The sequence below is a fragment of the Salmo salar genome, chromosome ssa02 (genome assembly GCF_905237065.1).
Source record: "Salmo salar chromosome ssa02, Ssal_v3.1, whole genome shotgun sequence".
In the NCBI taxonomy this organism is placed as follows: domain Eukaryota; kingdom Metazoa; phylum Chordata; class Actinopteri; order Salmoniformes; family Salmonidae; genus Salmo; species Salmo salar.
This window is the reverse complement of record NC_059443.1, coordinates 36,395,705-36,519,675: the sequence shown is the minus strand read 5'-3', so window position 1 is coordinate 36,519,675 and position 123,971 is coordinate 36,395,705. Positions and strand designations below refer to the sequence as shown.

General features: G+C 42.6%; 5 protein-coding genes across 7 annotated transcripts; 1 reads left to right on the top strand and 4 right to left on the bottom strand.

Moving 5' to 3' along the window:
• Positions 1-3,890: 3,890 nt before the first annotated feature.
• On the bottom strand, positions 3,891-10,650 carry LOC106582023 (cysteine-rich venom protein ophanin). Its single transcript, XM_014164688.2, has 8 exons — positions 10,596-10,650; positions 10,173-10,272; positions 8,630-8,730; positions 8,276-8,366; positions 7,818-7,960; positions 5,026-5,114; positions 4,820-4,902; positions 3,891-4,643 (listed from the first exon to the last, which is right to left on the bottom strand). Exons 2-8 carry the CDS (start codon positions 10,234-10,236, stop codon positions 4,501-4,503), a joined length of 714 nt encoding a protein of 237 aa, XP_014020163.2. The 5' UTR covers positions 10,237-10,272; positions 10,596-10,650; the 3' UTR covers positions 3,891-4,500.
• A 29,430-nt stretch (positions 10,651-40,080) lies between these two features.
• On the top strand, positions 40,081-103,997 carry LOC106582009 (raftlin). 2 transcript variants are annotated; one of them, XM_014164651.2, is made up of 10 exons: positions 40,081-40,616; positions 50,494-50,660; positions 73,076-73,253; positions 77,330-77,438; positions 79,051-79,519; positions 82,080-82,283; positions 91,672-91,790; positions 95,563-95,666; positions 99,201-99,276; positions 99,997-103,997. In XM_014164651.2, exons 2-10 carry the CDS (start codon positions 50,516-50,518, stop codon positions 100,252-100,254), a joined length of 1,662 nt encoding a protein of 553 aa, XP_014020126.2. In that variant the 5' UTR covers positions 40,081-40,616; positions 50,494-50,515; the 3' UTR covers positions 100,255-103,997. The 2 variants fall into 2 exon arrangements, with proteins under 2 accessions (XP_014020126.2, XP_014020118.2); XM_014164643.2 differs by having other exon boundaries at positions 40,083-40,616; positions 79,048-79,519.
• A 5,180-nt stretch (positions 103,998-109,177) lies between these two features.
• Positions 109,178-113,499, bottom strand: vmo1 (vitelline membrane outer layer 1 homolog). Its single transcript, NM_001141495.1, is given in 4 exon segments — positions 109,178-109,336; positions 109,493-109,799; positions 112,790-112,902; positions 113,256-113,499. Coding segments are annotated over 4 exon segments (651 nt in total). The 5' UTR covers positions 113,484-113,499; the 3' UTR covers positions 109,178-109,333.
• A 2,874-nt stretch (positions 113,500-116,373) lies between these two features.
• LOC106584525 (rano class II histocompatibility antigen, A beta chain) lies at positions 116,374-118,299 on the bottom strand. The gene is made up of 4 exons (XM_045713673.1): positions 117,898-118,299; positions 117,387-117,656; positions 116,981-117,262; positions 116,374-116,765 (listed from the first exon to the last, which is right to left on the bottom strand). The coding sequence occupies exons 1-4, from the start codon at positions 117,962-117,964 to the stop codon at positions 116,650-116,652; spliced, it is 735 nt and encodes a 244-aa protein (XP_045569629.1). The 5' UTR covers positions 117,965-118,299; the 3' UTR covers positions 116,374-116,649.
• A 247-nt stretch (positions 118,300-118,546) lies between these two features.
• LOC106584517 (H-2 class II histocompatibility antigen, A-U alpha chain) lies at positions 118,547-121,110 on the bottom strand. Of its 2 annotated transcripts, XM_045713664.1 has the most exons (4): positions 120,986-121,110; positions 120,408-120,665; positions 118,966-119,250; positions 118,547-118,846 (listed from the first exon to the last, which is right to left on the bottom strand). In XM_045713664.1, the coding sequence occupies exons 1-4, from the start codon at positions 121,044-121,046 to the stop codon at positions 118,707-118,709; spliced, it is 744 nt and encodes a 247-aa protein (XP_045569620.1). In that variant the 5' UTR covers positions 121,047-121,110; the 3' UTR covers positions 118,547-118,706. The 2 variants fall into 2 exon arrangements, with proteins under 2 accessions (XP_045569620.1, XP_045569614.1); XM_045713658.1 differs by lacking the exon at positions 120,986-121,110 and having other exon boundaries at positions 120,408-120,918.
• Between the last annotated feature and the right edge of the window lie 2,861 nt (positions 121,111-123,971).

Sequence of the window (123,971 nt, the reverse complement as noted above, 5' to 3'; positions counted from 1 at the left end):
TCAGCGTTCAACACCATAGTGCCCTCATAACTCATCACTAAGCTAAGGACCCTGGGACTAAACCTCCCTCTGCAACTGGATCCTGGACTTCCTGACGGCCACCCCATGTGGTAAGGGTAGGTAACAACACATCCGTCACGCTGATACTTAACACGGAGGCCCCTCAGGGGTGCGTGCTCAGTCCCCTCCTGTACTTCCTGTTCACTCATGACTGTGTGGCCAGGCACGACTCCAACACCATCATTAAGTTTGTCGATGACACAACAGTGGCCTGATCACCGACAATGACGAAACAGCCTATAAGGAGGAGGTCAGAGACCTGGCCGTGTGGTGCCAGGTCAACAACCTCGAGAGCATCCTGACTGGTTGCATCACTGCCTGGTATAGCAACTGCTCGGCCTCCGACCGCAAGGCACTATAGAGGGTAGTGTGTATGGCCCAGTACATCACTGGGGCTAAGCTTCCTGCCATCGGGACCTCTATACCAGGCGGTGTCAAAGGAAGGCCCTAAAAATTGTCAAAGGCTCCAGCTACCCTTGTCATAGATTGTTCTCTCTGCTACTGCACGGCAAGCAGTAGTGGAGCTCTAAGTCTAGGTCAAAGAGGCTTCTAAACAGCTTCTACCCCCAAGCCATAAGACTCCTTAACATCTAATCAAATGGATGGCTGAAAACACAACCATCGCGGGATCTACGAATTTCCGGCCAAGGGGGTCAATTTAAAAATCATCCCTTCCTCCCCTTGCCCTGCATGTGTATACTCGTCAGACGTCATGATACGTCATCAGAAGTGTCCATTTAATTTGAGGGCTGAGGGGATAGGGTGTGTCTTTTAAGTGTTTGGACCGCAGTCAGTGTTTCCTCCAACACATTGGTGCGGCTGGCTTCCGGGTTAAGCAAGCAGTATGTCAAGAAGCAGTGCAGCTTGGCAGGGTCGTGTTTCGGAGGACGCATGACTCTCGACCTTCACCTCTCCCGAGTCCGTACCTTGGCTGCATTTCCAACTTGTCTGACGAGTATACACTTTCAGGGCAAGGGGCGAGGGAGGAAGGAATGATTTTTAAATGGGCCACCCTTGCCTGGAAATTTGTCACTTGTTCATCCCGCAATTGTGTTTTCAGCCATCGGTAGCTTGTGGGTGCTTTATATGCGCTACAGTCAATTATGAGTGCATGTCTACTTATATTAACTATGTAATTATTCATATACGCCTCCTGTATGATAGCTTGCAAATTAATTGGCTAATAAACGTTAGCCTGCCTTGATACTTCTGCCAAGCTACTTTCCAAAAGCTAACCAAACAAAAACATCATTACGTTTATGAGACCTGTTTGTGCATTAGTAGCACAATTTCGAACTTATTTACTTTCGTTTTTTACTTACACTTGTATATTGACTCCATATTGACGTTGAGGTTTTAAGTTTTGGCAGACTTTTCTTAGTGGATGAACAATCATCGCAAATTTAATTATGGGGCGTTTCAGGCCCTGAAGTGAACATAATTGAAAAACGAGGGCTGAGGGGCTTACGTTGCAAACTTCCCTTGCTTGGCTAATCATTTGGACTGACGACAAATATGGCCACGGGGATTCTCCCAAGGGCATAAGGTGAGGGTAAGTAGACGAGGGTGTGTCTTTTATAAGCCCTTGTCCCAAGGTACTCCATACCGGAGTTGCAGCGATGGGACAAGACTGTAACTACCAATTGGATATCACGAAATTGGGGAGAAAAAGGTGTAAATATATATATATATTATTAAATCAACTTAAAAACAACTCCAACTGTATTTTGAATGAATATACTAAATTACAATTTAAAGCGTTTCAAATTGAAGTACAGTTTTAATGAGTGTGTTGAAATTTAAAGATGGTGAACATATACTGTAGTATACTTGACTGAAAAACAATTAATTTAAAGTACACTTCTAATAAGTGTATTGAAGGTTGACGGTAGTATATTTATAGTATACTAAAAGCTTGAAAAAACTATTAATTTAAAGTACACTAATTTAAAGTACACTATTAATTTAAAGTGTGTTAGTGTAATGATATTATATATATAGTATACTTAAGATAAGAAAAATACATCTCGTATTTGAGGTATATCATTTTTAAAAAATTGTATATTTAAGTATACTTGTAATATATAAAAAGATTACAAATATTTCACTTGGGATGTTAATCAGCCAATATTAAAATGTTGGATTTAATTCAGTGCTCTTGAATTTAATTCAAGATGCTGGATTGTGTCAATCCAAATTATTTCCTGGCTAAAAATATAGCATTTTACGGTCTGAAAAATGTATATGCTGTATTTATGTCAATTGTCAACAGATTGTCACATAACTTGTAGAAGACTAATTGTTCCTTCAATAGCATAGCCTATCCAGTTATTTAAACAGATAACAGTATAATGCATTGTTTTTCTTGTAGCAGCTCTTATTCTCTTTAGCTATTCAAAAAGGATCCTTACAGTTTACGTTCTAATATTTTAGTCAAAGTTAATAATGTCTGAGTTTATGTGCAGGAAGGTATGCATTGCTGAAGTTTATATAGCCTACACATGAGACATGAACATAAACAGTTAAATTGAACCTTTTTTTTAAATCAAATTCTAGACAATAAATATACTACAGAATACCTTACCTCTATATCAGTGTGCCAGTTCCACCTTGTGTTGCCTTCTCAGGGTTCTTATTAGAAGTCATGTCTTTTTTCTGATTAAGGATCAGTTCACATAAATCAATTGTTAAAAATACATATTGATCAGTTCCAGGATGTTGTAAGGGACAGGAGAAGGGACGGTGTACACTAACTGTTCAAAAGTTTGGGTTCACTTAGAAATTGCCTTGTTTTTTAAAGAAAAGCACTTTTTCTGGTCCTTTAAAATAACATCCAGGATGCTGGCCTTCTAGGCAGAGTTCCTCTTTCCAGTATCTGTGTTCTTTTGCCCATCTTAATCTTTTCTTTTTATTGGCCAGTCTGAGATATGGCTTTCTCTTTGCAACTCTGCCTAGAAGGCCAGCATCCCGGAGTTGCCTCTTCACTGTTGACGTTGAGACTGGTGTTTTGCGGGTACTATTTATTGAAGCTGCCAGATGAGGACTTGTGAGGCGTCTGTTTCTCAAACTAGACACTCTAATGTACTTGTCCTCTTGCTCAGTTGTGCACCGGAGCCTCCCACTCCTCTTTCTATTCTGGTTAAAGCCAGTTTGCGCTGTTCTGTGAAGGGAGTAGTACACAGCATTGTACGAGATCTTCAGTTTCTTGGCAATTTCTCGCATGGAATAGCCTTCATTTCTCAGGACAAGAATAGACTGACGAGTTTCATAAGGAAGTTCTTTGTTTCATGCTGTTTTGAGCCTGTAATCGAACCCACAAATGCTGATGCTCCAGATACTCAACTAGTCTAAAGAAGGCCAGTTTTATTGCTTCTTTCATCAGGACAGCAGTTTTCAGCTGTGCTAACATAATTGCAAAAGGGTTTTCTAATGATCAATTTGCCTTTTAAAATGATAAACTTGGATTAGCTAACACAACGTGCCATTGGAACACAGGAGTGATGGTTGCTGATAATGGGCCTCTGTACCCTTATGTAGATATTCCATTAAAAATCAGCCGTTTCCAGCTACAATAGTCATTTACAACATTAACAATGTCTACACTGTATTTCTGGACAAAATTGAGAAAAATGGACAAAAAATGTTTGCTTTTCTTTCAAAAACAAGGACATTTCTAAGTGACCCCAAACTTTTGAACGGTAGTGTACATCAGGCCTGCAGGCGGTCATGTTATTCTGATACGGAATTTACTGTTGTACAACAGAGGCATCTGGTGGTGACGCTGACTATCTGATAGTGAGTTGTAAAACCATTAACGCAGAGTCCATGAATTAATCTTCGTGATCATTTAATGTGATTAAGGAAAATAATAAGGGTTATATATTTCTGTCATGTGCAAACATTTAATGTTGATAGAGCAAATGGTGAGCAGCATGAATCAACTTAAAGTTAAATGTGTTGAGGTATTACAGTTCTGTATAACCATATTACTGTGTTAGCAGAAATGAAATGATCAAAATGTTCACTGTTACTGTAACTGATGGAAATATTGCTTCTCCAAATGTAGAGGATATTCTTATTCAACTTCCATGAAAATCAAAAATGGATTTTCTTTGGTGAAATGGGTATGAAGACATTGAAACCAATGAAAGGGAACAAAATAAATTGCAACGCTTCAAACTAACATTAGTTACTGTAGGTTAGACACCTTATGTTACCCCTGGAGTAAGAATCATGTTTTATCTGTAGCTTAGACCTACAGTGATAATTAAGATATTAGTGATAGTTAAAATTTTTCAAATCAACTGACTTTACCAGAAGTACAGTAGATAGATCAACCAGGTTGTATGTTTTTTTTTCTTCTTCTCATAGACAAGGAAACAACAGAGGAATCATTCAAAGTTATCGTTCAGTGGACCATTTTGGAGAGGTCTGGTGGTTTCACTTCTTTGCTATTGGGATGATTTTGGAGGTGCACAGGCAGAGGGCGGGACACCAGGCGTACACCAAAGGATTACTGCACCCGGCCTGTTTTTTCATGGCGGCACAGTTGACATACTTGTTTATGTAAGGACAGGGATTGGCTGAAATGACACATGAGAAGAAACATTGGGAGTCAATTCATTGTATATTGACAGTTTACATTTGGTGATTATTGTACATTGAACCTTGTGAACATGCTTTCGAAACCTATCACTAACATTGAGTCATATTGGTAAGATTTTAGACCGCATGTATTTTCATCATGTCTGATACTTACTGCAAAGCTTATTTTCGCAGGAGTTGGGGCAGTCAGCACATGTAGCTCCTTCCTTGTATGGAGCCACTCCTCTGTAGTTTCCCCTGATAGCCAAAGTATTGAAATGATCGCTGGATGATGCCTACCTTCCACTACCAGTTACAGTAAATAGGGTGAAATTGTACACAGGTGTTAGGTGCATTTTGAGTGTGATTGGTGCAACATACGCTCTGTAATACTGGCATCCATAGAAGTAGACTGAGCCAGGACACAGGGCCACACCACAGCCAACCTTGTATGAACTGTTCCAAACCACCTATATGAAAGGAAACACAGTTTAGTGTTTTCAGAGTTTCGTTGGCGAATAACCATAATGAGACTTGTCGGTAACTACACACAACTTTGACTACCATACAGCAAAGCAAATCAAATCACATTTTACTTGTCGCATACTCATATTTAGCAGATGTTATTTCAGGTGTAGCACGATGGTCCATAACAATATACACTGAGTATACAAAATGTTAAGAACTAAGAACACCGTCTTTTTCCATGACACAGACTGACCAGGTGAATCCAGGTGAAAGTGATGATCTCTTATTTATGTCACTTGTTAAATCCACTTCAATCAGTGTAGATGAAGGGAAGGAGACAGGTTAAAGAATGATTTTTAAGCCTTGAGAATTGAGACCTGGATTGTGTATGTGTGCTATTCAGAGGGTGAATGGACAAGACAAAATATTTAAGTGCCTTTGAACTGAGTATGGTAGTAGGTGCCAGGCACACCGGGGTGCAACTCAATATTAGGAAGGTGTTCCTAATGTTTGATATACTCAGTGTATGCATAAGACAATGACTGAAATTGCTACCAAAAAAATTGTAAATAAGTTAGTAATCTATTTTGTAAGTATACTCCTTTGGTGTCAATAGGTATATGTGATTAAATATCCCTGAACATGACAGAATAGGAACTGTAGTTTTAGTGTGTGTTTCCTATCTGACCCTAATTAGTGCTGGACATATAAAAAATACCCCATAGTCCATTGCGGGTCCTTTTGTACCTAAAGGTCCAGTGTTAAGATTGTATAGTGTTGACCATGCTATCTTTAGCAACTGTTTTGGGTGTGGTCGAATCTGTTCAGAAGGTATGTTTATTTCCATATCGGTTTGTTTATTCAAATTTGACAGCATGTGTATTACTTTGAAAGTTATGCCACTGCAGTTGTCTTTGATGTGTTTGGAGAGATGTTCATGAGGGTCCAAGCAGTATATTGAAACTGCCCTCCTTTAAGGTGACTGTTTAAGTTAACACATTTTGTATTTCTAAAATAGTTACTGTTCGTGTAGATATAGTGGCTAACCGCTCTTTTCATGCAGAAGTTGTTTGTCACTGTTTTCGGTTGTGAACATGGTCAGTTGTCACTGGAAGCACTGTAGATATTTAGAAAATGATACAGCCATCCAGTGAAAGGAACTGAGGTGCGTCTTGCCTTGTTTTACTGTACATTTTTTAAACAAGCAAACTTTTATCTGATTCATTCACTTCTTGGTCTTTTTTTTTAATATCCACCTCAGACTGTTTCTCTATAAATGGGCCTATGAAACCTGTAATTTGATCAGATGTTACACGGTGCATTTGGAAAGTATTCACACCCCTTGACTTTTCCCACATTTTGTTATGTTACAGCCTTATTCTAAAATGTATAAAATATTTTTTCCCTCATCAATCTACACACAATACCCCATAATGGCAAATTATTAGCAACTTTATAAAATAAGAAACTGATATGACCTTTACATAAGTATTCAGACCCTTTAGTCAGTACTTAGTTGAAGCACCTTTGGAAGCGATTACAGCGTTGCTGCACAGCTATTTTCAGGTCTCTTCAGAGATGTTCGATCTGGTTCAAGTGCGGCCTCTGGCTAGGCCACTCAAGGACATTCAGAGACTTGTCCCGAAGCCACTCCTGCGTTGTCTTGGCTGTGTGGTTTTCATTAAGGATCTCTCTGTACTTTGCTCCGTTCATCTTTGCCTTGATCCTGACTAGTCTCCCAGTCCCTGCCACTGAAAAACACCCCCACAGCATGATGCTGACACCACCAGCATGCTTCACCGTAGGGATGGTGCCAGATTTCCTCCAGATGTGACGCTTAGCATTCAGGCCAAAGAGTTCAATCTTGGTTTCATCAGACCAGAGAATCTTGTTTCTCATGGCCTGAGAGTCTTTGGGTGCCTTTTGGCAAACTCATAGCGGGCTGTCATGTGCCTTTTATTAAGGAGTGGCTTTTGTCTGGCCACTCTACCACAAAGGCCTAATTGGTGGAGTGCTGCAGAGATGGGAGAACCTTCCAGAAGGACAACCATCTCCACAGAGGAACTCTGGAGCTCTGTCAGATTGAACATCGGGTTCTTGGTCACCTCTCTGACCAAGGCCCTTCTCTGGGTTGCCAGCTCTAGGAAGGGTCTTGGTGGTTTCAAACTTCTTCCATTTAAGAATGATGGAGGACACTGTGTTCTTGGGGACCTTCAATGCTGCAGACATTTTTTGGTACCCTTACCCAGATCTGTGCCTCGACACAATCCTGTCTCGGAGCTTTACAGACACTTCCTTCGATCTCATGGCTTGATTTTTGCTTTGACATTCACTGTCAACTGTGGGACCTTTATATAGACAGGTTTTTGCCTTTTGAAATCATGTCCAATCAATTGAATTTACCACAGGTGGACTTCAAACAAGTTGTAGAAACATCTCATGGATGATCAGTGGAAACAGGATGCATCTCAATTTTCGAGTCTCATAGCGAAGGGTCTGAATACTTATGTAAATAAGGTATTTCTGTTTTTTGTTTTTAATCACTTAGTCATTATGGGGTATTGTGTGTAGATTGGTGAGGAAATTGTTTTATTTCATCCATTTTAGAAGGCTGTAACGTAACAATGTGGAAAAAGTCAAGGGGTCTGAATACTATCTGAAGGCACTTCATGTCATAATGTATCTGCATGTAAGATGAATGTTACCTGTGTGTAGTGGCCGATGCATTTACCATTGATAGATCCATTGGGATAGGAGTAATCTATGACCTCACTGTGCCAGGCTGTAACTATTTCAGTCCAATTCTTAGAAGCGGAGGACATGAACAGGTTCTCACCCATTTCGTAGTCTGTTCAGAAGTAAAGCATGCATGGAAAAGTTTACTAAATAGGTGTTTAACAGTGAAATCAGACTGGAACCGTTGACTAAAATGTCTTTGAATGCAGGATTTAAGATGTCAACAAATGTAAGCTACCATAGAGAGTCACTGGTGATAAGAAATCATGACATTCAAAATATATTTGAGCTTAAGATCATGCTCACATTGATACCATTGCAGCGAAAGTCTTGAGTTGCATGAATCAATAAAATATATTTGTTTTGGTTTGCTCTACAGCAGGGGAAAAACAGGAGATGTCAAGGAGAGACAAAGGGGAAACCGTACCGCCAAGCATGCGACTGCTGGGTGGGCCATGAGCCATGGAGCAGGTGTCAACCCAAGCCTGAACACTGGCCGCTGCCTCCTCGCTCCAATTCTGCAGATCCAATACTAACAGTTTTAGAATAAAGCCATCCACAAGACTGACATCCACATACTAGTGTTCAAGGAGTATTTTGTGGCCACTGTATTTTCTCTACCTGTACATAGACTAACCATATAGGCCTACCATAGGGCTGCTCTATGAATTACATATCAGGGATTATATTCTTTATGACGGATTTAGGGGGATACTATGTTGGAAACATTGATTGTGAGGTTTTGATACTGATGGAAAGTATATGAATCATGAAAGTGTACCATCTTGAGCATGTCTCTAGCAGTTGGCATAACCGCTCTCCGGAAGGCGTTGTGTTGGTTAAGGATCTCAGCCTGAACTGCTGTGCTGTCTGGGCAAATGTCTATACATATATACACACACACACACATTATTTTGTGGAATTGTATGCACATTACTTACTCCACGTGTAAATACTTCACTAAACCATAATACAAAGCAACTATTTACTCCTAATATCTTTGCCAACATCTGGACAATGAGTCCCAAATCAATCCACTTTCTTTTGTAAAAACAACACGTGATGAATTAAACATTGTGTGTGATGACTAAATCCAGTTTAATTCATTTATAATCATGTTGGTAGAGGATAGTGAAAGTGGACACACCCTTTGCAAAGTCTTCACATTTTGCTGCATCAAATTGAAAGGGATTACATTTTTTTCCTACAGTACAGATCTACACAACCTACTCCACCTTTTTGAAGTAAAAGAAAGTTATAGAAAATGTAAACATACAACAACAAAAAACAAAGATGTTTTATTTTTGCGTGTGTCTTCACACCCCAGAGTTAGTACTTGGTGGAGCAGCCATTACAGATGTAAATCATTTAGAATCATATTCTACCAACTTTACACAACTCTTAGGGCAGCATATGCCAATTTTTTTGTCAAGATTGCTCAAGAGCAGTAAATTTGGTTGAGAATCATTGATGGAAATCATATTTAAACCTCTTTTCAAGCAAATTTGTCAGGACTGAGTCCAGACCACTCGGCAACACAACACTTTGGAAATCCATTCAGGTGTGTCTTTGACATAACATTGTATAATTGTCTCACTGAAAAATAGAACTCTATCCCAGGGTTTTTAGAAGACTGAGGAGGGTTATCCCTGAGGTAGTTTTTTTTCTCTGGAAAATTCTACCTATTTTAATGCCAAAGACACACCCGAATGGCTTTCCAAGAGGTGTTTACTTGTTCCTGAATGGTCCAGTCTCCATCCTGAATGAAATCTCCTTAAAAAAGGTTTGAATATTGCTGTCCATCAATGATTCCCAGCCAAAGTTACTGAGCTTTAGCAATTTTGACAAAACAATGAATACATGTTGCCCTAAGAGTTGTGCAAAGTTGGTAGAATCTTATTCAAAATGATTCAATGCTGTAATGGCTGCCAAAGGTGCTTCAACCAAGTATGAACTCTGGGGTGTCAAGACATATGCAATCAAGACATTTTCATTTCATTTAGAATTTATTTGGAAAATGTTCTATAATTGCCTTTTACTTTTAAAATCTGGAGTAGGTTGTGTAATCCCTTTTTAAATGTTCAAGCAGCAAAATGTGGAGACTGTGCAACGAGTGTGTACACTTTCACTGGGCACTGTGTTAGAATGTCCGAAAGGAATTGTACTTACTTGACTGTGGACACAGCAGTAGAAGATGACTCAAGGGAAAGAATGAAAAGCTTTCAGAGTAAGACCTTTCATAAATACTTTAACATGTAATTGGTTTCATGTCTAATGTACTGTTTCAGATGACATATGTTATTTTCAGTAATTAGTAGGAGTACTTACCACATTGCACACAGAGTACACTTCATGCAGTGTCAGGATGCAAACCAATAACGCAAACATTGTGCCTGAAATCCAGGGGAGAGAGACTGCACCTATCTAGAATAAGAATCCACATGATCAATATGGAGTACATGGCCTTAGTTTGCCTGTTGTCAGAACCTTTGCACAACTGTATGCTAGTATCTATTGCATTTTTGTTACTGTATTTTAACATCAACTTTTGTATTTTCTCACTAACATATTCACATTGATAGCCATAAGCAAAAATGGTACTAAACAATAAAAATAGGCAATCAATTGAGAATCAAGAGATTAGCCTTTGCACATCACGGAGACTGATGAACTCATTTTTTAACTTGCATGTTCTCAAATAGTAATGCTGTAAAGATCTGTACTTCTTGCAGAGCGAAGAGGCTTACCTGCTCATGGGTCTTCAAGGAGGTTGAGTGGCGCTTGGTGCTGTTCTTTTTCCTTTTATATGGCCAATGCCGGGCTATATTCGTGACTGTGGTAGGCTCACCTTTTCTTTCACTACTAATGATGCAGAGGCTGTCAATATTACACAATAGATGCAGAACAACAATACATCCAGAAACCAGCATTGAGAAGCTGACAGAAGTAAATATGAATTTGTAAGGGCATGGGGTGTAGTTTCTCCACTGCAAACCTCCACAAAGAAAGGAGAAGCGCTCTGTAAATACTAGTGTAAATAAAAGAACACTTATCGATGGCGTTGACAGCACATGAGTGGATGCATTTCTTTGTTTGGAATGGAACGCCAATTCTGAAAGTAGGGACCTCACAATGGCAAATAGTCTTCCTTGAGTTTGTTCTAGCTTGGCAGGTTTGTCAGTCAGATTAATAAGCCTTTAAAGACTTTGCCTTTGGGGCCTGTCCAGCCAATGTGTCTGTGCCACAATAATGACTGTTTAGTGTGTATGACCAAATCCTGTTGCATAAATTCAGTCAATATAGAAGGATTTATCCTTTGCATAATAACGATCTGCTCGGAGGTCAGAAGGCATTTCTTTAACAATGGAATGCATGACTTGTTGGTAACTGACATAAATAACAAAGTTGGATGTCATTTTGTACACCTTATCATGATGCAAGATGACTTTGGGTGTTCAGAAAGGCCCCTAACAAATAAGGGGATACGTAGTCAGTTGTACAACTGAATGCCTTCAGCATTTAACGCAACCCCTCTGAATCAGAGAGGTGTGAGGGGCTGCCTTAATCAACATCCAAGGCGCCCGGGGAACAGCAGGTTAACTGACTTGCTCAGGGGCAGAGCAACAGATTTTTAGCTTCCGGTTACTGGCCCAATGCTCTAACCACTAGGCTACCTGCCACCCTCAATAATATTATTTGATTATGCTTATTTCTTCACTTTATATCAAGATCTTGTTTTAATAAACTTTCATTAATTGTAACGCCCTGGCCATAGAGAGGGGTTTTTGTTCTTTATTTTGGTTAGGCCAGGGTGTTACATTGGGTGGGTGTTCTTTGTTCCTTTTTCTATGTTTTTGTATTTCTTTGTTTTGGGCCGTGTGTGGCTCCCAATCAGGCACAGCTGAAGGTCGTTGTTGCTGATTGGGAGTCACACATAAGGAGCATGTTTTTCCTTTGGGTTTTGTGGGTAATTGTTTCTGTTAGTGTTTTGCACCTGACAGGACTGGTTGGCTGTCAGTTTTCTTGTTTTGTTTGTATAGTGTTCTTTCTGTGATTAAATATTCAATGATGAACACTAACTCCGCTGCACCTTGGTCTACTCTCTCTCACGACAGCCCTTACATTAATAAATCACTGAATTGATTGTGTATCATTACAAATAAACAAATGTCTGTCATAATCAAGGTGTAATTACTTTTTTCCAAACCGATTCCCTCTATCCATAAAAGGCTGAATGAAATATGTCTAGAGTTTACATAGAAAGTGGGTAAATAGGTGTGCAACACACTTATAATGCAATGAGAGAATATGGCGAAACCAAGCACCAACGTCATGTCTTTTGATGTCATATCACCTTACCCTCATTCACTTCTGTCAAGAACACTTGTGATGTTTGTATATTTAACTGGGTGTTCCTCTCTACATACTATACATTTGTTGGGTGCAGCAAATACAATGTATGCTCTCTGACCTAAATATACTGAACAAAAGTATAAATGCAACATGCAACAATTTCAAAGATTTTACTGAGTTACAGTTCATATAAGGAAATCAGTCAATTGAAATAAATTCATTAGACCCTAGTCTATGGATTTCACATGACTGGGAATACAGATATGCATCTGTTGGTCTCCTACGCATTGAGTTGATCAGGCTGTTGATTGTGGCCCATCGAATGTTCTCCCACTCCTCTTCAATGGCTGTGCGAAGTTGCTGGATATTGCCGGGAACTGGAACATGCTGTCGTAAGCGTCGATCCAGAGCATCCCAAATATGCTCATTGGGTGACATGTCTGGTGAGTATGCTGGCCATGGAAGAACTGGGTCATTTTCAGCTTCTGGAAATTGTTATATTTTTGGTCCTGATGTGGTAAGATAGTTGAAATAAATTCACAAGCCATTTTATAAGTTATATTCTTCAAGACTCAATGGCTATACAGTATTTCATTTAAAAGTCCTAAAATGGTTGTACCAATCCATGATTGCCCCTTTTAAATAATATTTCTATTTTTTTTTACAATTGCTAACAAAGCGTTTAACTATACTTAAGATACTTTTTCTAAACTCTTAACACAGAAATACACCTACGTCACACAATTACCGTAGCCAAATAGTACATTTTCTGCTCAAAACCACATTTTGTTCATTAAATACCAACTCCACATTTCAAAATGCCCAAAAACCTTTCTCTACATACACTAACTCTATCAAAACATGGCAAACTCGACTCAATATCCAATCATTCTGTCAAAAACACTAGCACATGTTTTCTATCCAAGAGGAACATATAGTCAATCACAACACAACGACTTTCAAAATACTAACAGGTGATGGCATTACAAAAACTGCATTACTTTTCATGTTTCAGTTCTACCTGCATACAATAGACAATATGAAATCCATTGTTTTTCATAATTCAGTTTCCTTTACTGTAAACCATTCTACATTTTTTTGGTTGAGTGTCAAATGTGTGCATTTTTGGCAACATACTATCTAAAAGTGAATGAGTCATCTTTACTTTATAGAATGTACAGTAGAAAAAAATTGTAAGTGACAGAATTGCTGCAGTAAAAGCTTTATTAGCAACATGAAATTGCTGCCAGTGATGAGCAAAAAATCCAACATACATGGCCTTTGGTTCCAAATGTGTAAAAATAAAACACAATTACAGTAAAAAAGGCAGAGAAGGGAAAAAACACAAACATGCACAGTCCTGTTCTAATCTATACCATCTTCAGCATTTGGCCACATGTTCTCATCCACATGACATCTTATGTCGTCTCTCGCTATGCACCTTGGTAGAAACGCTTGGCATGCCTTATCCACCCCTGGCAGTCTTCAGCTGAGATGTCCTTGCAGACGGCATCCACTGTATCCAGGAGGGACATTTGGTCATGTGGCCGATGTTCATACACTTTCCACCTCCAGGCAGAAGAAAATTCCTCAATGGGGTTGAGGAAAGGCGAGTAGGGGGGAGGAAAGGCGAGTAGGGGGGAGGAAAGGCGAGTAGGGGGAGGAAAGGCGAGTAGGGGGGAGGAAAGGCGAGTAGGGGGGGAGGAAAGGCGAGTGGGGGGAGGAAAGGCGAGTAGGGGGAGGAAAGGCGAGTAGGGGGGAGGAAAGGCGAGTAGGGGGGAGGAAAGGCGAGTAGGGGGGAGGAAAGGCGAGTAGGGGGGAGGAAAGGCGAGTAGGCGGGGAGGAAAGGCGAGTAGGGGGGAGGAAAGGCGAGTAGGGGGGGAGGAAAGGCGAGTAGGCGGGGAGGAAAGGCGAGTAGGGGGGAGGAAAGGCGAGTAGGGGGGGAGGAAAGGCGAGTAGGGGGGAGGAAAGGCGAGTAGGGGGGGAGGAAAGGCGAGTAGGAGGGAGGAAAGGCGAGTAGGGGGGAGGAAAAGGGAAACCATTCTTGAATGGGCTGCAAACCAGTTTGTGATTGCATGTGAATGATGGAATGCTACATTGTCCCATGCAATCACAAATGTCCTCATGTTTCCTCCCAGCTGTTCTCTTTTTGCTTCTGGCACCAGTTGTTGGTGGAGGTCATCTAAAAACAAAAGAAGGCTCTCACTGTTGTAGGGACCAATCTGGCATTTCTGCAGGACCAAACCAGCGCTCGAGATTGCGGCACACATTGTGATATTTGCTCCTCTCTGACCCGGCACATCAACGGTGGCCCTTTACCCGACAACGTTTCTTCCCCGCCGATGTGTTTTTGCCAGGTTAAACCCTGCCTCGTCTACATAAATTATTTCACATGGGGTCTGATTAGCCTCCAACTCCATGACTCTCTGAAAGAAATCAAACACAGTATGTGTAAATGCTTTTCAGTATGTCCTACTGTATGTACTGTAACCCATGTTTACATGTAGAGTAGCATAGTGTCCTACTGTATGTACTGTAACCCATGTTAACATGTAGAGTAGCATAGTGTCCTACTGTATGTACTGTAATCCATGTTTACATGTAGAGTAGCATAGTGTCCTACCTTATGTACTGTAATCCATGTTTACATGTAGAGTAGCATAGTGTCCTACTGTATGTACTGTAACCCATGTTTACATCAAATCAAATCAAATCAAATGTATTTATATAGCCCTTACATCAGCTGATATCTCAAAGTGCTGTACAGAAACCCAGCCTAAAACCCCAAACAGCAAGCAATGCAGGTGTAGAAGCACGGTGGCTAGGAAAAACTCCCTAGAAAGGCCAAAACCTAGGAAGAAACCTAGAGAGGAACCAGGCTATGAGGGGTGGCCAGTCCTCTTCTGGCTGTGCCGGGTGGAGATTATAACAGCACATGGCCTAGATGTTCAAATGTTCATAAATGACCAGCATTGTCAAATAATAATAATCATAGTAGTTGTCGAGGGTGCAACAAGTCAGTAACACAAGAGTAAGTGTCAGTTGGCTTTTTCATAGCCGATCTTTGTGAGTATCTCTACAGCTCCTGCTGTCTCTAGAGAGTTGAAAACAGCAGGTCTGGGACAGGTAGCACGTCCGGTGAATAGGTCAGGGTTCCAGCAGGTCTGGGACAACAGGTCTGGGACAGGTAGCACGTCCGGTGAACGGGTCAGGGTTCCATAGCTGCAGGCAGAACAGTTGGAACTGGAGCAGCAGCACGGCCAGGTGAACTGGGGACAGCAAGGAGTCATCAAGCCAGGTAGTCCTGAGGCATGGTCCTAGGGCTCAGGTCCTCCGAGAGAGAGAAAGAGTAAGAGAGAATTAGAGAGAGCATATTTAAATTCACACAGGACACCGGAAAAGACAAGAGAAATACTCCAGATGTGACAGACTGACCCTTGCCCCCCGACACATAAACTACTGCTGCATAAATACTGGAGGCTGAGACAGGAGGGGTCAGGAGACACTGTGGCCCCATCTGATGAAACCCCCGGACAGGGCCAAACAGGTAGGATATAACCCCACCCACTTTGCCAAAGCACAGCCCCCACACCACTGGAGGGATATCTCCAACCACCAACATACCATCCCGGGACAAGGCCGAGTATAGCCCACAAAGATCTCCGCCACGGCACAGCCCAAGGGGGGGCGCCAACCCAGACAGGAAGACCACGTCAGTGACTCAACCCACTCAAGTGACGCACCCCTCCCAGGGACGGCATGGAAGAACACCAGTAAGCCAGTGACTCAGCCCCCGTAATAGGGGTAGAGGCAGAGAATCCCAGTGGAAAGAGGGGAAACCGGCCAGGCAGAGACAGCAAGGGCGGTCCGTTGCTCCAGTCTTTCCGTTCACCTTCACACCCCTGGGCCAGACTACACTTAATCATAGGACCTACTGAAGAGATATGTCTTCAGTAAAGACTTAAAGGTTGAGACTGAGTCTGCGTCTCTCACATGGGTAGGCAGACTATTCCATAAAAATGGAGCTCTCTAGGAGAAAGCCCTGCCTCCAGCTGTTTGCTTAGAAATTCTAGGAACAATTAGGAGGCCCGCGTCTTGTGACCGTAGCGTACGTGTAGGTATGTACGGCAGGACCAAATCGGAAAGATAGGTAGGAGCAAGCCCGTGTAATAATTTGTAGGTTAGCAGTAAAACCTTGAAATCAGCCCTTGCCTTAACAGGAAGCCAGTGTAGGGAGGCTAGCACTGGAGTAATATGATCCAATTTTGGGGTTCTAGTCAGGATTCTAGCAGCCGTATTTAGCACTAACTGAAGTTTATTTAGTGCTTTATCCGGGTAGCCGGAAAGTAGAGCATTGCAGTAGTCCAACCTAGAAGTAACAAAGGCATGGATTAATTTTTCTGCGTCATTTTTGGACAGAAAGTTTCAGATTTTTGCAATGTTACGTAGATGGAAAAAAGCTGTCCTTGAAACAGTCTTGATATGTTCTTCAAAAGAGAGATCAGGGTCCAGAGTAACGCCGAGGTCCTTCACAGTTTTATTTGAGACGACTGTACAACCATCCAGATTAATTGTCAGATTCAACAGAAGATCTCTTTGTTTCTTGGGACCTAGAACAAGCATCTCTGTTTTGTCCGAGTTTAAGAGTAGAAAGTTTGCAGCCATCCACTTCCTTATGTCTGAGACACAGGCTTCTAGCGAGGGCAATTTTGGGGCTTCACCATGTTTCATTGAAATGTACAGCTGTGTGTCATCCGTATAGCAGTGAAATTTAACATTATGTTTTCGAATGACATCCCCAAGAGGTAAAATATATAGTGAAAACAATAGTGGTCCTAAAACGGAGCCTTGAGGAACACCGAAATTTACAGTTGATTTGTCAGAGGACAAACCATTCACAGAGACAAACTGATATCTTTCCGACAGATAAGACCTAAACCAGGCCAGAACTTGTCCATGCAGACCAATTTGGGTTTCCAATCTCTCCAAAAGAATGTGGTGATCGATGGTATCAAAAGCAGCACTAAGATCTAGGAGCATGAGGACAGACGCAGAACCTCGGTCTGACGTCATTAAAAGGTAATTTACCACCTTCACAAGTGCAGTCTCAGTGCTATGATGGGGTCTAAAACCAGACTGAAGCGTTTCGTGTACATTGTTTGTCTTCAGGAAGGCAGTGAGTTGCTGCGCAACAGCTTTTTCTAAAATGTTTGAGAGGAATGGAAGATTCGATATAGGCCAATAGTTTTTTTTATAATTTCTGGGTCAAGATTTGTTTTTTTCAAGAGAGGCTTTATTACTGCCACTTTTAGTGAGTTTGGTACACATCCGGTGGATAGAGAGCCGTTTATTATGTTCAACATAGGAGGGCCAAGCACAGAAAGCAGCTCTTTCAGTTGTTTAGTTGGAATAGTGTCCAGTATGCAGCTTGAAGGTTTAGAGGCCATGATTATTTTCATCATTGTGTCAAGAGATATAGTACTAAAACACTTTAGTGTCTCCCTTGATCCTAGGTCCTGGCAGGGTTGTGCAGACTCAGGACAACTGAGCTTTGGAGGAATACGCAGATTTAAAGAGGAGTCCGTAATTTGCTTTCTAATGATCATGATCTTTTCCTCAAAGAAGTTAATGAATTCATCACTGCTGAAGTCAGAGCCATCCTCTCCTGGGGAATGCTGCTTTTTAGTTAACTTTACGACAGTATCAAAAAGAAATTTCGGATTGTTCTTATTTTCCTCAATTAAGTTGGAAAAATAGGATGATCGAGCAGCAGTGAGGGCTCTTCGATACTGCACGGTACTGTCTTTCCAAGCTAGTCGGAAGACTTCCAGTTTGGTGTGGCGCCATTTCCGTTCCAATTTTCTGGAAGTTTGCTTCAGAGCTCGTGTATTTTCTGTATACCAGGGAGCTAGTTTCTTATGACAAATGTTTTTAGTTTTTAGGGGTGCAACTGCATCTAGGGTATTGCGCAAGGTTCAATTGTAGAGTAGCATAGTGTCCTACTGTATGTACTGTAACCCATGTTAACATGTAGAGTAGCATAGTGTCCTACTGTATGTACTGTAACCCATGTTAACATGTAGAGTAGCATAGTGTCCTACTGTATGTACTGTAACCCATGTTTACATGTAGAGTAGCATAGTGTCCTACTGTATGTACTGTAACCCATGTTTACATGTAGAGTAGCATAGTGTCCTACTGTATGTACTGTAACCCATGTTTACATGTAGAGTAGCATAGTGTCCTACTGTATGCACTGTAATCCATGTCTACATGTAGAGTAGCATAGTGTAAAACTCACTGTAGAACAAGACATATTGGATAGACACCATACCTGGACGTATTGGTGCCGGAGTTCCTTGACCCGCTCACTGTTCCTTTCAAAAGGAACTGTGTACAACTGTTTCATTCCAACTCTGTGTTTGGTCAGAGTCCGAGAAATGGTAGTCAGGCTGATGCTTTCCACATTGTGAAATACCAGGTTGTCCTCTACAATTCTAGTCTGAATTTCTCTCAGTTTTATTGCATTGTCAGCAATGACCAATCTTACAATGGCATGCTCTTGGTCTTCAATGAGGAGCTTTCCTCTTCCCCAAGAGGGAGGAAGACATTGTGTCCTTCATAGGAACAAAAATACAACATATGTATTTGTATTGGCACTGGTGGTCTACAGTTACAGTGGGACATAGCAACAGTAATGATAGAAAAAGCCCTTGTGAAATGCATTACTTACCTGTTGGTTTGTTGAAAATTCTGGATAATGGAAGCCACGGTTGACCGTCTGAGATTAGGCTGGACTCTTTCACCAGTCTCTCTCAGTGATAGAACATGGTATTAGGCTGGACTCTTTCACCAGCCTCTCTCAGTGATAGACCATGGTATTAGGTTGGACTCTTTCACCAGTCTCTCTGTGATAGACCATGGTATTAGGCTGGACTCTTTCACCAGCCTCTCTAAGTGATAGACCATGGTATTAGGCTGGACTCTTTCACCAGCTTCTCTCAGTGATAGACCATGGTATTAGACTGGACTCTTTCACCAGTCTCTCAGTGATAGACCATGGTATTAGGCTGGACTCTTTCACCAGCCTCTCTCAGTGACAGACCATGGTTTATCACATGGTCTTTGATGGTGGATCTTATTTCATCAATGACAACAGCTCTTACTCTCCTTTGAACACCACCACGCATTCTTACTCCTCTCCCCCTACCTCTCCTTCTCCCTTGTCCTGGTCCAACTACTCCTCTGCCTGGTCCAACTACTTCTCTGCCTGGTCCAACTACTCCTCTGCCTGGTCCAACTACTCCTCTCCCTTGTCCAGACATTATTTTTTCTCTCTCTGTTCCACTGTGTTGTTCTGTTTCCACATTAAACAAAATTAATCCAAAGAGTCCCCTTTTTAGATCATGCATTTCTGTTTTACAGGTTAGAAATGAAAGCACTTTATCTAGTTCCTGAACGAATCCAGATAATACCATGATTTCTTTTTAATGAATAATGGTGAGTGAGGTGGTTTGAGGCTATAACAAAACATGCTAACCTCTCACTTTCTTTTATCTGCAACACATTTATAACGCAATGAGAGAATATGCCGAAACCAAGCACCCACGTCATGTCTTTTGATGTCATATCACCTTACCCTCATTCACTTCTGTCAAGAACACTTGTGAAGTTTGTATATTTAACTGGGTGTTCCTCTCTACATACTATACATGTTTGGGTGCAGCAAATACGATGTATGCTCACTGACTTAAATATACTGAACAAAAGTATAAACGCAACGTGCAACAATTTCAAAGATTTTACTGAGTTACAGTTCATATAAGGAAATCAGTCAATTGAAGTAAATTCTTTAGACCCTAGTCTATGGATTTCACATGACTGGGAATACAGATATGCATCTGTGGGTCATAGATTCCATTTTAAAAAAGTAGGGGTGTGGATCAGAACCAGTCAGTATCTGTTGTGACCACCATTTGCCTCATGCAGCACGACACATCTCCTTCGCATAAAGGGGATCAGGCTGTTGATTGTGGCCCGTCGAATGTTCTCCCACTCCTCTTCAATGGCTGTGTGAAGTTGCTGGATATTGGCGGGAACTGGAACACGCTGTAATACATGTCGATTCAGAGCATCCCAAACATGCTCAATGGGTGACATGTCTGGAGAGTATGTAGGCCATTTTATTAGTATTTTTTTATTTAACTTTTATTTAACTAGGCAAGTCAGTTAAAAACAAATTATTATTTTCAATGACAGCTAAAGGTCTCCTGCAGGGACGGGGGCTGGGATTAAAAATGTTAAATAAATATAGGAAAAAACACATTTCAAAACGAGAGAGACAACACAGCACTACAAAAAGAGAGACCTAAGACAACAACACATTACAACACACCATGGTCGCAACACAACATGACAATAACATGGTAGCAGTACAAAACACAGGTCAAACGTTAATCTTTTTATAAGTAGGCAAGTCAGTTAAGAACAAATTCCAATAACAGCGGGTTACCTGCCTTGGTCAAGGGCAGAACGACAGATTTTTACCTTGTCAGCTCGGGGATTTGATCTTGCAACCTTTCGGTTACTAGTCCAATGCACTAACCACTAGGCTACTTGTCGCCCCTTTATTGTGAAATACCAGGTTGTCCTCTACAATTCTGGTCTGAATTTCTCTCAGCTGTATTGCATTGTCAGCAATGACCAATCCTACAATGGCATGCTCTTGGTCTTCAATGAGGAGCTTTCCTCTTCCCCAAGAGGGAGGAAGAGATTGTGTCCTTCATAGGAACAAAAATACAACATATGTATTTGTATTGGCACTGGTGGTCTACAGTTACAATTAATCTCCTCCTTTCCCCCTTCTGATAACCAGGTGGCGAATCGCATCTCTGCATGTCTGGCAGACATATCAGTGTGGATGACGGATCACCACCTCAAGCTGAACCTCGGCAAGACGGAGCTGCTCTTCCTCCCGGGGAAGGACTGCCCGTTCCATGATCTCGCAATCACGGTTGACAACTCCATTGTGTCCTCCTCCCAGAGTGCTAAGAACCTTGGCGTGACCCTAGACAACACCCTGTCGTTCTCCGCTAACATCAAGGCGGTGACCCGATCCGGTAGGTTCATGCTCTACAACATTCGCAGAGTACGACCCTGCCTTACACAGGAAGCGGCGCAGGTCCTAATCCAGGCACTTGTCATCTCCCGTCTGGATTACTGCAACTCGCTGTTGGCTGGGCTCCCTGCCTGAGCCATTAAACCCCTACAACTCATCCAGAACGCCGCAGCCCGTCTGGTGTTCAACCTTCCCAAGTTCTCTCACGTCACCCCACTCCTCCGCACACTGCACTGGCTTCCAGTTGAAGCTCGTATCTGCTACAAGACCATGGTGCTTGCCTACGGAGCTGTGAGGGGAACGGCACCTCCGTACCTTCAGGCTCTGATCAGTCCCTACACCCAGACAAGGGCACTGCGTTCATCCACCTCTGGCCTGCTGGCCTCCCTACCTCTGCGGAAGTACAGTTCCTGCTCAGCCCAGTCAAAACTGTTCGCTGCTCTGGCACCCCAATGGTGGAACAAGCTCCCTCACGACGCCAGGACAGCGGAGTCAATCACCGCCTTCCGGAGACACCTGAAACCCCACCTCTTTAAGGAATACCTGGGATAGGATAAAGTAATCCTTCTAACCCCCCCCCCCAAAAAAAAAAAAGATATAGATGTACTATTGTAAGGTGGTTGTTCCACTGGATATCATAAGGTGAATGCACCAATTTGTAAGTCGCTCTGGATAAGAGCGTCTGCTAAATGACGTAAATGTAAATGTCTACAGTTACAGTGGGACATAGCAACAGTAATGAAAGAAGAAGCCCTTGTGAAATGCATTACTTACCTGTTGGTTTGTTTAACATTCTGGATAATGGAAGCCACGGTGGACCGTCTGAGATTAGGCTGGACTCTTTCACCAGCCTCTCTCAGTGATAGACCATGGTATTAGGCTGGACTCTTTCACCAGCCTCTCTCAGTGATAGACCATGGTATTAGGCTGGACTCTTTCACCAGCCTCTCTCAGTGATAGACCATGGTATTAGGCTGGACTCTTTCACCAGCCTCTCTCAGTGATAGACCATGGTATTAGGCTGGACTCTTTCACCAGTCTCTCTCAGTGATAGACGTTGGTATTAGACTGGACTCTTTCACCAGTCTCTCTCAGTGATAGTCCATGGTATTAGGCTGGACTCTTTCACCAGCCTCTCTCAGTGATAGACCATGGTATTGGGCTGGACTCTTTCACCAGTCTCTCTCAGTGATAGACCATGGTATTAGGCTGGACTCTTTCACCAGTCTCTCTCAGTGATAGACCATGGTATTAGGCTGGACTCTTTCACCAGCCTCTCTCAGTGATAGACCATGGTTTATCACATGGTCTATGATGGTGGCTCTTATTTCATCAGTGACAACAGCTCTTACTCTCCTTTGAACACCACCACGCATTCTTACTCCTCTCCCCCTACCTCTCCTTCTCCCTTGTCTTGGTCCATCTACTCCTCTGCCTGCTCCAACTACTCCTCTTCCTGGTCCAACTACTCCTGTGCCTTGTCAGTCTACTCCTCTCACTGGTCCAACTACTCCTCTCCCTTGTCCAGACGTTATTTTTTTTCTCTCTGCTCCTCTGTGTTGTTCTGTATCCACATTGAACAAAATGAATTCAAAGAGTCCCCTTTTTACTGTGTATGTCCTTGTAATTGAAAGAACTTCAACACCTGGCTATGTCTCTGATTGCGATTGGAATCAGCTGTGGTTGGTCTATTTTACACAACTTACAGTAAATCAGCTATTTCTCAATGTTTCAATGATCTGTTCATTCAAAAATGCTTATCAGCTGTTTCAATGTAGCTTTTGAGCTGCTGCTGTTGCAGAAGTAGACTCTTTATACTATATTTAAGGTTTTGAACATCAGGTCTTCATTTCTGGCATGCTGTGTGCAAGCATTTGTAAATAAGACAAAAAAGATCCATATTTTGGTATTGGGTAAGCTTGTACGTAAAGAACATTTAAGCATTTTAGAAATGTGTTAATCGACTGCATATTCTGTGAAAACAACATGAATTGTGTTAATGGTATGGTCCACAACAGACGGATGATGTGCTAATTGTGGTTAGAGTTTTGAAAATGTGACTCCAGATTGGACTACAAGGATGTTAGTGATTGTAAAAAACTGTAATCCCTGACCCCCCCCCCACACACACACAGTTATATGACCTATAGATATTAAACTATCCTCAGACTCTCAGACTGCACAGTTCCATTTGTCCAGTGTCTCTTGACTATTTGAGCCATGTGAAGCTTTACCTTCAGTATAAGGACATTCTCACTTATAGAAATGATAGGGCAGATACACTCTCCTCCATATGTATTTGGACAGTGAAGCAGAAATGTACAATTTGGCTCTGCATTTTGGATTTTAGATCAAATGTCTCATGAGGCAACAGAACAGGATGTCACCTTTTTGAGGGTATTTTCATGCATTTCTGTTTTACAGGTTAGAAATGAAAGCACTTTATCTAGTTCCTGAACGAATCCTGATAATACCATGATTTCTTTTTAATGAATAATGGTGATTGAGAAGGTTTGAGGCTATAACAAAACATGCTAACCTCTCACTTTCTTTTATCTGCGACACATTTATAATGCAATTTGAGAATATGGCGAAACCAAGCACCCACGTCATGTCTTTTGATGTCATATCACCTTACCCTCATTCACTTCTGTCAAGAACACTTGTGATGTTTGTATATTTAACTGGGTGTTCCTCTCTACATACTATACATGTTTGGGTGCAGCAAATACAATGTATGCTCACTGACCTAAATATACTGAACAAAAGTATAAACGCAACATGCAACAATTTCAAAGATTTTACTGAGTTACAGTTCATATAAGGAAATCAGTCAATTGAAGTAAATTCATTAGACCCTAGTCTATGGATTTCACATGACTGGGAATACAGATATGCATCTGTGGGTCATAGATTCCATTTTAAAAAAAGTAGGGGTGTGGATCAGAACCAGTCAGTATCTGTTGTGACCATCATTTGCCTCATGCAGCACGACACATCTCCTTCTCATTGATTTGATCAGGCTGTTGATTGTGGCCCGTCGAATGTTGTCCGACTTCTCTTCAATGGTTGTGTGAAGTTGCTGGATATTGGCGGGAACTGGAACACGCTGTAATACGTGTCGATTCAGAGCATCCCAAACATGCTCAATGGGTGACATGTCTGGAGAGTATGTAGGCCATTTTATTTGTATTTTTTTATTTAACTTTTATTTAACTAGGCAAATCAGTTAAGAACAAATTCTTATTTACAATGACAGCCTACCAAAAGGCAAAAGGCCTCCTGTGGGGACGGGGGCTGGGATTAAAAATAAAATATAAATATGGGGAAAAACACACATCACGACAAGAGAGACAACACAGCACTACATAAAGAGAGACCTAAGACAACAACATAGCAAGGCAGCAACACATGACAACAACATGGTAGAAACACAACATGGTAGCAGTACAAAGCATGGTACAAACATTATTGGGCACAGACAACAGCACAAAGGGCAAGAAGGTAGAGACAACAATACACCACGTAAATCAGCCACAACTGTCAGTAAGAGTGTCCATGATTGCGTCTTTGAATGAAGAGATTGAGATAAAACTGTCCAGTTTGAGTGTTTGTTGGAGCTTGTTCCAGTCGCTAGCTGCAGCGAACAGAAAAGATGAGCGACCCAAGGATGTGTGTGCTTTGGGGACCTTTAACAGAATGTGACTGGCAGAATGGGTGTTGTATGTGGAGGATGAGGGCTGCAGTATATATCTCAGATAGGGGGAGTAAGGCCTAAGAGGGTTTTAGAAATAAGCATCAACCAGTGGGTCTTGCGACGAATATAAAGAGATGACCAGTTTACAGAGAAGTATATACTGCAGTGACGTGTCCTATAAGGAGCATTGGTGGCAAATCTGATGGCCGAATGGTAAAGAACATCTAGCCCTTGAGAGCACCCTTACAGTACCTGCCGATCTATATATTATGTTTCTGTAATCTAGCATGGGTAGGATAGTCATCTGAATCAGGGTTAGTTTGGCAGCTGGGGTGAAAGAGGAGCGATTACGATAGAGGAAACCAAGTCTAGATTTAACATTAGCCTGCAGCTTTGATATGTGCTGAGAAAAGGACAGTGTACCCTCTAGCCATACTCCCAAGTACTTGCATGAGGTGACTACCTCAAGCTCTAAAACCATCAGAGTTAGTAATCACACCTGTGGGGAGAGGGGCATTCTTCTTACCGAACCACTTGACCTTTGTTTTGGAGGTATTCAGAACAAGGTTAAGGGTAGAGAAAGCTTGTTGAACACCAAGAAAACTTTGTTGTAGAGCATTTAACACAACATCCGGGGAGGGGCCAGCTGAGTATAAGACTGTATCATCTGCATATAAATGGATGAGAGAGATTCTTACTGCTTGAGCTATGTTGTTGATGTAAATTGAGAAGAGCGTGGGGCCTAGGATTGAGCCTTGGGGTACTCCCTTGATGACAGGCAGTTACTGAGACAGCAGATTTTCTGACTTTACACACTACACTATTTGAAATGGTTAGTTAGCAAACCAGGACAAAGGCCCCTCAGAGACACCAATACTCCTTAGCTGGCCCACAGGAACGGAATGGTCTACCCTATCAAAAGCTTTGGCCAAGTCAATACAAATAGCAGCACAACATTGCTACGAATCAAGGGCAATGGTGACATTATTGAGGACCTTTAAGGTTGCAGTGACACATCCATAACCTAAGCAGAGCAATTCCTCTTTTGGCCGCTTTTCCTTCCAGTTCTCTGCTGCCAATGACTGGAATGAATTGCAAAAATCACTGAAGCTGGAGACTCTTACCTCCCTCACTAGCTTTAAGCACCAGCTGTCTGAGCAGCTCACAGATCACTGCACCTGTACATAGCCCATCTGTAAATATCCCATCCAACTACCTCATCCCCATACTGTATTTATTTATTTATCTTGCTCCTTTGCACCCCTGTATCTCTACTTGCACATTCATCTTCTGCACATCAATCTCTCCAGTGTCTAATTGGTATATTGTAATTACTTTGCCACTATGGCCTATTTATTGCCTTACCTCCCTTTTCTTACCTATATAGTATATAGATTTTCTTCAACTGTATTATTGACTGTGAGTTTTGTTTATTCAATGTCTAACTCTGTGTTGTTGTATGTGTCGAACTGCTTTGCTTTTTTCTTGGGTAGGTCGCAGTTGTAAATGAGAACTTGTTCTCAACTGGCCTACCTGGCTAAATAAAGGTGAAATAAAATTAAAATAAATAAATAAAAAGAAACCAGATTGCATACCAGACAGAATACTGTAGCGACCCGCACAGACAGCTGTGGGTTATGTGTTAGGCTATTAGTGGGTTGTGTTTACTTACCAGTGTTTGCTGGGTCATGCCAATCAACCTGCTATCTGCCAATCACGGGAATGCCAGGAATGTTCTGATGCCGGGCATCCTGGTGGTTGGCGGAGTGGCGTGGAGGGGGGTTGGGCAGGGGGATGGAGCATTGGAAGTTAAGACCGGGTTTAGCCATTGTTCGCTCTCTTACGTCTGGGCTTCACAAGAGAAGGTCACGGTTGGTTTGTAGGGTACCTTTCATTTATTTGGCGTGGGCTACGGCCAAACAGTAGCCTGTGTTAAGTTGGGTTAATAAACCGTCAATTCGTTAACTCCATCCTCTGTCTGGACAATTGTTCCTTTATGATCTAGTCAGGGCATTACAATACTATAGACATCAAGAAAGCCAGTCAGTTGACAGGGCAAAATAGAAATAGGCCTCTAACAGTTAGGATCAGCTTGATCTCTCCCTTTAAATAAAGGACGAACCGTGGCTGCCTTCCAAGCAATGGGAACCTCCCCAGAAAGGAGAGACAGGTTAAAAAGGTTGGAGATAGGCTTGGCAATGATAGGGGCAGCAACCTTAACCTGTTGAGGACAGACGTTCTGCTAGCGGAACCCCGTTCCGCCTGCGGAACCCCTAGCCAACAGCCAATGGCATCGCATGGCGCGAAATACAAAACCAACTAAAATACCACAATTCAATTTTCTCAAACAATCAACTATTTTACACCATTTTAAAGATAAGACTCTCGTTAATCTAACCACATTGTCCGATTTCAAAAAGGCTTTTCAGCGAAAGCAAAACATTAGATTATGTTAGGAGAGTACCCAGCAAGCAAGCATATATGTCAAATAAACCCAAACCACAGCTAAATGCAGCACTAACCTTTGATGATCTTCATCAGATGACACTCCTAGGACATTATGTTATACAATACATGCATGTTTTGTTCAATCAACTTCATATTTATATCAAAAAACAGCTTTTTACATTGGCATGTGATGTTCAGAACTAGCATACCCACCGAAAACTTCCGGTGAATTTACTAAATTACTCATGATAAACGTTCACAAAAAACATAACAATTATTTTAAGAATTATAGATACAGAACTCCTTCATGCAATCGCGGTGTCAGATTTTAAAATAGCTTTTCGGCGAAAGCATGTTTTGCAATATTCTGAGTACATAGCTCGGCCATCACGGCTAGCTATTTTGACACCCACCAAGTTTGGGGCTCACCAAACTCAGAATTACTATTAGAAAAATTGGATTACCTTTGCTGTTCTTCGTCAGAATGCACTCCCAGGACTTCTACTTCAACAACAAATGTTGTTTTGGTTCCAAATAATCCATAGTTATATTCAAATAGCTCCGTTTTGTTCATGCGTTCAGGTCACTATCCGAAGGGTGACGCGCGAGCGCCTTTCGTGACCAAAAAATTCAAAATATTCCATTACCGTACTTCGAAGCATGTCAAACGCTGTTTAAAATCCATTTTTATGCTATTTTTCTCATGAAATAGCGATAATATTCCAACCGGGCAACGTTGTATTCATTCAAAGGCTGAAAGAAAAAAATTGAGTAGTCTCGTGACCGCGCATCTCCAGTGTCACTGTCCCCAGGCTGACCACTTACAAATTCTCCTGCTGTTCTTCGCCCAGAGACAGCAGACACCCCATTCCACTTTCTGGCGGCTTTAGAGAGCCAATGGAAGCCTTAGAAAATGTCATGTTACAGCACATATGCTGTATTTTCGATAGAGATGCAACAGAAGGACAACAAATTGTCAGACAGGGCACTTCCTGTATGGAATCTTCTCAGGTTTTGGCCTGCCATATGAGTTCTGTTATACTCACAGACACCATTCAAACAGTTTTAGAAACTTTAGATTGTTTTCTATCCAAATCCACTAATATTATGCAGATTCTAGTTTCTGGGCAGGAGTAGTAACCAGATTAAATCGGGTATGTTTTTTATCCGGCTGTGAAAATACTGCCACCTATCCCAAAGAAGTTAAAGAAGAAAGGGTCTAAGCCATCTGACCCAGATGTTTTTTTTGGGTCAAGTTTCAGGAGCACCTCGGACTCAGTGACTGCCAGCAGGGAGAAACTTTGTCAAGGGGCAGGGGAAAAAGAGGGAGAAGCATCGGGAATAGTCGCATCAGAAGAGGTGGGAGAGGAGGACATTTTGGACGGTCAAGGAGGCATGGCTGAGTCAAATAGGAATCCTGACTTAATAAAGTGGTGATTAAAGAGCTCAGCAATGTGCTCCTTGTCAGTAAAAACCACATCATCAACATTAAGGGACATGGGCATCTGTGAAGAGGAGGGTTTATTCTCCAGGTCTTTAACCTTTTCCCAGAACTTCTTGGGGTTAGACCCACAGAGAGAGAACTGCTCCTTAAAGTAACTTTGGCCTTAGTGTACTTATTACTCATTTGCCTGAACGAGAGCCAGTCAGCCTGAGTATGCGTGTGCCGAGCCTTTTGCCAAATGCAATTCTTGAGATGGAGTAACTCTGCAAGATCATGGTACAACCAGACCTTGAACTGTTTTTAATTCTCATTTTCTTAATGGGGGCGTGTTTGTTAACAATACCACTGAAAATATAAAAAATAAAGGTCCAAGTGTCTGACAGAGGGGATCAAGCTGATTCTATACAATTTTACAGAGGCCAGTTCATGAAGGAAGGCTTGCTCCTTAAAGTTTTTTAGCAAGTGTCTATGACAAATCAGGACAGGTTGTTTCACTAAGCAGCCATTACAAACACAGGCCAGCAATTCAAATTGTTTTCGGACAGACTTGGTGGAGACAACCGAGCACTGAAGGTGATTCTTGGTAAAGATTGCCACTTCCCCACATTTGGAAGATCTGTCTTGCCGAAAAAGGTTATAACCAGAAAGGTCAGTATTCAAAACACTCTTCCTTAACCACGTCTCAGTAATGACCAACACATCTGGATTGGAGCTGTGAACCCACACTTTCAATTGATCCATTTTAGGTAATAAGCTTCTAGCGTTAATGTGCAGAAAACCCAGGCTTTTACGAGAGCAGAAATCAGTGAAGCAGATATCAGAGCACAAGTCAGAATTGGGGCTAGCAACAGTAGATGGGCCAGGGTGTACATGCACATTTACAGATATCATCAACAGTAATACAATCAAGGCACGGCATAGTACAGGGAGAGCTCTGCAGTGTTGATTTATGACATCTGAATGTGCATCAGGTGGCAACAAGATCATATTATACATCAGGTAACATGAATACAAAGCCAGTGAGAGGTGGTTAGAATAGGATGGGAGGCCAAAAGTCTGTGTAACCAATAGAGAGTCAGTCCCAAGTGTGGGAACAAACAGTCTGTCCCACGGTTGGGTAAAGAAAGTTCGTAGTTAACAAAGCATGCAGGAGTCATGAGGAAAATAGCAAAATGCATAAGAAAAAAATTATATATATAACCACTTGGGACTAGCCATTGTAAGTTAAGAGTCATTCACCCCAACAGTGTACCATGGAAGAACTGGGTCATTTTCAGCTTCTGGAAATTGTTATATTTTTGGTCCTGATGTGGTAAGACAGTTTAAATAAAATCACAAGCCATTTTATAAGTTATATACAAGTCCTAAAATGGATGTACCAATCCCTGATTTCCCCTTTTAAATAATATTTCCTCCCTGACCCCCCACCCCCCCTCTCACACATAGTTGTATGACTAGATATTAAACTATCCTCAGACTCTCAGACTGTACAGTTCCATTTGTCCAGTGTCTCTTGAACATTTCAGCCATGTGATGCTGTACCTTCAGTAATAAACACTAGAGGGCATTCTCACTTATAAAAAGGATGAGGCAGCTACACTCTCCTCCATATGTATTTGGACAGCGAAGCCGAAATGTAAAATTTGGCTCTACATTTGGATTTTAGATTAAATGTTTAATGAGGCAACAGAAGAGGATGTCACCTTTTTGAGGGTATTTTCATGCATATCTGCATGAAATATCTGCATATTACAGTTTAGAAATGAAAGTACTTTGTCTAGTCGCTGAACACTTCTAAATGAATCCTGATAATGCCATGATTTCTTTTGAATGAATAGTGGTGAGTGAGAAGGTTAGAGGCTATAACACCCAATAATGGGAGTTTAGCAACAACAAAAAATGTGTGTTTGTGTGTGTGTGTGTGTGTGTGTGTGTGTGATGTCCACATGCTAAGCCATCTTTCCCAGAACACTACAATTTTCCTTTTTCCTTTTGCAATACATCCATCTATCTTACTGTGATGGATTAATGCGTCATTTCATTTGTATATCAGTTCATAAATTCGATGCCATGGTATTGGGACATCAAATCTCTTCCCAACTATCTTGAATTTTATGTGGCATAGTTGTCAAACCTCTTGACCTTAAGTGAAACTGATACATTTTACGATTTATACTAGTCATTTTAAACCATGCATGGCTTTTCATTGGAGACAGACAAACCAATTCATTCCTATCTCTTTTGAGTAATTGCTTCTTCCATTTTTGTGGCAGAGATGTGATGAGTTGTTTTACTTTTGTATTGAACATACTGTACATTTCCATACAACTTTGTTAATTGTTATTGTGCCAATTTTACTGTCCTTATTTACAATATCATTCATAATGATACCTTCCTTATACATTTTTTTCCAATAAATGGGTCTTTCCTCTATCGGTATAATGGAATTTAGCTGTAATATTTGTTCTGCCTCTTCTGGAGGGTGAAATTGGAATTGTAACCAACTCTGTATGGCTTCATTTAAAAAGGAGGATACTTTAAATAGGGTTTCATTGTCAAGCCACCTGAAATGGTTGGTTTTAAATCTGTATAATGGCAAAAGGCCCTATTTTGAACATTGGATGTGCCTCTCTTAGGCTACGTTTACACAGGCAGCTCAATTCTGATCTTTTTTTCACTAATTGGTATTTTGACCAATCAGATCAGCTTTGAAAAAGATCTGGTGTGAAAAGTTTGATGTGATTGGTCAAAAGACAAATTATTGCAAATAATATACACTTGAGGTCTTGTGAGGCGTCTGTTTCTCAAACTAAACAGTCGAAAGTACTTGTCCTCTTGCTGAGTTGTACACCTAGGCCTCCCACTCCTCTTTCTATTCTGGTTAGAAACAGTTTGCGCTGTTCTGTGAAGGGAGTAGTACACAGCGTTGTACCAGATCTTCAGTTTCTTGGCAATTTCTCGCATGGAATAGCCTTCATTTCTCAGAACAAGAATGGACTGATGAGTTTAAGAAGAAAGTTTTTTGTTTCTGGCCATTTTCAACCTGTAATTGAACCCACATATGCTGATGCTCCAGATACTCAACTAGTCTAAAGAAGGCCTGTTTTATTGCTTCTTTAAACAGCACAGCAGTTTTCAACAGTGCTAACATAACTGCAAAAGGGTTTTCTAATGATCAATTTGCCTTTTAAGTTGATAAACTTGGATTAGCTAACACAACGTGCCATTGGAACACAGGAGTGATGGTTGCTGATAATGGGCCTCTGTACGCCTATGTAAATATTCCATAAAAATCTGCCGTTTCCAGCTACAATAGTTATTTACAACATTAGCAATGTCTACACTGTATTTCTGATCAATTTGATGTTAATTTAATGGACCAAAAGATTGATTTTCTTTCAAAAACAAGGACATTTCTAAGTGACCCCAAACTTTTGAACGGTAGTGTATATCAGAATTGGGCTGCCAGTGTAGACGCAGCCAGAGTTGACTGCTGGAAAACCAGTTTGGATTTAAATATAATTTCGGTATAATGGGGGTTTTGAGAGGTTTAATGCCTTAATATTTAATTGCGTACATTGATACTTTTGTCTCTAATCCATACATTTTAAGCCCCTTAATATTATCATTAGCTCAGATTTTGATAACTAACAGTTCAATAGCCATAATAAATAAGTATGGTGACAGAGGGCTTCCTTCTTTTACTCCTCTTGACAATTCAAAGTTCTCAGAGAAATAACTTATTATTTTACACAAAGGATTGTTGTACATTATTTTTACCCTGTATATTACAGTTTCTCAAGTTAAAAAAATCCAGGCACTTATTAACAGATTCTGGATGTACTGTATCAAAAGTTTTCTCAAAATCTTCTATAAAAATGATACCTGGATTCCCTGCATTTTCAAAAAAGAAAATTGTAGTTGTCTAATGTCTCCAATATTTATTTATTTTAAGAATCCCGTCTGAATCCCGTCATGATGAATAATGTCCTGTAGAACCTTTTTTAATTCTGAGCAATACATGTTGTCAATATTTTTGCTTTGCCACATTGAAGGATGAGGTGCCTCCAATTTTGTACTTTGTACTGCCCCCCTGGTGGTTCCTGCTTCAGGAGAGAGATCGGTCCCTCTTTTTTTTGTCTGACAGTTTGCCATTTATATACGAGTAATTAAAACATGATAGTAATAGATCTTTCAGTAGTTCATAAAATGTTTTATCTCTCTATTGGAATGTCATCAAGGCTAGGGGTTTTACCCATCTGAAAGGAATCAATTGTCATCGATAATTCATTTTGTGTAATTAGACCTTCACAAGAATCTTGTTTTTTGTTACATAGTTTTAAAAAAATGGTAGAAGGATATCACAACTCATCGTGAAGCAAGGTTGGAGGAACTTGACAATAGAACATATATTTACAATATTTTACTTCCTCATTCAAAATCTCCTTTGGTGAGAAGGATTTCTCCAATGTTTAACTATTTTCTGTAGGTCTTGTTTATATATTGAAGGTTTCGGCATTTTTTGTTGTTCTCCATCCAATTTGTTCCGTTTTTTTTAGATAAGTGAAACTTGATCTTTCCTGATTAAATTCCTCAAACTTCATTTGTTTAGTGTCTAGATTATTCAGTGTTTCTGAAATACATTTATCAATACCATTGATGTGTAATGTTAGTTTTCTATTTCTGTTGTAAGTCTTTTCTCCATTGACCAATACCATTTTTGTTTTTTGGGATGAATATTTAATTGAATGGCCTCTAAAGTCATCCCATACAATAAGTGGGTCCGCTGAACCTGTATTGTGCAAGAAAAAGTCTTATGAATTCCTTTGTTTTTGTTAAAGTACTGTCAGTCAATAAACCCTACTTACATTTCCAATACGTTCCAAATGTTTCTTTGCAGTTCTCATCATTATGTTTCTCTGTTTAAAATCTAGCAAATGAACTGTTACGTTTCAGCACATAAATTAGCGCAATAATTTGAAAATTGAACATGTGAATCTGGAAATGTATTTGGTCATGTTTATTAATCTCAACTCAATTTCTCAAGATTTGGCAGTGTTTTTCAGTCATGCTACAATGACACAAAGTTCCATCTAAGCAATTTCTTTAGACATATTTTGAGTATGACTCTTGTATAAAGCATTAATGAAACACTAGCATGCACAAAGCTACGGCTAAAGCTAGGTGATGCTATCCCATTTGAATGGTTTCTGGGCTTGTATCAGTGGGAAAATGCCAGTAAAACCAGTGGTGCATTCCTTTAGGGTCATTTTAGGGTTACAGTCAAGTATTAACATAATAACACCACCTAAGCATTCACTCTGATGACATCATGCAAATGTCCTTTGTTCTCATTTACATTTACATTTAAGTCATTTAGCAGACGCTCTTATCCAGAGCGACTTACAAAATGGTGCATTCACCTTATGATATCCAGTGGAACAACCACTTTACAATAGTGCATCTAAATATTTTAAGGGGGGGGGTGGTTAGAAGGATTACTTTATCCTATCCTAGGTATTCCTTAAAGAGGTGGGGTTTCGGGTGTCTCCGGAAGGTGGTGATTGACTCCGCTGTCCTGGTGTCGTGAGGGAGCTTGTTCCACCATTGGGGTGCCAGAGCAGCGAACAGTTTTGACTGGGCTGAGCGGGAACTGTGCTTCCTCAGAGGTAGGGGGGCCAGCAGGCCAGTGGTGGATGAACGCAGTGCCCTTGTTTGGGTGTAGGGCCTGATCAGAGCCTGAAGGTATGGAGGTGCCGTTCCCTTCACAGCTCCGTAGGCAATCACCATGGTCTTGTAGCGGATGCGAGCTTCAACTGGAAGCCAGTGGAGAGAGCGGAGGAGCGGGGTGACGTGAGAGAACTTGGGAAGGTTGAACACCAGACGGGCTGCGGCGTTCTGGATGAGTTGTAGGGGTTTAATGGCACAGGCAGGGAGCCCAGCCAACAGCGAGTTGCAGTAATCCAGACGGGAGATGACAAGTGCCTGGATTAGGACCTGCGCCGCTTCCTGTGTGAGGCAGGGTCGTACTCTGCGAATGTTGTAGAGCATGAACCTACAGGATCGGGTCACCGCCTTGATGTTAGTGGAGAACGACAGGGTGTTGTCCAGGATCACGCCAAGGTTCTTAGCACTCTGGGAGGAGGACACAAGGGAGTTGTCAACCGTGATGGCGAGATCATGGAACGGGCAGTCCTTCCCCGGGAGGAAGAGCAGCTCCGTCTTGCCGAGGTTCAGCTTGAGCTGGTGATCCGTCATCCACACTGATATGTCTGACAGACATGCAGAGATGCGATTCGCCGCCTGGTTATCAGAAGGGGGAAAGGAGAAGATTAATTGTGTGTCGTCTGCATAGCAATGATAGGAGAGACCATGTGAGGATATGACAGAGCCAAGTGACTTGGTGTATAGCGAGAATAGGAGAGGGCCTAGAACAGAGCCCTGGGGGACACCAGTGGTGAGAGCGCATGGTGCGGAGACAGATTCTCGCCACGCCACCTGGTAGGAGCGACCTGTCAGGTAGGACGCAATCCAAGCGTGGGCCGCGCCGGAGATGCCCAACTCGGAGAGGGTGGAGAGGAGGATCTGATGGTTCACAGTATCAAAGGCAGCAGATAGGTCTAGAAGTATGAGAGCAGAGGAGAGAGAGTTAGCTTTAGCAGTGCAGAGAGCCTCCGTGACACAGAGAAGAGCAGTCTCAGTTGAATGCCCAGTCTTGAAACCTGACTGATTAGGATCAAGAAGGTCATTCTGAGAGAGATAGCAGGAGAGCTGGCCAAGGACGGCACGTTCAAGAGTTTTGGAGAGAAAAGAAAGAAGGGATACTGGTCTGTAGTTGTTGACATCGGAGGGATCGAGTGTAGGTTTTTTCAGAAGGGGTGCAACTCTCGCTCTCTTGAAGACAGAAGGGACGTAGCCAGCGGTCAAGGATGAGTTGATTCTCAACATTATTATTTTTGACAGATTATAAACTGATTACCCACAACTAAACACAGTGGCAATTACACTGTGGATGATCATTACTGTTCTTCAGGCTTCAGTAAAGGAGCTATTCTGGCAGACTGGCAGCTTTTGATTTCAGTTGAGACTTATAACAAGAAGGAAAACAGCTACCTAACCTTTACCATCAGTGGTGTGTATTGCGTGGTGCTTGAAATCTTCTCCAAGGGCAGAGTAGTATTCCTGGAACAGTATTCCTGGAACAGTTTTTCATCCAATGTCACCTTTGCCTGTAAAATGTACTCCAATGCTAAATATGACATATTAAATTGGATGCGTGTAGCCCAGAACAAGATGTGTGTTGGCAGCTCATATTCTTGCTTTCAGGGGCTAAGTTTGAACTCTAATAAGGCTCCTGTTGTGTAGTAGAAGAGAAAATCTCCAGCTTTCAACAGAGAGGCATCATTAATTTGTGGCCCGAAGAAATGGTTGTCTTCTGACTGAGGCCCAACACCACTGGGAGAAGTGTATGCCCTTGAATGAAAGTGCCCTGTTTTGAGCATACAACTATAGTTTCAAAAATGATCAACCGGTTGCAATATTGTTCAAAGAAATGGGCTGAGGGCAGGATTCTTTCAATTGCAGAATGGCTTTCCAGATAATGCTTTCAGAAGCTCTCACAATGTTCTAAGCATAACTATGATGTTGTATGATCATTTTTGTCCAGAAATGCTGTGAGATGTACAGTTGAAGTTGGAAGTTTACATACACTTAGGTCGGAGTCATTAAAACTCATTTTTCAACCACTCCACAAATTTCTTGTTAACAAACTATAGTTTTGGCAAGTCGGTTAGGACATCTACTTTGTGCATGACACAATACATTTTTCTAACAATTGTTTACAGACAGATTATTTCACTTATAATTCACTGTATCACAATTCCAGTGGGTCAGAAGTTTACATACACTAAGTTGACTGTGCCTTTAAACAGCCTTGAAATACATCCACAGGTACCTGTGGATGCATTTCAAGGCCTACCTTCAAACCCAGTGCCTCTTTACTTGACATCATGGGAAAATCAAAAGAAATCAGCCAAGACCTCAGAAAAAAAATTGTAGACCTCCACAAGTCTGGTTCATCCTTGGGAGCAATTTCCAAACGCCTGAAGGTACCACGTTCATCTGTACAAACAATAGTATGCAAGTATAAACACCATGGGACCACTCAGCCGTCATACCGCTCAGGAAGGAGACGCGTTCTGTCTCCTAGAGATGAACGTACTTTGGTGCGAAAAGTGCAAATCAATCCCAGAACAACAGCAAAGGACCTTGTGAAGATGCTGGAGGAAACTGGTACAAATGTATCTATATCCACAGTAAAACGAGTCCTATATCGGCATAACCTGAAAGGCCACTCATCAAGGAAGAAGCCACTGCTTCAAAACCGCCATAAAAAAGACAGACTACGGATTGCAACTGCACATGGGGACAAAAATTGTACTTTTTGGAGAAATGTCCTCTGGTCTGATGAAACAAAAATGGAACTGTTTGGCCATAATGACCATCGTTATGTTTGGAGGAAAAAGGGGGAGGCTTGCAAGCCGAAGAACACCATCCCAACCGTGAAGCACAGGGGTGGCAGCATCATGTTGTGGGGGTGCTTTGCTGCAGGAGGGACTAGTGCACTTCACAAAATAGATGGCTTCATGAGGGAGGAAAATTATGGGGATATATTGAAGCAACATCTTGAGACATCAGTCAGGAAGTTAAAGCTTGGTCGCAAATGGGTCTTCCAAATGGACAATGACCACAAGTATACTTCCAAAGTTGTGGCAAAATGGCTTAAGGGCAACAAAGTCAAGGTATTGGAGTGGCCATCACAAAGCCCTGACCTCAATCCTATAGAAAATGTGTGGGCAGAACTGAATAAGCGTGTGCGAGCAAGGAGGCCTACAAACCTGACTCAGTTACACCAGCTTTGTCAGGAGGAATGGGCCATAATTCACCCAACTTATTGTGGGAAGCTTGTGGAAGGCTACCCGAAATGTTTGACCTAAGTTAAACAATTTAAAGGCAATGCTACCAAATACACTCCATTAGTATGTAAACTTCTGACCCACTGGGAATGTGATGAAAGAAATAAAGCTGAAATAAATCATTCTCTACTATTATTCTAACATTTCACATTCTTAAAATAAAGTGGTGATCCTAACTGACCTAAGACAGGGAATTTTGTACTAGGATTAAATGTCAGGAATTGTGAAAAACGGAGTTTAAATGTATATGGCTAAGGTGTATGTAAACTTCTGACTTCAACTGTATGTAATGTATTTCTATAAATGTTCCTTGGGATGGAAGTATGCTGTCATGGATATGCTTTTCATGCGGTTTTCAAATGTCAGGCCATGATCAAAGGTAACACAAGCTATTTTTAACAACAATTGAGAGAGTTCTGACATGTTCATAAGCTTGTTATGACCAAGAGAATCATGAGGCTATCATCTGCACAGCATGCAGGGCAAGGAAAATACATGTGTTTATTGATAACATTTCCAATGAGTAACGCAAAGGACATTTTAGAGCAGAATCTTGAATGCCAAATTTGTCATCTAGTTGGACAAAGGAATGCTTCTCAGCCAATTTGTCAGCTCAAATGTGATGACTCACTTGTGATAAACGTGAGATTCCTTGTGATTTCTGCCTTCAATGTAAGCTCCCCTTTTCTACTGACTTCTCCAGGGCAATGGCATCTTTCTCAAGGCATTGCCTCTGGTCTTTATTTCAGCAATTAGGCCAGAGACACACTGAGACACACAAATACGGATGGAATCGTACATGACGTACATCATTGTCCGTCAAAAGTACAACTCAAGACAACTATTTTCAGACGATTCGCCGCCATCAAAAGATGGACCATCTCATTCGTTAACTGATGACTCCCATTGGAAAAGCATTGGTTTCATCTCAAATACTCAGACACAAAATACTCAGACAACAGTGTGTAGCCAATTCTGGTGGCAATATCTGAACTGTCCAGCAATGTTTTTGCTGCTCCAGGAGAAAATAGTTTCCTCAATGATGCAAGAGCCCACATGTACCCAGCAGACCCGATGCTGACCTCCCATAATTGATCTGTCCCATCCACCTGCACAGTGGTGTAAAGTACTTAAGTAAATATGCTTTAAAGTACTACTTCAGTCGTTTTTGGGGGTATCTGTACTTTACTATTTATATTTTGGACAACTTTTATTTTTACTTCACTACACTCCTAAAGAATACGATGTACTTTTTACTCCGTACATTTTACCTGACACCTAAAAGTACTCGTTACATTTTGAATGCTTAGCTGGACAGGAAAATTGTCAAATTCACACACTTATCAACAGAACACGCCTGGTCATCTCTACTGCCTCTGATCTGGCGGACTCACTGAACACAAATGCTTTATTTGCAAAGTGAGTGTTGTTGTTGAGTATCTGGCTATCTGTAAATATAAAAAACACATTGTGCCATCTGGTTTTTATAAGGAATTTGAAATTATTTATACTTTTACTTTTGATACTTAAGTATATTTTAGCAACATTTAATGTTGATACTTAAGTATAAAAACCAAATACTTTTAGACTTTTACCAAAGTAATATTTTACTGGGTGACTCACTTTTTTCTATTAAATGAGCTTTACTTTTACTCAAGTTTGACAATTGGGTACTTATTCCACCACTGCACCTACATGAAGAATGACTTCCATGTTATGTTGCAATCACCTTCCAGTGTTGTTTTGCTTCAATGTTCGGTACTGTGAAAATCATGGGTTTCTGTGTCAGTCACCTATCTCCAGAGCAGTGGTCCCTCTCACAGACTGGTGTGAATAATGCATATGCAGCTATAGGGGGCCTCGACAGGGCCGTATTAAATATGTATAGTCACCACAGAAGTGCTGACACAACTTACCCACCAAAACATCCTCACACCCTGTACCCTACCCATAGTCAACCCCACCAAATTCTCAAGGAATATACTAGTATGTATAATATATTATATCTCTCTTTTAAATTACAATTTTTATTTTCCATCCTTCTGTCTCTTTTTCCACTTTTACTCCTTGTACACCCGTTCTTGCTTCCTCACCTCTCTTCATTTCGCTCTCTCTCCCTGGCATTTCCCACTTCTCCCTCCTTCCCTTTCGCCCTCTGTCTTTCCCCCAGCCACATGCTCAGATGGATTCTTCAGTCAGTAGACTGGAACTGGTGCGGCTCTCGGAGAAGCCTTGAGTGAGTGAAAGAGAGGGAGAGGGAAAGATAGAGGGGTGGAGGGGCTGCGCCGAACAGAGGTTGGGTCAGACAATCACGAGAGAGAGAGAGAGAGAGAGAGAGAAAGAGAGGTTGATATGTGACAGGATGTGGTTTCCCTGAGCTTGCAGTACATAGCCGATGCATACTTTGAGCATGACCTAAACGCACACGCTCTTAGTGTTTGCTGCGCACGGTTAGCTAGTGTCTAGCGAGGATAGAACAAGCCCGCGGAGCTACTGATCCCATCCAGATTTGTGTCTTCTCGCTGTCTTTTTTCCCCTCTTTGACCTGAAAGCCTCAGTTAGAGCTGTATCGGCAGGACCTGAGTGAAGAATCGCAGAGGATCTGAGCGTGGACTGTTGCGCTGTTCTCCTGTCAGTAGAATGTGTGTGTTTGTTCGAGGAGCCGTTCCAGTGGCTTTCTCTTGATCTCAATAGCGAACTTTCCAACTCCTGTAGTCAACAGCTTCTGATCAGGTAACTCCCTCTTCTTTCTACTTTAACTTGCATGTGTTTACCGCTAGTCTACATCCTTATTTCTTAAGGCTTGAGAAAATAAATATGTAGCCGATAGGAAAAGACACTGATAAAGACAGACTGTACAACTCTTTGGACAGAAGTCACAGACAACTTAGTGTTCTAGTTGTTTATAGCGTAACAACCGTTCAGAGGCAGATTAATGAGGATGCATGTATCAGTCAAGGGATGCCGCAAGCCACAAGTTTGGCTTGTGTGCAATGTCTTACAAGAAACTCCTGATCACCAACCCACACTCCTCCTATACACACACACACATAAACACCCGTTCATGCTCAGAGCAGTAATCATGCAGATCAATGAGCTGGTTGGTTTGAAGTCACATGTGCGGCACCAGAGGGGTGAGAATGCCAGAAATGTCTACCTGGCTCCAATCACTGAACCCTGATGGTAATTCAAGATGTGCTTGACATACAGTATTTAACCTTAGCCTCTACTGGAGAGAGAGAGTGAGAGTGTTTGCCAGTGTGAGGGAGGGACAAAGTAGAGAGTTGAAGGATGTGAGAAGGGATAAGAGGTTGGGAGAAAGAAGAGGGCATGAGAGAAATGCACACAGACAGGAAGAGTAAGAAGGAATGAGAGAGAGAGAGAGAGAGAGGGAGGGAGGGAGTGAGGAAGAGAGAGAGGAGTGAGTGAGTGAGGAAGAGAGAGAGTTCTGTGAGTGCTGTTTGAGTGAACTGTTAATCATTACCAGCTGGTGGGTTGTGAGGGCTGGGCTGTTAACCCTTTATTGTTGCTGGGTCACGAGCTAGCACACACACACACACACACACACACACACACACAGGGAAACACTTTTCACCAGGAACCCCCAAATTACTGCATCAGACTAGCCACAACCCAAATATAACTTGCCAGCTCTGAATGGGAAAGTCATTGTGGTAAATGCTCCATACTGTAGGCCTCATTTGAAACAGAAAATAATAGATGGGGCAAAAGGTGAAGCGAGGGAGCCGGAGCAGAAACAGCTTCATGATATAGTTACGTTGTCACATTGAATACTCGCCTGATATAATCTATAAGGCCTACATAGTAGGAACTCACTATTGTGTGATTCATAAAGTTGTTCATGTTTACAGAATTTCTGAAAATTGACTTCAGTCGTCCAGCTGCGTTGAAGTTCAAACTTCCATTTTAATCCAGTTCCCATATGTTTGCTACCGGACCAAGGTGTATAGATTTCTCTGCTACTGAGTTGAATTTGAATTGAATTGGCTTGAATTGAATTGACGAGTCTTGCTTGATTTTAAACCTTCATTGATGTTCTACTCTCCACAGCATGTACAGTGCAAACATTCACAGAGGGAAAAGGGAAAACGTTGACCACTAGTCTACAAGTTTACTGCATTTTACAGTAAAGTACTTGAACCTAGTTCTATCTTCCAATAAAACATAGTTTAAACAAGAACCAAAACTGAGAATTACTGAAATAATATTTCCATATTGAAAGATTCTACACACACAATCCCACACATACCGTATTTATCCCTATGTGCCTCCCTACAAGTACCTACCCACTGTATTTTAGGCCTTTTGGGTAAACAGCTTAGCCTGATTACTTGCTGAAAGATGACAGGTAATTCTTTGCACTTCTCCTGACAGCGATGACAGTCTAAGTGGATTATACTCTTGCATAAGCATCACATCTATATCCTTTGAAATGCTTGGGTACATGATCTGTGGCAAAGATTGTTCCTTTTTCTTTCTTTAGGGATGAGCTTTTGAAGAGACCAATTTATTCAAGCCTTTGGCATAGCCTTAAATGACTAAGAATGGATATTAAGAGAAGTCCCTTTGCTAGAAGGAAAACATGGTGGTATCCAGTATTCACTTGTTTTGCAGTGGCTAAGCGAGGAAGAAAACTCCCCTTTGATACTGTATTTCTCAAAGGAAAATTGACTGGGTGGTCAAGAATTGCAGCAGTATTGATCAAGTGATGTTCAAGGACTTGTCGATACTGTATCTGAAAAGCAAAACTTGGCTTCAGTTGGCTGTAATAAAAAAAAATGCCCTGCCTCCAGAAAGTTCGCATGAAAACCAATGAATCGTTCCTTGAAATCTTTATCCCTATGTTTTGAGAAATAGAATATGACCAAATAATTCATGTTTCTATTATCAACCGGCGGTTCCTCTTTCACATAGTTATTTTCCTTCTTGCTGTGTGCCATTCACTTTGGCCATGATCGGACTCATCCATTTGCTATGTTTACCCAGGATAGATTTAGAAATGTGTTGAGTTCAGAGTATTGTATAAAGCCCGTGTGAATAGATCAGATTATACATACTTTATCAAGATAATGACTGTCAAACACAGCAAATGCAAAATACAGAACTGAAAGTCAGAGACTGGGAGGAAATTAGAGAGAAGACCTTACAGGCAGTGAGAGAAAGAGAAGGGAGAAGGGAGAGATGAGAGCTTAGCCCTTGGAGAGAGGAAAATAGAGATATTGGTGTCTATTATTCTCCTGAGAGGGGAAGTAGTTCTAAAGGGGCTGGTTCCCATGGCAATAGCTCCCTACAGTATGTGTGTCTGGGTGCAGCATGTGTAGCCGGCTGTGCCCAGGCCTTGAGACGATAGAGGGATGGCTTGGCTGGAACCAGAGAGAACCAACCACCGGGCCAACCAGGACACTCAGCCTTGAAGCACTGGAGAGGCTCAAGCAGACGCTTGTTTACTACGCTCTGTTTTTACCAGCACTTATCTCCCCTCATCTTTCAGCAAGGCTCTTTCTTTATATGTGTCATTATGTCTTGTCCTTGGAGATTTCAATTGAATGTAATAAACTGTGTCTAGCTGTGGGTTTTCAAAAAAGCTATTCCAGTTTTCAGAGAAGGCCCAGTATTTGGGAATACGTTATGGTCATTGTTTTCATCTTAACTACAGGGCTTTCAAGCTATGTAATATTAGCACTGGTCTAATTGTTTTTGTTGTTGTAGTATGGTCACCAACACAACCTAAATCCCAGCCCACCTCTGTTTTTCCTCTGTTGGGCCCCTTGCTCCTATCCTCCTTGTCACTGTCCCGCCCAGGTGAGGAGCCAAGGAAGGAAGGATGTCCAAACAGGGAATGGCCCTTCTCCGGGCCCCTGAGAGCACTCTCCCTCCTGAGTGGACAACACAACAGCTGCCAGGAAACTGTGCCTTGTGCAAGAACTGCTTTATTTGTCACATTGAAGAACCGGTGTAATCGGAGTTAATGTGGTAGACACAGGCAGAAGTCCGGGGGCAGAGACGGGGGCAATGTAAGAGATGGCCGTGTTTTAAAGAGCGACTGCCCCTGAAAAGCAACTTGGAAACTGCCTATGTGGCATCGATGGGAGTCAAACATTTATTTGATTGTGAAAATTGACTACAAAGTGTAAATGGGATCATTTTGGTCGTAAAGTCAGTCTCGTCCAAAACAGAGATTTGTGAGATGATAGGAAAAAATTGGTACGTCATGGAATGAAGGGTACTGTCAATCTCCTTTGGGTTGGATACATTTCAACCCTGCCCACAGCTGGCAGCACCCAAGTAATCATCATTTTGAGGCACAGCTGCATGTGATCTGATCGTAATGCCCTTGGTCAATTTGGTTTGACGTTCGATATCCCTATGGGGCTAGTTAGGGACCCGTAGTAAATTACCCAATTTACTGTACATGGGACAATATTTTAAAATGTCAACTATACATTTTAGAAATACAAAAATTGAAAGCATTTAATGAGAACTAAAATATTTGCAACATTAAAATATTGTACCATTTGCATTGCGTAAGTTATTGACAGTCCCTAACTAGCCCCAGAGCTAGGCTGTCCAATGTCAACTTTGCCACAGTTGCAAACCAGCCGGCTGAAGCTAATTGGCGAAAGAAGTTAGCTAGCACTAGCTAGCCTAGGCGACTTCAAGACAGAAGACCTGATTAGACTATTTCAAGTTATTTAGACGGATGAGTGACTAACTGTGCAGTGTTTTGGCAGAGTGAATGTACATAAACTTGCCACATGCGAACAAACACAGAAGAGACACCCCCCCAAGACAACTCTTGTTTGCCTTCACTGCATTTCTTAATGACCAAGCTGAAAAACAAGGCCAAATCAGGAAGTTCAGCCCCCCTTTAAGTTTGGAGATGGCTAACTCTTCCTCAAATCCAGTGGTCACCAACCTTTTCTGAGTCAAGATCACTTTCTAAGTCAAAATACAAGCCGAGATCTACCACTCAGATTTTTTTTTTTTAAACATGACTTAAATAATGTAAGCCTATGCAACATTACCCAATTAAAACAGTTCTGTAGCATCGAGGTTTGTGCAGTAAGCTATAGGCCCAATACATTGTCACTGCATATTGGCTATGCTTGAATTACCCTGCCAATGTTGTTCTTCTCAGACCATTTTGGAATGATATTTAAAATTAGGTATATGATCACACTGGTAGTAGATCATTTGTTGTGTTACTTATGAGGCACAGCAAAGTGAGCATGATCATTTGTTTATATTTTTTAATATTTTTTAATTACTGGACTGAAGGTCAGTCTGAGGGGAGGGAGGGAAGGAGCAGCGGTGATGCTGCCTCACCCGACTCATCGACCTCTGCTCTCCATCCCTCCACTGAGAAAAGGAGACAGTCTTCCAGCTGATGGCGAAACTCAAGTCCACACTGCATTATTTTTGCCTCATACACCAATTCATGTTATTCCTATGACCAGAGAAAGTGAAATATTCCTCGTATTAAAAACGACAAGCCGCTAATAATAACAACACAAGCTTATTGGAACACTTTTCTAACATTATACTCATTCATTGCAGCTGCAGTGCTGGTTGTAGCATGAGTGGAAGTATGGAGCACGCGCATGTGACAAAAGTGTTGAACAAAGTTTTGACAGTGCTGAATAAACATGAACTTAGTCAGCAGCTCTTTGCTGTATTTGTTGGTTTTGAAAGTTTTGAAATCTCAAGAGTACCAACTTTGCTGCTTGTTCGAGGCTTCTTTTTACAGTCTATGGCTCGAGGAAACTGTGCAGACACGGTTATCTGAGCTATCTGATTGGTCAGCGATTAGGTCTATAGGTGCACTTGATTTCTACCTTCAGACTTCCCGGCACTAGGGCTGCTGAATCACTGTGCGCCTACCGGCAACGGCGCAAAACACATGTAGAAAATAGGAACACAAGGCTTTAGTGTTGGGTTTTTACAGAAATGTTTGGTGATCAACTTAGAATCCGATCGACCGGTTGGTGACCACTGCTCTAATCCTTTCTTGTCCAAAGAGATCTTTTCATAACAAGCTGAGCTTTGTCCTCAAGATTTGTATCTTTATATGACACTTCCAAGAAGACAAATTATTTTATTATTAGATAGCATTATGGAAAGACAATGAATCATCACTCTTGTTATTTTGTTGACCATATTTGGCAATATCCAACCAAATCGTTTTTTACAGAATCATCATACATTATTAGCTCATGTAAGATGTTTCCTCCCATGCAGATATAACATAAATCCTGTGCTAAGCAACTGTGGAGAAGCTGGTGGTTATGAAGGATGTTTAACTATTGAATTTGACATTTATTAAGGATCCATCTTAGCTGCTGTCTTGGCAGCAGTTACTCTTCCTGGGGTCCAGCACCATTAAGACAACTACATACAGTTAAAAAATTACATTTCATAACACTTTACCCAATACATTTAGTGTGTTTCTCTCAGGCCAGTGCTCCACTATCACATATTTACAATACAACATCCATGTGTACATGAAAAGTATCTTGTGAGGCTGAAATTGGGTAGAAGATACAAAATAGGTCCGTTTAGGAACCAAACAGGTTCATGGCTAACAAACGTGACCTTCTACACTGAACAAAAATATAAATACAACATGTAAAGTGTTGGTCCCATGTTTCATGAGCTGAAATAAAATATCCTAGAAATGTTCCATACGCACAAAAAGCTTATTTCCCTGTTAGTGAGTGTTTATCCTTTGCTAAGATAATCCATCCACCTGACAGGTGTGACATATCAAGAAGCTGATCAAACAGCATGATCATTACACAGGTGCACCTTGTGCTGGGGACAATAAAAGGCCACTCTAAAATGTGCAGTTTTGTCACACAACACAATGCCACAGATGTCTCAAGTTTTTAGGGAGTGTGCAATTGGCTTGCTGACTGCAGAAATGTCCACCAGAGCTGTTGCCAGATAATTGAATGTTCATTTCTCTTCCGTAAGCCGCCTCAATGTCGTTTTATAGAATTTGGCAGTACGTCCAACCGGCCTCACAACCGCAGACCATGTGTAACCACGCCAGCCCAGGACCTCCACATCCGGCTTCTTTGTATCAAATTTTATTTGTCACATGCGCCGAAGGTGTAGATCAGGGGTGGGAAACTTCAGGCCTCGGGGGCCTGATTGGTGTCACACTTTTTCACCGTCCATAGCAAACGCAGCTGATTTAATCAAATTGCATTCTAAATTGAAGATCATGATTAGGTGATTACTGGAATCAGGTGTGTTAGCTGGGCCTGGGGCAAAACTGTGACACAAATCAGGCCCTCGAGGACTGGACCCTGGTGTAGACCTTACTGTGCAATGTTTACTTACAAGACCTTAACCAACAATGCATGGTCTGAGACCAGCCACCCGGACAGCTGATGAAACTGTTGGTTTGCATAACCAAATCATTTCTGCTCAAACTGTCAGAAACCGTCTCAGGGAAGCTCAACTGCGTGCACATCTTCCTCACCAGGGTCTTGACCTGACTGCAGTGGGCAACTCCTCACCATCGATAGCCACTGGCATGCTGGAGAAGTGTGCTCTTTGTGGATGAATCCCGGTTTCAACTGTACCGGGCAGTTGGCAGTATGGCGTGGTATGAGCCAGCGATATTTGCTGATGTCAACGTTGTGATCAGAGTGTCCAATGATGGAGGTGGGGTTATGGTATAGGCAGGCATAAGCTACGGACAATGAACACAATTGCATTTTATCGATGGCAATTTGAATGCACAGAGGTACGGTGACAAGATCCCAAGGCCCATTGTCGTGCCATATATCTGCCGCCATCACTCCAATTATTTTATGGTCTGCATACTCACCAGACATGTCACCCATTTAGCATGTTTGGGATGCTCTGGATCGACATTTACCACAGCGTGTTCCAGACCACAATCAACAGCCTGATCAACTCTATGCCAAGGAGATGCGCTGTATGAAACAAATGGTGGTCACACCATATAATGACTGGTTTTCTGATCCACGCCCCTATCTTTTTTTTATGAAGGTATCTGTGACCAACAGATGCATATGTATTCCCGGTCATGTGAAATCCATAGCTTAGGGCCTAATGAATTTATTTTAGTTGACTGATTTCCTTACATGAACTGTAAAATCATTGAAATTGTTGCAGGTTGCGTTTATATTTTGTTCAGTATATATCTGTCCTATAAAAGTACAACCTGTAACAACAAACCCCTTTGACTTCTAACATCTTGCCTTACAAAGTCTTATCGAGTAAAACCTCAAATGACATTAACTCCAAACAAAAGAAGGAAAGAAACGGTGAACCGATCGTTACTAATTCAGCAAAGGATCAATGCCTTTCTGTTTTTCTGTTTAGACTGTTGGTGTAACCCAAACTCCCTCGCTGTCAGTCTAAAACTCAGAGGAGATTAACCAAAGCGGGCCTGTGGAGTCAGAGCTCAGACAGAGCGTGCTCAGAACATGCACCTCGACTCTGAGGAGAAGTTTGAGAGGGAAAACAGTCACTCTGAAAATCATAAACATCTCACACTTCCGCTGTCAACTCTAAAAATACCCGGGCTCGCCTCGCTCCCCCCGTCGGCCTCCAGGAGCTATACAAATAAGAGCCCCTCCGTTTTTCTAAAATGTTCAGCCCATTGTTTTTCTCTCTTATACTTTTGTTCAGACTTCTGCCTCTCCTGTACACTACATCGTGGAGCCTCTCTCCGGAGTTCACTGGAACTTAAACAGAGCAGAGCACATCTGAGGTGAAAGAGAGAATATTAAAAACTATGGATATTTTACTGTAGTATTTGCCTGTTTTCTTTGATGACAGAAAAATGTTGATGTCATTGAGCCGAGTTGCTTTAGTCCAGTCCAGGGGGGCTGTTTAGGAGAAATTGAACACTTTTAGGGAAATGGAAGATCAGTTTTTTTTGTTGTTTCTTTTGGCTTTGAAATGTGTGCTCTTGATTTGAGAACTGAGGCAGAAATTACACAATTCCCAGAGATGACTCACTGAGCTCTATTTTAAACATTTAAATCCAATTTTAAAACGTCTTTGAAACATATTTTCCAAAATACAAAACATCAGATCCTGTTCCTTGTATTCACTGGCGTACTACACGCCCTGCAGCCCCCGCAAGGCAGGTCATAAGCCATGGCAAAATGGTTTAGAATGACAGGAAATAAGCTGTAAAACTGCTGAATTCTCTGACTCATGGCAAAATGTGTAGAATAGCAGGACATTTGCTTAAAAAATGCTAAATTCTCTCAGCCTCATTGCAACATTTGTAGAATAGTATGAGATGGTCTATAAAACTGCAGTATGCCGCTGCTTGTATTGACTTGAAAGCCATTGCTTGTAATGTTATAAATTATACATTTTATGCACACTCATGAAATTGATCAAAAAGAGACATGAAGATTATAGATGATATGCACATTTCGTTCCATAATACAAACACGGATATCTATGTAGGTGTTGTCATGAGAGCCACTGTCTTCCACAACACGTTTGAATCTCTGCCATCTCCCCCTTCTTGTCACTTCTATTCAACAGGGTCTAATTACAGTGGCCTCTCTCTCCAGACTCTACTTGCCATGCATTACCTAACTCGTCTCTCTAACGAACAATCTCCAACCCGCTACCCATTTCCTCTTTTTCCCTTGATTGATTCTCACCTTTTCATTCTTCCTGCTCACCTCATTAACAGAGCACCGGTTCACCCCCCCCTCCTATCTCCACCACGGCCTCTTGGATTAGTACGCAGGCGGAGCCCGGAACGGTGTATAATTAGAGGGGAACATAATAAAGTGCGTTCCTCATCAGCTGGGGGGCCGGTGCCCCCTGGACCACCATCCCACCCTCCCGGGTTTAATCAGCAGAGTACAATGGGATATTACCTGTGCCAGCCTGAGCCAATGGAGATGCAGCACCACTGTCACAAGCAATTTGTGTGACGCCCGGTGCACAGGCTCTTTAGAGGCTCTTTCCCGTAGTCTTTCATGGTTGTCTCTGTTAATTTGTCCCCCAGGGAAAGAGGGCTCCGGAACCCATGAAAAATCAAGCTCATTTATGCCCTTTTTATTTATTTATTTATTTATTTATTTGGAGCCACTTATCCAGCATGTTTTTCTTTATTGGTTTTCCCTCTGAGACTCCCTTGGGGCCCCGTACGTGAGGGGTGTGTGTGTGATCGAGAGATTAATCCATCTCTCCCTAAATTGGACATGTTCTATGCTTTGGGGACTGGTGTCCAGTTTCACACACACACGGGTATCAGGTAGCCTAGCAGTTAGAGCATTGGGCTAGTAACCAAAAGGTTGCTAGTTTAAATCTGAGCCAACAAGGTGATAGCAGACCCTGGCCATGACCCCACTCTTCGAGGGTGTCTCAGGGGGAGTTGGGATATGCAAAAAAACACATTTCCAATTCACACGTGTATTAATTAACACTAGTACATGTGTGAAATAGGACAAATATAAGAACCCACATTATTAATATTATTGTTATTATTATTATTACACACATACACACACACACACACACACACACACACAGATTCTTACAGAACCTCATTCTGCCCCATCTATTCCCTATGTAGGGTCCATACACACTCTGGGGAGATGGGCTGTGGACTGAGGAAGCTGAAGCCATCAGAGGAGAGCAGTCCAGGGAAGATCTACTCCACCCTGAAGAGACCACAGGTGGAGACCAAGGTTGGCGTAGCCTACACATACCAATACGTTGACTTCCTCGTAGGGAAAGGCGGTAAGACATGCAACTTTTCAGAGAATTTACTGGTTATTTCTAAGCCATTTGAAAATGTATTAGTCACTGTTACAGTAAGAATACAAAATTATAATGTTCTCCAACTCTCTTTTTACACACCAAAGATATCCCTAACTATCATATTATTAGGGGTGGCAGGTAGCCTAGTGGTTAGAGCATTGGGCCAGTAAACGAAAGGTTGCTAGATCGAATCCCCGAGCTGACAAGGTACAAATCTGTCGTTCTGCCCCTGAACAAGGCAGTTAACCCACTGTTCCTAGGCCGTCATTGTAAATAAGGATTTGTTCTTAACTGACTTGCCTACTTAAATAAAGGTTAAAAAATATATATATATTGTTTAAGTTCAGTACCAGACATAAAACTGACAACCACAGAACACGTTCTCCACCTCTCACATCGTTAGATGGAAATACATTTCCCCACCATAATAGACTCCCTCACACACCCCCAGGCAACAGAGGCCTTTCTTGTTGCAATTTGAGGTGTTTATGAGATGCAAGGTGGGTGTTGCTTCCTGAGACCTGCTCTGCTCATTGCTCAGGGGCGGGACCTATGGAAGCTGGGGCTAAATATAGGCATCACTTTTATTTCCCTTCAAGAGAAGTTACAGTTCAAACAGTATGAATGGGGGTGGGCTGGTGGGAGATGCAGTCCTCTGGAGCTGGGAGAAGCTGGGAGATGTAGTGTGCTGTGCGTCGCCTGTGACAGTCCATTAGCGAGTCACTCTGACGGGGAGAGAATGGGTACTAAGATACACCATCTGGGTGTCTGGGGCTGTATGCGTGCGTCTCTCTCTCTTTCTCTGTCTCTCCCGCGCTCTTGCTCTCCCACTGTGTCTGTCAGTCTCTCTCGCTCTTTCTCAGTTCTCTGCCTCGCTCTTTTTTTTAAAGCTGTGCCTGTTTGTCTCCTAGGACTATATTGAGTCTGTAGTTGCGTCCCTGTAGTGTTTGGGACTGTCTGAAAATCCTTACATTACCGAAACAGTTTTCCAGGGTAACTGTTGGGGGATAACTTACTGTATGTAATTCTATTGTACCAGGCATGTGACTAGGCTACAGGTAAGTTCCACTGTTCCTGCCACTGTTAGTGCTGTTTCCTAGAAAATACACAACATTTAATATGATCACAGAAGTGCACTATACGTACTCATGGCTGTATATACTAACTAGCCTGTTTATTCCAAGTTGTAATGTAAATGTGGCCTCTGTGTATCCAGGTTCATGCTTTATTGTTCTAAAAAGTGTTTTGGTCTCAGCAACAGGCTCTAACAAAACTCTTTCAACTAATCAAATCGTTTAGTTAACTATGAGAATTGAGGAGAAAATTAGGACATTAGGAAGATTTAAATGTTCTTGTTTATTTGTTTCCAATCATGTCCATAGCTCAATGTATCTCTAAAACAGTTAGCATATAGCGCCGCCAGTTACTTTTAGGGGGTTTTCACATATGAAATTTGGTACCCTGGTTCGGTGTCCTGGAGCATTTGGTAAGAGTTCTACAGAATGCGTTTTGCTTTCACAAGACCTGAAAATAACAGTTTCAAGATGCACATTTTACATAACGTTAGCGAGCTAGCTTGTTTTCAACGGGCAAAAAAGTTCCACACAACTCACGCTGCCGTGTCACAATATCTGATACTCTGGTTCTGGGTCTTGGACCCGCTACTCACACAGGTCCAGGATCTTTTGGGTTTCACACATGCTTTATAGCGCGGATCAGGGTACCATATGCTCCAGAATCAGGATAATAAGGGGATATGTGAAGGCGGCCCTTAGATAAATGACCAAATGATTAGGGGCCATGTTGAACCACATAAAGACCCGACCAAGATATGAAGAGCAATGTGTCATGAGCTTTTAATAAACTGCCACTGTAAATACCAGGCAGCCTTAGCTAGCAAGCTATAACCCCATGTTTTATGTCAGTTTATTGCACACATTCACGAACACGGCCATGTTGCTACATTTCATTTACCTCAGAAAATGGCTTTGAAACAGAGAATGATTTGATATTAACACCATGACCCCATAGGGAAAGGATAAGCCGAGGGCTGTGCTAACCGGTGTGGAAAGAAGCCATCTCACCGTACATACAGAGAAAGGGTCTCGGAGTGCTTGGCACGTATTTTATTTCCAAAACTGTGATTTCAAATATTTAAAATGTCAAGAGGATGAAAAATTGAAAACACACTTATGTTAGTCTTGAAATCAAATCCAGCTGACAGACACACACGCACGCACACACCATTTGATTTCATCTTGGCTCCAGACACATTATTTATATGCAAAACCCCCAGAGCCTGAAGTCCTCTTGTTAATATAAGCTTTTCTCACCGCTCCGTGTGACTGACGTGTAGAAGCAGCGGCGTTCCGCCTGTGCTCTGATCGGAAGCAGGAATATGGAGCACGGAAATGAGAGGTCAGTGGAATTTTTGAACACCGTAGTGTGTTCTGAGTGGAGATTAACCCCTGGATGCTGGGAGCCAGAATTTATCCCAGTTCACCACTCCGAGAGGGAGAATTGAACCGCGGTCGGTTCTCGGGGAAACGACATTGAAGTGAATTCACGGTCATCAGGTTTTACATTAGATTTCCATTATATTCTCACTGCATGGGTGAGGTGTTTGCATGGCTCGATTCCATCCAACATATTGTTTATAATGTAGAAACAGAAAAGACACGCTTAGGGTAGAAGTTGACACCAACCACAGATCTAGGATCAGATGACTTTATACCCCCTAACCGTAACATTAGAGGTATAACAAATGAATGAGCCTGTAGGCCTAATGATTATGGATATTTTCTATTCCAAGACATGCACATGTAGGATGCACATCCGCCTTAAAGTGTGAATGTAGATGATAGCGATGGAAACCTCTGGTGTTAATGGTCGGATTAGCATACTCTATCAATCAATGAACCACGGATGGCTTTGGGTAGCAAGTTGAATCTCGGTAACCAAATACACTGAGTGTACGAAACATGAAGAACACCTTCCTAATATTGAGTTGCACCCTCCTGTTGCCCTCAGAACAGCTTCAACTCATCGGGGCATGGACTCTACAAGGTGTCGAAAGTGTTCCACAGGGATGCTGGCCCATGTTGATGCAAATGCTTCCCACAGTTGTGTCAAGTTGGCTGGATGTCCTTTGGGTGGTGGACCATTCTTGATCCACACAGGAAACTGTTGAGCATGAAAAACCCAGCAGCGTTGCAGTTCTTGAGCGCAAACCGGTGCGCTTGCCACCTACTACCATAGCCCGTTCATAGGCACTTAAATATTTTGTCTAGCCCATTAACCCTCTGAATGGCACACATACACAATCCATGTCTCAGTTGTCTCAAGGCTTTAAAATCCCTATTTAACCTGTCACCTCCCCTTAATCTACACTGATTGAAGTGGATTTAACAAATTGCAAATTACAAGGGATCATAGCATTCACCTGGTCAGTCTATGTCATGGAAAGAGCAGGTGTTCATAATGTTTTGTACACTCAGTGTATGTCATAAACTGTAAGTTTAACTATTCTGTAAATACTTCACATGTAAATACCTTTTGAGGTTTCTCGACACAGGAGGCATAAGTGTACAGGTGTCCATACAGCAACAGATGATTGCTACTATGTAGTGCTGAATGTTCCTAACTCTTGCTTTGGACCGCTCAAGCAGTCGAATACCAGCCTATTGTTTTGAAAAGAAAATGTGTTGGAGCAGCATTAAAAAGTCTGACATTGTAAAACTCAGCAGGTTCCTAATCATTAGGCTTCAAACAAGAGCAACTGCTGACAACGTTTTCATCAACAGGAAACGCAGATTTCTGTACATTTCCTTCCTCTCCCCCTCTCACTCTCTCTCTCTACATCCTATATCTGAGCCTGTGTCTGAGGCAATATGTTTGAGATTAGCCTTGATTCTACAGGAGGAAATTCTTCTTATTCTGCAAATACTGTTTCTAAGGGTCTGTCTTCTGTGGTGAACGGAACCTCATTTGCTATGTGAAATATGTGTACAGACAATTATGTTCCTTCTCCTTCGTGGAGGCAAATAATCTGTTCATGATTTGGTTTTACTGGTAGCCCAGATATAAACCTGTCTTATTTAGCTTTCAGGAGAGTTCTCTTTCTCTCTCTAGATATGTGTGGGGATTTCTGAGTGTGGGGTCTGTGTGCATTATGTGTTTATGTGTGTGTGTGTGTATATATATATATATATATATATATTTGTAAGAGTGTGTGTTTGAGTGCCTGTTTTTACCAACCCCATTTTCTATCCTAGCTTCCATCCTCTTCCCGCTACTCTGATACACAATACCTCCTATACGCCCCCTCACAGCTTTATTGGGTGTTATTGTCCTGTTGCTCTGATCCAATATGACAGTATTGATTGTGTTGAAATGCAATCTAGGCATAGCTAGCAGAGGAGTAAACAAGCTCAATGTTAACGAAACACCTCTGTCCCAGCCTTCACACAACCCAAATGAGGAACAAAGATATTTGTCTGCTGTAAAAAGAGGATAAATTGTATCCTCTCAGGGCTATTTTTGGACTTTATAAAGAAGGCATTGGGTTGTTGCTCACCGTTCACAGGAAGTGTCCTCATTCTGGAGAATATTGACCTCACTTCCTGACAGCTAGGTTTGAACATTTCTGTTTTCAAAGAAAGTCTTGGTTGAATGTTCATCTCAAGGTTCATGAGACCATTGGTTTTCTGTGAAAGCTTTCAATTGGAATGACAAGATACAGAATGTACTGAGAGTGTATGCATGTGCACACTTAAATGACAGAGCTGAACATGTACAGTTGTTTTTCATTCATCTTCATTCTCATTCAGTTAGTGGGATTCCAGGTGTCATTCAAAAAATGTTGCTTAATAATTGACATGCACAGCTCGAGACTGCCATGCTACTTACTGCTTATCCTACAGCCATTCTCTCCCATGAACCACCAAATGTAGAGCTTCAGACATTCTGGAGCTGTTTGAACTCCTCTGAGCTGGCATGTTATGAATAGTCTGACTTTTCAAAAGCATATTTGAAGTTATATCTCATTAGATCGATGTAGATATGGGGGGAGGAGTTCTCTTCAGATTTCTGCTGTGAGAACCAACACAAGACTCCACTGAGGAATTATCAACCCTCAAATAAACCTGAAGGACTCAGCATCAATAACGGAATAGAGTAGCCTACCCACTAATGACTCATCCTCAGCGATCGACATACTTGGGAAAATGTTTGCTAAACGGGGTTCATTCGACTCCGTTGGGCTATCTAGGTTCTCGGAAAACCACACAGAAGGAAACTATGGTATTGACAAAATGTCTTCTCTAAATAGTCATGTCAAGGTTTGAGCCCACCTCACCAACACACACTGGTTGTGTGCGCTTTCTCCGAGAGCCTGTCTCTCATCCTGTGTAAACTGTCAATTGTACGTAGCACCAGTCATCTGTATCTGTTATCTTTAATCATATATTCAAATGTTTTTCACTCATTCTCCTGCATTTGACTTATTTCATAACTCATGGGAACACGGGTCTTGTCCTTCAAGAATTCAGTACATCGCTTGTGACGTATGTAGGTATCACAGCGTCAATTATATATAATAATCCTCTATATGTCTATAGCAATCTATTCTGGTCATTTAGAAACAAAAGATGGGGGTGTTCCGCAGGCACTGTAGGCAATTAATTATAATAAAGATCATAGATACATTCTGTAATTATTGCAGATCTGTCTCATATTTCACTCATACGTCTGAGTTGGTAGCGAGGTCCCAGGCATTGTTTCCATGGGTTCAATCATTATAGTGCCGGGTATGGTTTCCATGACGATCTACCACCTGTTGTCTGGTGGAGCTCCCATCTGCTGGGAGACTGAGGTGTGAGTACAGGGCTTTCTGCAATAGGAGTTAATGACTACTGAAGAGGGTGTGGATGATACAGTATCTGTTTATTCATTTAGGATAGCATCTCTTGATGTATCGTACTGGCGCCTTCAGACTCAGTCTGGGGAACCAGCCTGGGGCGGCAGGTAGCCTAGTGGTTAGAGCGTTGGACTAGTGACCGAAAGGTTGCTGGATTGAATCCCTGAGCTGACAAGGAAAACATCTGTCGTTCTGCCCCTGAACAAGGCAGTTAACCCACTGTTCCTAGGCATTCATTGAAAATAAGAATTTGTTCTTAACTGACTTGCCTAGTTAAATAAAAATATGCCTCCCTAACTTATGTTACGGCTAATGCATCTCTATGGAAAATATGAGGAAGAGTAGAGTTATATATTAATGCTATGTAAGAGAATGAGATGATTCACACCGTGTATGCAGGTGCAGACACGTTTTACAGTGCCGGCTGCACATAGACGTGGATCATCCACTCTATACAGTTGTGACACTTAGTGCCTTCTAAAAGTATTCACACCCCTTGACTTTTTCCACTTTGTTTTGTTACAACCGGAATTTAAAATGGACTCAATTGAGATTGTGTGTCACACACAATACCCCATAATTTCATAGTGGAATTATGTTTTTAGACATTTTCACAAATTCATTAAAAATGAAAAGCTGAAATGTCTTGAGTCAATTAGTATTCAACCCCTTTCTTATGGCAAGCCTAAATAAGTTCAGGAGTAAAATTAGCTTAACAAGTCACATAATAACGTGCATGGACTCATACTCTGTGCGCAATAATAGTGTATGAAATGTATGCATTCACTACTGTAAGTCGCTCTGGATAAGAGCGTCTGCTAAATGACTAAAATGTAAATGTAAAATGTTTTGAATGACTGACTACTTCATCTCTGTACCCCATCACTGTACCCCACACATACATACAAACTGTAAGGTCCCTCAGTTGAGCAGTGAATTTCAAAAACAGATTCAACCACAAAGACCAGTAGGTTTTCCAATGCCTCGCAAAGAAAGGCACCTATTGGTAGATGGGTAAAAAAAAGCAGACGTTGAATATCCCTTTGAGCATGGTGAAGTTATTAATTACACTTTGGATGATGTATCAATACACCCAGTCACTAAGATACAAGCGTCCTTCCTAACTCAGTTGCTGGAGAGGAAGGAAACCGCTCAGGGATTTCACCATGAGGCCAATGGTGACTTTAAAACAGTTAGAGTTGAATTGCTGTGACAGGAGAAAACTGAGGATGGATCACCATGTTGTAGTTAGTCCACAATACTAACCTAAATTACAGAGTGTAAAGAAGGACGCCTGTACAGAATATTCCAAAACATTCATCCTGTTTGCAATAAGACACTAAAGTAAAACTGAAAAAAATGTGGCAATTTCTGAATACAAATCGTTATTTTGGGGCAAATCCAACAAAACACATCGAGTACCACTGTTCATATTTTCAAGCATGGTGGTAGCTGCATCATGTTATGGATATGCTTGTCATTGCCAATGACTAGGGAGTTTTTTAGGATAAAAAGAAACTGTAGGAAAACCTGGTTTAGTCTGCTTTCCAACAGACACTGGGAGACAAATTCACCTTTCAGCAGGACAATAACCTAAAACATAAGCCAAATATACACTGGACTAGCTTACCAAGTTACAGGCTTGAAAGTATATGGCACGACCTTGAAAATGTCTGTCTATTAATGATCATTCAACAACTTGACAGAGCTTGAAGACATTTTTAAAGAATAATGTGAAAATATTGTACAATCTAGGTGTGCAAAGCTCTTAGAATTACCCAGAAAGACTCACAGCTGTAATCGCTGCCAAAGGTGATTCTAACATGTATTGACTCAGAGATGTATACTTATGTAAATTAGATTTCTGTATTTCATTTTCTGTACATTTGCAAACATTTTTAAAAACATGTTTTACTTTGCCGTTATGGGGTGTATGTAGGTGGGGGAGAAAAAAATACATGTAATCCATTTTGAATTCAGGCTGTAACACAACAAAATGTGGAATAATTCAAGAGGTATGAATACTTTCTGAAGGCACTGTATGTGGTCTCTTGAGGCCTGCACTTAGCTGAAAAACATGTAACACCTCATTGATAGTGTTAGGCTGCCATATTTTATCATCGAACATATTCAAGTTCACAGCCTTTGAGATGGGGCTTGTACTGAGCCCTGAGGTATACCAGTAGATTCAATACTACTGCACTGAGGTGTTCTACTCCATTTGGGTTATTATTTTAAACATTTTTGACCTTTTATTTAACTAGGCATATTGAGGTATTGAGTTGTGGTGGTGGTTCTCCGTACCCTGTGTACTCTTCCGTAAAAACAATGGAGGCACGAAGGGCACTACGTGAGATGTTGAAACTGGTGATCCCAGAGGAATGCCGGGGGCCTAGGGCTGTTGGCATGTCATTATCAATGTGGGTACCCCCTTCCACACACGTACAATACAGAAACACAGACACACACACACAACCTCCAACACCAACAGATAGACAGACCTCCCATACAGCCTTTACAGTATCTCTCTCAAACAGTGCAATCTTTCACGACGTGGAAAGATATGATCCCCATAGTCATAGTGGTGGTGATTTATACATACAGTACAAACCCAGACGGTAGGCATTATAGATGAGCCCTCTCTAAGACTGTTTTCCTAAGAAGTAATACTCTCACAGCTGGAGCTGTGGTCGTTGGTATCCCTCCCCAAAACATTCTCATACATTATATAAACCAAGAACAGAAGTAAAGAAGATTATGGACTTGAGAGTAAACAGAAATGCATTTGGTGCCAGGAACCTGTAAATAAGGAATGGAAATCTATCCTTGTTGAAGGGGTCTAATCCTTATGTTAACCACAAGCTACTTTGTCAAATTCTAATCTCCATATTTTACAATTCTAATTTTGGATCTTACAATCAATTTGCATCGAACGCTTCTCTTATTCAAGTGTGGCTTCTTTCAATGGAACCCTAATGTCAGAAAATGTTATGGAAATGGACTCCAACCTAAAGGGAGGAAGGAGAAACTCATGTACTGTTGTGGTGCCAGACTTGGGTTCAAATAGTATTTGAGATCTTGAGTGTTTACTTGATCCTGCCCGGAGTGCCAGGTGGGCAGGTTTTTCACTTTTGGGATTTTTTTCTTCGATTGGTTCAATTGCACCAGGCAACCTCTCTCAAACACAGCTGAAGTATTTGAAAGATTCAGAATGCTATTTGAACCCAGGTCTGCTGTGGGGCACCGCTGAATGTCGTCAATGGATTCATATGGGCATTGATGAACGCCTGCTCATTTAACACTGCTTGTCTCAAGAGCTGCCCGTCTCCAAGCAACAGGGCTGTCAACGGATCTACTTTCTCAGAAAACTCGCTTCGGAGACTTCCTGTCAAGCAAATCTGATGGAGGGAGAGACTTAATTCCAGAGAGACCTTTTTTCCTATTTATAAACCTTTTTACTAGCTGCACAAATTACAGGTCATTTTCCCTCCATCAAGTCGCCGAGCGCCTTTTCATTTAGCCGTCGTAACGTACAGAGTTTAGACATTTAAAGAGGGTGCTTTTGATTAACTCTTTGTGCTTTTCCACTCTTTTATAGGCTTATGTGTGGTTGTGCTGAGATTGAAAGTAGCAGGGGATGCATATGTACATGGTGATCTACAGATGGACGCTTAAATGCACTGTCTAGACTTAAAAGTACAATTAAATGAGCATTTTAGCAGTCCTTGGAGACTCACTGCCTAGTCAAACGACACACTAAACCTAAGCTCCTCATCGATTATGCCTGCTTCAGACGGGTCCAGTCTCTTGATGACCGCCTCCTCTTCTCATGATGCAGTCTGTTACGGTGCCACCGTGTAAGCTGCCATAAGACTGACATAACCTGTAACAACATCTAGCAGGCTAGCAGTGACTCTTCCTCCCTCTGGAACATGACCCCTGGCAGTAGTTCAGTTTTAAATGATTAGAATGTGTCATCTGTATCTGAGAAGGGAACAGGAGCAGCTTGTCTCCAGGTTATCTCCCACTTCGCTGGAGCACAAGGTGTGAATGCCTGTGTGTGTGCGCGTGAGCGAGCGAGCGAGCGTACGTGTGTGCGTGTCTGTCTCTTGCTGTGTGTTTGAGAGATTGTGTGCTTACCTTGGATGGTGTGCCTAAGTCTTAGAGAGTGTGCATTTTTGCTTACCTCTGAGCGAGTGGCGGCCAATGCATGGCACCAGCCGGCCTCTCACAATGACTCATTAGTTAGGTAATTAAGGCGCAAGGCTGTGCCCCCGGGGCTCCACGGCGGAGCACTGTGAGCTAGGACTGCTAATGATACTGCTAGGCCCAGAGCAGAGTGATGTAGGGAAAGTATGGTCCATAGGTTCTGCTCTCAACAACAGAGGGTGGTGGGGGGAAGAAAGGAGGAGAGGTGCGGACAGGGGACCTGTCGGCATTTTCATTATGCGTCTATGAAAGCTAATGGCACAGGGCAGGGCCTGGAGAGGGGAGACGGGTCCAGAGGTTGTGCTCAGTGGAAAGAAGGGTTTAGGGAGACAGAGTATTTTAATTGGACACAGATGAGGGTATGAGTACTTTGGATACTTACAGTATAATGCAAGGGTGGGTTAACACAGACTTTAAATGGTCTTCTGTGGTAATTTGTAAGGACCTCATATTATGTAGTATTTATGTAGGCTTTATGAACTGCCGTAGACACCAGGTATTCCCACAATACACAACCATGTACTCCCGTTAGGGGAGAAGTAGAGAAATAGTGAAGGGGTGGCGGCTATTGTCATTTTGAGCACAGTGCTACATTAGTCATTGTCATTTGGATGACATATTGTAGTATCCTAATCAAATTACAAGATGGCGGTCCCTTCCTGTATGGTTTCAGGATATTATACTCTACAGTATGCATCTTGTTTTGTCATGCAAAACACCACTTCCATACCCTGAACTCAAAGCAGCTAACGTTTTCAGTTGAATGATAATATAATCTTCAAGTTGTTTGAATATGATATTGTCCATAAGCAAAATGAGTTATTAGTGTGGTAGGAAAATAAACAGCGCTTTAATTGTGATGAGGGAAAATGATGCTGAACAGCAGATATCAGGAAGAATGTTTAATTTTTCCCTGAGTACTAATAGCTAATTTATTCTGGGTCTATTTTTTTCACCATGCTCAAAGGAATATTCAATGTCTGCTTTTTTTTACCCATCTACCAATATACGCCCTTGTTTGCCAAGCATTGGAAAACCTCCCTGGTCTTTGTGGTTGAATCTGTGTTTGAAATTCAACGCTCGACTGAGGGACCTTACAGATAATTCCACTTTGACAGTATGGGGTATTGTGTGTGGGCCAGTGACACAAAATCTACATTTAATTCATTTAAAATTCAGGATGTAAGACAACAAAATGTGAAAAGTCTAGGGGTGTGGATGGCCAGGTGAAATATACAGCCCAGGTGAAATATACAGCGCATTCAGAAAGTATTCGGACCCCTTTTCCACATTTTGTTACGTTACAGCCTTATTCTAAAATGGATTAATTCATTTTTCCTCATCAATCTACACACAATACACAATAATGACAAAGCAAAAACAGGTTTTTAGACATTTTTGCAAATTGATAAATAAAAAAACACTATCACATTTACACAAGTACTCAGACCCTTTACTCAGTACTTTGTTGAAACACCTTTGACAGTGATTACAGCCTTGAGTCTTCTTGGGTATGATGCAACAAGTTTGGCACACCTGTATTTGGCGAGTTTCTCCCATTCTTCTCTGCAGATCCTCTCAAGCTTTGTCAGGTTGGATGGGGAGTGTCGCTGCACAGCTATTTTCAGGTCTCCCCAGAGATGTTAGATCGGGTTCAAGTAAAATAAAATACAATTTTATTTTTCACATGCGCCGAATACAACCGGTACAGACCTTTACCGTGAAATGCTTACCAAGCCATGAGGTCGAAGGAATTGTCCGTGGAGCTATTCAAGGACATTCAGAGACTTGTCCCGAAGCCACTCCTGTATTGTCTTGGCTGTGTGCTGAGGGTTGTTGTCCTGTTGGAAGGTGAACCTTCACCCCAGTCTGAGGTCCAGAGTGCTCTGGAGCAGGTTTTCATCAAGGATCTCTCTGTACTTTGCTCCGTTCATCTTTCCCTCGATCCTAACTAGTCTCCCAGTCCCTGCCGCTGAATAACATCCCCACAGCATGATGCTGCCACCACCATGCTTCACCGTAGGAATGGTGCCACGTTCCTCCAGACATGATGCTTGGCATTCAGGCCATAGGGTTCAATCTGGGTTTCATCAGACCAAAGAATCTTGTTTTTCATGGTCTGAGAGTCCTTTAGGTACCTTTTGGCAAACTCCAAGCAGGCTGTCATGTCCCTTTTACTGAGGAGTGGCTTCCATCTGGCCACTCTACCACAAAGGCCTGATTGGTGGAGTGCTGCAGAGATGGTTGTCCTTCTGGAAGGTTCTCCCATCTCCACAGAGGAACTCTGGAGCTCTGTCAGAGTGGCCAACGGGTTCTTGGTCACCTCCCTGACCTAGGCCCTTCTCCCACGATTGCTCAGTTTGGCCGGGCGGCCAGCTCTAGGAGGAGTCTTGGTGGTTCCAAACTTCTTTAATATAAGAATGATGGATGCCACTTGGGGACCATCAATGCTGCAGAAATGTTTTGCTAACCTTCCCCAGATCTGTGCCTCGACACAATCCTGTCTCGGAGCTCTACGGACAATTCTTTCGACCTCATGGCTTGGTTTTGCTCTGACATTCACTGTCAGCTGTGGGACCTTATATGGACAGGTGTGTGCCTTTCCAAATCATGTCCAATCAATTGAATTTACCACAGGTGGACTCGTGTCAAGTTGTAGACACATCTCATGGATGATCAATGGAAACAGGATGCACCTGAGCTCAATTTCAAGCCTCATAGCAAAGGGTCTGATACTTATGTAAATACGTTTTTTAATTATACATTTGCAAAGATTTATAAACAAAAAAATTTACTTGGTCATTATGGAGTATTTTGTGTAGATTGATGAGGATTTTTATTATTTTTAATACATTTTAGAATAAGTCAAGGGGTCTGAATACTTTCCGAAAGCACTGTATATCACTATAATGGGTTGTGTAGTAGGACCAAGATGATTGAAAAGTATTTGAAACTTGTTTGGATCTGTCACGTCCTGACCAGTATAGAGGATTATTTGTTATTGTAGTTTGGTCAGGACGTGGCAGAGGGTAGTTAGTTTATGTATTCCGGGGTTTTGGGTTTCTTTTCTATGGGTTTTCTATCTGTTCTGTTTCTATGTTAGTTAATTGGGGTATGGACTCTCAATTGAAGGCAGGTGTTTTCTAGTTGCCTTTGATTGGGAGTCCTATATATTAGGGTGTGTTTGGTCTTGTTGTTTGTGGGTAGTTGTTTTAGCACTGCTATACGTGTGTAGCCTGCTATACTGTTCCTGGCGGTCGTTGTTTTCTTGTTTTGTTCGTGGTGTTCACATTATAATAAATTATGATGAGCACGCAATCCGCTGCATATTGGTCCACTTTGTCCGACAGCGATTTCAACATATCTTCTGACGAAGAGGAACGTGACAGGATCATCATGTTCTTGAGGATGACTCTCACACACAAGAAAATGCATTCATGTGGTCAATGTCAGGCAGTTGCCATGTAAAGAAGATCAACTAAACACATTTTTTTTTTAAATAGTATCCAACAGTTAAACTTATTTTCACCTAATATGGCCTGTGTGTGAACATAACCTGGAGAAGCAGATCTTTTTTTTTTTATTCCCACATTTTGTTTTCTCCTCATTATTAAATGGGAGTCTTTTTTTTTTTTTGGCTCTGTGCTAACAGAATGTTACAGAAAACCAATTTATTGCCTGTCAGCCAGGAGCCTTTTCTTTCATTATTTGTCAAGGTATGATTATTTTCTTTCTTCTGTTTATGTAAGTTAAAAAAATCTGGGTAAACAAAAAAGGGAAAAGTAATTGGCTTCTTATTTGTTGATAACGTTAACCAGACTGCCTCAGTCTGACTATGGGCTTTTCAAACAAGGGCCCTCACATTTACGATATTAAACGCAAACATTGACTTGAGATATATACAGTGTGCTCCAAAATTACTGGCACCCCTGACTGGCAATGAACAAACAATAATACTTAAAAAATATAAACAATATAATTATAGAGAGAAACTCAAAATACCAACATGTGAGAAATACTGTACTTTATTCATGTTTCAATGGAACCAACCAAAACCATACAATTATTTAATTCAAAATACATTTCCCCAAAATCAAGGTTTCATAATTATTGGCACCCCTCATTTAGTACAACCACCTCTGGCAAGGATAACAGCATGGAGTCTTTTCCTGTAATGTTTGACAAGGTTAAGGTACACATTTGGAGGGATTTTGGACTACTCCTCTATGCAAATCCTTTCAAGATCCTTCACATTCTTGGGTTTGCGCTTATCAACTGCCCTCTTCAACTCAGCCCACAGGTTTTCGATTGGATTGCGGTCCAGCGACTGAGATGGCCATGGCACAACATTGATTTTGTTGTAACAGAACCATTTCTGTGTGGATCTTGAGGTATGTTTTGGGTCATTGTCTTGTTGGAAAGTCCACCTACGGCCAAGTCCCAGCCTTCTGGCAGAGGCAACCAGATTGTCAACAAAATTGCCTGATACTTGGTGGAATTCATTATGCCAACAATCTTAACCAGTGCCCCTGGACATCTGGAATTAAACAGCCCCAAAACATCACTGACCCTCCACCATCTTTCACCGTGGGTATGAGGTGCCTCTCCTTGTATGCATCTCTGTTTCGACGCCAAACACGCCGATGCTGTATCTGACCAAAACGTTCAATGTTGGTCTCATCTGACCAGAGCACCTTCTTCCAGTCATAATTTAAATGACGTTTGGCAAACTCCAAGCCCTTGCGTCTTTCTGATTGAGAGGGGGTCAAATACTTATTTCCCTCATTAAAATGCAAATCCTTTTATAACATTTTTGACATGCATTTTTCTGGATTTTTTTGTTGTTATTCTGTCTTTCACTGTTCAAATAAACCTACCATTAAAATTATAGACTGATCATTTCTTTGTCAGTGGGCAAACGTAAAAAATCAGCAGGGGATCAAATACTTTTTTTCCTCACTGTACATACATACATACATACATACATACATACATACATACATACATACATACACACATATATACACTGCTCAAAAAAATAAAGGGAACACTAACATAACACATCCTAGATCTGAATGAATGAAATAATCTTATTAAATACTTTTTTCTTTACATAGTTGAATGTGCTGACAACAAAATCACACAAAAATAATCAATGGAAATCCAATTTATCAACCCATGGAGGTCTGGATTTGGAGTAGAAAACCACACTACAGGCTGATCCAACTTTGATGTAATGTCCTTAAAACAAGTCAAAATGAGGCTCAGTAGTGTGTGTGGCCTCCACGTGCCTGTATGACCTCCCTACAACGCCTGGGCATGCTCCTGATGAGGTGGCGGATGGTCTCCTGAGGGATCTCCTCCCAGACCTGGACTAAAGCATCTGCCAACTCCTGGACAGTCTGTGGTGCAACGTGGCGTTGGTGGATGGAGCGAGACATGATGTCCCAGATGTGCTCAATTGGATTCAGGTCTGGGGAACGGGCGGGCCAGTCCATAGCATCAATGCCTTCCTCTTGCAGAAACTGCTGACACACTCCAGCCACATGAGGTCTAGCATTGTCTTGCATTAGGAGGAACCCAGGGCCAACCGCACCAGCATATGATCTCACAAGGGGTCTGAGGATCTCATCTCGGTACCTAATGGCAGTCAGGCTACCTCTGGCGAGCACATGGAGGGCTGTGCGGCCCCCCAAAGAAATGCCACCCCACACCATGACTGACCGACCGCCAAACCAGTCATGCTGGAGGATGTTGCAGGCAGCAGAACGTTCTCCACGGCGTCTCCTGACTCTGTCACGTCTGTCACATGTGCTCAGTGTGAACCTGCTTTCATCTGTGAAGAGCACAGGGCGCCAGTGGCGAATTTGACAATCTTGGTGTTCTCTGGCAAATGCCAAACGTCCTGCACGGTGTTGGGCTGTAAGCACAACCCCACCTGTGGACGTCGGGCCCTCATACCACCCTCATGGAGTCTGTTTCTGACCGTTTGAGCAGACACATGCACATTTGTGGCCTGCTGGAGGTCATTTTGCAGGGCTCTGGCAGTGCTCCCTCCTCCTGCTCCTCCTTGCACAAAGGTGGAGGTAGCGGTCCTGCTGCTGGGTTGTTGCCCTCCTACGGCCTCCTCCACGTCTCCTGATGTACTGGCCTGTCTCCTGGTAGCGCCTCCATGCTCTGGACACTACGCTGACAGACACAGCAAACCTTCTTGCCACAGGTCGCATTGATGTGCCATCCTGGATGAGCTGCACTACCTGAGCCACTTGTGTGGGTTGTAGACTCCGTCTCATGCTACCACTAGAGTGAAAGCACCGCCAGCATTCAAAAGTGACCAAAACATCAGCCAGGAAGCATAGGAACTGAGAAGTGGTCTGTGGTCACCACCTGCAGAACCACTCCTTTATTGGGGGTGTCTTGCTAATTGCCTATAATTTCCACCTGTTGTCTATTCCATTTGCACAACAGTATGTGAAATGTATTGTCAATCAGTGTTGCTTCCTAAGTGGACAGTTTGATTTCACAGAAGTGTGATTGACTTGGAGTTACATTGTGTTGTTTAAGTGTTCCCTTTATTTTTTTGAGCAGTGATATATATACATACATCACACACACACACACACACACACACACATACATTTAACCTGTCTGGGGTATGTGGGATGCTAGCATCCCACCCTTGGGACACACTATTCAACAGCTAGTGAAATAGCAGGGCGGCAAATTCAAAACCACAAAAATCTCATAATTCAAATTTCTCAAACATACAACTATTATATCCCATTTTAAAGATACACTTCTCGTTAATCCAACCACATTGTCCGATTACAAAAAGGCTTTACGGCGAAAGCATAACATTAGATTATGTTAGGACAGTGCCGAGACAAGAAAAATCACACAGCCATTTTCCAAGCAAGGAGAGGCGTCACAAAAACCAGAAATACAGCTAAAATTAATCACTAACCTTTGATGATCTTCATCAGATGGCACTCATAGGACTACATGTTATACAATACATGTATGTTTTGCTCGATAAAGTTCATATTTATATCCAAAAACCCTATTTTACATTGGCGTGTAATGTTCAGAAATGTTTTGCCTCCCAATACTTCCGGTGAATGAGCACATCAATTTACAGAAATACTCATCATAAACGTTGATAAAATATTCAACAGTTATTCAAAGAATTATAGATGCACTTCTCCTTAATGCAACCGCTGTGTCAGATTTCAAAAAAGCTTTATGGCGAAAGCAAATTTTGCAATAATCTGAGTACAGCGTTCAGACAACAACAAGCAATACAGATACCCACCATTTTGGAGTCAACTAAAATCAGAAATAGCATTATAAATATTCACTTACCTTTGATGATCTTCATCAGAATGCACTCCCAGGAATCCCAGTTCCACAATAAATGTTTGTTTTGTTCGATAAAGTCCATCATTTATGTCCAAATACCTCCTTTTTGTTTGCGCGTTTATTTAGTCCACTACTCCAAATGCAGGAAGCGCGCACAAAATGTCACGACGAAAAGTCAAAAAAAGTTATATTTTCGTTCGTAGAAACATGTCAAACGATGTTTACAATCAATCCTTAGGGTCTTTTTATCATAAATCTTCGATAATATTCCAACCGGACAATAGCGTATTCATTACAGAGGAAAAAGAAGGAATGGTGCGCCTGTGTGTCCGTGACTGCGCAGTAAACAACTCATTGGCCTCAAGCAGTCCACTTGTTGAGTCAGCTCTTATTCTCTCCCCAGTCACAGTGGAAGCATGAAACAACGTTCTAAAGACTGTTGACATCTAGTGGAAGCCTTAGGAAGTGCAACATAAACCCTAAGTCACTGTATACTGTATAGGCAATCACTTGAAAAACTACAAACCTCAGATTTCCACACTTCCTGGTTGGATGTTTCTCAGGTTTTTGCCTGCCATATGAGTTGTGTTATACTCACAGACATAATTCAAACAGTTTTAGAAACTTCAGAGTATTTTCTATCCAAATCTATTAATAATATGCATATCCTACCTTCTGAGCCTGAGTAGCAGGCAGTTTACTATGGGCACGCCTTTCATCTGGACGTCAAAATACTGCCCCCTACCCTAGAGAAGTTAAACTCCGTTTTTCACAATTCCTGACATTTAATCTTAGTAAAAAGTCCCTGTCTTCTCACCACTTTATTTTAAGAATGTGAAATGTCAGAATAATAGTAGAGAGAATGATTTATTTATTTCAGCTTTATTTCTTTCATCACATTCCCAGTGGGTCAGACGTTTACATACACTCAATTAGTATTTGGTAGCATTGCCTTTAAATTGTTTAACTTGAATCAAACATTTCGGGTAGCCTTCCACAAGCTTCCCACAATAAGTTGGGCGAATTTTTGGCCCATTCCTCCTGACAGAGCTGGTGTAACTGAGTCGGGTTTGTAGGCCTCCTTGCTCGCACACGCTTTTTCATTTCTGCCCACAAATTATCTAGAGGATTGAGGTCAGGGCTTTGTGATGGCCACTCCAATACCTTGACTTTGTTGTCCTTAAGCCATTTTGCCACAACTTTGGAAGTATGCTTGGGGTCATTGTCCATTTGGAAGACCCATTTGCGACCAAGCTTTAACTTCCTGACTGATGTCTTGAGATGTTGCTTCAATATATCCCCATAATTTTCCTGCCTCATGACGCCATCTATTTTGTGAAGTGCACCAGTCCCTCCTGCAGCAAAGCACCCCCATAACATGATGCTGCCACCCCCGTGCTTCACGGTTGGGATGGTGTTCTTCGGCTTGCTAGCCTCTCCCTTTTTCCTCCAAACATAACGATGGTCATTATGGCCAACCAGTTCTATTTTTGTTTCATCAGACAAGAGGACCTTTCTCCAAAAAGTACGATCTTTGTCCCCATGTGCAGTTGCAAACCGTAGTCTGGCTTTTTTATGGCAGTTTTGGAGCAGTGGCTTCTTCCTTGCTGACTGGCCTTTCAGGTTATGTCAATGTAGGACTCGTTTTAGTGTGGATATAGATACTTTTGTACCTGTTTCCTCCAGCATCTTCACAAGGTCCTTTGCTGTTGTTCTGGGATTGATTTGCACTTTTCACACCAAAGTACGTTAATCTCTGGAAGACAGAATTCGTCTTCTTCCTGAGCAGTATGACGGCTGCGTGGTCCCATGGTGTTTATACTTGCATACTATTGTTTGTACAGATGAACGTGGTACCTTCAGGCGTTTGGAAATTGCTACCAAGGATGAACCAGGCTTGTGGAGGTCTACAATTTTTTTTCTGAGGTCTTGGCTGATTTCTTTAGATTTTCCCATGATGTCAAGCAAAGAGGCACTGAGTTTGAAGGTAGGCCTTGAAATAATTCCACAGGTACACCTCCAATTGACTCAAATGATGTCAATTAGCCTATCAGAAGCTTCTAAAGCCATGACATCATTTTCTGGAATTTTCCAAGCTGTTTAAAGGCACAGTCAACTTAGTGTATGTAAACTTCTGACCCACTGGAATTGTGATACAGTGAATTATAAATTAAATAATCTGTCTGTAAACAATTGTTGGAAAAATGAATTGTGTCATGCACAAAGTAGATGTCCTAACCGACTTGCCAAAACTATAGTTTGTCTAACAAGAAATTTGTGGAGTGGTTGAAAAACGAGTTTTAATGACTCCAACCTAAGTATATGTAAACTTCCGACTTCAACTGTATATACATGCATACATACATACATACATACATACATATACTGCACAGAATCAAATCTGAATTTATCTACATAAAAAAGCGATTTTTTTTTAAATATGGACAACAGGGTCTTATTGCCAAATAAACACTCTCACAGTGTCACACATTTTTGTGAGACCTTGCATTGCCCTGCATTAGGCTTCAAAGAGATGTGTGAATGATAAATATACATATTGGTTGTTCACCGTATAAAGGCTTTTGGATTAGATTTCAGGAGCAGCTCTCATAGCGATTAGTGGCAACTTAAGAAGACCCCTATGGGTGTGTTTCCATTAGCTCTTAATGAAAACCATATTCTATATTTACTCATCTCAATGGAGTGTTCAGAAAGTAAGCAGAGAGAATTCTAGTCACGTTATTATATATCTACCATCTCACAGACCCGGCATACATGCACAGCACAGAACCAAGCCTCAAGGGTAAGGGCAAAGAGTTTGTGAATCACCAAAACAGGAAAATAAAATCACAGAAGGATTAATTACATTTCCAAAGGCAGTAGGGCAGAAAAAAAATTATGTTCCACAGATTTTGAGAGGGTGGCCTATTTCTTTTCTCTGTCATGCCTTTTTAGCTCTGGGAAATCCTGTATTGTAGCGGAGTAGGACAGAGTGTGATTGAGAAAATGTGGGGATATTTTTAGCCAACCAGTCACTGGCCTGAGGGGACAGAGGCTTTTTTGTAGCTGTTTCACAATGAACCTCTGGTCCCATGCCCAGGAGAGACTTCAGATCCTCACTGAATCAGTTTTCATCTCCTCCACAATGCTGCAGTTTCCTGGTTGGCAATACAAGGCTTGCTCCACTACTCCCCTTTCCTCTATTGTTGTACTGGTGATATACTGCAGGATTTCCCAAACTCGGTCCTGGGGCCAGTGGCGGTTCTAGACCATTTCAACTGGGGGGGCCAAGCTGGGGCCAGTTGTACTGTTAGAGGGGCCAGTTACATTAGACGTAACCCCCCCCCAGAACCGCTAGTGCCTGGAGCCCCCCAGGTGCACGTTTTGTTTTTTGCCCTAGCACTACAGAGCAGATTCAAATAATCAAAGCTTGATGATGACTTGGTTATTCAGAACTGAGTTTGGGAAACCCTGATGTACTGTAAGACATACTATTGTGTTACAGTAGTGTACTATAGACTGGTAGAACAATTGAGTTATTATATTAATTCACAGACATGCACAGTTAAAAGGGAAATATATCAACCAAAGTAATTGGTCAATAGAAACGGGCACAGTACGTCTTTTTGATTTGTAGTTTGACTGGGAAAACACTGTAACTTCATCATTTCATTTGAGTGAACCCGTGTATATACCACCATCGATTCAACCACACATGCTAAAGTGAGAGTTACGCTAATATTGTCATTAGCATTTATTTGTTGATGTATTATACAGTGATATGAAGCTGTGAGTATTTCTCTATGACCAAATGATCCTGACCTGACCTGACCGTGACCTCTCATATACTTTCCGTTCCGACGTTCCCATGGACTTTGCCTTTTTCTTCCCACTTTATGCCGCACTGATTCCAATTACCAGCAGTGACATTGCCACAACCATTTTCACATGTGACGGATCAAACAGACAGACAGCCAGACTCTGCACCCCTCCTCTCCACCTCCTTCCCTCCATCCTGCTCTTTGTCTTGACTGTTTCCCACGCGGGCCAGCTGTTTGGACCGCTTTAAATGTCGCCTCATAGTGCGTTCTGGGAGCTGTGGATGGCTTGGCTGAGCTGCTTGGATTGTGCTGATACGACTAGGCTTAAGGACAAAAGAAGAGAAAATACCCCCCCCCCCTTCCTTATCCCCCCACGTCAAAATATCTGGTCACTCAGCGAGTCTACTATCTTGTTAATTCCAAGCGTCTGTCTTCACCACTCCTATTGGGAGGTTAAGCCCTGTCGAGAAGGCATCAAAGCTCTCCTCAGAAAGCGGCTCGTATCATAGAGCTAAACAATCAGCTTTGATTGGATTTTTATCCTGTCTTATTAACTCTCAGACCAGGGAGCCAAAGCCAAAGGCATGATGCTAATTGCCAAAACAAACTGAAAATTCTCCGTGGATCAACACTGACATCCGGTCCTGCTTACGTTTGGGTTGTTGTACTGCAGTAAAGTATTATGACATTTGATAGGGATGTTTCTGTTTGGCAATAGGGTTGACCTCCCTGGTCATGGATGAGTTCAACTAGATTCCATTTGAATGTAACCTTTTTGTGAGACTTTTCTTGGTTGTACATGATAATTCCCTGTGTATGTTTTAAAGTCCTAAAGAAATCCAAAAGCCGAAACGCTTTGGTTCTACTTTTAACAATAAAGAAGCTTTTATTTATTAAATTCCATTGTCCTCCAAAAGTCGCTGAATCCCCTCTCTGTTTATCACGTTTACCTGAATTTGAGTATCATTCACTGGACTGGACTACTACTACTACTGCAGTCATTACTATCACTACCATGACAAAACACCTGAACCAATCACACACGTGTTCTTCAGAAACTGTACCTTGTCTCGTTCCCTGTCTTTCAGATGGCTCATCTACACTGTGTCTTTCGTCTGTGCGGGAGCTCCCAGCCCAGCTCCAGGACCTGTACCAGCAGGGCTTCTCCCTGGTTGCCGTTCACCCCTTCATTCATCCCTGTGGTTCCAACGCAGTCAGCCTCCAGCTCCAGCTCTACAGGGCCGTGCTGATCCGACTCGATGATGGGTACGAGTACATACACATTGCACTTATTCAGAGCTCCTACATTGACATAATTAGCGTAAGCCTTATCCAGGGTCAATACATTTGTGTTTACGTAATATGTCATTACGTAATATGTATAGCAAATCAAAATGTATATTACCACATGGATGTAGACATTGGTATTACAGAGGTTGTTTTGGGCTAGCTGTCACAGGGCTGTTGTTTTGGACGTTAGCAAGCAAATAATCTCTTTCCAAGCTTTTGATGCTCCGGCCAACATCTGGAATGGGCCAAAGTCACAGCTGCACCCCACATCTGCCCTCCACCCGGGCCCCTGTCAGTGTTGCAAACCCTGGGTGAGAGTTAGGTTGGATCAGGGCATGGTTTTACTCCAAGTGTATGTGAAGGGCGTGGCGGGGTGAGGCTGGTGGTGGTGGTTGCAGGCTGAAGCCCTGGCTGGCTTGCCTCGCGTGCCCCGTGTTCTACCAGCTGGCTGCTATGAAGAACAGCGGTTTCATGCGTGTTTACTGAGAGTGTTAGGCCACATGCAGGTCTGTCTCTGGGAATGACTGCCTGTGTGAAGTAGAACCAGACCCTCACTAGTCACTTTCCCCACAGAGAGGTTAGAGGGGCAGCAGTTAAACCTCTCACCCTCCCCTCTTAACAGTGTTTTATGGCCTGGTCTGTTCTCTCTTGTGGATCCAGAGCCCTGGGGTCGGACAGTGACACCAGACTCCATAAATTACCGGACTCTCCCCTCGTTGAATTATGATCCAGGAATTCACCTCGAGATTCCTAAATAAGTAATTCCAAACATGGACAAATAATTCCTGCACATTCCTCAGTATATTGGGGTTTAGACTCTTTGCCCTGTTGTTCTTGTTTAACGCTTCCTGGTTGCCTAGTGTTGTCTTGAAAGGATCAAACCATTTGGCTGGTACAGGTGGAGGGTTTAGTTAGTTGTAAAGCACAACAATCCATCCACTCAGGTGGCTCTTGCCTTCTTTCTAAAGACAGTCTGTGCCCATTAATGAGCTCCTAGGGTCTAGGGAAATACATCACACCTCTCTCCCACTGTCTCTACACAAAAACCCACTCACAAACAAGTTCCAGACCGTAATCCTATGCTGGGAGCGCATAGATATTGATTCTGTATGAAAAGGGATGGATGAATGGGCAGCAGCATGGGGTTTTTACACACCGACATGGTTGCCTTCCTCTGGAGGAAAAAATAGAATATGAGGAGAGGACTAGAAAGCGATAGAGAGAGAAAACAAGATCACAGCTGGAGTGTGAAAGAGCAGGAGTTAGAAAGGGGAAAGGGCTGCCATCCTTTGATGGCTCTGGCCAAACCGTCCTGCTTTATCACAGTGTCTGTCACCGTGGAGACGGCTGCTCGCATAAGCACCAGCCCGGGGAAGGGGGGGGGGAAAAAAATAAAAAAATCAACCAGGTAGCATCTTCCTTTCCTATTCCCTTGTCAGTCCCTTGAATCAGGGAGCAAAAACTGCAGATGACAGCGCAACCATTCATCACTCTCCCAACGCAAACAGACCCAAAGTGTCTTCTTCGCTCTGCAGTGCGCTATGCGTCAGCTGGAGACAGACAGAAGGAGAGACAGACAGAGGGGGAGAGAGAGAGTGTGTGTGTGAGAGAGAGAGAGAGAGATGGAACATGGACCAGAACAAGAACAGCAGCTAGGCTATGCTTAGCAGCGTCTGGATGTGCTGTGTTTCGTATGCACACAATGTCTCTTTGGATACAATCCCAGACAATTTTCTACAGTATTAGCCTCAATTGTAAAGCATCAGTGAACAAGGATATAGCTGCACAGTAGTGTGACATTGCAAAAGCTTCTAGAGCCAGGAATTACACAGGGGCAGGTAGTCTATATAGAGCTGGGAGCCAGTATTGTTCATGTTAAACACTGTCACCTGGAACGACTATTCAGTTAAAGATACACTCTCAAACTTTTGTATCATTTCAGCCGGTAGTTTTGAAAGTAGCGCTCACGAGCCAATTAGTGGTCCCCTTTTATTTGTGTACTATGTCATCAAATTGTGTACTACAGTACATCATTCATTTTGTATGATATTTTATGTCCTGCAAATGTTGTTTTTTTGCAATGATATGTTTTCAATCCAATTTGTACTATACGTTACAAATTTGTTGTGCTTAAGATCTGGAGTGCATCTTTAAGTAGGCCATAACTTTAAAAGCCTGTTGTCTCTGACTGTGATTTGTCGGTGGTGACCGTGGTAACCTGCTCAAATCTGCGGAACAGAGAGAATGGATAGGACCATTTTAATTTTCAAATGTCAACTGTCAAATTTCCCAATGTTCAATTTGGTTGCGGCGTAGCCGGGTTACAGTTCAGCAGGCAGTGTCTGATGGGATATATTCATCATCTATTGGATAATTGTAGAATTCACATGCGCTCGGGGAGAGAGCTGTATGGACCAGAAACCATTACAGGGGATTCGTCCAATGAAATTATTCATGACTCTGTGAAATCTGACATTAGAAAAGATGTGCTATATTATTAAAGGCCAGGGATGAAAGATTGCTAATCACAGGTTCGATGGTGGATCCTGACCGAGCCGTTGTCATGGAGATTGTGATTTTTGAATTGCACTTTTGGCGCCCAATGTGCGGGCTTCTGGGTTTAAAGCTACATTCTGGGATTCAACAAACTTCCACACGCCCCACCATATCAAGAATTAAAATAACCATTCCCAGATTCCAAACCCCAGACTGTGCCTTTTAATACTCCCTGTGGTCCCGGGACACAGAACCTTGAACGGTTGAACCTGACTGACAGTGCAGCTGAATAGATAGCAGCAGCAGCAGCAGCAGCAGCAGCAGCAGTCTACATAGAGAGTGGGAAGTCCGGGAGACGTACACCCAGGAGGAGGCTGCAGTCAGGCCAGCTGCAGGCTGGAGCCAGGCATGCGGTTGACACTTACTCTAGCCACATGTGGCCTGGCGGTTGACAGCAGAGCTGTGGGGTTGAATGCAAGTTACCTGTTTCACACCGAGAAAATGGACTGCAGGTGATTTTTCTAAGAAATCCGTGCCTCTAGAGAGCCGATGGGAGACTTTTTGAATGTACTTTTCTCCCACTTTGTCCTTTTTATGGATTTAAGCCCTTCTCAGGTATACAGATCCAATCTGCTTTTCATGATTTCCAATAACAGAACGTGGAAAACGAATAGCAAGAATTCAGCGCTTTTCCTTTATATTGAGGCTTCACGGTGCTGTGAATTGCACAGTAAGTTTGCAAAAACCTCTACCTGATTCAGAGCATCCAATGTGCAGATTTTCCTTGACACAGTTTGCTACTGACATTTGATCTGGGATAAGTTGAATAATGATGGGGGACTGGTGTGACAGTGATGTCTGACTTCTGTGGGTTGTTGTTGACTGTGAGATGACTCAGGTTCCCGCTGTGTTGTGAAGCCAGTGTGACAGAGAGAGAGCTAGGCCTGGGCTGCATGTAATAATGTTTCAAGTCTCCTTACACACACACACACATACACACACAAATACAGGTATGTACTGTACACACACACACACACACGCGCACACACGCTGTGGCGAGGGTGGAAGAGCCCCATCCGTGTTGTCAACAGGATGAGAAGTGAAGCAGAGCGATGGAAGCTGGGGCATTGGCCTCCTCCAGGGCTAGCTGTGGGATTTCCTCCAGAGAAAATAGAAAAATACATATAAATAGATTCCATCCACCCACAATACTGCTAAGTGGAAAAACAAGACCAGATTTGTATATCATTGGGTTTCCTATCGCACCCTAACGTGCCCCTTTCAACCCTGATTTGTGTCTACGTTAAGTGCTTCTTTTTTGTTGTCATACAGGCCAACAATTACATTAACAGCGGCTCATATGTGAGTTATTCATATGGATGGGCATAGATTCTTTGCATAAATCCATAAATACTTCATTTCCAAGGATTTCGATGTGCAACCATTTCAGATATGTATTACTGAATGTGGTGAATGTCTGTGTCGTGTAAGACTGAAATGACTGTGGCTGAAATGTGTTGTTCCTCTCTCTCCCGCCGTGTGGGCTGCTACCGCAGGTTGGAGAAGAGCCAGTCGAGCTGTGCTCCCTACCGTCTGCAGCTGGAGCAGTGTCTGCCTACCGACCAGGTGCCCACCCCTGAGCTCATCCAGGGCTATGTCAAGAAGGTGAGCCTCAGATAAGGCCCTGTCACACTACTGAGACGAGCTGAGCCAAGCCAAGCCGTACTGAGCTTGGCCTGGTTAGTGGTTAGGCATCCACAACTGTGCTGAAAAGGACATCGACGTGAACGGAAAATATTAAGTCGGCACATTTTTGTTCGGGTGGCATGATAGTGTGAAAAGGGTATAGTGGACTCAGATCACAGGCACATCTGACCTTCCTATAGGTCCTAAAGACCCTGTGGGCAAAAACATCTTTGTTGTCTTTATCTTGACTCGCTTTCCACAGCCAGTAGACGAGACGGTCCTTAGTTTTAATAAAACATTGGTGAGTGGAAATGGGTTGTCAGTTCAGCCGGGCAGACGCCTGAGGACCAGAGTTTCATTCTGACCTTCAAACTCTCTGTGCCTGGAGCACTCGCTCTAATATCTGGAAAATAGGAAATATGTAGCCTATGTAGAACTGGAATATGCTCTCATTCTCAAGCAAGCCGATGGCCATAACCATATCATATTAGGAGATATCACAGACGTCTATTAAAAGCAAAGAGCCTTGTCATTATAAATAGCAATGTAACGGAAGCATATGATGTTTACCTGTTTCTCTGACCTGAGCATGTGCAATACACAATAGTGTGATTTTTTTTTTTCTCCATTCAACACGGACCATTTCAAAGGCTGTCCATTACCTTCACACCTGAGTTCACACACACACACCAGTAGAAATGATCCCTCTCCCTCATTGACTGGCAACGTTACCCTCAAATGAGATATACGATATTTTTCTTTTCATCTTGGCAATTCCATTTTGCAATTTGGCTGGGAATAAAAATGTGCAAGTGCTGAGCGAACGTTCGATAGATATTAAACAATGCAGCTAGGAAACGATGTGACTGTTTTACAATTGAATTTCATAGAGGATAACCTGTGATATGGCACCCATGCTGATTTGATCTGGATTCTCCTGGTCCCCGGCTGCAGATAGCAGAATGTACTGCCTCTGGCTGGATCTTCTGACAGAATGTGAATGGAGAATGGCATCATTAACACTGCTTGACAGTTAACATTTCAATTTCATTTTGATGGAAAATCCCAATATTGACATAAAATGCCAGATGACAATGAAATGGGAAAAGCAATGCTTGATTTGGGATGCAGTCCTGCCAGGGCTGAAGCCATTGCAATCCAATCGGCTCTAGTTCAATTTGAATGGCTGATGCTGGGAAGAGGGGTGGAGGGAGGGGGGGTGGCTCTATAATTATATGCTAATACCAGGTACGTAAACAGTTCCCCTGGAATCCATTTGGTTGATAAAATAGGGAGTAAATGAGGGAAATTCAGGGGGAAAAATAGCCATGCTTCTATAATGGTACGACTTAACAATGTGTGCTTATGTTCCAGGTTGTGTTTCAAGGTTATCACACATATTTTAGAAAGTCCATTGAGCGCTAGCTAAAACGTTGATCTACTCATGATTAGCCAACATAATCTTAAATGACAGTCCATCATAAACAGAGCATACAGTATGAAAGGTTGGTATTATTAAATAGTACTTGTAAAAGTCAGGTCGTCCACGGATCTCTCTAAGGCGGTTGTTTGCTATCTGTCTCTCCAGCAGATCCAGGATGCTGCAGACCAGGGGGTCATGTTTGTGGGCTTCATCCAGGAGCCGTGTGGGGTACGAGGTACCCAGACCAGAGAACCAGAGACGCCCTCCCTCTCCCTCCACTCCAGCCCCAGTTCTGTGCTCGGCTCCCTGAGCAGCCAAAGCCCCACTAGCCCCTGGACCAATGGAGAACCAGGAGCCCAGGAGCAGGCGGTGGACACTGGGGCCGATGAGGACCAAGGCTCCTTATGTAAGGGTGGGGAGGAGGAGGACCAGACTAGGGACACTGGGGGGAGTGAGACTACTGTCGGGGAAAGCAACCATGATGGAAGATCCTCTCTTCCCATATCACCATCCACAGAGAGCGAGCAAGATCATGATCAGGATGTTATAGTGGAAGACACACTGACACACAACAATAACAAGACAAACGTCGTGGAACTGAAGGAGAAACCAAGCCGTCACACTCAGAGAGCCAGTGGTGAGTATTGTCAGATTTCCATTCGTTACTATGTAATTGGATTCATATACAGTATGCCAGGCAAGATTCAACTTGAAACGGCATAAATGGTTCTTCAATTTCCTCACACTGTGGTGCAGCATAAAGTGGGATTCAATTAGCATATTTCAGCATCTTAGAATACCAGATGGACAGCTCTTCTCTCTCTTTCTCTCTTTCTCTCTCTCTCCGCTCTCTCTCACACATTCTCTTTCAACCCCAGTTGGAAAACGTGCTCATAAAATGTGCATGTGTGTTGAATGCACCCCTTTGTGCGTGTGTTTGTGTGTGTTTGTGTGTGTGCATGTGTGTGCCCATACATGTTTGGCTCCCTGTAGACACAGTTCCCTGGTCCATCTGGACGTCCCTCCAGTGCGTATTGCAGTGAGATAATCCCCCCCCCCCCCCACCTCACTCAGCCTCCTCCCTCATCCCCAAACCTCCACAGTCCACACCACCACCACAGCATAGCCAGCATTTTGTGTGACCATGTGCCAAGTGCCCTTGTCCTCTTTGCTAATGCTCTCACTGCTGAAATTGACTCAAAGTCTCAGTTCTGGGTGGCTTTGCCCCTATAATCCTCCTGACTCCTGATTCTGGAGGTGTACAGTAAACAACAGCAGAATGTGGAACAGGGAACAGGGTCACACGCCAACAGTCAGAAGTGAAACTGGGACATGAAACCGACATGCTCTAAAATAGCATCAAAGAGCGTTGAGGTTATTTAAACTTAGCGCTGAGAACATTCCTGTGGGATCACAGGTGTGAGAGGAGGAAGTGATGGTATATAAAAAGACAGAGATTGGACAGACATCACAATGGTCAGTGAAATGAAGCAGTATGAAGCTAACCACTCTCCAACTAAAAATCATGTTGCAGAGGAAGCTGGCCAACATGTTGGTTTGAGCATGTATTTATTATGAAATGTTAGTCCTGATTTAAATCGGTGTTGAGGAGGGTGGATTAGCAGAACAGATGCTGTCATGTTCAACGGTGGTTCTGCACAGTGCACATTATCATTTAGGATTAAGGGGCCTGACCTTGTCTCTTGGACAGGCATCCATCAGGCCAGACTTTAAAGGGACCCATTTGGAATGTCGTAATTGCGTTCAGGCGCTCGTTTACTCGTTAGTCGTCAATTTTCTCAAATGATTGGACCATACAAGGTATCGTCTCATAGCAGGCCTGTCACCTGATATTTTCCATGTGACTGTGGCCCGGCAGGTCACACACACCCTACCGTGTGTTATCGCCATCCAATTCTCAGGGTAAGTCAAGGGCGACCCTAAAATATTTGTTTAACCCTGATGCCCCTGATGCTAAAGTTGTCGAGTCAGTTGCGTTGTGAAGTGGTTATCATGTGGGAATGATCTGATAGGTATGAATCCCCTGGATTATCTTTAACTCCAGGTTATAACTCACCTTTAACCCTTTGCGTACAAAGCTAGCTGTCAAATGGATATAACACATGTCACAAATTGTTCAAAGTGTTGTTATAAAATGTATGTTATACAATTTACCACGATTTGTCTTCTCTTTAAATGCGTTACCATTGAGCTGTCTGGTTTAGTCGGATGCATTAGTGCAGGGTCTCTGTCAGCTGTGCATAAATTACAAACGGTCTGTGACACATTGCAGACGCAGAGCATTTAGTGGAATGGTGAAGCTAGCAGTTCCTCAAAACCGCTGGCCTTGAACGAGTAAACATCACCTTTTAATATTATGTGAAAACCTCATTTTAAATTCAGTCTTTTTTGGGGGAAAACAAACAGAAAAATGAAGATTAGTGGAGCGACTTTGTTGTAATGACTTGGCTTGGTTTTCAATACGTTTTGTACTTTCTCCAACGTATGCAGGGAGAGTTGTGATGCATTATTGTCATTCAGTTGTGATTCTGGAGCTTTGAAGAGTGGAAAACGACAAGATTTGGGGAATTTTGTGGCCAGCTGTCACATCAGTCAGATGTGGGAGAAAGGAAATGGTTATGAATGATTCATTCTTCCTGGGTGTCTGACTGAATGACTGACAGAGAACCAGAGCAACTGAACCATGGTCCCCTCTGATGTAGTGTGTGTGTGTGTGTGTGTGTGTGTGTGTGTGTGTGTGTGTGTGTGTGTGTGTGTGTGCGCGTCTTTTGTGAGTGTTCGTGTGTGTGGGAGTCTAACACATTCTGGCCCTCCGTCTGGTTCACATGGGGATGGCAGATATTAGCATTAAAAAGAGAAGATTATGCAGCTCTTGATTTAAATGGCTGCTGCCGAAACAACAGTCCATCCAAATGTGTATGCATTGGTCCATATTAAAGGAGGACCATTTCAATTGAGGCACAAGCCTTTGGTAGGGGATTGTGGGGAAATGATGAGTCAACTCTGTTATGTGTTATTAATCACCTCCGTTGTGGGGAATGAGTCAACTCTGTTATGTGTCATAAATCACCTCTGTACGGGGTATCAACTCTGTCACGATATAAATCTCTGTTGCGTGACATGTTTCATGTCGGCACAATCTATAGCGATGGAGATTGAGTGTTCTGTGTTCTCAGGGGTGGAGCTGCTAGCCCTGTTCAACCACCCAATTGACCGTGAGGGCCAACTGAAGTACTACACTGGGAAGGTACCGCTGAGGGTTCAACTCCGTGACGAGGGGGTGAAAGGGGTGGAGGCCAACTGGCTGGATCACATGACCCAGCACTTCAACAACGGGGCCTCACTCGTTGATGGATACTTCCACCTGGGCAACGACAACGGTAAACAAACTATCCAATGTCCACTTCATGTTTTTACACGCAGTACTTTTTAATGTAACATCTGTTCTGCTGTGGTATAGTACTAGCAAAGTAATTGGCCTCTTCACAATATCTCAGTACTTTTTTCATCCGTCTGGCAAACCTCTTATTTTGTTCCACGTAAGTAAATAATGTAAAAAATAAATAATAATAATAAGACAAAGGAAATGATGACTTAGCTATTGCCAAAATATCCTGTCCCCTTTTCAAACGGTTCATTCTGTGCTGTTGTTGTTCTAGTAGTACTCTGTGCTACTCCTCTACTGCACATTGCACTCCAGCTCTAGACCCTGGGGCATGACACTTGATTCTGATGGTGACGAAAACCCCCAGCCTGAGTAAATAAGAGTCATAATTCATTCATCTCCTAAAGTGAACGCATCAGCGCCTCTGAAACACAGATAATTAACCTGATGGCAAATGAGTGCCTCCTTGCATATTTTATCTCTTTAGAATGGGGTAATGAACCGCGTTATTATAATTCCTTATTTTCTATTAGGTTATTGTAATATATTTACCATTTTTATGTGTGGTTAAGATATGCATCTTATATTACAGCAAGAGCGTATTATAAAAATTCATATTGGCCAGGCCGTGTTCTGTATTGATCTGGAAATGTCAGCTCTGTATCAGAAATAGCTTGTCAAGTGTACTGTATAGGGAACGGCCTGTCAATGCATGCCTGCCAAACCCTTTTCAAAACAGACAAGTTTGCCGAGATGAACGTTGTGTTCGTGTGACCCTCTTGGGAACTGTGAACGGTAGGATATCAAAGCCAAGACAACATCACGTGTTTGTTGCTAATTACATCAAACGGAGGAGCGTCTGGTTTTAACAAGCCTGAGAACCCATGGCCGTGCAGATAAATTTAGCACCTCTTTGAGATCCATTTCTGTATACGTTCGAGCATGAGAAGAAACTCTAGAGCAATGAGAAGAGACGCTTGAGACCGTCTCCTCTCTGTAAACATCAAGGGCATTCTGGAACGTGAAGCAGCACAATATAAGATGGAGCGTGTCAGTGGCGATGACACTCGGTTTGATTGGAGATTATAATGACAGTCACAGCAGAGCACCAGAAGTGCAAAATAAGTGTCTCTGATTGTCATCATGTCCTCTGTCTCGGATGTAGTGTAATTCAACTGTGTATCAATACTCTGCATGGTCCTGTTATGCCTTGTTTCCTGAAAGAGGTCTTGTTCTTCTTGTCGTTAAGCTCTTCCTCTGAACTGTTTGGTAGTGCGTCTACTTTCCCAATGTCCTCCCACTTTACATGACATCACAGGCCTACCGAAGTAACCGCCAGTGGAATAACCTATATATGTAACAACCCTAAAACAAGCCAAGCAAATGTGGTTACCGGTAGGCAGTTACCCCTTTTAGGTTCTCTTTCAAAACAGAATTAACAATGCTAATAACTATGTCTGCCCCTGTACCTTCTAGTTACAGAGGAATCATCTCTCTGCGATGTAAAGTTTCCCTTCATTGTTCTGTACTTGTTTCGCTGTTGTTTACTCCTACAGTCCGACGCCTCTTCGAATACATATTCATGAATTCCCCCTGCTCGGCTGGCCTTTTGCTAAACCCGGCGCTACCTTCCGACTGTGGCTGGCTGTCGACAGCCTGCCTGGTATGGTCCAGGGGAATACCACACATGCTGTCTCTCCTCCTGCTCCTCTGCCCTCGCCCCCGAAGAGATGGGTTTCCATGGTGAAGCTCACTGAGGAGGTGGGGAGGGGGATAAGTCCTGTTTAATATCCCGGCGTGGCTAGGTGGGATGGAGGCGGGAGACTGGTGGGGAGTGGCTTCAGAGAGACCTCGCCGGCACGGAGGGTCGGATATTAGTTTATTATTGAATTTGCGGATCGTGGCACTGGTAGGCGGCTCCTATGTAACGTTAACGGCCCCGCCACCCTGCAGCGTCATGAGAGGGGCATTAAAGATTAATACCAGGCCCAGCGTGTCACGGCGCCCATGCCGCCCAACGCCACGGCTGGAGTTCTTAGGGGGAGCAGTTTGTTTACTGGTGAATTGATACTAATGGTGTTGATGGGGAGTTTTTCTTTGTTACGCTTAGCTTACGCTACCTCCGCCGCAACAATGAGGATTTGAAGCTGGCGCTGTGAAACATTTGAGCTATTCATATGCATGACAACTAGCATAGTGCTTGGCTTTCTATATTCAGGCAAAGCCGGTAGAGAGAGAGAGAGTTCCCCAGAATGAAATTCCAATAAGGTATTACTTCACAGTGAACAGAATTGAGGAAAGTTTTGCTGGCAATTTTTATGGCCAAAGATTGGTTGTGAAATAGGGCTTGAAGGCCTGTGTGCGTGTGTGTGTGTGTGTGTGTGGGTGTGCGTGATTGTGAGCAGTGGAGCAACAAAAAAAAAGATACCTTAATAGAAAATGACTCAAGTTAAAGTCAACCAGATAAAATACTACTTGAGAAAAAATCTAATATTTGGTTTTAAATATACTCAAGTATCAAAACTAAATGTAATTGCTCAAATATACTTAAGTATCAATAGTAAAAGTATACATCATTTCAAGTTCCTTATATAAAGCAAACCAGACAGAACAGATGCAGTAGCGATGACCAGGGATGTTCTCTTGATAAGTATGTGTAATTTGGAGTCTTGCTAAGAATTAAAATTGTAACGAGTACTTTTGAATGTCCGGGAAAATTGATGGAGTAAAAAAATTTGTCAAAAATTGAAATAGTAATGTACATAATTGAGGAAGATACCCCACAGATATCCCATGTGCAGATACCCCACTTAAGTAGTACTTTAAAGTATTTTTACTTAAGTACTTTACACCACTGACTGTGAGTGTGATTTTGGGTGAACATGCCTTTGTGTAAGGCAGGGTACAGTATTCATGTCATATTCCTTAAAACCCTAGCTATAACCAGAAGTCTGCCCGGTAAGCACAGGTACGTGGACCCTAGCCTCCGAACCTTTGGCTCATAGGAGGAAAGCCTTGGCCAATTCACACTAGAGGTCGACCGATTATGATTTATTTTTTTTTTTACGCCGATACCGATTATTGGAGGACCAAAAAAAGCCGATACTGATTAATCGGCCAATTTTTTTTAATTATTATTATTATTATTATTATTATTTTTTTTTTTTATATATATTTGTAATAATGACAATTACAACAATACTGAATGAACAATGAACCCTTTTCTTTTAAATTAATACATCAATAAAATCAATTTAGTCTCAAATAAATAATGAAACATGTTCAATTTGGTTTAAATAATGCAAAAAACAAAGTGTTGGAGAAGAAAGTAAAAGTGCAATATAAAAAGCTAACGTGTAAGTTCCTTGCTCAGAACATGAGAACATATGAAGCTGGTGGTTCCTTTAACATGAGTCTTCAATATTCCCAGGTACGAAGTTTTAGGTTGTAGTTATTATAGGACTATTTCTCTCTATACCATTTGTATTTCATATACCTTTGACTATTGGATGTTCTAATAGGTACTTTAGTATTGCCAGCCTAATCTCGGGAGTTGATGGGCTTGAAGTCATAAACAGAAGAGCTGCGAAGAGCTGCTGGCAAATGCAGTAAAGTGCTGTTTGAATGAATGCTTACGAGCCTGCTGCTGCCTACCACCGCTCAGTCAGACTGCTCTATCGAATATCAAATCATAGACTTAATTATAATATAATAACACACACAAATACGAGCCTTAGGTCATTAATATGGTCAAATCCGTAAACTATCATTTAGAAAACAAAACGTTTATTCTTTCAGTGAAATACGGAACGTTCCGTATTTTATCTAACGGGTGGCATCCATAAGTCTAAATATTGCTGTTACATTGCACAACCTTCAATGTTATGTCATAATTACGTAACATTCTGGCAAATTAGTTCGCAACGAGGCAGGTGGCCCAATGTAACGGCTGTCTTCTGTAAAAATGGACCAAGGCGCAGCAGGTATGTGAATACTCATCTTTAATAAAAATAAAGGAGTAGAGCATCCACTTAACAATACAAACAATATATAAGACAGGAACAGTTTTGCAGGCACACAACACGCAGTGCAAAAACAACTACCCACAAAACCAAGTGACAAACATACTCCTACATATATGACTCCCAATCAGGAACAACGATCCCCAGCTGTTCCTGATCAGGAGTCACAAGACCAACACAGAACAATCACACACACACAAGACTGCCACGTCCTGACCCCAAAACTACAACAGCTCCATCTGCTGGTCAGGACGTGACAGTACCCCCCCCCTCAAGGTGCAGACCCCGGAATGCACCTAACAACGAAAAAACACCAACAAACAAAATCCCCAACAAAACCCATAAACAATAACCCCTAAACAATAAGGGAGGGTGGCTGCCGTCAACGACGGCACTGTGCTACACCCTCCCTCCCCAACCCACCTATCCTGGAGGTGGCTCCGGTGCAGGACGTGGACCCTGCTCCACCCTCGGCGTCGCCCACTTCGGTGGAGCCGATAGCTGCGCCAGGCAGACGGACCCCTCGAGCCGGGCCGGAGGACAGGAGGGCCCCTCGGGCTGGGCCGGGGGACAGGAGGGCCCCTCGGGCTGGGCCGGGGGACAGGAGGGCCCCTCGGGCTGGGCCGGGGGCTGGGCCGGAAGGCATGCGGGCCACTCGGGCTGGGCCGGAAGGCATGCGGGCCACTCGGGCTGGGCCGGAAGGCATGCGGGCCACTCGGGCTGGGCCGGAAGGCATGCGGGCCACTCGGGCTGGGCCGGAAGGCATGCGGGCCACTCGGGCTGGGCCGGAAGGCATGCGGGCCACTCGGGCTGGGCCGGAAGGCATGCGGGCCACTCGGGCTGGGCCGGAAGGCATGCGGGCCACTCGGGCTGGGCCGGAAGGCATGCGGGCCACTCGGGCTGGGCCGGAAGGCATGCGGGCCACTCGGGCTGGGCCGGAAGGCATGCGGGCCACTCGGGCTGATCCTGACAGGCCGGGCACCCTGGCAGATCAGGGCAGGCGGGCACCTCTGGCAGAACCGGGCAGTCTGGCCACTCTGGCAGAACCGGGCAGTCCGGCCACTCTGGCAGAACCGGGCAGTCCGGCCACTCTGGCAGAACAGGGCAGTCCGGCCACTCTGGCAGAACAGGGCAGTCCGGCCACTCTGGCAGAACAGGGCAGTCCGGCCACTCCGGCAGAACAGGGCAGTCCGGCCACTCCGGCAGAACAGGGCAGTCCGGCCACTCCGGCAGAACAGGGCAGTCCGGCCACTCCGGCAGAACAGGGCAGTCCGGCCACTCCGGCAGAACAGGGCAGTCCGGCCACTCCGGCAGAACAGGGCAGTCCGGCCACTCCGGCAGAACAGGGCAGTCCGGCCACTCCGGCAGTTCAGGGCAGTCCGGCCACTCCGGCAGTTCAGGGCAGTCCGGCCACTCCGGCAGTTCAGGGCAGTCCGGCCACTCCGGCAGTTCAGGGCAGTCCGGCCACTCCGGCAGTTCAGGGCAGTCCGGCCACTCCGGCAGTTCAGGGCAGTCCGGCCACTCCGGCAGTTCAGGGCAGTCCGGCCACTCCGGCAGTTCAGGGCAGTCCGGCCACTCCGGCAGTTCAGCGCAGTCCGGCCACTCCGGCAGTTCAGCGCAGTCCGGCCACTCCGGCAGTTCAGCGCAGTCCGGCCACTCCGGCAGTTCAACGCAGTCCGGCCACTCCGGCAGTTCAGCGCAGTCCGGCCACTCCGGCAGTTCAGCGCAGTCCGGCCACTCCGGCAGTTCAGCGCAGTCCGGCCACTCCGGCGACTGTTGACTGGCGGGCAGCTCCGGCGACTGTTGACTGGCGGGCAGCTCCGACGACTGTTGACTGGCGGGCAGCTCCGACGACTGTTGACTGGCGGGCAGCTCCGACGACTGTTGACTGGCGGGCAGCTCCGACGACTGTTGACTGGCGGGCAGCTCCGACGACTGTTGACTGGCGGGCAGCTCCGACGACTGTTGACTGGCGGGCAGCTCCGACGACTGTTGACTGGCGGGCAGCTCTGGTGATGGTTGACTGGCGAGGCTGGGTTGACACACTAGACTCCTGATGCGCGGGGCTGGTATAGGACGTGCCAGCCTGGAGACACGCACCTCCATGCTAGTGCGTCTGGCGGGAAACACCGGACCGAAAGGGCGCACTGGCGGTCTTGAGCGCAGGGTTGGCATCACCCCTTCCGGCTCGATGCTTACTTCGCCCTGGCACATGCGGGGCGCTGGTACCTTGCCTACCGGCCTGAAAATCCCAGGCCTCACCACAGCCCCAACCCCAAAGCACGGGACCTGTCCAGTCTGCCCTACAAGGGTACGGGGAGCTGGCCTGGGGCTGTAATCTCGCCCCGCCAAATAGCCCTTGTGCCCCCCCCTAAAAAATTCTTGGGGCTGCCTCCAACATTCCTCCCTCACTTGCCTCTGTCCTCTTCTCCGCTGCTTGGTCCTTTGGTGGTGGGTAGTTCTGTAACGGCTGTCTTCTGTAAAAATGGACCAAGGCGCAGCAGGTATGTGAATACTCATCTTTAATAAAAATAAAGGAGTAGAGCATCCACTTAACAATACAAACAATATATAAGACAGGAACAGTTTTGCAGGCACACAACACGCAGTGCAAAAACAACTACCCACAAAACCAAGTGACAAACATACTCCTACATATATGACTCCCAATCAGGAACAACGATCCCCAGCTGTTCCTGATCAGGAGTCACAAGACCAACACAGAACAATCACACACACAAGACTGCCACGTCCTGACCCCAAAACTACAACAACAGCTCCATCTGCTGGTCAGGACGTGACACCCAAACTGTTGCATATACCCTGACTGCGTGCAATGAACGCAAGAGAAGTGACACAATTTACCTAGTTTAATATTGCCTGCTAACATGAATTTCTTTAAAATAAATATGCAGGTTTAAATACACTTCTGTGTATTGATTTTAAGAAAGGCATTGATGTTTATGGTTAGATACAGTCGTGCAACGATTGTGCTTTTTTCGCAAATGCGCTTTTGTTAAATCATCCCCCGTTTGGCGAAGTTGGCTGTCTTTGTTAGGAAGAAATAGTCTTCACACAGTTCGCAACGAGCCAGGCGGCCCAGACTGCTGCATATACCCTGACTCTGTTGCACAGAAGAGAAGTGACACAATTTCCCTAGTTAAAAGAAATTCATGTTAGCAGGCATTATTAACTAAATATGCAGGTTTAAAAATATATACTTCTGTATTGATTTTAAGAAAGGCGTTGATGTTTATGGTTAGGTACACATTGGTGCAACGACAGTGCTTTTTTCGTGAATGCGCTTGTTAAATCATCACCCATTTGGCGAAGTAGGCTGTGATTCAATGATAAATTAACCGGCACCGCATTGATTATATGCAACGCAGGACAAGCGTGTGTAGTTAACTAGTGATTATGTTAAGATGTATTGTTTTTTATAAGATACGTTTAATGCTAGCTAGCACCTTACCTTGGCACCTTGCTGCACTCGCGTAGCAGGTAGTCAGCCTGCCACGCAGTCTCCTCGTGGAGTGCAATGTAATCGGCCATGATCGGTGTCCAAAAATGCCGATTACCGATTGTTATGAAAACTTGAAATCGGCCATTCCGATTAATTGGTCGACCTCTAATCCACACACATTAGTAACCCCACTCTTTCTATATCTCTCCTTCTCTCTCTGGATTCCTGTCTGTCCCGTTTGAAAATATAGATAAGCTGTCACAGCCCCGTCTCCTGTTCTCCCCGGCAGTGCTAAGCATACATGTTTAATTCATGTCAGTAACAGACAGGACTTGGGGCAGGGTCATTCGGTTGCTTCTGCGGTCAACAAGGCTTTAGATTCCCCTCCGTTTTTTTACTCCTCTGTGTCTCTCCTTCAAAGTCTATGTCAACCTAGCATCAGTCTCTTTGTCACTTAGTGCCTGTCTTCAGTCCACTTCCCTGTCACTGGGCCCTAATTAGGTTGGTGCTCCGTGTCAGTCGGTGTCACGACTCACGCCGCCATTGTTACTATCTCTCAGTACATCTGTGTCACTCTTCGTCTTTCAGTTCACTCTCTCTGTGTCAGAGATGGTATGCGCACATCTCACTCAGTATGTTCAACCTCAGGTGCCTGGAGAGGGTAGGCTAGTCGATGAGATTACATTGTCCCATTGCGAATGAACACGTGTTTCCCTCCAAGCTTCTGTTTCACTCACTACATTGTCAGTTAAGACTCAACTCAAAATGTTATGCTGTTCTTTGTGTTGGCACTACATATCCTCCAAACCTCTCAACTCCACGGTAACTCAGTGTCTGGCAGCATCGTGCCAGGAGGCAGCGTGTTCCTCCTAAAGCAAAGGGACTCGATCCCTGTGTGCATCTCACCTGAGTGATCCCAGTGCATCGGCAGGCCAACCCAATCTCCAAGAGGGCTTTCCAATTACAAGTCAAGCAGGGAGACATCTGATGAACAATGGATGGGGGGGGTGTAAAGGAGGGGTAGGGTGGAGAGAGGGCGGGAGAGGGGGGAATGAACAACGACAATGTCTGTATTTGAAAGGAGCCAATAGATGTCTGCAAGATGTCTTCAATTGAGCACGTCCAGCAGCCTTAAATGGGTTTTCTGGGGGGAAATAAAGGACCCTGTCATCCCTCCCTTTCCAGCCAGCCCTCGTTCCCCCATTATTAGGGCAGAGTAATGAAATGTGGAGTGTCTCATGGTGGAGCCTGGGCCGCACAAACTCTATTAGTGTGTAAATGGTACAGGAGTAATGAGAAAGCACTCAGGCCAACTGAGAGCCCTGGTCTGAAGGGCAAGAGGTTCTGGCACACTGCTCAATGGAATCAAAAGAAATGCGGGATGGAGAAGAAGCTCACCAGCTCGCTAATGTTCCTATCCCAATAATGCCCAAACTGGGAATGTTACCCTTGTCCATGGGGTTCAAATGAAATGGAGTCTATAGAAAAGCTATTTTATGGTACCATGGCCCTGTCTTTGTGTATTAGTCCTTACATGTAAATATCTACAATATGTAAAGCATATCATTGTTTTCAGATGAATCGTGTTATGCTTCAACAATCTGTCCATAATGTCGGTCTGTTCATCTATAATCTCTCCAAGCTTCTTCCCTGAAGGAAACACTCTCTCTTGTTCTGTGATAGCTACATAATCCATATCTGGCCCTTGCTTACAGAAATGGTCCATGCTGCAGCCCTGCCTGGTAATAAATGTCCCAGTGTCTGTGGGTTGCTGGTTGGGTGCGTAATGTCATTAACTTCCCTCTCCTCTTTGCACGGCCTAGAGGCCTGGGAGCCAGAGAAACAGACACCCTCCATTCTGTAAACTCCTTCATGACCTTCCTCTCCATTTTCTACAGATTTGCAGCCTAAGTCGGTGGAAAGCGTCTTCATCTTCCAGGAGGGGACGGAGGGCGTCGACCAGAGTGTGACCACCACGTACGATGCCATCGTTGTGGAGCAGTGGACTGTCATTGACGTGAGTGGGATTTTTACATGGCTCGGAGCGTTTCAGTGTTTAATGTGAGAGTCGTCACATGGAAATATTCCCTCTGACCATGGTGGCTATGGCACATGTGTCACGGTGGCTTGATGGCTTATCTTATCTGCAGCAAACAAGCCCTTATCTGGCCAGCGATTAAGTCCCCAGTTTGCGCAAATCCAAGTTGGAAATGGATTTCTGTCTACCTCTGAAGGGTTTGAGGCTTTTCTCTGTGTGTGTGTGTGTGTGTGTGTGTGTGTGTGTGTGTGTGTGTGTGTGTGTGTGTGTGTGTGTGTGTGTGTGTGTGTCACTCTAATCGAGTTTAGAGTTTGAGGCTGTCGAAGTGTGAAAATAGACTTTTGTCCCCTAAATGTGACTGGAAAATTGTCCAGTTCAGAGAGGAAGTCGGCTCACAAACACAGAATTTAACCCTTGAAATAAAAATGCTCTTAACCCTTTAAAATTACTACAAAAATTCAGACTACACAATATTCGCTGCCTTAAAATGTCATGTTTGTTCAGCGTCCCACACCACACAAAAACCTAGGCGCTTGTGTCTTGTGAAGGTTATACACTGTACGAGTATGTAGGCATATTTATGCTAATACTGTGGTAAAGATACTGCAATAATGTCTTTATTAAAGACCAGCAATTATTTTATCAACTGCTGAGAAATAACATGGATTTTATATACTTTTTTTATGCACCTTTGGAAGTTAATTGAAGGACAAAGCAACAATGTTTAACAACTTTAGATGTTCACATTATAGTTCCAATGAATCCAATCAAATGTGCTGGCCAGGACTTATCAAAAGCAATTTTGCTAGACTAATCTCTCCTGAAGTTAGCTTGATAACACTATTTTACAAAGGATGATCAGACTTCATACCCGGCACATTCATTATGATAACTGCTTAAAATGTATATGCAAATTATCCTCACCGCTCATTGTCGTTTCGGTGCCAGAATAATTACTTAAATATTATGCAGAATATTGATTGGGATATTTTTCCCCAGCTCTCTTGTTCCCATCTTGCTGAAAGACTGACAGGTGGTTGGATTTATGAGCAGCGAAACAAGAAAACAGGCTGGTTCACTGAGAATTCAATCAATATTGTTGTGTTGAAGCAGGAAGTGCAGCTTTTCTCAGAGATTTTGTTTTCGTATGGCACAGAACATGTCAAAACTTCTGTTTTAATTGATAGCAAACTGCTAAAACGAATCTGACTTTTAACATAAATGAGGAGTTATTACAGTATTTCTTTGCGCAGTATTCACAATCACGTTGGTAGAATGTGGTAGGATTGGTACAGTGTAGATATGTCGAGCTGTTTGTGGCCAAACTGTTTGTGGTCTTTAATCTAGAAACTCAGACCTTCCTCAAATGTCACTAATGTCACATTTCTGTGGGAGAATGGGTCATTTCGACGGAAATGTATTTGTTACTTTACATTCACATTAGTCAATATGTATTCACCATATAAGAATGTATACGTTAGACCATTTAATCAAGAAAATTAAGGCGAAATAATAACTGTAGAATTTTGCGGTCTAATGGATGGACATTCTACTTTAGCCAATCAGAAACATTCTTCACATTTTCTTCAACAAATGACTATGCTCTGATGAAGGTCGACTGACAAAGCTCGGCTACGATGAAAGACATTTGCATCTGACTGGAAGTGTGCAAAGACTTTTTCCTATTTCTACAATAAATGACTAAATGAACTGAATAGGACATACAGTAGATATGCATGTATAGGTTATTCATGTGGTGGACTCCATGCTGTATATAGGACTTAGCATGATTAACTGTTTAACACTCAATAATGTCATTCTAAATGCTCATGAAGATGCCTTACTACAAACAAAGATCATACCAAATACCTTCATCCATTACATTGAACAACAAGGGCATCATGTTTTCCCAGTGTTACCTCAGTTTCTCACAGGCTATATTACATTTAACCCAAAAGTGCATGGCCATTATCCGGAGAGGCATTATACGTAGAACTCTACCAGTAACAATACTGTGTGCTTGAGGCAACAGTTAACAGCATTGACATTGTTGTCGTTCGTTCCTAGCAATTGTATAGATGCCTGAGCTTTGAAGAGCACTAATTCAGTCACCAGAAACCAAATTATGTCAAAAAAAGATTAAAGACCAACAACAGAGTAAAGATGCCAATAAAGGAGAGTGAATGGAGAGTGCATTTTCAGACAGAGGACACTGTGGCTGTGTACGTGGGTGGGTGTTGAAAAACAGGGGTAGGGTTGTAGAGAATCTTAGGACCATGAATGTAATAAGAAATCTGAGGTGCTGGCTTAAGGCCGGTAGAAATCACTACAGAATGTCCGGTCAGAAGGATGAGGCCGATGTCCAGGTTAGGGGGAGTTTAATGGATGTGTGTTATCTGAACTCATGGTTCAGATAACTCATGGTTCAGATAACTCATGGTTCAGATAACTCATGGTTCAGAACATGGTTCAGAACATGGTTCAGATAACTCATGGTTCAGGTAACTCATGGTTCAGATAACTCATGGTTCAGATAACTCATGGTTCAGAACATGGTTCAGAACATGGTTCAGATAACTCATGGTTCAGGTAACTCATGGTTCAGGTAACTCATGGTTCAGGTAACTCATGGTTCAGATAACTCATGGTTCAGATAACTCATGGTTCAGATAACTCATGGTTCAGATAACTCATGGTTCAGGTAACTCATGGTTCAGATAAGTCATGGTTCAGAACATGGTTCGGATAACTGAGAATCATGTCCAGTGAGACCTGACATTAGCTACGGTTCTGAAAGGACAGCGGGGAGAAAGATAACTTAGGCTATAGCACTGCTATAATATGAACAACGTGGTGCCCGTATAGCACTGCAATGTGTGCATGCATATGTCGTATGCGTGTCTTCATATCTGACACGTGCTGTGGTTTGTCAGTGAGGGCAGATGCAGAAGAGATGGAAAACCACATACGCTTCCTGTGTGAGCAGAGGCGTTAGCGCACGTGTAGCGAGCGTGTGTCTTTAACCCAAATCCCAAGTGCACTACACTGTCATACCAGCAATCAATCTAACAGAAATGCATGTATTTTGGTATGCATCATACATAGTTCATCATCTGTTGTCAAGAGCTTGGGTAATCGTGGCTCTTTTGATGGGGTTTTAATGGTTTATGTGTTTATTCATGCCTACATTTATGCGTGTGTGTGTGTGTGTGTGATCGTACGATGTGACGATAATGGAATTTTGGGTAACGATTACTTGTCACGCAAATGGACACGGTTAGTGTCATAATTGTCCTTTTTGTTCAAATGTTTTGAGCATCATAATGCATCGGAATTATAGCTACGACAAACCTAGTGAATACAACCCAGCTTTGGTAGCACCCCTCTCTCAGAAACAAATAGTTTAGACCTCTTGGAACTTTTGGAAATGAAGCTTCTCCCAATGGTGCCGTTCTGCTCGTGTAAATGACTACCAACTTTACCCACTTCATGTAAAAATGAAAAACTGCTATTGGGTAATTTATATCTACTTGAGTATGAAGTTGAATCCCCCTTTCTCTTAAAATGAATATGTATTAAGACTATTATGATAATTATTTTTGAAGTTCACAGTTATTGTCCATAATTGTCGGTTATACGATTATACGATAATTGTGCCAGCCCTACTCGTACGTGTGCTTGTGCGTACGTGTATGCAAACACTATGTGTATAGTAGTATGTAATATCCATGTGTTTGCATTCTCTCTTTAGGGCTTGCAGGTGAAAACAGACTATGTTCCCCTGCTCCAGTCTCTTGCCATGTACGGCTGGAGACTCACATGTGTCCTGCCTACACCCATCATCAAGACCAACAGGTAACTACTTTCACCTTCCAATACACACTCTCACTAGTATTGATTTAGGGCCTGAATGACCACCATATCTCCTGGTTACCTAACTCTGGTATTGATTGGTCAACCTGAGTAACCCTCTGGAGATTAAACTGCCTTCTCTTTGATTTCAAAGAGCACCCATCTCATTTAGACAAAGCGATGGTCAGCCCATATCACTGGTCAATTAACAGCTCAACTTAAATGGATTGTGAAATCAGTCAGAAGAACTCAACAGGATGTTCAACGAAAATACTAACTGACCCCAATTGGCGGGTTCATATGTAACAGCGTGTGGTGCGAGACAGTTTAAACCCACAAATGTGTGTAACTGGAAAGTCCCTTCAGAGAAATGTAACGGTTCTTCTGCTCAGCTTCTGCTGACTCATTCATCTTATATGAGGGCTATGCACGCACACATTCGCTAACAGTCAACAGCTCAGTCATCTATCAGCAGTCACAACATGACTTCCAAGTCTTCAAAAATACTTGTCTCCCACCTGAAACCCCACTTTACACAGTCACAAGCGCTCATCATTATCACAAATCAGAACACGTCCAATCCAATATGTACCCATTGAATTGATTCTTTAAGAATAAAACGTTTAAATAAATGTACTTGTGAGCTTAGTTCAACTGTCGTACCACATCAGCACCCAAAATATAAGCTTGTTTTACTCCAATGTTTGTAAACAAAGTAAATGTAAACAAACACTGTATAGCCTAAAAACATGTTTAAAAGTATCATTTTAATATCGTGGATGGTCAGTCCTTGCATCCATAGAATTTGAGTGGTAACATTTCTCCAGCCCCATCCCCCCCTCCCGCTTTTTACTGAAACAATGTTGGGGAGAACGCTTTGTTATTGTTTCAACTACTGATTGCTGCTATTAGTCAGATTCATGAAATGTGTTGTGTTATGCTTACGAAGACTCCAAGTATATGCTTAGAGTTCAACACGGTTGCAGTTAAATGTTTACCATGCGTACCCTTGTCTCTGGGGGGTCGTGTTTGTGACCGTTCCGGAGCATAGCTGATTAATTACCGCTCTATTTTTATCCCTTGTTTATTCATCACTCTTTATTTTGATCAACTCTCTCTCAAAATGCAACAGCACAACAGCGCAACATGGCTAATTAATCAGAGGGCCGGCCTAGATAAAACCACACAGCAACGCTCATTTCTCTCCATCTCTGAAACACTTGTGTCTTTGTGCTCAGCAACGATGGCTGTTGACCCATTTCAGATTAGCTTAGTCATTACACTTGTATTATGTTGACTCTTCCATTTTCACAACTATATTAAGCTAATGCACGTTGGGATACTGTCTGAGGATGAGCAAAGTGTACTTCCTCTGAAGCAGTCTACACAGAGTCTGTTATGCAAAGACCTACTTACACACTAGTTAGCATCTAAAGTGAACATCCACCGGGACTCAAGGCTTTTTTACTCAACGTAACATGAATGTGAAGGTGCACATGGTAATGTACAGTATATTTCTGCCACATGGAACATGTTACATTTGGTGTAAATCTGATGTTTGGACATCGTAACTGTTTTAGTAAATAGGTAAGTGCTTCATAATACCATTATAAGAAATACTTAACATTACCACAGGTAACCACTAAACATGATACACCATGTTCCCTACCACTGTACCAAAGAAAGTCTTGTTGCTGGTATATGAAGTTTCTATTTCAGTACTGCAGACACAGACAGCTATGAGAGGACTGTAGCAGCAAGACACAGACAGCTATGAGAGGACTGTAGCAGCAAGACACAGACAGCTATGAGAGGACTATAGCAGCAAGACACAGACGGCTATGAGAGGACTGTAGCAGCAAGACACAGACAGTTATGAGAGGACTGTAGCAGCAAGACACAGACAGTTATGAGAGGACTGTAGCAGCAAGACACAGACAGCTATGAGAGGACTGTAGCAGCAAGACACAGACAGCTATGAGAGGACTGTAGCAGCAAGACACAGACAGCTATGAGAGGACTGTAGCAGCAAGACACAGACAGCTATGAGAGGACTGTAGCAGCAAGACACAGACAGCTATGAGAGGACTGTAGCAGCAAGACACAGACAGCTATGAGAGGACTGTAGCAGCAAGACACAGACAGCTATGAGAGGACTGTAGCAGCAAGGGGCCTGTAATTTTCAAACTGATCTGCTCCGTTCTACTTTAACGGGCTTGGGCTTTTTCTGAGGACTCAGGTTGGCTTTTCTGCTTTCATTCAGCAGGAAGCTGTCCGGCAATCTGACAGCCTGGAAAATAGGTTATTGGAAATGCAGGGTAAGGAGGGAGGGATGCGAAATGGGGGTGTTTTAGATTGTCAGCCTCTACAGGAGATGTGGAAGCCCATTTGATGTTGTGGGGAAGATTTGCAGCCAGCTCTATACTGTTGTCACCCTATCATACATTTCCGTTGTTCTTTATATGCCAAGTTAAGGCTCCAGCTTAACTCAAAGCTGATTCTTCCCCGTGTGTATAAGAGTACATCTATTTTAATGGATGAGGGATTCCAAGAGAGGAAGTGACAGAGAGAGCGATCTGGAGAGGGAGATCAGGGGATATACGAAAGAGAGAAGGGAAAGGATGGAGAAAGCCTACTTGAAGCTCATACAAGAGGAAGAGGCAGAGAAGTAAAGTGAAGCAGACAGATAATTAGAGACAGCAGGCTAAAGTAGGAAACCGAGTCGATACGTGAGTGTCGGATGGAGAGATGGAGCAGAGTGAAGGTTAATGCGTGAGAGCTGGAACGACAAGAGACGAACAAGAGAGAGCAAGCATGAGAGACAGGAAGCCCACTGACGACAGAATCTCCTCGGTGGATTAGTCTGTCATCTGTACTGTATGGATTATCCATGAATTAACACAGAATGTGACGTGTGCATGGACAGAGATTATTTTGGAGAAGTTTATGAGGACAAACATGTTTTGGGGAAGCCAGTAAACGTGGTCTCGTTCTCTTGGTGTCTGAGCTCTCTCCTAAGCATAGAACATATTCACGTGGACATACAATATCGCTCCAAATTCCTTTTTGGTTTCTCGTATTAACAAGAGACGACAGAAAGGGAAGAAAGCAAGGTTGACCACTGCTATGTAACTCACTTCTCACTGTGGTAGATGTCAGCTATTAGTATGGCATCAGGACTGACCATACTAGTCACACAAACCATTATAAGGTCTACCCTGGAGTGTGGATCGCTCCCCTTCAAGTGGAACTGGAGCATTATAATACAAACTGCATTTTCCATTCCTCTCTTCCTTGCTCTGAAATGACCCCAAGTATTTCTAAAAGAGCTTGTGGCAATGTGATTTGTGTGACATGGATTTCTTTATCGATGGTACAGGCATTTGTCCTCTACAAATAAAGTAACTATGAAGAAAATAGAAATGGTTTCCAAAGTTATTTGTATTTCAGTTGTAATTATATTCTCTCTACCTCCCTCTCTCCATATTCACCTCTGCCTTTTATCTCTCCGTCTCCCCATCTCTCCCTCTACCCTAGTGATGGAAGTTTGGCCACCAAGCAGGTCGTTTTTCTGCAGAGACCTGTCCTTCCCCGCAAGAGGGGGGAATCCAAGGTACGTGACCTCTCATTCCTCCCAGTGTTTGTCTTGGCACATGTGGGTCGGCTTGCAGCTTGTTCACTAGCCAGAGCAGCGCTCCAAGGCCAACATCACCCCTCACCACCCCGGCCCATACCACACTTGTTCTTGTTTTCACATAGATAAATATGCACACTGCCGGTCAAATGTGAATGAACCCCTTTCTTCTTGAGATATGAGCCATTCTGTGGTAACTACGGCAATGCATGTTGAGAAAGTACTTTCCATTTGACCCTAGATAGTACTGCTATAACCTCTAGATTTGACCTTTGTCCTTTGTGGAAGGAATCAATGCTGATATTGCCTGTGACCTGAATTTAAACTCTGGTCACCATTGGCAACCAAACTGATGGGCAATAACCCTGGCAGAGATGAGCAGAGAACGATAATGTGGATGTTTGTGTGCTGGTAACATGCTGTTTACCTCAGTATACTGTAAGTCTCAGCTAAAAGAGGGTCAATGGAGGCAATCTCAGAAATATTACCAGCCATATTTTCTTGTTTGGTCTGTACCCCTGAAGGCACCAATCAATTCCCTTGAAATTACCATTTCATTCCCCACAATGAGAATCATTTTAATTTGTTCTTTCCTTGTTTGCTATTATGTCCATTTTCAACGGTCTGTCTGTCCGTCTGTAACATGGCCAATAGAACAGCAGTTTAGAAATGTTCTTACACAAACATCCTGTCTTTCAGAAACTGATATTCAAAAGCAAGTCTAACAAGAACTCTGTTAAAGATGCGTCAAAAAACAAGAAGAAGAAGAAAAACAAGCAATCGGCAGCAGAGAAAGATCTGGAAGATTCCAAGATTCTTGACGACGGGGAAAAGGTGGTCAAAGAGAGCAGGAACGTGCAGGAAAACAAGGGGAACGAAGAGGAGACAGTGAAAGAGACGGAGGTAGAGACTGTGTGTAAAGAGGCGGAGGCTCCCTGTGAAGTGGACGGAGAGTAAAAGGTTGAGGCAGAAACTGAGGAAGGGGTAGAAAGCGGGGTACAAACTGGGAAGGAGAGAGATGGAGCTGCAGGAAAAGATGACAAGAGTGACAAAGAGGGGAGAGTGGAGGAGGGAGAAGAAGCGGGGGCAGAGACTGAGCAGGAAAGACAGGGAGAGGGGGAGATCGTAGAAGAGAGAGAAAATGAGGTGGCAGTTGATGATGAAACCAAAACTACCAAGGGTTCAGAGGTGGAGGTGGAGACCAAAGAACAAGGGCAGAAAGGGGAGGAGCTGAAATGGAAGTGAAGGAAAATGGGGTTGAGAGTAAGGAAGAGACAAATGGAGGGGAAGAGAGTGGAGAAACTGAGAATGTTGCCATGCAACAAGACCCACCTGACCAGGAAGAACAGGTAGTGCAAAAGGCAGTAAAAGATAATGGACAGGTCAAATTGACCAATCAATGCCCTGAAGAGAGTCAAAGGTCGGATGTGTAAACCTCTGCAGACATCACACCTAAGGGTTCTCCTACCCATCATTCATGTACCTACCAAACATAACCTGAGATAGGGGCTCCACAAGTCACCATTGAACAGCCTATATTGCTGCAACATCCTCCTACCATGTAATCACTCTATCCTCTGCAGCAGACATCTCTCCACAATGGACACATCTCTACCACAGATGGACACGCAACAGTCTCTCTCACAGCCTCAGACTGATCCTATACCTACACATAGTGAATGTACATAACTGAGAATGATGCGGAGGAGACTAATGTACGAGGGTCACTGGATATAATGGACAAGTTGATGGGACCAATGGGGCTTGGGTCTGAAGAAACAGACTTTAACCAGGCAAACTCGCTTGTCCTTATTTGTACAGTACTATAGTGGTACAGTTACTGTATGCCACATGGGTTTAGATGAGGAGCACTGTGGGAAATGTAGTGGCTGTTGTTGCTACACGCAATCCAATGCAAGGTGAATGGAACTTGATTTACTTTTAGCCCGTAATGTAAAGTACTACAGATGATGCTGATAATCACTCTGATTCTTATAGTAGGTATGATACATTCGCCTTGCATTCCGTATGTGTCCATATCCAAGCCAAGTAAAGTGTTTGATAATGGAGTAAATCTCCATTGAATGAATGTGTGTGGGTTGAGTGGAAGTGAAGTGTGATGAGAACCAAACTTGGAAATGTTGAGTCAACTTTGAGAGTTTACACACGTTTGATTTTAATAGCTTTTCCAATCAATGGTCATTAAAAAGTACTTGGCAAGGTTATGGGCTGGGCCATGACTGGATGTTCAAGATAGAAACGGCGCACAGAGGAAGTAGAAAAACAAAAATTATTGAGCATTTTGGAATAGCTGTGTTCGAATTGCCATTTTCCATTGACATTGGCTTTAATATTTCACCTCAAGCTTTTAAAGCCCCTCTTGACGGTGTCATTTCTGACAATACCAAAATCATAATGTAGTCTTTCAAGGTATCATGTTGCTTTCCATTTTAAAGTGGTGCTGCGTCGATGCTGTGTGGAGAAATCATTAACCGGCTAATGGACTTTGTCAGCGGGGCGTCAGTCAAGTCATACATTTATAATGGGGGTCACTTATGTGGCTATTGACAGTGGAAAATCTCACCTCTCAAAATAACAAATAGCACTTCATCTGGATTGTGATTTTCATAGGGATTGATTCTTCTTGTGCTGCAGTTGGTAAGCAAAGTCTGTAGAAACCTGTATGTTTACAGATGAATATAGGCTTGTCGTCATTTTCTAAATGTGGTATTTTAATGAATAACCGACTGTTGGTAATGTTCATCTCAATGGCAGATGTATTGTATAGAATTCCAAACTGTGACCAGGATAGCCTTATTATGATACTGGGCCTAAATCGTCAAGTACAAATGTCAGAAGTTTGACAAATATCAAGGTGGTTTCAGTGTTATAGCCTGAGAGGGTTGCTACAATCAGTGTTTGAAGGTAATATGAAGGTAAGTTCAGTGTTCTCTGTTTTAGACTTGAACAGAAGGTAAGGGATTTGGCTTTACAAGGTGCTTTTGATTTGAAGTTAGGCTCAGTGTATTCTGTCGTGCTAACGCTAGCTGAAGTGTGCTTTCTAACGCTCATACTGGAGCTAGCTACCTCCTTAGGCATATTGGGGATTTGTAGCTATGGGGTCATCATTGCCAACTTTTTCCACCATATGGTCCATGCTGTGGGCGTGAGGTCATTACTAATGGCCAAGTGGTCAGGGGTCCTGTTTGAACCATGTTTGATGGATTTTCCACAGCTGCTACTTGTTCGAGTACAAAGGTGTTTGCCCACATGTCAAATAGCAGATTTGATATGAAGTCAGGATATTTTTTATTTTATGATATTATCTGTGGTATTGTTTTTTTCCAGCGACACTTCGCGTTAGGCGATTATGAGCTTTAATAAGCACTTGTTTTATTCAACATATTTTATTTAGCTTTGCGGGTCACCGCTAGAGAGAGAATAGAAATGACTTGTCCGTTTTAATATTTGTGAGACTAGGACAAATATGAATAAGAAATGGAATTCTAAAACACCCCTCTGTGATAAATGAAGAGATTATCTGGAACCTGAGACAGATTTCCCCATTGGCTTCTTATCAAGTCATTTTTTTTCTCTTTAGATTTAAACTAATCGCTTTCTGCCCAGATATAAGATCATGTAGGACTGTCATATTTCCTTATTCATACATTGTTTATTATGTATTCATCAGTTCTGTTGTTCATACCAATTTGAGTCTTTTTTTTTATATATATCTGTGATCCTTGTTCCTTTGTATATTATTTTACACTGAGATAATACTGCCTCTTCAAGTACAATGTACATTAAGTTGTGGTAGGAAAGTGTGGGAAAATACAGCCAGGAACTATCAGGTGATCTCATGCATTGTATTTTAACACCTACAGCATTCCGGTAGGACACCATTAACATGGACAACTGTAACCTCCGCGGAGTTGGGTCATATGACACCAGGTCCTGTATCCGTTTGTATTACCTGAGGGTCGTGAACTCCATGCCCTCATCTCTCGTGATAAGAGATGATTTGTACATTCGCTCAGCTTTGACATAAGTAGACTCTGGGGAGAGTGGGTAGACTACATTTTCCCTGATACTGAAAAGCAAAGGATATAGAGAGAAAAGTGAAGCGGGATCTGGCACTTCATCAGTTAAATTATGCTGAATGTTGTTTACTTACCCTTCCGTGACGAGGGAGACCTGTGACTAACGTAGACCAACCTCAGCCTTGTCTAGAACAAAAGCCTCCAACCCACTCGTGAAAAAAAGGTAATCTACTGTTTCCTGTCTTTATGTAACCATAATTGTCTAAAGCTCAGCAGTCAGTGGCAGTGCAATTGTTCTTGATAATGCTGTGCAAAATGTGTGTTCCAGGGTTCATTTCCTGTGTGTTATGATGTGAAATGGACAGATTAGAAATGACAGAAACATGATACAGTAGGATGGCAATCTCTTTATGTTGTCACTTTAGCTTGCTCGTGGCCTCTGGAATTGTATTGTTAGGTTTCATCACCGATGTTACTGTTTATCACCTGCGCTGCCATTTTGAATGTTGAGTGTCTTTGATCATCGGCTACCGTCACGCACTGCAGTGTTTGTAAAAACAAAGGTATTCTTTGTGTTCACTTTTCATGGAAATGTCCACGTCCCTACTGTTCATGACTGTACAATTTGTATATTATAAAATTATTTATATTTAATGTGCACCTGTGGTGTTTTCTTTTTAGATGAATTTTGAAAACCAATGCATTTTGCCATGTTTGGGGTCATTCCTAAACTCAAATCATTACCCAACACTACACATTTCACTCATCAGTGGTCTTTCAATTTTCAAGTCTCTTGTAAAGATTTATGTGCAACCTTCAATGTCTTAGATTCCGTAAACACAAAAATGTTCCATTAGATAGTAGAATCACATGGATGGTTGAACATGACATTGGCCAGTGAGAAAAACAAGTTGAGACATGTTTTGTTCAGGTTCAGCTCTAAGGGCTCAATTCAGACTCAGAAAATCTATTCCTTGTTTGATTTATTAAGCACTTCTCTGTAGTTGGTATTCATACTTCCCGTATGCAGGTGTGTAACAGGCTTTGCAGGTGTGGCTACCTTGCACGCACTGAATAAATGTAATTCAACTGCTGAAAACCCTCTCACTTGCTGTCCAACAGATTTTCTCATGGAGTTTTCATTCAAAAGGGTTTTCAGTACATTTATCTAAAACCCATTAAATACGGTGTACCTTTTAATTCAAATTTTCTCAACAGACACTGAGTTTGCAAAACATTGGGAACACCTTCCTAATACTGAGTTGCACCTCCTTTTACCCTCAGAACAGCTTCAATTTGTCAGGGCATGGACTTTACAAGGTGTCAAGCGTTCCACAGGGATGCTGGCCCATGACTCCAATTCTTCCCACAGTTGTGTCAAGTTGGCTGGATGTCCTTTGGGTGGTGGACCATTCTTGATACACACGGGAAACATTTGTGCGTGAAAAACCCAGCAGCGTTGCAGTTCTTGACACACTCAAACCGGTGCGCCTGGCACCTACTACCATACCGCGTTCAAAGGCACTTAAATCTTTTTGGTCTTGCCCATTCAGCCTCTGAATGGCACACATACACAATCCATGTCTCGATTGTCTCAAGGCTTAAAAATCCTTCTTTAACCTGTCTCCTCCCCTTCATCAACACTGATTTTAGTGGATTTAACAAATTCTATCAGTAAGGGATCATAGCTTTCACCTGGTCAGTCTGTCATGGAAAGAGCAGGTGTTCCTAATGTTTTGTACACTCGGTGTATATTGAGAGAATTGGTTCAGAATGGGAATTAATGAAAGAACCATCTTAATACACACATATTTATCTCCTTTCCGCCACCAGTTGGTCGATTTTAAAATACTCTGATCTTGTATATTATTTAGGGTCATTTATATTCACAATCCCCTTATCCAAACGGCTTGCTCATTTACCTAGCTCTTATCAATGTGTAAATTACAGTGCATGGAGAACGGTGTTATTTCTATCGGGGGAAAAGAAAGTAGATGTTGTTCCACTTGGAACCGACAGGTTGTTGGACCTTATTCATCGTTTCATCATGTGTAAAGGTGGCGTAATTATGAGGGAAATAATTCAAGGTCAGAATTCGGCATATCTGTAGACACACCTCCACCACACCTTCATTTCTTACATCTTCACCCAAAACGAATAGCGGTTGAATAACATGCTATTCTCAAGTTCAAGGTCAGAATACCCGTAGAGCTAAAGGTGCATAAAAAGGGAATTACATTTTATTTACACATGCTTAACTCGGGTCGGAATCGGCCCCCAAGTGAAGGGCTCTTGTAGGTTGGCCTTGGAGTGCTGAAAGAATGTAAAGAGGTAAATGCAGAAAACATTAGTCCCTCACAGTCTACAGTATAAGGACTCCATTGTTGGATCAGGCTGGACCTGAGTGCTGTAGCCGTGCGCTTACGGACAATGTCATTTTCTTAGGCGGCACAAGGGGTAAAAAAACAGAACTATTGTTTAAAATCTGTCATATCTGCTTATTACATTTTCATTACAGTTGATCAAATGTATAGGCATTATGCTGCTGTATTGAAATACATTACGTGGGCCCCATGTGTTCACAAATCATGGTAATGGAAAGCAAGCGTATTTCCGTAGAGTTTCACGGTCAGGGGTGATCTATACATCATGAGAGCTAGGAGCCCTGGGGAGAACAGGGTCATTATAATGTGGGCTATGAAACAACAACCACATTATTTCCATGTTGTCCACTACAGGAAACGTTAATAGATCTTAAATGACCAAGGGGACGAGGTGGACCACTAGAGTGTCAAAAATCCTCATTTCCAGCCTGCAGTTATAGTATTGAACAAATGTACTTTCGGCCTAAAGCGCTGTGGCCCATGGGGTTTACCACTAAGACCTGAACTGATGTTGGGTTTGGGATAAAACTGCTGAATGTGGCATACTGAATGTCTGGAGAATTTTGGTGATCTTGCATTAAGATGGGAATTTATCAGACTAAATCTTTATATTTGTAAAATGATACGCCAAGGTTAATTTAAGGAATATCATTCTGTGCACAGAGGGCCATAAAGGTTAATTGATTTACTGCAAACTGTAAGAGGATACCCAAACTGTCTACGCAACCAGATCACTTCATCATTTCTGTTCCTCTACATTGTGTATACTGTTATTTTTACTGGTTTTCATCTAGTTGGTTCTGTCATACCACTCAAACTCAACTCTGGACCTCGCAGCCAGCACCATTGCTTTTTTTTCTCCATTGTTCCCCTCTAACTAGGAACTGATTTAGACCTAGGACACCAGGTGGATGCAATTAATTATCCAGTAGAACAGAAAGCCAGCAGGCGCTGGACCTCATAGGGTAAGAGTTGAATACCGCTGTGTCATACCATCCATCCACTGAAACATGTCAATTCACCTCTAAGATAACACTGCCATCTAGTGGTCATGTCAGTCACCTGCTCATCTGGTTGGATGTACCTACCTCTGATGCTGCTCATGACTCAGCAAAGAAATGCATATTTTGTCTGCATTAAAACACTTCATGGTCTTATAAGGACCCTTTCAAAGTATCAACATACATAAACTCAGCAAAAAAAGAAACGCCCTCTCACTGTCAACTGCGTTTATTTTCAGCAAGCTTATGTGTAAATATTTGTATGAACATAAGATTCAACAACTGAGACACAAACCGAACAAGTTCCACAGACGTGACTAACAGAATGGAATAATGTGTCTCTGAACAAAGGGGGGGTCAAAATCAAAAGTCAGTATCTGGTGTGGCCACCAGCTGCATTAAGTACTGCAGTACTCCTTTTTATTTAACTAGGCAAATCAGTTAAGAACAAATTCTTATTTTCAATGAAGACCTAGGAACAGTGGGTTAACTGCTTTGGTCAGGGGCAGAACGACAGATTTTTTTTTTACCTTGTCAGCTCAGGGATTCGATCTTGCAACCTTACGTTTACTAGTCCAACGCTCTAACCACTAGGCTACCTGCCGCTCCTCCTTATGGACTGCACCAGATTTGCCAGTTCTTACTGTGAGATGTTACCCCACTCTTCCACCAAGGCATCTGCCGGACATTTCTGGGGGGAATGGCCCAAACCCTCACCCTCCGATCCAACAGGTCCCAGACGTGCTCAATGGGATTGAGATCAGGGCTCTTCGCTGGCCATGGCAGAACACTGACATTCCTGTCTTGCAAGAAATCACGCACAGAACGAGCAGTATGGCTGGTGGCATTGTCATGCTGGAAGGTCATGTCAGGATGAGCCTGCAGGAAGGGTACCACATGAGGGAGGAGGATGTCTTCCCACAGCGTTCAGATTGCCTGCAATGACAACAAGCTCAGTCCGATGATGCTGTGACACACCGCCCCAGACCATGACGGACCCTCCACCTCCAAATCGATCCTGCTCCATAGTACAGGCCTCAGTGTAACGCTCATTCCTTCGACGATAAACACGAATCCGACCATCACCCCTGGTGAGACAAAACCGCGACTCGTCAGTGAAGAGCACTTTTTGCCAGTCCTGTCTGGTCCAGCGACGGTGGGTTTGTGCCCATAGGTGACGTTGTTGCCGGTGATGTCTGGTGAGGACCTGCCTTACAACAGGCCTACAAGCCCTCAGTCCAGCATCTCTCAGCCTATTGTGGACAGTCTGAGCACTGATGGAGGGATTGTGCGTTCCTGGTGTAACTTGGGCAGTTGTTGTTGCCATCCTGTACCTGTCCCGCAGGTGTGATGTTCGGATGTACCAATCCTGTGCATGTGTTGTTACACGTAATGTCTGCCACTGCGAGGATGATCAGCTGTCCGCCCTGTAGCGCTGTCTTAGGCGTCTCACAGTACGGACATTGCAATTTATTGCCCTGGCCACATCTGCAGTCCTCATGCCTCCTTGCAGCATACCTAAGGCACGTTCACGCAGATGAGCAGGGACCCTGGGCATCTTTCTTTTGGTGTTTTTCAGAGTCAGTAGAAAGGCATCTTTAGTGTCCTAAGTTTTCATAACTGTGACCTTAATTGCCTACCGTCTGTAAGCTGTTAGTGTCTTGACGACCGTTCCACAGGTTCATTAATTGTTTGTGGTTCATTGAACAAGCATGGGGAACTGTTTAAACCCTTTACAATGAAGATCTGTGAAGTTATTTGGATTTTTACAAATGATCTTTGAAGACAGGGTCCTGAAAAAGGGATGTTTATTTTGCTGAGTTTATATAGATGACCTATGTCATCACTCTTTACTATCACTCCAATCTAACCCACACTAAATGAAAGTATTGCGTACCAAGAGGCAATAAGTTTGAACTTAACTTGAGTTCACCAGAAGTTCACTCATTAGCATGAAAGAGAAACTCCAGAGCAGTGAATTATGGCTCATTATCAGTATGCCTCATGTTTGAGTAGCTGGTGATAACCATTGCTGCGCTGCTTGATAAAGTCACACGGTCCTTTTTCTCCACTTACACTGCGTTTGCAGATTACCCACTCACACATTAAACACAATTACCTCTGTGTACGCCAATCACCGCCTTATCGGACGCCGTCAGGCCTTTAAACTGTAAATTAATTAATAACCCTTGTCATTTCTTAATTAGCTCCCTTTCCAGGAGGACAAATGCGTGTGTCAGCACCTCCATTTTGTGCACACTTGTTATGACTTTGCTTTGAGTTTATTGGTTCATTAGAGACGCTCTATGAAAACATGCTGTTCTCATGCTGATGAGGATGTCAGTGCGTATTGTGGAGTGATCTAGAGGGGTTCTTCAGCTCTGGTGAGTGGGTTATATTCAGTCAGAGCTAATGTCATTTGTTTCAGCCTCACTGAACAAAGGAGCCATAAAGAGACAGTTGAATGATTTATTAGGTTTTAACCAGTGGTAGATTCAGATATTGGGTGTAGATTGGATTGAAGGGACCATGGGTCAGAGCCTGTGTGTTGACAGGTCTGGGCTGGTTGGTTGGTTGAGATTGGTCCAGAAGAGGTATCTCCCTCAGATGATTACTGTGAGGATAAGACAACAAAAAACACCAGAGGGTTAGAAAATGTGTGATATACTGTAGTGTTCCATAGCTGCCATGATATCAATATCATACACAAGACCAACTCATTCAGCCCCTCCATGATAAATGATCCGGTATGACAACCATCTTATCTCACCTGCTGGAGTTTGACGCAACAGTGGAAGCGCACGTCATTGAGAGATGTGTCATCCAGGCCGTACTGGTATTCCTCCATCTTGGTCTCGATGCCACAGATTCCTCCATCACCACAATCCTGGCTCCAGAGGCTGTACTCGCCATAGTCCAGGCCGGCGCCTGTGAGGGTGGGGTTGCTGCTGCAGCGGAACCTGATGTTGTTGGCGGCTGTGTCGTCACCGAACAGACCCTGGTGGGGCTCCACACGCAGCTGGAAGGAAGTCAGCACACCCCTGGGGCAATAGTGAGGGTCCGACCAGTCACCAAAGCTGGGAGAGGAAGAGAGAGAGGCATACAGAGGGAAGACGTGACATGGAATAATATTTCACGATCACAGCAGTCTGGAATGAGGTTTGACCATAGCTTTGAGACAGAGAAAAGAGGCACATTATGTAGAGTGTAGAAATGGGACATGGAATAACATCTCACTGCAGTTTGAAGATGCAGGGTTTAAGTCCATTTGTGTCTACCTTGAGCAATGAAATAGGACTGTTTTGTGTGCTGTTTGTTCTATACAAGACCAAGGTAATGTTACTTAAGCATCACTCGGTAGCATGCATACAGTGCATAGTAAGTAATGGCTAACTTGGCTCGCTAGTACTATATAGTATCATACTCAGATACAAATAACAGCAGCGCCATCTATTGGCTTGGCGACATCTCGTAACAAGGACGATAAGAAGCATGTTGTTAAGGATGACATCAGGATGCATTACAGCTTTGATTTTGTTCAACAGGTAAGCAACATTTACACCTTTATACTGATTAAGGACATAGATGGATAGATATACACAACAAAAAAACGATATATATGGGAGGCAGGCAAATACCTTTCACTGAGATGTGTAAAGACAGATTGACAGGGTTGAGACAATTAATTGTAATTTATCTTAATGTTATTTTGTTGTTTGCAGGTGCACTATCCTGACTCTATGCAGCCAGGTCCCATCTACTTTTTAACTCCTCGCAAGTGTGGCTTGTTTGGTGTCTGCTGTGAAGGAATATCACAGGTCAACTACTTGATTGATGAAGGCTTGTCATCCAGCAAAGGCAGCAGCGCAGTCATCAACTACATGCACCGTTTCTTTACCAACTATCGAGTTGGGAAAACACATGTGGACCTGAATTGTGATAACTGCAGTGGCCAAAACAAGAACAAGTTTGTGCTCTGGTATTGTACCAGGCAGACCATGCACAAGCTCCACCACAGTCTGGACCCAGACTGGTGCTTTGGCCTCATCAAGCAGCGCTTCAAAAAGACCAGAATGAACACTGAGATTGCTGCTGTTGTGAAGGACAGCACTGTGACAGGGGTCAACATCCCAAACTGGTTGGACTGGAGGATGGTACGGTGCTGGTGGAAAGCTATGGCTGGCAACAACACCTGACTCAGATCAAGCAGTACCGGCACTTCAGGTGAATATCATTTTCATTGCATTGTATGAGGTTATTCTTATCTAAACTTGGGAGGTGAATTGATGTTGTGCAAGGTTGTAATGTATTTTTAGTTATTTCTTGTTTTACAGCTTTGATGCTCTGGATCCTGGTGTTGTCGCCAAGGAGAGTTCAGACTCAGTCGGGACCAGGTTTCAGCTGCTGCGCAACGCTGACATCCTTCCTCCCATAGATGGTCTGACTGTACAAGCAGCACCTGGACTGGACACAGCTAGACAAACTTATATTTTTGAGAAGATCAGGGTGTTTTGCGACAAAGAGGCTATGGACATCACATGCCCTGCACCAAAGTCAAGGACAGGACAGAAACAGACTCTCCGAATATAGATTCCCTTGTTCATGCGTGGTTCGGATGGTCCAGTCATCAGCACTATCTGCAGTTCCTCTATTCAAATGACTCTCTCCTAACTACGTTGCTGCTACTATTTTTTATTATCCTGCTGCTCAGCCACTTTACCCCTGATTGTATGCATATACTACCTCGTCTATCACTTTCGTTATTGATATGGTTTGTGTACATACTGTATATTTTATTGATATTGACACTATCCATTTATGCTATTGCAAGTAACCATTTGGCTGTACCTTTTACACCTTCTGTAGAGACCCATCCACTTAGTAAAATATTGATATATATCATGTCGTAACATGATTTTGTGACATACAACAATATCATGTGGCCGTATCATGTGTCCACCACACAAATATATGGAGCATGCATCTGTTTATGTACTGTACATGTGCAGCTCACTCAGGTTGCATGGCCTTAACTTATGTATGGAATACTATGTGATAAGTGCGTGTGTAACAGTATATAAAGTATGCTAATGTACTGGTGTTAAGGCATTTTGGCAGTGGTGTAAAGTTCTTTAAAGTATTTTTTGGGGGTATCTGTACATTACTTTATCATTTATATTTTTGGAAACTTTTACTTCACTACATTCCTAAAGAAAATAATGTACTTTTTACTCCATACATTTTTCCTGATACCCAAAAGTACTCGTTACATTTTTACAGGAAAATTGTCCAATTCACACACTTATCAAGAGAACATCCCTAGTCATCCCTACTGCATTTGATCTGGCAGACTCACTAAACATAAATGCTTCGTTTGTAAATTGTCTGAGTGTGCCTCTGGCTATCTGTCAAAAATAAATTACAAATTGGGCCATCTGGTTTAATATAAGGAATTTGAAATTATTTATTATTTTACTTTTGATACTTAAGTACATTTTAGCATTTAATTTACTTGACACTTAAGTATTTTTAAAACTAAATACTTTTGCTCAAGTAATATTTTACTGGATGACTTACCTTAATAGAAAATGACTGAAGTAAAAGTATGTTTACATTTACTCAAGTATGACAATTTTGTACTTTTATCACATGACCTCACATGTGAATCCTTAAAGAGATGGGTGGGGCTGATTTAAAGGGGTGTGAACAATGCTGAATGGGTGTAGACAAAGGAGAGCTCTCCAGTAGCACCAAAACATTTATAGGCCCTTTTCTCAAAAGTGAGTTTATCAACTATCAAAGCAGAATTCCTTTCCCATTGTTCCTCAAAAATGTAGTGTATGATATACCATTTTGTAGCTCTGAGTCTCTACTTTTTACCCATGTAAAAAAAACATTTCAAATGTTGCTACATAAGACAGAATCTAGGTGTTGAGTCACATTTCATCACTATAGTTTGAAATGCGCTTTTACAGTTAAACCTGGGAAATATGATTATTTCCAATTGTGTCTACATTGAGCAATGTGATAAGCCGATATGAGGCATGTTGTTCTAGTCTGTACATACAATCCAGTGTGAGACTCAATGGTGTACAAGAAGCTCCTATCTTCGTCCTTAGCGCAGATCAAGCGAATGCCATTCAGGGCAGTATCATCCATACCGTACTGTTCGGACTCCACCTGAGAGAAGGTTAATGGACATATGCTAGCATTAGCTCAAACAGAAGAATGGTCTCGTAATACACAAATGTGTTGATCATGTTTGGTAACGGATCAACACCACAAGTACATTTTGATTACATCAAATTTAGGATTTGAATTGTGTAGAAAATAATTCAAATAAATGGGCTATTTGAAAATAGGCTTTTTGGCCACAGGGGACTGGAATTTAATCCCTGAATTGACTAATTGAAAGAAATGCTTTCCAAACTGGTAGATGTTTGAAATGTATGAAGGAGCCCTTGCTTACCCGGAGCATGAACCCAACGGCAAAGAACTTACCCGGAGCATGAACCCAACGGCGAAGAACTTACCCGGAGCATGAACCCAACTGCAAAGAACTTGTCGGGACACATCTCAGGCCAGGTCCAGTTCCCAAACTGCTCTCCATTGGGCACGGTGAGGAGGGAGGTGTAAGGCCTAGCGCTGTATTGGATACCAGCACGCTCCACATAGGGCTGCTCCTCGGGCAATATAGCAAGGCATGACCCAAGGGCCAGCACAGCCAGGAAGGACAGAGCAGTGAACAGAGGGGTAGTCATGTTGACAGAAGTCAGTCTCATCCACAGAAGGGATGGAACAAAGGCAGTGAACTCTTATAGCCTTCCTCACTCACGCCTCCAAAATGGTGTCTCCATACTGTTATCAGTATTAATCATTTACAACACTGTGGTCTGGCCATGGGAAGAGGCAGGTGGTACTAGGACATAGAGTTAAAAATAACAATACTGTCAGTGACTTCAAAAGCAGCTGGTATAGTCTCAATGAACTGTCAATAATTTGTCCTACCAAAGTATGACCCATGTTGTATATTAGTAATTTGACTGTTTACATGCTATGACGTAAAGAAAACGTTTAATTGTCAGAAACCAGGTCCAAAGCTGATTTTTTTTTGGCGCGACAGAGTGAACCAAAAAATAAGGAACATATGTTAATAGTGGTCTTTATTATCAAAATAGATCAGTTAATTTACAATGATTTCAAAATGTCAATTTTCTTACACCTCATATAAAGAGCCTTTCTGTTATCGCTGTGCATGTGCAGTCCCAAGGCAACTGAAGTGAATTGTTTTCATTTGACAGGACTTGCATAATGAGTAGCTTTTTCTCCTGTCTGGTATAACAGAAAGCTGTGATATTTTATGATTTTTTTGCTATAGTTGACGTTCAAACAATTCTATGCATGTTAATGAGTCTATATTTCCAATTAAATAAAGACAGAAAAAATGACCTTGTTGTATAACCTCTTGTATCCCCTGTATCTAGCATTATCGTCTAAATGCACATCAATTACCTGCACATATGTTAACATTTCATACAGTCAGATCCATAATTATTAGCAAAAAATCTATTATACAAAAACACAAATATTATATAAATACTAATTATACTAATACAAGAGCATAAAGAAATAGATTTTGTTTAACAAGTAATACTAAAAAATACACTTTGTACTGTTTTATGTACTCCAGCACCCTGTCCTTGCAAGGACAACAGTATTTTTCTCAAATATTCTATGAGTTGGAGAACACATTGGGAGGGATCTTAGACCATTCCTCCATACAGAATCCTTCCAGATCATTGATATCCTTTGTCTGCTCTTATAGACTGCCCTCTTCAATTCAAACCAATTGGGTTCAAGTCCGGAGACAGCCATTGCAAAATGTTGATTTAGTAGTCAATTAACCATTTCTTGGTGGATTTTGATGTGCGCTTGGGGTTATTGCCATGCTGGAAAATCCACTTGTGGCCAAGTGTCAGCCTCCTGGCAGAGGCAACAAGGTTTTTGTGTCAAATGTCCTGGGACTGGTTATGATGTTCATGATGCAGTTGACCTTAACAAGGATCAAGGATGCGCCACCATATTTTACCATAGGTATGAGGTACTTTTCTGCATACTGTCAACGGCAAACCCACCACTGGTGTTTGGCCAAAAAGCTTTATTTTCATGCCATCGGCCCAACACTGCCTCGAGGTTGATAAACGGCATAAGGACTTGGAACCAGAGCTATGGACAAATGACATGAAAATAGAGCTCTTTTATAGACTTTATTGCTCATCTTTATCAAGGGTGCCAATAATTATGGATCTGACTGTAGTGTTTGAAAATATAAGCTAGGAAAGTCCCACACTAGCAAACAACGAATGGTAAGCAAACTGATTCCATCACATGGACACAATTTGAATAGTATGGTAAAGAACAAACGTATTACTTCTGCTTTGTTAACCAGTGGCATTTTGGGCAAAGAAAGAGTTCTCTCTTATGCCATATGCACATGGAAGCAGTCAATTGACCTGCTGGAAAGAAGAAAAAAATATGAAAATGTGACATTTGGGTACACAAAGATTGTCTATGCAATTCTCTGTTTTGATGTATGGAAAGTAAAGATTCCGGCAGTATATATCAGACATGTTAGACATTACTGTGCAGCCGTATTCATCGACCTGGCCAAGGCGTTCGACTCTGTCAATCACCACATTCTTATCGGCAGACTCAACAGCCTTGGTTTCTCAAATGGTTCACCAACTACTTCTTAGACAGAGTTCAGTGTGTCAAATCGGAGGGCCTGTTGTTCGGACCTCTGGCAGTCTCTATGGGGGTGCCACAGGGTTCAATTCTCGGGCCGACTCTTTTCTCTGTATACATCAATGATGTCGCTCTTGTTGCTGGTGATTCTCTGATCCACCTCTACGCAGACGACACCATTCTGTATACTTCTGGCCCTTCTTTGGACACTGTGTTAACTAACCCCCAGACGAGCTTCAATGCCATACAACTCTCCTTCCGTGGCCTCCAACTGCTCTTAAATGCAAGTTAAACTAAATGCATGCTCTTCAACTGATCGCTGCCCGCACCTGCCCGCCCGTCCAGCATCACTACTCTGGACGGTTCTGACTTAGAATATGTGGACAACTACAAATACCTAGATGTCTGGTTAGACTGTAAACTCTCCTTCCAGACTCACATTAATCATCTCCAATCCAAAATTAAATCTAGAAACAGCTTTCAATTTGCAAGAAAGCATCCTTCACTCATGCTGCCAAACATAACCTCATTAAACTGACTATGCTACCGATCCTTGACTTCGGCGATGTCATTTACAAAATAGCCTCCAACACTCTACTCAGCAAATTGGATGCAGTCTATCACAATGCCATCCGTTTTGTCACTAAAGCCCCATATACTACCATCACTGCAACCTGCATGCTCTCGTTGGCTGGCCCTCACTTCATATTCGTTGCCAAACCCACTGGCTACAGGTCATCTATAAGTCCTTGCTAGGTAAAGCCCCGCCTTATCGCAGCTCACTGGTCACCATAGCAGCACCCACCCGTAGAACACGCTCCAGAAGGTATATTTCACTGGTCACCCCCAAAGCCAATTCCTCCTTTGGCCGCCTTTCCTTTCCGGTTCTCTGCTGCCAATGACTGGAACGAAGTGCAAAAATCACTGAAGCTGTAAATTGTAATTACTTCGCCACTACGGCCTATTTATTGCCTTACCTCCCTAATCTTACCTCATTTGCACACACTGTATTTTTTTGCAAAATATGTCAAACACAATATAGAAAAATGCCTTAGCCTTATCTATTCACACGCCTAAAGCCTGACCTGAAACAGTAAAATATGTCTACATTATGAAACTTCTTGAAATCGAAAATACAATACATACATAAAATCTCTGTCCATTGTGTGATAATGTTGTGACTTACCTGTTCTTCCACCAGTAGTAAACTCCTCCTCCAATAGCCATGGCTACACCAATGAAAAGGGAACACACCCCTATTGCCATTTTAAACCATTTAGCATCCAGGCCTGAGGTATCTGGGAATGGAATTATGTAAAACAAGACATCACACTCTACCACAAGGCTGCTACCAATCCAGTAACTTCAAATCTATTGACATTTTCATGAAAACACTACTATAAGCAGAATGTTCCTCCCTCTTTCTGTACCCCTCTCCCCTACATTTCCATTCCAACTGTCCTCCCCTCCCTCCAGACCACAACACTCTCTCTCTCTTCCCCAGGTCTCTCACCCCAGACCACCTCCAGTGGTTCATCTAGGCTGGGGTGCTCAACCGTGCAGCTTACACTCTCCCCTCTCTGAGGCCTGAACTCTAGGTAGGAGTGGAGCTGGTAGCTCCAGTCCCCGTTAGCCAGTGTGTCAGTGGAGGTCACGGCTGTGGTGGTCTCCAGCCCGTCTCTCAGCCAGCTCACCCTCACCTCCTGAGGGTAGAAGCCTAGAACGCTGCACTCCAGCATGGACAGCTCCCCGTAGCGAGAGGGCTTGGTCAGGCGGACTTTGACAATGGGAGGCACTGGGACATAGGATGACGTAGAAATGAAGTTGTCTGTCTGATGAAAGTTCCCGGCCTGAAACATCAACATTTTTAATAATGTTGCAAATTACTAAGAAAGGAAAGAAACATAAAAATGACTTACCTATTCTTTCCAAAGTGCTCAGTTTGAAGAATCTTGCACTGTATCGGCAAATAGTCTCCACTTCTGCTTTCCTTATAGCCATTTTCCAAGCTTGGCTGTTGTAGCGATCTGCATTGCGTATGCCAAACTCCCCAAAACCCACATACTTCTGAACCCTGGAGTCATAGATGGTGGTCAATTTTTGGTTGAATATGTTTTTCACAAAGTAGATCATATTGTCAATGGTGTCATCATATTCACAGTCAACTATCCCCTGGAACTGGTACCCACCTGAAAAAAAATATATATATAATTTGGACCGTTGTATCCCTTTCCATGTAGTTATGCAATGAGGTACACTCAAAAAATATGTTGTTGCTTATTGATTCAGGTAAATCTCCTTATCATTGCCTTTGTGGAGTCGTTATACTGTATTGTTACAAAAGATCTGTCAACTTAATTTGATACATTCTTCATAATATAGAGTATGTTAGACACATCATGCATTTCATCAAAAAATAGACTGACTCACCTGCTGGTGTTGCCCAGGTCTGAATGACAGAAAGTCCAGCCATCCAATAGACCCAGCAGAGAGCCATGGTGTATCCAGTCACTCAGATAGAGACAAATAACTACACTGAAGTCTACCAGTTGAAGCAGCTATCATTGACAGGTACATCCCAATGTGTGACGAACAAAATTAAGCTCCACCTTGGTATCCAATAAGGTCCCCCCTTGCTATACTGCTGTAAACTGTTTCTGATATTGAGTGAAAATGGTTGTTTTCCCCTCACCACTCAATTTTTTTTATATGTTTTGTACGGTAAGTGATAATCTGTGGAATGAGTTGAAGTTAATATCAGCCCTCACATGGACAGAATGAGATATTTCTGGTTCGGGTGGTGTGTTAGCAAAATATACATTTCCTCATATGGTTGCCCTGAGTCACTGCATTATCTTTGTGCAACAGTAACCAACCACTTCCTTTTATACAAAAGTATAATAGCCAGGGCTAACCATGTGGCAGGTTTACAAACTGAGAAGTACACCTAAGGGAAGAAATCACCCACAAAGAATATAGTAACAAGTATTTCTTATTTTCATGTAATACAGAAATGTGACATTGAATAAATGTGTAGTGCCTACATTGCCAAAGCAAAAAAGAATGTCCCAATCTGAAAAACAATTAAGGAGTATTTTATTAAGATTATTGATCAAATGTAGGAAATAGTGAACTGCATTATATTGGTCGCCAGCGTAGTTGTAGGTTGCTAAATATGATAATTGTCCTTGGTATTGTTGCATGGAGCCCTTGCTGTATCGCTGATAGCTGATTGTTGCCTATGTTCTTAAGGCCCAACCAGACCTCTTGGCTTTTTTGATAAACCAGACTCCTGTTGCTACTCCCACCACTCCTAGAGTCACACCTCCAACACACACTGCTGTCTCCACAGTCTGGTGGTCCGTGTGCACTTCAACCTCTGTGGACATATAGTGAAGAAACAATTCATTTGTTAGTGTCCCTAATACAGTATCAATAACATCCCACCTTTCTCTGCGTCGTACCCTACAGTATAAGGTCACACCAGCAGTGACTCACCCCAGATCCTGGTGAGGGGTTCCTGCAGGCTGACGTGACCCACACTACAGGAGTAGATGTCCCCCTCCTGAGGTGTGATGCTCAGGTAGGAGAAGATCCTGAAGCTGAAGTCTTCATTGGAGTAGTACTGGGTCTGAATGATGGTCCTCTCTGCCACCGGCTGCTCGTTCCTGGTCCAAGTCACATCCACGGGTGTTGGGTGGAAATCACTGACCCGGCAGATGAGTGTGTTGGGGACCCCCAGCTCCACCTCTCTCTGGGAGTATATGTGGGAGGTGGGCACCTCTGTTGGGGGGGGGGATTCTAATTTGGGCACTCCTTCATCCTCTCACCTCGGTGACCCGCAAACCGATGAGTGGTAGAGTGATCGAGGAGAGTGTCAATTCGTTATTATGCTGCATGAATTTCATCAAATAACCTGCACCCTTTTTTGTCCATTGTTTTGTGCGCTCCCGAGTGCGGATCAAATCAAAGTTTATTTGTCAGTGTGCCGAATACAACAGGTGTAGACCTTAAAGTTAAATGCTTACTTAAAAATTGCACTGTTGGTTAGGGCTTGTAAGTAAAAAAAATTTTTTTTAAAATAGGTATTAGGTAAACAATAGATAAGAAAAAAAAAAAAAAAAATGACTGAAAATAACAGTAGCGAGGCTATATACAGGTGGTACCAGTACAGAGTCAATGTGCAGGGGCACCGGTTAGTCGGGCTAATTGAGGTAATATGTACATGTAGGGATAGTGTTCACACCAGTCCAAACGAACTGAAATAAGGGGCTAAATGCACCAGAGTTCGGAAAAAACGCACCAAACCAATTTGTTATATAAGACACCTTAGTCCACTGCGCCACCAGGATGGAGCTAGCATTTTAAGGCATACAAAGCTGTTAATTTTAGTCTACTCAAACAGACCCCATTTCAAAGAAAACAAGTACTCATTAAGATCAGGTGTGGTCAATTAATGGGCATGGCCATAACACCTGAACACACTTAACAAGATAGAGGATAGAGTGTTTTATTGACGCTGAGAACAGAATGTATATGTTTCTAAATAACATTATTAGAACGTTAAACATTTTCTTGTGGTTTTTAATGGAATGTCTTTTTAACATTCTCTGTACAATGAGAACGTGGCAAAATAGAACCATGAGGAAAAGTTATACTGAAGTACTGAAATTCCCACACAGGAATGTTGTTTCTTAACCTTCTCTGAACTATTTGAGAACATTCCCAATATCAAACCACTTTGTCAAGTTCTTTAAATGTGCTGAGAATGTTCCAAAGCCAAGCAACTATCCTGCACCATTCCCAGAAAGTTGTGGGAAGGTTGTATGCAAAATAACCATAGGACAACCACACTCTCACCGAGCTCTAAGAAACATTCTCAGAAATGGTTCTCAGATAATGTGTTAGCTGGGGTGTGACTTTGCAGAAACAGCACTCACCTATTGCCTCTGGCGGGCTCTTTTCTCCCACAATGCAGCGGGGGATGTTGTACTGGCAAGTTCCGAGGGACACGTACACTTCGTGAGGCAGTCCTGGGTCAGGGGTCCACTGCTGGGCGAACTCTGACAGACGCCGCTCTACCTGGTAGGTAATGGGGTCAACGTAGAAGAGCTCATCTCCATCAAACTCCACGTCATACTCTTCGTCGCTGGGGACGTTTTTTTGGCAGAAGGTCAAAAACCGCAGCAAATGTTTGCCTGTGTTCAATAACAGAAGTTGAGATGGAAAATGGCACATCTGACTGTCTAGTACCATGCTTTGCCAAAAGGTACAAGAGATGTTGAACGCAATATAATTAATTTGGTTAGGCTTTTCTGTAAAATGTTGTTTTAATAACAATGGGAACTGATATAAAGCAGCTGTCTGCATCTATGGGTTTACGGAATAGAATAACGGAACGCAGTATGGGTTAGCACTGCTAAAGGGATTCTTCCAAGCAAAATAATTCCCAGTCTGGTTCCTTTCTCTCTCTCATTCCTCTCTCTCTCTCATATGAAAAGAGTAAAAGTGGACTTACTTTGGCAGTGTGACAGTAGACAAACACCCAGTATAAAAGCCAGGAACACTCTGCACCCCATCCTAAGTGCACTTGTCCAGTGAGCCTTATCAGTAATGTTCCGTTTCTTGTGTTGTACTCCAAACAGTGCTGCTGAAGGTGACTTCCTCAATATCATCAGCCAATCATATCTTTTATCTGGATGACACTGACGTTATTACTAGAGGTCGACCGATTAATCAGAATGGTCCATTAATTAGGGCCGATTTCAAGTTTTCATAACAATCGGAAATCGGTATTTTTGGACACCTTTATTTAACTAGGCAAGTCAGTTAAGAACACATTCTTATTTTCAATGTCGGCCTAGGAACGGTGGGTTAACTGCCTTGTTCAGGGGCAGAATGACAGATTTTTACCTTGTCAGCTCGGGGATTCAATCTTGCAACCTTACGGTTAACTAGTCCAACGCTCTAACCACCTGCTTTACATTACACTCCACGAGGAGCCTGCCTGTTACGCAAATGCAGTAAAAAGCCAAGGTAAGTTGCTAGCTAGCATTAAACTTATCTTATAAAAAACAATCAATCAATCATAATCACTAGTTAACTACACATGGTTGATGATATTACTAGTTTATCAGACTGTCCTGCGTTGCATATAATCGCTTAGGTTCACGTTGGTCCAACGTGTACCTAACCATAAACATCAATGCCTCTCTTAAAATCAATACACAAGTATATATTTTTAAACCTGCATATTTAGTTAATATTGCCTGCTAACATTAATTTCTTTTAACTAGGGAAAATGTGTCACTTCTCTTGCAACAGAGTCAGGGTATATGCAGCAGTTTGGGCCGCCTGGCTCGTTGCGAACTGTGAAGACTATTTCTTCCTAACAAAGACAGCCGACTTTGCCAAACGGGGGATGATTTAACAAAAGCGCATTTGCGAAAAAAGCACAATCGTTGCACGACTGTATCTAACCATAAACATCAATGCCTTTCTTAAAATCAATACACAGAAGTATATATTTTTAAACCTGCATATTTAGCTAAAAGAAATCCAGGTTAGCAGGCAATATTAACCAGGTGAAATTGTGTCAAACAAGGGCACTGCGTTCATCCACCACTGGCCTGCTGGCCCCCCTACCTCTGAGGAAGCACAGTTCCCGCTCAGCCCAGTCAAAACTGTTCGCTGCTCTGGCACCCCAATGGTGGAACAAGCTCCCTCACGACGCCAGGACAGCGGAGTCAATCACCACCTTCCGGAGACACCTGAAACCCCACCTCTTTAAGGAATACCTAGGATAGGATAAAGTAATCCTTCTAACCCCCCCTCCCCCTTAAAATATTTAGATGCACTATTGTAAAGTGGTTGTTCCACTGGATATCATAAGGTGAATGCACCATTTTGTAAGTCGCTCTGGATAAGAGCGTCTGCTAAATGACTTAAATGTAAATGTAAATGTGTCACTTCTCTTGCGTTCATTGCATGCAGAGTCAGGGTATATATGCAACAGTTTGGGCCGCCTGACTTGTTGCGAACTAATTTGCCAGAATTTTACGTAATTATGACATAACATTGAAGGTTGTGCAATGTAACAGGAATATTTAGACTTAGGGATGCCACCCATTAGATAAAATATAGGACGGTTCCGTATTTCACTAAAAGGAAAATGTCACGTCCTGACCATAGTAAGTTGTTATTTTCTATGGTAGAGTAGGTCAGAGCGTGACAGGGGGTGTTTGTCTGTTTTTGTATTTCTATGTTCAGTTTCTAGTTTTGTATTTCTATGTTGGTGTTGTTTGGGTTGATCTCCAATTGGAGGCAGCTGATCTTTGTTACCTCTAATTGGAGGTCATATTTATGTTGATGTTTGTCCCACCTGTGTTTGTGGGTGATTATCTTTTGAGTAGTGTGTTTTCCTGTCTGCGTCACGGTTTGTTGTTTTTGTGTTTCAAGTATTTATGTATTGCATTTAGTTTCACGGAATAAATAAATATGTAGAACTACGAACACGCTGCATTTTGGTCCAATCCTTCAGACAGCCGTGACAGAAAAACGTTTTGTTATCGAGATAATTGTTTCTGGATTCGACCATATTAATGACCTAAGGCTCGTATTTCTGTGTGTTTATTATATTATAATTAAGTCTATGATTTGATAGAGCAGTCTGACTGAGCGGTGGTAGGCACCAGCAGGCTCGTAAGCATTCATTCAAACAGCACTTTCGTGCGTTTTGCCAGCAGCTCTTCGCTGTGCTTCAAGCATTGCGCTGTTTATGACTTCAAGCCTATCAACTCCCAAGATTAGGCTGGTGTAACCGATGTGAAATGGCTAGCTAGTTAGCGGGGTGCGCGCTAATAGCGTTTCAAACATCACTCGCTCTGAGACTTGGAGTAGTTGTTCGCCTTGCTCTGCATGGGTAACGCTGCTTCGAGGGTGGCTGTTGTCGATGTGTTGCTGGTTCGAGCCCAGGTAGGAACGAGGAGAGGGACAGAAGCTATACTGTTACACTGGCAATACTAAAGTGCCTATAAGAACATCCAATAGTCAAAGGTATATGAAATACAAATCGTATAGAGAGAAATAGTCCTATAATTCCTATAATAACTACAACCTAAAACTTCTTACCTGGGAATATTGAAGACTCATGTTAAAAAGAACCACCAGCTTTCATATGTTCTCATGTTCTGAGCAAGGAACTTACACGTTAGCTTTTTTACATGGCACATATTGCACTTTTACTTCTCCAACACTTTGTTTTTGCATTATTTAAACCAAATTGAACATGTTTCATTCATTATTTGAGGCTAAATTGATTTTATTGATGTATTATATTAAGTTAAAATAAGTGTTAATTCAGTATTGTTGTAATTGTCATTATTACAAATTTTTATTAAATTTAAATCGGCCGATTAATCGGTATCGGCTTTTTTTGGTCCTCCAATAATCGGTATCGGCGTTGAAAAATCATAATCGGTCGACCTCTAGTTATTACCATATCT

Coding starts and splice junctions, on each gene's coding strand:
- LOC106584525 (XM_045713673.1), bottom strand. CDS start 117,964: ATGGCTCTCTGCTGGGTCTATTGGATGGCTGGACTTTCTGTCATTCAG. Junction 117,263..117,386: donor GAGCACTTTGGAAAGAATAG/GTAAGTCATTTT, acceptor CCTATGTCCCAG/TGCCTCCCATTGTCAAAGTC. Junction 116,766..116,980: donor ACCACTGGAGGTGGTCTGGG/GTGAGAGACCTG, acceptor TTCCATTCCCAG/ATACCTCAGGCCTGGATGCT.
- LOC106584517 (XM_045713658.1), bottom strand. CDS start 120,837: ATGCAGACAGCTGCTTTATATCAGTTCCCATTGTTATTAAAACAACAT. Junction 119,251..120,407: donor GAGCCCGCCAGAGGCAATAG/GTGAGTGCTGTT, acceptor CCCCCCCAACAG/AGGTGCCCACCTCCCACATA. Junction 118,847..118,965: donor ACCCCTCACCAGGATCTGGG/GTGAGTCACTGC, acceptor ATATGTCCACAG/AGGTTGAAGTGCACACGGAC.
- LOC106582023 (XM_014164688.2), bottom strand. CDS start 10,236: ATGTTTGCGTTATTGGTTTGCATCCTGACACTGCATGAAGTGTACTCT. Junction 7,961..8,275: donor CAGCAGTCGCATGCTTGGCG/GTACGGTTTCCC, acceptor ACTTCTGAACAG/ACTACGAAATGGGTGAGAAC. Junction 4,644..4,819: donor CTGCGAAAATAAGCTTTGCA/GTAAGTATCAGA, acceptor GTGTCATTTCAG/CCAATCCCTGTCCTTACATA.
- LOC106582009 (XM_014164643.2), top strand. CDS start 50,516: ATGGGCTGTGGACTGAGGAAGCTGAAGCCATCAGAGGAGAGCAGTCCA. Junction 50,661..73,075: donor CTTCCTCGTAGGGAAAGGCG/GTAAGACATGCA, acceptor CCTGTCTTTCAG/ATGGCTCATCTACACTGTGT. Junction 95,667..99,200: donor CCCATCATCAAGACCAACAG/GTAACTACTTTC, acceptor CCTCTACCCTAG/TGATGGAAGTTTGGCCACCA.